Here is a 128,925-nt window from a genome sequence, read left to right as displayed (position 1 = left end):
CAATGATTAAACCAATCCTGCCTATGCTGAAAAGCACAGACCCCCATGGAGACGCTACGGGGCTGGGCTCTTCTCAGGGTACAAAGGTACCTAAAAGCAACGAGAGGCTGCTGAGTGTCAAGCACCCTGAGTCTGTATCTGCAGCTGGGAAGCCAGGGCTGGCTGAGGACTGAAATCAGTGAAGTTGTGAAGAATGTGGGAACTGCTCTAAAACCTCAGCATAAACGCTGACCTAGAGCAGCAAAGATGCTCCCTTGCTTCAGCCTGGCAGGACGTGGAGCTAGGAAGCGTTCCTTTCCCAGAGTGCAGAAACCGGAGACCCCAAGATGGAGAACCTTCTGGGATCACCATCCTTGCCTGGTTTCCCCCAAGAAGCACCCTGGCTGCGAAGGTCACAGGCGTGGGGGGAAACCCAGGAGCAGGTTGGGGGCTGAGGACAGGCACGTCAAGTGCCACTGACCAGTTGACCAGTGATGACCCGAGGCTGGGAGTCAGTAGAATCATCTGCCTATCAGCTTGTACCCTGTGATGTTCCATGGTTTAGGTAAAAAGTGGTTCAATGTGGGCAACATGGTGGGACAAGTGTTGGGCTTCCCAAGTCATTCAGTGGGTAAAGAATCCACCTGCAGTGCAGGAGACACAGGTTCGATCCTTGGGTCAGGAAGAAAAGGACATGGCAACCCACTCCAGTGTTCTTGCCTGGGAAATCCCATGGACAGAGGAGCCTGGCTGGCTGCAGTCCATAGTGTCACAAAATGTTGAACACAACTGAAGCAACCGATCATACACACACAGCCTAGTGTAAGGCATGCACAGAGATTGGTTCCCATCAATCTTTGGAGTAATTTCTGGTAAACAAGAAAAAAGGCTGATCTACAGCCACATTTAGGGGAAGACTCCAGTGATGGAGAGACATTCCATGTAGGGTGAATACCTACTGATAACTTTGGACTTATAAAGTTCAAATAGACTTGTTCTCCTATTTAAAAATTAGAGCAGCTGATGTTGGTGATGAATTAAACTATGTGTAGCATTATCACAGGGGAAACTGGGAAAGTGTACAAACTCTGTACCAATTTTTGCAACTTCTTATGAGTCTGAAATTTTTAAATAGAAAGTATTTTAAGTGAATAAAATAGGAGATATTTTAATCAGACCCCAAAACATGGGTGAGCTGAGCAAATTTCAAATAAGGAGTGGGATCACTGAGTTTTTAAATAAATTTAGTACTTACAGGAAAGACACCTTGGAATCTACGAAAGCAAATAAGTCTTTTTTTTAACAAATTTTTTAGTGATAACTACATATGGTTAGCAGCAAAATTGTGCATACTGTAATGTATTTGAATTTTGGGTCACAAACTCGGGTGTGAAAGAAATGTCATTTTACAGGCTTTGTTAATTATCTACAGCCACATTCACCAGATCCCAACACTTAGCAGCTTCAAACAGGAAACATTTGTTCTCTATCAGTTGGCCAGGAATGCAGTGCAGCTTGGTGGGGTTTTCTGGTTTGAGGTGTCTAACAAGACTGACATCAAGGGGTTTGTTTGGGCTGGGGTCTTGTCTGCAGGCTCAACTGGGAGAGTTTCACTCGGGTTCTTGTATGTGATTGTCAGGATGCAGTTCCTCTCAGGATCTTGGGCAGAAAACCCCATCTCATTGCTGGCCGCTGACGGGAGACCTCCGCTGTCCTTGGTGTGTGGGTCTTGCACAGGGCAGCTCACACGTGGCAGCTGCTACCCCAGAGTGAGCAAGTAAGGGCAAGAGAGAGTGAGCGAGTGAGCTGGAAGCCGGCCTTTTTGAACTAACCATGGAAGTGATTGACGTCCCATCACTTTTGAACTGTGAACAAATGACATCAGGATCATGGAAACCGAATTGCAGTCCATTTGTCCACCTGCTGGCTCCAGTGATTCCATCCTGACACCTGTAAGACACAGTCACTCCTTGAAAAGTCTCATCAAAAGCCGCCCAACTCAAAGTCCAGACTCTCACCACCTGAGTCAAGTCCAGGTCCAGAAGTGGCCCCTGAGCTGTAGTTCTCTAAGAAAGTTCCTGGGACACAACTTCTCTTGATCCATGAGCCCGCGAATGAAAGTGACAAGCTGTCTGCTCTGTCACACCCTCCATATTATGGTGGGACAGCAGCTACGCACACCCTTGCTTCAGATGGGGACATGCGAGAGGCACGCAGGCATCACTGACCCTGTGCGGGTCTGAAATCCCTCCAGACTGACGCTGCAAGTGGCTTCAGTTTCAAGGCCTGAGTACAAGATCCTGTGGCTGTAGGCTCTGCCTTCTGACACATCCTTCCTTTTTCATGGAAGGTCCTGGCAGGTGAGTGGTTTCATCAGCCTGTTTTCTGGGAGCCTGCCATCTGCCTTCATTTTCATTCCTTGTCCCTGTGAGTCTAAGCTCACAGTGTTTCTGCTAAAAGTAGTTTTTCTCAGACCCCATATGGGCCTTCTGTGGCTTTGGGTGGGTTCACCCCATCAGACAAGAGTTGTACCCACAGATCACTCTTCCTGCTCCCTGATCCAGAGCGTCGACTGAGGACAGAAGCCTGCCGGCTGGACAGGGAGGGTCTCTGGGATCTCCCATGTGAGTAAATGTTCTGAATTTTCCATCCTTCTGAGTTCACACCCTCTGCTTTTCCTTGAGAGACATTCTAACAGTGTACACCTTAATTTGGGCATCTTTGCGACCAGGAGGGGTTGAGGATTTTCAGGATCATCTAGCCCTGGTTGTTTTGTCTGACAGTTCTGTCGATATCAATACTCATCTCTCCTCCTGTGTTCCACAGTGAGCAGGAACCCGGCAGCACCTTCCACACCTCACCGGAAGCCCCTTGTCTGGCCATGTGGATGAGTTAGTACTTATAAGTCCTGCTTCCCCTGTGACTATAGGAGACAGTTAGGAGCTAAGCCTTCTGCCCCTACATACAGGGATGCCCTTCCTCTAGTCCACAATAACCCACTCCTCACCTCCATCAAGCCCTCAACAGCAGGGTCCAGTCCGTGTTTCTGAAGTGAAGTGAAGTGAAGTCTCTCAGTCGTGTCTGACTCTTTGTGACCCCATGGACTATACAGTCCATGGAATTCTCCAGGCCAGAATACTGGAGTGGGTAGCCTTTTTCTTCTCCAGGGGATCTTTCCAACCCAGGGACTGAACCCAGGTCTCCCACATTGCAGGCAGTTTCTTTAGCAGCTTAGCCACAAGGAAAGCCCAAGAATGCTGGAGTGGGTAGCCTATCCCTTCTCCAGTGGATCTTCCCAACCCAGGAATCAAACCGGGTCTCCTTCATTGCAGGTGGATTCTTTACCAACTGAGCTATGAGGTAAGCCCCCTATTAGCCCATGTTTCTAATAGTCATTGTTCAGTGTAGTTTAGTCTTTCTCTCTTAAGCTCCGCCCAATTCTCTCAGCCTTCCCATGCCCTCCTTCCAAAGCCATCATGACATCTATGATCCAATTCCAGACACCAAAGTCTGTCTTACTTATCTATTGTTGCATAACAAGCTAGCACAAACTTGAGTCAAGATGACACCACGTCTGTGGTTACAGAATCTAGATGCACGGCAGCTGGGTTCTCTGACCCAAAACACAAATGTAACGATAAGATCTCTGTAGTCTCTCACCTCTGTCTGAAAAGAGGCTTTCTGAACCAAAAGCTAATATAGAAATCACAGAATACAGATGTAAAAATTTGACTAATAGAAAAACTCATTTCCAAGTATAAATTGAAAGTAATCTTTAAAAATTGTGTAAAAAATTTTTAAAAACTAAGAAAGAAATAAAGTTTCCTAGATTTAAAAAAAACCATTTTTAGGATAGCTACTTTCTATTTCAGTCCAGCTTTCCTCTGAGATATTCCAGACTGCAAATCACTTTTCTTTTTTTCTTAAAAAATACTTATGCACTTATTACTTGTTTGGCTGCACTGGGTCTCAGTTGTGCCGTGTGGGTCCTTTCCCTGCAGGGCACAGGCTTCTCTAATTGTGGCACGCGGGCTCTAGAGAGCCTGGGCTTGTTAGTTGCAGGTCACTGGCTTAGTTGATCCAAGGCATGTGGGATCTTGGTTCCCCAACCAGGGATTGAACCTGTGTCCTTTGGACTGGAAGACAGATTCTTCACCACTGGACCACCAGGCAAGTCCCTTTAGTCCCATTTCTTATGTGTAGCCTGATACAGTGGGCAACAACATCACCACTGGGATGATCTCAAGAATCCTACCCAAAGGCAGCTGTTAATAGCATTTGAAAGTGGGACTTGGCATCATCCAGTTACATACTTCCTCTGTTGCCTTAAGCAAATCTTCTTTAAGAATGTGAATCTCATGGGGCCTCGTTGAACCACAGACACTTTGTTCAGTAGGTCTGGGGTGGGGTCCAGAGAATCCATGGTAATGATCCACGAAAACACAACCCATTCTCCACTAACTCATGGGTTGAAGAAACTAAATATGTAACAACAGTCTCCTGTTGTAACTGAGCTAAGGGCTCGCTGTCCAACACACACAGAAGCCAGAATTGCAGCATCAGGTTTTAGGAGAGAAAAGAGCTTTACTTCAACGTCAGCTGGCAAGAGGATGAAGCTCAAATGTGTCTCCTTGATCTGGGGTTCTATCAGACTTCCAGGAGTTAGGGGAGAAGGGCTTGTGTGCAGAGATGCTGGGGTGGGGTAAAGGTTTCAGTGGGAAGGCTGTGGGGGTGGCCATTCACGGTAAGGTAAGTGAAGATCCGGCTTCAGCACTGGACCTCCTGGACAGCTGAGTCCTTGCTTCCAAAAGGGCTCTGGTGGCCGTGTTCTTTGATCCGTGGGGGGAGAGACTGGTTTCGGGAGTTATTTAAGGTCAAAGTTTTCTCTCTTGCTTGCCCTGGCTGCGTGACTTGTGGATTTGTTCTGTTGTCTCTGAGAAACAATTCAGTATCTTATTAGAATCAGGAAAGTGCCAGTCTGGGGCTGGTGCTGTGGTTACTTTGTGAAGGTTGTCGCCTCCCGTTTTTTCTCAGCTCATATAGTTCTCTGCTGTCCTTATAAAATTTTTCTTAACACTTAACAATCCTGTCCTTTACAACAGGTCAACATCAGGGCTTGGTTGAGTAAAGTTTGATGTATCCACTCGGTGGAGTACAATGCAACCCTGAAGAGTCTGTAGGCATGGAGAGGTCCACTTATGGTGGACTGTTAAGTTTCAGTGCTAATTGCTTCTGCAGCATAATTCTAACTACATAGAAATTTATTATACTGTGTGCCTCATGGAGAGAGTGTCCTAAACATTCTGGGTTGTGGAACTGTGTTTTGTTTCCCTTCTCATTCTGTACTTTTCCAGTTTTCCTCAGTGAGCATATAATAATTAAACATGTTATATTCATTAAACATTTCCAAAAATTAAGATTGCTCTAGTGGGAAGAAGTGAGAGAATCTATGACAGGAATTCCAGTTGGAAATTTCTCACTGGGACTCATGAAGAAAACTTTTATTCTAGTCTCAAGATGATATTTTCAAAGATAAATGTTTTGAATTGGAGTTGTTTCTTTTAAAAGGATATTAAGTACTGTGTATCCAAATACTAATCAGAAAGTTTCAGTTAATACTTTAAGAAAAAAATACAGAAAACAGGGGGAAAAGGAAGGAAAAATGGAAGGGAAAAAAAAGAAAAACTGTTTTAATATGTATTGAGCATGCTTCTGATTATCCTTATGAAAAATAAAACAGAAAACAATAAGGAGAGACAAGAAAAGTAAATATTCTTAAATCTCAGTAGCCAGAACTTTGTATTCTTGAGTTTTATGCTTGAAAGAGCCAATCTCAGTTGTTTAGTTTTTTGACCCTGAACCTTTACATACCTTTACAGTTTCCTTAGACAACGTGTTGGGCTTTCTTCTCATGCAGAATTCAGCTTTGTCCATTTAATATGTTTTCTTCTGTTTCAGGTTGACAACTAAACTTGGAGGAGCTCATCTATTTTGAGCAGATAACACTTTATCAAATCTCATTAGGGAATTTGTTTCTTTGCTTTTAAAAAATGTCATATTTTCTCCAGGACAGGATAAGTGTGTACTATGTTTTATGTAAATTAGCAAATTTAAAACAATAAAGGAAATACTATACTGGATTTCCCGTTTCTTAAGGTAAATATCTATGAATTGATTCCTGAACTTGGGTAGAATCTTGGGAGAGTCTGAAGCTGTCAGTGTTTGCTCTCACTTTGTTAAGGCTCCTCTTCTTAATCTGTCTGTTGTGTTGGCTTCGAGAAAGACAAGCCTTGCCAACTACTTAATCACATTGCTCAACAGACCAAGAGTTACCGAATTGGAAGGTATTGCAGCCTTTTGCACTGGGCTCATTCCCACTGCCCTTTTGTCCGGTAGTGATGAAAGGCAGGTCTGTCTGTCCTGCTCACTAACCTATTTTTTGCTGAATGAAAATACCTTCGAGCCCAGAGAGACTCACTTGATCAAAGAGAATTTGTGATCGGTTCAGCAGTGAGCGTTGGTAATGTTTGGCACAGAAAACATGCACAATAGATCGTGGAGTGGAGTTGAAAGAGTCAAAAAGAGCCTTTGAAATTAACTATACAATGGGATTAAGTCTTTCCAAAATAGTAAAATGGCTTAGGAAAAACATTTGTTTTCATTTCTGTGTACAATTGTAGACTGGATATTGTGTGCATTTCCCATTCTAATTTAGGGCAGTTGAGAGGAATAAATAATGAACTACTGACACATTTATTTTGCATCTACTAAGCTTATCCATTAAAATAGATTTATCTGCATCATTTCCCTCAAATTGCAATCATGCCTTAGTTTTGTGGCAATTTTCTATATTTTGTGAAATTATGTCTCCAGAAGCTTATCATATATTCCAGATTGCAGTGTCCCACAGAGTCAGAAGCATATGTATGGCCATGCCATTTCTTCCAAATGTGAGGGCCCGACATTGTCTACACCCCAAACTCTGAAGAAATAGAATTTATCCACTTCTGCGGTCACTGATGTAGTCATGCATGTATGTATGTTGCTTGCTCAAAGATTCCTTTGTAAAATGAGTTTCTGAACAATTCAGTTCCTTAAAATGCAGATGAAATCTGTATTTGTCTCACAGCTACTTTTAAAAGCAATTTTGATAGTCTTGCTCAATTTGGAGTTGGATGAATGACTATTTGCTACAGATTCTGATTCTGAGAGGTTTACTTCTAATGCAATCTAATGTATGTGCAAAACTTCCACCCTGGTTTTTAAAGATTTATTTTCTGTTCGGCCATCATCTTTTCAGCGTCATTTTCCATATGAAATAGAATAATGTTTTCTGAAAGGAATTTATAATAGGGGCTTTCAATTCTCACCCCTTGCCACTTCCTTACTAACAAACTTAATGGCTCCTCTAATCTAAAAAAATAAAGCCATGTTCAATACCTTAAAAATACTATTTGAGTTTTTAAAAATTACAAAAAGAATACATTGTTGTTGTCAGATATGGAAACCACCTGCCTCCTCCAATTCCCATTCCAGAGAGGTAAGCAGTCTTAATTGTCATTGACTGTCCTTCAGGACCTTTTTTGCATCCTTTTACTTACCCAGAAACACGTGAATTATCACGCAACTGGCTCCTTGCAGAAGAGCTTGGTGCTCTCACCTCATCAGTGTATATACAGATCTAATTGATTCTTAAAAACCACTGCTAAAACCCCATGGAATGGACTTAACCATTCTCCACTGATGGATTTGGGGTTATTTTTTCATATATTAGAATGTTTCCATGAGCTCATTTTCATAGTATGGAGGCCTGGAAGTGGAGTCATTTGGGGGCAGATGTGATCAAATTGCCTTCCAGAAAGGCTACACTTATGTATATTCTCCCCTAGAAAAGTGTGCAATGACCTCTTCTCCAAGTCTTTATCAGCTCTTGACAATATGGATCTTTTCCAATTTTGCTGGTGCTTTTATCATTTCTAATCATCAATTTTTGATGCTTTTGGCTCCATGTATAAACCTGGAGAAGGCAATGGCACCCCACTCCAGTACTCTTGCCTGGAAAATCCCATGGATGGAGGAGCCTGGAAGGCTGCAGTCCATGGGGTCGCTGAGGGTCGGACCCGACTGAGCGACTTCACTTTCACTTTTCACTTTCATGCATTGGAGAAGGAAATGACAACCCACTCCAGTATTCTTGCCTGGAGAATCCCAGGGATGGGGGAGCCTGGTAGGCTGCCGTCTATGGGGTCGCACAGAGTCGGACACGACTGATGTGACTTGGCAGCAGCATAAAGGTGCATGAATGGTGTTAAGAGGTAGGAAGAGTTTTATCAACAAACAATATTTTTCCTCACGGAGTTTATTGCTTTTGAGCCTGACTCCCCTCTGGTTGGGATTAAGGGCCTGCTTGGTGTCTGCACACTCCTTTTGCATCTCTCTCCAAACCTTTATTGTCAGAGTTCTTTTATAAAAATATCATTGAACTTTGCCTTTTTACCTAACCTATGAGGCTTTGTTTATTAGTCAAGGAATTCTTCACATGTATTGTGAACCTGAAGTGTTTAATCTTTTTTTCTGACATCTTATTTTAAATTTTCTATCCTTTCTCTCCCCTCCTTATTCCTTTTAAAAGTCTTTTTCCTCTTTGTTTGGATTGATCAGGTTTTCCTTGCTTTATTTTTTTCTCTGAGACTTGGAGGTTTTAAATCTCACTTCTGACCTATGTCCTTTATCTATATTACTAACATTTTTACTTACATTTTAGACAGATATATTTAAAGTACATAAATATATATGTACAACCATACATGCATGTATTTATTACTTTTGTTTCTACCTTAATTTAAATGGATTATGCATATATTTAAAATGAATATTAGTCATATATTACATAGTCAGATGTTTAATCAATGCTGATTGAGTAACAATTTGTCATTTATTCTAAAGGAGTGACAATGTGAAACATACCATCAATATTCAAAGGGTAATCCACCCCAACTATTAAAGAGAACATGAGAACATGATACAATAATTTAAAATGCAATATTAAATACACAATACTTTGTGAGTTCCAAACTTCAATATCAACCATTTTAGAGACACCATTTTAAATTTATTTATTTATTTATTTATTTTTGGCTTCTCTAGTTGTGATGAGCAGGAGCTGCTCTGTAGGTGTGGTGCATGAGCATCTCTTGTTGCAGAACACTGGCTCGGTAGTTGCAATGCACAGGCTTAGCTGCCCAGAAGCATGTGGAATCTACCTGCACCAGAGACTGAACCCGTGTCCTCTGCATTGTTGCTGCTGCTGCTGCTGCTGCTAAGTCGCTTCAGTCGTGTCCGACTCTGTGCGACCCCATAGACGGCAGCCCACCAGGGTCCACCATCCCTGAGATTCTCCAGGCAAGAACACTGGAGTGGGTTGCCATTTCCTTCTCCAATGCATGAAAGTGAAAAGTGAAAGTGAAGTCGCTCAGTCGTGTCCGACTCTTAGCGGCCCCATGGACTGCAGCCTACCAGGCTCCTCTGTCCATGGGATTTTCCAGGCAAGAGTACTGGAGTGGGTTGCCATTGCCTTCTCTGCTCTGCATTGTTAGGTGAATTCTTAACTCCTGGACCAGCAGGGAAGTCCTAAAGACACTTTTAAATTAAACTTTATGTCAACGAAGGTGCTGTTATTTTTAAGTATTTCTATTTTTATATAGTGTCTTTGTTTCTTTTATATTAAGTATTTCTAAATTTCTTACAGATAAAAACTCCCCTCTGACAATAATCTCTATCCTATAATTTACACCACTTGATTTTGGATGACAGAGGGAGCCTGGGCTGCAGCAAATGCCTGCCAATGAAGCCTGGGAGAGTTTAAAGATCATTGTCAAATTTGCAGCAACCCTGAGGTAACACGATGAGAAGCTGTGTGCATAGAAGCCAACATTGTATGAAGTTCACCAGTTCCCAAAGCCAGATTCTTCACGATAGCTTTAACGGTACAGAAATTGTTTCCTACATCAAAAGGCTGACTACATATATAGAACACAGAGTTTTAAAACAATTGCTTACACTGATTACCAGTGTGGGGCTGATGACACAGCATCTGGACCTACCCTGTCCAGTATGGCAGCCGCTGGTCACGTGGGACTGTGGAATTTTTGAATGTGGCTACTTAGATCAAGATGTGATGTGAATGTAAAATATTCATCAGATTTCAATGGGGCCAGTGGCTGAGCTTCTGATTCGATTTTTTTTTTTTTTTTTTTGCACTATGTTGATTTTTTTTTTTTTTTTTTGAAGTACAGTGGATTTATTAGGTTGGTACAAAAGTAATTGTGGTTTCAGACCATGAATTTTAAATCATTATAACTAGGCTTAAACACATCCTTATTAATCAAAATAGGAACCATTATAATCAACACATTTTTGCCAGTGAGAAATAAGTTTATTTCTGTAGCATAAAAATCCATGCTTCAGGATTCAGTGAACTCTTGGAAAGCATTTCCTGCCACCTGCTGGAAGTGTTTTCCCTGCAAAAAAAAGTTGTTGTGATGCTTGAAGAAGTGGTAGTTGGTTGGCGAGAGGTCAGATGAATAATGACAGATGAGGCAAAACTTTGTAGCCCAATTCGTTCAGTTTTTTAAGCATTGGTTGTATGACCTACAGTCAGGTGTTTCTGTGGGAAAGAATTGGCCCATTCTGTTGACCAATGCCAGCTGCAGGCATTGCAGTTTTCAGTGCATCTCAGTGATTTGCTGAGCATAACTCTTAGATGTAATAGTTTCAACAGGATTCAGAGAGCTGCTGTGGATCAGACGGGCAGCAGACCACCAAACAGTGGCCGTGACTATTTTTTAGTGCAAATTTGGCTTTGAGAAGTGGTTTGGAGGTTTTTTTTGTACAACCACTGGTCGTCACTGGTTGTCACATAACATCCACTTTTTGTCCCACATCACTATCAGATCGAGAAATAGTTCATTGTTGTTACGCAGAACAAGTGAAGATGATACTTCAAAAGGACGATTTTTTTGATCTGCAGTCAGCTCATGACACACCCATTTATCAAGCTTTATCACCTTTCCAATTTGCTTCAAATGACAAATGACCATAGGATGCTTGACACTGAGTTCTTCAGCAACTTCTCATGTAGTTGTAAGAGGATCAGCTTTCACGACGGCTCTCAGTTGCTCATTGTCAACTTCCGATGGCAGGCTGCTATGTTCCTAATCTTCAAGGCTCTCACCTCCTTTGCAAAACTTCTTGAACCATCGCTGCACTGTACGTTCATTAGCTGTTCCTGGGCCAAATATGTTGCTGATGTTGCGAGTTGTCTCCACTACTTATGACCCATTTTGAACTCAAATGAAAAAATGGCTCAAATTTGCTTTTTATCTAATATCATTTCTACAGTCTAATATAAAATAACAGCAAGTAATAAGTCAGTAGGAAAAAATGAAGTGAGAAATGCACGTTAAAATGAATATAACATAACCATATTTAAGAATGTATTCCAAAATCAAGTAGCCAAGTTCAACAATGTAAAACCTCAATTACTTTAACATCAACCAAATACTATGTTGTGTTAGCTTCAGATGTGCCACATAGTGACTGTTTATATATACATAGTTTCTTGAAACACCAACAATTCAACACATATAAATATATATATAACCAAATATATATATAAAACATATATTATTTTCTAGAGTTTTTCCCCTTTTAGATTATTACAAAATATTAAGTATTGTTCTCTCTGCTATACAGCAGGTCCTTGTCATTTATCTATTTTACTGATAGTAGTGTGTTAAAGTCAATCCCAGAGTCCAAATTTATCCCTCATCCCACTTCCCCTTTGGTGCTAAGTCACTTCAGTCGTGTCCGACTCTGTGCGACCCCATAGATGGCAGCCCACCAGACTTCCCCATCCCTGGGATTCTCCAGGTAAGCTTTTCTAAGTCTGTGAGTCTGTTTCTCTTTGTAAATAAGTTAATTTGTGTCATCATCTTAGATTCCACATATAAGTGGTATTATATTTTTCTGACTTCTTTAGGCACATCCATGTTGCTGCAAATGGCATTATTTCCTTCTTTTATGGCTAAGTAATATTCCAATTCCATTGTGTATATATACCATATCTTTCTTATCCATCCATCAGTGGACACTTGGATTGTTTCCATGTCCTCACTATTGTGAAGAGTGCTGCGGTGAACATTGGTATGCGTGAATGTCTTCAAATTAAGTTTTTGGTTTTTTCTGCATATATGCTCAGAAGTGGGATTGCTGGATATGTTAGCTCTCTTTTTAATTTTTTAAAGGAACCTCCATACTGTTCTCCACAGTGGCTGCACCAAATTACATGCTCAGCAGCAGTGTAGTTAGGGCTCCTTTTTCTCCACTCTCTCCAGCATTGTTTACTGGTAGACTTTTTAAAAAATTTTTAATTGTAGGCTAATTATTTTACAATATTATGGTGGTTTTGCCATACACTGACATGAATCAGCCATGGGTGTACATGTGTTCCCCATCCTGAACCCCCCTCCCACCTCCCTCCCCATCCCATCTCTCAGGATCATCTGACTGCACCAGCCCTGAGCACCCTGTCTCATGCATCGAACCTGGACTGGCCATCTAATTCCATATGATAATATACATGTTTCAGTGCTATTCTCTAAAATCATCCCCCCCTTACCTTCTCCTACAGAATCCAAAAGTCTATTCTTTACAATTCTGTCTGTTTTCCTGTTTCATATATAGGGTCATCATTACCATCTTTCTAAATTCAGTATATATATGCATTAATATACTGTATTGGTGTTTTTCTTTCTGACTTATTTCACTCTGTATAAGAGGCTCCAGTTTCATCCACCTCATTTGAACTGATTCAAATGTATTCTTTTTAATGGCTGAATAATACTCCATTGTGTATATGTACCACAGCTTTCTTATCCATTCATCTGCTGATGGACATCTAGGTTGCTTCCATGTCCTGGCTATTATAAACAGTGCTGCGATGAACATTGGGGTACACGTGTGTCTTTCAGTTCTGGTCTCCTCGGTGTGTATGCCCAGCAGTGGGATTGCTGGGTCATATGGCAGTTCTATTTCCATTTTTTAAGGAATCTCCACGCTGTTCTCCATAATGGCTGTACTAGTTTACATTCCCACCAACAGTGTAAGAGGGTTCACTTTTCTCCACACCCTTTCCAGCATTTATTGTTTGTAGACTTTAGGATAGCAGCCATTCTGACTGGCGTGAGATGGTACCTCATTGTGGTTTTGATTTGTATTTCTCTGATAATGAGTGATGTTGAGCATCTTTTCATGTGTTTTTTAGCCATCTGGATGTCTTCTTTGGAGAAATGTCTGTTTAGTTCTTTGGCCCATTTTTTGATTGGGTCATTTATTTTTCTGGAATTGAGCTGCAGGAGTTGCTTGTATAATTTTGAGATTAATTCTTTGTCAGTTGCTTTATTTGCTATTATTTTCTCCCATTCTGACAGCTGTCTTTTCACCTTGCTTATAGTTTCCTTCTTTGTGCAAAAGCTTTTAAGTATAATTAGGTCCCATTTGTTTATTCTTGCTTTTATTTCCATTACTCTGGGAGGTGGGTCACAGAGGACCTAGCTATGATTTACATCAGAGACTGTTTTGCCTATGTTTTCCTCTAGGAGTTTTATAGTTTCTGGTCTTACGTTTAGCTCTTTAATCCATTTTGAGCTTATTTTTGTGTATGGTGTTAGAAAGTGTTCTAGTTTCATTCTTTTACAAGTGGCTGACCAGTTTTCCCAGCACCACTTGTTAAGGAGATTGTCTTTTCTCCACTGTATATTCTTGCCTTCTTTGTCAAACATAAGGTGTCCTTGCTGCTGCTGCTGCTAAGTCGCTTCAGTCGTGTCCGACTCTGTGTGACCCCATAGACGGCAGCCCACCAGGCTCCCCTGTCCCTGGGATTCTCCAGGCAAGAATACTGGAGTGGGTTGCCATTTCCTTCTCCAGTGCATGAAAGTGAAAAGTGAAAGTGAAGTCGCTCAGTCGTGTCCGACTCTTAGCGACCCCATGGACTGCAGCCTACCAGGCTCCTCCGTCCTTGGAATTTTCCAGGCAAGAGTACTGGAATGGAGTGCCATTGCCTTCTCTGGTGCATGGAATTATCTCTTGGCTTTCTATTTTGTTCCATTGATCTATATTTCTGTCTTTGTGCCAGTACCATACTGTCTTGATGACTACAGCTTTGTAGCATAGCCTGAAGTCAGGCAGGTTGATTCCTCCAGTTCTATTCTTCTTTCTCAAGATTGCTTTGGCTATTTGAGGTTTTTTGTATTTCCATACAAATTGTGAAATTATTTGTTCTAGTTCTCTGAAAAGTACTGTTGGTAGCTTGATAGGGATTGCATTGAATTTATAGATTGCTTTCGGTAATATACTCATTTTCACTATATTGAGTCTTCTGATCCATGAATATGGTATATTTCTCCATCTATTTGTGTCAGGGGTGGCGGCGGGGAGGAGCTACCCCATGCCCCCACGCCCGAGGCCAGGGATGGCAGCCGGGAGGAGCAACACACGCCCGAGGCCAGAGGCAGCGATGAGAGAAGTTACCCGGAGCCGTGGCTGCACGGGCACAGGAGGGCCTAGAGGAGCTATCCCACATTGAAGGTCAGGAAGGGCGGTGGTGAGGAGATACCCCTCGTCCAAGGTAAGGAGCAATGGCTGCACTTTGCTGGAGCAGCTGTGAAGAGATACCCCACGCCCAAAGTAAGAGAAACCCAAGTAAGATAGTAGGTGTTGCAAGAGGGCATCAGAGGGCAAACACACTGAAACCATACTCACAGAAAACTGGTCAATCTAATCACACTAGGACCACAGCCTTGTCTAACTCAATGAAACTAAGCCATGCCCATGGGGCAACCCAAGATGGGTGGGTCATGGTGGAGAGATTTGACAGAATGTGGTCCACTGGAGAAGGGAATGGCAAACCACTTCAGTATTCTTGCCTTGAAAACCCCATGAACAGTATGAAAAGGCAAAATGATAGGATACTGAAAGAGGAACTCCCCAGGTCAGTAGGTGCCCAGTGTGCTGCTGGAGATCAGTGGAGAAATAACTCCAGAAAGAATGAAGGGATGGAGCCAAAGCAAAAACAATATCCAGCTGTGGATGTGACTGGTGATAGAAGCAAGGTCCGATGCTGTAAAGAGCAATATTGCATAGGAACCTGGAATGTCAGGTCCATGAATCAAGGCAAATTGGAAGTGGTCAAACAAGAGATGGCAAGAGTGAATGTCGACGTTCTAGGAATCAGTGAACTAAAATAGACTGGAATGGGTGAATTTGACTCAGATGACCATTATATCTACTACTCCGGGCAAGAATCCCTCAGAAGAAATGGAGTGGCCATCATGGTCAACAAAAGAGTCTGAAATGCAGTACTTGGATGCAATCTCAAAAACGACAGAATGATCTCTGTTTGTTTCCAAGGCAAACCATTCAATATCACAGTAATCCAAGTCTATGCCCCAACCAGTAACGCTGAAGAAGCTGAAGTTGAATGGTTCTATGAAGACCTACAAGACCTTTTAGAACTAACACCCAAAAAAGATGTCCTTTTCATTATAGGGGACTGGAATGCAAAAGTAGGAAGTCAAGAAACACCTGGAGTAACAGGCAAATTTGGCCTTGGAATACAGAATGAAGCAGGGCAAAAACTAATAGAGTTTTGCCAAGAAAATGCACTGGTCACAGCAAACACCCTCTTCCAATAACACAAGAGAAGAATCTATACATGGACATCACCAGATGGTCAACACCGAAATCAGATTGATTATATTCTTTGCAGCCAAAGATGGAGAAGCTCTATACAGTCAGCAAAAACAAGACCAGGAGCTGACTGTGGCTCAGACCATGAACTCCTTATTGCCAAATTCAGACTGAAATTGAAGAAAGTAGAGAAAACCACTAGACCATTCAGGTATGACCTAAATCAAATCCCTTATGATTATACAGTGGAAGTGAGAAATAGATTTAAGGGCCTACATCTGATAGATAGAGTGCCTGATGAACTATGGAATGAGGTTCGTGACATTGTACAGGAGACAGGGATCAAGACCATTCCCATAGAAAAGAAATGCAAAAAAGCAAAATGGCTATCTGGAGAGGCCTTACAAATAGCTGTGAAAAGAAGAGAAGCGAAAAGCACAGGAGAAAAGGAAAGATATAAACATCTGAATGCAGAGTTCCAAAGAATAGCAAGAAGAGATAAGAAAGCCTTCTTCAGCGATCAATGCAAAGAAATAGAGGAAAACAACAGAATGGGAAAGACTAGGGATCTCTTCAAGAAAATCAGAGATACCAAAGGAACATTTCATGCAAAGATGAGCTCGATAAAGGACAGAAATGGTATGGACCTAACATAAGCAGAAGATATTAAGAAGAGATGGCAAGAATACACAGAAGAACTGTACAAAAAAGATCTTCACGACCCAGATAATCACGATGTTGTGATCACTGACCTAGAGCCAGACATCCCGGAATGTGAAGTCAAATGGGCCTTAGAAAGCATCACTACGAACAAAGCTAGTGGAGGTGATGGGATTCCAGTTGAGCTATTCCAAATCCTGAAAGATGATGCTGTGAAAGTGCTGCACTCAATATGCCAGCAAATTTGGAAAACTCAGCAGTAGCCACAGGACTGGAAAAGGTCAGTTTCATTCCAATCCCTAAGAAAGGCAATGGCAAAGAATGCTCAAACTACCGCACAATTGCACTCATCTCACACGCTAGTAAAGTAATGCTCAAAATTCTCCAAGCCAGGCTTCAGCAATATGTGAACCGTGAACTTCCTGATGTTCAAGCTGGTTTTAGAATAGGCAGAGGAACCAGAGATCAAATTGCAAACATCTGCTGGATCATAGAAAAAGCAAGAGAGTTCCAGAAAAACATCTATTTCTGCTTTATTGACTATGCCAAAGCCTTTGACTGTGTGGATCACAAGAAACTGTGGAAAATTCTGAAAGAGATGGGAATACCAGACCACCTGATCTGCCTCTTGAGAAATTTGTATGCAGGTCAAGAAGCAACAGTTAGAACTGGACATGGAACAACAGACTGGTTCCAAATAGGAGAAGGAGTTCGTCAAGGCTGTATATTGTCACCCTGTTTATTTAACTTACATGCAGAGTAAATCATGAGAAACGCTGGACTGGAAGAAACACAAGCTGGAATCAAGATTGCCAGGAGAAATATCAATAATCTCAGATATGCAGATGACACCACCCTTATGGCAGAAAGTGAAGAGGAACTCAAAAGCCTCTTGAGGAACATGAAAGTGGAGGGTGAAAAAGTTGGCTTAAAGCTCAACATTCAGAAAACGAAGATCATGGCATCCGGTCCCATCACTTCATGGGAAATAGATGGGGAAACAGTGGAAACAGTGTCAGACTTTATTTTTCTGGGCTCCAAAATCACTACAGATGGTGACTGCAGCCATGAAATTAAAAGACGCTTACTCCTTGGAAGGAAAGTTATGACCAACCTAGATAGCATATTCAAAAGCAGAGACATTACTTTGCCAACAAATGTTCATCTAGTCAAGGCTATGGTTTTTCCTGTGGTCATGTATGGATGTGAGAGTTGGACTGTGAAGAAGGCTGAGCACCGAAGAATTGATGCTTTTGAACTGTGGTGTTGGAGAAGACTCTTGAGAGTTCCTTGGACTGCAAGGAGATCCAACAGGTCCATTCTGAAGGAGATCAGCCCTGGGATTTCTTTGGAAAGAATGATGCTAAAGCTGAAACTCCAGTACTTTGGCCACCTCATGGGAAGAGTTGACTCATTGGAAAAGACTCTGATGCTGGGAGGGATTGGGGGCAGGAGGAGAAGGGGACGACAGAGGATGAGATGGCTGGCTGGCATCACTGACTCGATGGACGTGAGTCTGAGTGAACTCCGGGAGTTGGTGATGGACAGCGGGGCCTGGCGTGCTGTGATTCATGGGGTCGCAAAGAGTCGGACACGACTGAGTGACTGATATGATCTGATCTGATTTCTTTCATCAGTGTTTTATAGTTTTCTATATATAGGTCTTTTGTTTCTTTAAGTAGATTTATTCCTAAATATTTTATTCTTTTCGTTGCAATGGTGAATGGAATTTTTTTCTTAATTTCTTTTTCTGTTTTCTCATTGTTAGTGTACAGGAATGCAAGGGATTTCTCAGCGTTAATTTTATATCCTCCAACTGTACTATATTCATTGATTAGCTCTAGTCATTTTCTGGTGGAGTCTTTAGGGTTTTCTATGTAGAGGATCATGTCATCTGCAAAGAGTGAGAGTTTTACTTCTTCTTGTCCATCTGGATTCCTTTTATTTCTTTTTCTTCTCTGATTGCTAGGCTAAAACTTCCAAAACTATGTTGAATAGTAGTGGTGAGAGTGGGCATCCTCGTCTTGTTACTGACTTTAAGGGAAGTGCTTTCAATTTTTCACCATTGAGGATAATGTTTGCTGTGGGTTTATCATAGATGGCTTTTATTATGTTGAGGTATGTTTCTTCTATACCTTCTTTCCGGAGGGTTTTTATCATAAATGGATGTTGAATTTGGTCAAAGGCTTTCTCTGCATGTATTGAGATAATCATATGATATTTATCATTCAAATTGTTAATGCAGTGTATCACATTGATTGATTTGCAAATATTGAAGAATCCTTGCATCCCTGGGATAAAGCCCACTTGGCCATGATATATGATCTTTTTAATATGTTGTTGGATTCTGTTTGCTAGAATTTTGTTGAGGACTTTTGCATCTATATTCATCAGTGATATTGGCTTGTAGTTTTCTTTATTTGTGGCATCTTTGTCTTTTTGGTATCAGGGTGATGGTGACCTCATAGAATGAATTAAGAAGTTTACCTTCCTCTGCAATTTTCTGGAAGAGTTTGAGTAGGATAGGTGTTAGCTCTTGTCTAAATTTTTGGTAGAATTCACCTGTGAAGCCATCTAGTCCTGGTCTTTTTTTTGTTGTTGGAAGATTTCTGATTATAGTTTCGATTTCTGTGCTTGTGATGGATCTGTTAAGATTTCTATTTCTTCCTGGTTCAGGTTTGGAAAGTTATAGTTTTCTAAGAATTTGTCCATTTCTTCCAAGTTGTCCATTTTATTGGTATATAGTTGCTGATAGTAGTATCTTATGATCCTTTGTATTTCTGTGTTTTCTGTTGTGATTTCTCCATTTTCATATCTAATTTTGTTAATTTGATTCTTCTTCCTTTTGTTTCTTGATGAGTCTGGCTAATGGTTTGTCTATTTTATTTATCTTCTCAAAGAACCAGCTTTTAGCTTTGTTGATTTTTGCTATGGTCTCCTTTGTTTCTTTTGTATTTATTTCTGCCCTGATTTTTATGATTTTTTTCCTTCTACTAACCCTGGGGTTGTTCTTTTTCTAGTTGCTTTTCATGTAGAGTTAGGTTATTTATTTGATTTTTCTCCTGTGTCTTGAGGTAGGCTTGTATTGCTATGAACCTTCCCCTTAGCACTGCTTTTACTGAATCCCATATGTTTTGGGTTGTTGTGTTTTCATTTTTATTTGTTTCCATGCATATTTTGATTTCTTTTTTGATTTCTTCTGTGATATGTTGGTTATTCAGAAGTTTGTTGTTCAGCCTCCATGTGTTTGTATTTTTAAAAGTTTTTTTCTTGTCAGTTCAGTTCAGTTCAGTCACTCAGTCGTGTCCAACTCTTTACAACCCCATGAATCGCAGCACGCCAGGCCTCCATGTCCATCACCAACTCCCGGAGTTCACTCAGACTCACGTCCATCGAGTCAGTGATGCCAGCCAGCCATCTCATCCTCTGTCGTCCCCTTCTCCTCCTGCCCCCAATCCCTCCCAGCATCAGAGTCTTTTCCAATGAGTCAACTCTTCCCATGAGGTGGCCAAAGTACTGGAGTTTCAGCTTTAGCATCATTCTTTCCAAAGAAATCCCAGGGCTGATCTCCTTCAGAATGGACTGGTTGGATCTCCTTGCAGTCCAAGGGACTCTCAAGAGTCTTCTCCAACACCACAGTTCAAAAGCATCAATTCTTCGGTGCTCAGCCTTCTTCACAGTCCAACTCTCACATCCATACCTGACCACAGGAAAAACCATAGCCTTGACTAGATGGACCTTTGTTGGCAAAGTAATGTCTCTGCTTTTGAATATGCTATCTAGGTTGGTCATAACTTTCCTTCCAAGTTTCCAAGTTCCTTCCAAGTTTCAAAGTTCCTTCCAAGTCCAAAACTACAACTTTTCTTGTAGTTGACATCTAATCTTACTGCATTGTGATCAGAAAAGATGCTTGAGATGATTTCAACGTTTTTGAATTTACCAAGGCTAGATTTATGGCCCAGGATGTGATTTATCCAGGAGAAGTTTCCGTGTGCACTTGAGAAAAAGGTGAAATTCATTGTTTTGGGGTGAAATGTTCTATCGACAGCAATTATATATAACTAGTCCATTGTGCAATGGCACCCCACTCCAGTACTGTTGCCTGGAAAATCCCATGGATGGAGGAGCCTGGTAGGCTGCAGTCCATGGGGTCACTAAGAGTCAGACACGACTGAGTGACTTCCCTTTCACTTTCCACTTTCATGCATTGGAGAAGGAAATGGCAACCCACTCCAGTGTTCTTGCCTGGAGAATCCCATGGACGAAGAAGCCTGGTGGGCTGCAGTCCATGGAGTCGCACAGAGTTGGACACGACTGTAGCGACTTGGCAGGCAGGCAGTCCATTGTATCATTTAAAGTTTGTGTTTCCTTGCTAATTTTCTGTTTAGTTGATCTATACATAGGTGTGAGTGGGGTATTAGGTCTCCCACTATTTTGTGTTACTGTTAATTTTCCCTTTCATACTTGTTAGCATTTGCCTTACATATTGCAGTGCTCCTATGTTGGGTGCATATATATTTATAATTGTTATATGTTCTTCTTGGATTGGTCTTTTGATCATTATGTAGTGTTCTTTGTTGTCTCTTTTCACCGCCTTTATTTCAAAGTCTATTTTATCTGATATGAATATTGCTACTCCTGCTTTCTTTTGGTCTCCATTTGTGTGAAATATCTTTTTCCAGCCCTTCACTTTCCATCTGTATGTGTCCCCTGTTTTGAGGTGGTTCTCTTGTAGACAGCATATATAGGGGTCTTGTTTTTGTATCTATTCAGCCAGTCTTTGTCTTTTGGTTAGGGCATTCAACCCATTTACATTTAAGGTAATTATTGATACGTATGATCCCATTGCCATTTACTTTGTTGTTTTGAGTTCGAGTTTATACAGTTTTCTGTGTTTCCTGTCTAGAGAAGATCCTTTAGCATTTGTTAAAGAGCTGGTTTGGTGGTGCTGAATTCTCTCAGCTTTTGCTTGTCTGTAAAGCTTTGGATTTCTCCTTCATATTTTAATGACATCCTTTCTGGGTACAGTAATCTGGATTGTAGGTTTTTCTCTTTCATCACTTTAAGTAGGTCCTGCCATTCCCTTCTGGCCTGAAGAGTTTCTATCGAAAGTTCAGCTGTTATCCTTATAGGCATCCCTTTGTGTGTTATTTGTTGTTTTTCCCTTGCTGCTTTTAATATTTGTTGTGTTTGATCTTCATTAATTAGATTAATATGTGTCTTGGGGTGTTTCACCTTGGATTTATCCTGTTTGGGACTCTTTGGGTTTCTTGGACTTGGGTGGCTATTTCCTTCCTTATTTTAGGGAAGTTTTCAACTATTGTCTCCTCAAGTATTTTCTCAAAGCCTTTCTTTTTGTCTTCTTCTTCTGGGACTCCTATGATTTGACTGTTGGGGCATTTAACATTGTCCCAGAGGTCCCTGAATTTGTCCTTATTTATTTTAATTCTTTTTTCTTTTTCCCTCTCTGCTTCATTTAATTCTACCATTCTATCTTCCACCTCACTTATCCTATCTTCTGCCTCAGTTATTCTACTCTTGGTTCCCCCAGAGTGCTTTTGATCTCAGTTATTGCATTATTCATTATTGATTGACTCTTTTTTATTTCTTCTAGGTCCTTGTTAAACTTTTCTTGCATCTTCTCAATCCTTGTCTCCAGACTATTTACCTGTAACTCCATTTTGTTTTCAAGATTTTGGATCATCTTTACTATCATTTTCTGAATTCTTTTTCAGGTAGACTCCCTATTTCCTCCTCTTTTGTTTGTTCGCTTTTATCACGTTCTGTTACCTGCTGAATATTTCTCTTCCTTTTCATCTTATTTAGATTGCTGTGTTTGGGGTGGCCTTTCTGTATGCTGGAAGTTTGTGGCTCTTTATTGTGGAGGTTCCTCCCTGTGGGTGTAGTTGGACGAGTGGCTTGTCAAGGTTTCCTGGTTAGGGAAGCTTGCATCGGTGTTCTGGAGGGTGAAGCTGGATCTCTTCTTTCTGGAGTGCAATGAAGTGTCCAGTAGTGAGTTTTGAAGTGTCTATGGGTTTGGTGTGATTTTGGGCAGCCTGCATTTTAATGCTCAGGGTTGTGTTCCTGCACTGCTGGAGAATTAGTGTGGTATGTCTTGCTCTGAAACTTGGCCCTACGGTGGAGCTTGGTTCAGTGTAGGTATGGAGGCTTTTGCATGATCTCTTGTTGATTAATGTTCCCTGGAGTCAGGAGTTTTCTGGTGTTCTCAAGTTTTGGATTTAAACCTCCTGCCTCTGGCATTCAGTCTTATTCTTACAGTAGCCTCAGGACTTCTCCATCCACACAGCACCAACGTAAAACATCTAGGCCCATGGTGAAAAGATTCTGCATAGTGAGGGACACCCAGAGAGGTTCACAGAATTACATAGAGAAGAGAAGAGGGAGGAGGGAGATAGAGGTGACCAGGAGGAGAAGAGGGGGAATCAAAAGGGGAGAGAGCAGTTTAGCCAGTAATCAATTCCCTATTTGCTCTCCACAGTCTGGAACACCCAGAGAGGTTCATGAAGTTACATAGAGAAGAGTAGAGGGAGGAAGGAGATAGAGGTGACCAGGAGGAGAGGAGGTGGAGTCAAAACAAGAGAGACCAATCTAGCCTGTGATCAGTTCCCTAGGTGTTCTCCACAGCCTGGAACACCCAAAGAGATCACACAGTTAAGTAGAGAAGAGAAGGGGGAGGGAGGAGATAGAGGTGACCTGGGGGAGAAAAAGGAGAGTCAAAAGGGGAGAAAGCAATCAAGCCAGTAACCACACTCCTAAGTAAAAATGGGTTCTGAAGACTGGATTCTTAAAGGTATAAAATTGATAACAATTACCAAAAAGCAAAGATTAAAAATCTAGAGTTGAGGTTAGACTCTCAAAAATACATTATTAAAAAAAAATCACAAAAATTATGAAAAATATATATTAAATTTGCTTTGATAATAGGGTCTTTTTTATGGCATGTAATAGTAGGTTTTAAAAATGAAAATTAAAGGAGTAAAAGAACTTAAAAATAAAAAAAACTTTAATAAAAAATGATAATAGTAAAAGTGTCAGACTTTATTTTTTGGGGCTCCAAAATCACTGCAGATGGTGATTGCAGCCATAAAATTAAAAGACACTTACTCCTTGGAAGGAAAGTTATGATCAACTTAGATAGCATACTCAAAAGCAGAGACATTACTTTGCCAACAAAGGTCCGTCTAGTCAAGGCTATGGTTTTTCCAGTGGTCATGTATGGATGTGAGAGTTGGACTATAAATAAAGCTTAATGGCACCCCACTCCAGTACTCTTGCCTGGAAAACCCCATGGACGGAGGAGCCTGGTCGGTTGCAGTCCATGGGGTCACTAAGAGTCGGACACGACTAAGGCGACCTAGCAGCAGCAGTCGGACACGACTAAAGCGACATAGCTGCTGCTGCTAAGTCACCTCAGTCGTGTCCGACTCTGTGCGACCCCACAGATGGCAGCCCACCAGGCTCCCCCATCCCTGAGATTCTCCAGGCAAGAACACTGGAGTGGGTTGCCATTTCCTTCTCCAATGCATGAAAGTGAAAAGTGAAAATGAAGTCGCTCAGTCCTGTCCGACTCTTAGTGACCCCATGGACTGCAGCCCACCAGGCTCCTCCATCCATGGGATTTTCAGGCAAGAGTACTGGAGTGGGGTGCCATTGCCTTCTCCGAAAGAAAGCTGAGTGCCCAACAATTGATGCTTTTGAACTGTGGTTTTGGAGAAGACTCTTGAGAGTCCCTGGGACTGCAAGGAGATCCAACTAGTCCATCCTAAAGGAGATCAGTCCTGGGTGTTCTTTGGAAGGACTGATGCTAAAGCTGAAACTCCAATACTTTGGCCACCTCATGCGAAGAGTTGACTCATTGGAAAAGACCCTGATGCTGGCAGGGAATGGGGGCAGGAGGAGAAGGGGATGACAGAGGATGAGATGGCTGGATGGCATCACCGACTTGAAGGACATGAGTTTGAGTGAACTCCTGGAGTTGGTGATGGACAGGGAGGCCTGGCATGCTGTGATTCATGGGGTCACAGAGTTGGACACGACTGAGCAACTGAACTGAACTGAATAGTAAAATATATCTAGGAATTCCTCTGGAGCTGTTGAGGGCAGTGTGGGGTCTGTTCAGTTTCAGACAGTTCCTTTTTCCAGCTTATACCTCTTCTCAAGGTCCGTAGGCCTCTTCCAATGTAGTCAATGCTAACTACAGGGTTTTATTTGTTGCACCTGTCACTTCCAAAATGGTTCCCTTTTCTTTGCTTATTTTGGCTTCCTCTGTTTGCAAGTATTTTCAGTGTCTAATTTCTGCCCTGACACAAGGGCAGTCACTTATTTAGGCTCACTTGTTCAATTGTGCTGCAGGGAGGGAGGAACATTGCAAACAAATATCACTGGCATGTGTGGGGAGTGCTCACAGTGTCTGGGCCACACTGGGTTTGCCCCTGCTCACGGCAAACTCTAGGTTGCTCTGCAGGGGAACTGTCTAAAGCGGGCCCTGGGTTGTGTGCACTTCCCAGGTCTAAGCCACTCAGGTTCAGGTTCTCGGGTATCCCACAAATACACAGACTCGGTTGGGCTTGTGTTTTGTGCCGTTCCCAGGTCTGAGAAGCTCAGGTCACCAGGTGCTTAGCAAGCACACACTCCCCAGGTGGGCAGTGCATCTTATCAACGCCCCCCTCCCCCGCCTTTTTCCCAGCTCTGTTTCCTGGGAGCACGGTCTCAAGTGTGCCGTGTATCTTCTCTGGGGAGCTGATCTCTGGCTGCAACCCTCCTGGCGGATATCAACCACCAGGACTTGGTTAGCAACTGGGAGCCTGCTCACCATTTGGTAGAGGATGCCATCTCTGGGGCCGAGTTTGCCCCCTTGCCTTCCAGCTCTGGCTATCGCTCACCTGCCTCTCTGCCTCCAGTGGGGGAAGGACTGGTCTGTAGCTGGCTAGCTCTCCTCTGGTACTCACTCAATCCTTTATTCTGTGAGCGACCCAGCAGTGCCTTAGATTAGAGCTTTTCATGGGAAAGTTCTTTTTTACTCTCTCTCTCTGGCTATCCCACGGTTTGGGTTGTTAGCTCCCTCAGATTGTCCTTAGGGCATTCAGGCCTGGTCCTTACCCTAAGCAATGAAGCCCACGCCTCCCTGTTCAGCCCCTGCTTGATGTCGGTGCATGCGAGTGTCTGTCTGGGATACTTCTCCTCTGGGAGTTGCGGTTAGGTACACACTTTTATTTTTTCCTCCCAGTTATGTTGCCGTCTGAGATTCCAAAACTCCCCACAGAACCACCGGTGAGAGGATTTCCTGGTGTTTGGAAACTTCTCTTTTACGATTCCCTCCCTGGGACGGGTCTCCATCCCTCTTTTGTCTCTCTTTTTATCTTTTATATTTTGTCCTACCTCCTTTCGAAGACAATGGGCTGCCTTTCTGGGTACCTGGTGTTCTCCAACAGCGTTCAAAAGTTGTTTTGTGGTATTTGCTTAGCATTCAAATGATCTTTTGATGAATTTGTCAGGGAGAAAGTGATCTCCCCGTCCTATTCCTCTGCCATCTGAGGACCACCCTCTATTGGTAGACTTTTTGATCATGGCCATTCTGATCAGTGTGAGGTGATGCCTTATTTTAGTTTTCATTTGCATTTCTCTAATTATTGATGGTGAGCATTTTTTCATGTGCCTGTCAGCCATCCGTATGTCTTTCAGTTCAGTTCAGTCACTCAGTCATGTCCGATTCTTTGCGACCCCATGAATTGCAGCACACCAGGCCTCCCTGTCCATCACCAACTCCCAGAGTTCACTCAAAACTCACGTCCATTGAGTCAGTGATGCCATCCAGCCATCTCATCCTCTGTCATCCCCTTCTCCTCCTGCCCTCAATCCCTCCCAGCATCAGTTTTTTCCAATGAGTCAACTCTTCGCATGAGTTGGCCAAAGTACTGGAGTTTCAGCTTTAGCATCATTCCTTCCGAAGAACACCCAGGACTGATCTCCTTTAGAATGGACTTGTTGGATCTCCTTGCAGTCCAAGGGACTCTCAAGAGTCTTCTCTATGTCTTTAGAGAAATGCCTATTTAGATCTTCCAAGTAGGTTTTTTTTTAATTGAGCTGTATAAGCTGCTTATATATTTTGAAGTTTAATTCCTTGTTGATTGATTCATTTGCAAATATTTTCTCCCATTTTATAGGTTGTCTTTTTCTTTGCTTGGGTCCTATTTATTTTTATTTGGGAGACTGAACTAAGAAAACACTGACAAGATTTGTCAGAGAATGTTTTGCCTATGTTCTCTTCTAGTTTTATGGTGTCATGTCTTACATTTGTCTTAAAGCCATTTTATTTCTGTGTATGATGTGACAGTGTGCTCTCACTTTGTTGATTTATATGTCACTGTCCAACCTTTCCAGCACCACTTGCTGAAGAGGCTTTTCTTTTGTCCATTGTATATTCTTGTCTCCTTTGACACAGATTAATTGACCATAGGTGTGTGGGTTTATTTCTGGGCTCTCTATTCTGTTCCATTGATCCATATATCTGTTTTTGTGCAATACCACACTGGATTAAGGTAGAATTAAGAATAAGCTAGAATGAACAACCACAAGAAACAGTTGAAAAGAAAATGATCCTTCAAAGCAATGAAGGCAGAATCAAGCCAGAAAGAGGAGGATGCACAATTATTGAGCAATCAGGCTTTGTAAAGCCTGTATTGTACCACAGGATTCTCATTCTCCAACAAGATAGGTACAGATTACTCTCATTTCACAACTAAGACTGAAGAGTCATGGGGGCTATAGTCCCAATCAGTCAATGACAGACTCAGAGTCTAACAACATGTCCCTCTGGTTCAAGTCCATGCCCTTTACAAGTACTCCACCTTATCAACTGGTTGACATGGAGGTAGACTGGATAAGTATTTTGGAAGTGAGAAAATGAATTAGAATTTCAAAAGGATGGCAAAGACAGTAAGTTGGAATAGAATTTCCCAAAGAATACACACTAAAGAACCATAATCAGATGAATAAGAAAAACATTTAAAAATCCCTGATACTAAAAACGCAGATACTCTGCCTACCAATATTTTTAAGCATTGATATACAAATGAGTTACATCTGTTGGTAAAATGTGTGTATTTCTACAGAGGAAATGTATCTTTCAATGATATTAAATACAGGTAATGTTTACTTCTCAAAAATAATGGATAAGGATAGTGACACACAAAACACTTGGAAGCAAAGAATTCAACCAAACAATACCATATTCAATCAAGAGAATACTCATAATGTAGAGATACAAAGAAATTTCAAGTCTAAGTTTCAGGAAACTTCCTACCCAAATGCCTCAAGAAACATACTGCAAATCACAAAAAGCTGAAAGAATGCTTCTAGTATAACGTAGAAACAACTGCCAAGTAACTCCCTAGCTCAAATTTTCTACAAAAATCCAATGTTATAGTGCTGTTATGTTGAATGGAAAGGGACATAGATAGTAAGAAATATGGTGAAATGCTTAAAGATTTTAAAAGATACAACAAAAAATTAGGACAAAAGATTTAATACCCAAATTATAATAAAAGATATATCTCAAAGGTAAAAATTAAAAGTTGGAGAAATAAAGCTTTTAAAAGAGCACAAAAATAGCAGGCAGACCAAGAATAAAAATTAAAACAATATATAAATTGCCTAAATTCACCTACTAAAAATTTCAAATTTCATTTCTTAAGTTGTATTGTTCTCAAAACATTAGAACATGAAAGTAATCTCCATGAAAACTGTGTTGTTCACTGGTCTATTTTCACCACCTAGAACACTGCCTGGCATCTGATAGTTTTTTGAATGAACGGATGCAAAAGAATGCTAACAAAACCTGCGTCTGTCCAGCTGGTACAGATAAACAGGCACTTTGATTCAGTGCACGTGGGAATTTTACACAGGGTGTCACTGTTTCAGAGGGCAATTTATAATAGAGCACATGCTAGAAGCCTGAAAAATCCTTAATCCAAGAATTGTACTCAAGAAATGTATATAATTTTTAAAAGATCACTAAGGCATTTAATATATCTTTGTTTACAATAAACAAAAGGTGAACCTAATGACCTGATTTAAATGTCCTCCAACAGAGGGCTGACTAAATTACAGGCCACCCATACCACAGGATCCCAGGCACTTACATAAGGAAGATGTCATAGATGTCAATGTGGAAGATGATGAGGACTCATATAAAGAAAAAAGTGAACTACAAACGAGAACACAGAGCACAACCCTACTCCTATATAAAACATCTGGAAGAAGCAACACAAATGTTAATAGTGTGTTCTTCAAAATGGTAAGGTAAGTGATTTTTATTTTCTTTTGTTCACCTCTATTTTGTAATGTTTCTACACAGAACATGTATTATTTATAATATGAAACAGTCTATTTGAAAAACCTAAAAACATTTTTCAATTAGACTGACCCTACAGGCTATAAAGTAGTGTCAAATAAAATATTAATTGTAAACATCACCTACCCCCTGGAAAAACACATTCTTCCCCTTTCTGTTTTGTGGATGCCTCTGATATTAGATTACACCCATTTCTGAACATGCTTAGTCTTGGTAAAGGAAGGAAACCATAAGAGGTTACATGGCAGAACAAAGTAAAAACTGGTACTTTTACTCTAGCTTTGGTTGAGATCATTAAACAACAGTAAACAACAGTTTCTAATGTAAACCACTATACTAGCCAACACTATGGAGAAGGCAATGGCACCCCACTCCAGTACTCTTGCCTGGAAAATCCCATGGATGGAGGAGCCTGGTAGGCTGCAGACCATGGGGTCTCGAAGAGTCGGACACGACTGAGCGACTTCACTTTCACTTTTCCCTTTCATGCATTGAAGAAGGAAATGGCAACCCACTCCAGTGTTCTTGCCTGGAGAATCCCAGGGACAGGGGAGCCTGGTGGGCCACCATCTATGGGGTTGCACAGAGTCGGACACAACTGAAGTGACTTAGCAGCAGCAGCCAACACTAAGCATGATGTGATCCTCACAAGAAACCTTCTTCAATAAAACATGCATGTAAGTCAGATACATTCTCATACAGAAATCACATTTTTTTTAAGTTTCTGTTTGAGCTTACTATTCATCACAGTATATATCCTGAAAAGACCTCTTAGCAACAAAACAAAAAAGTGCATTCCTATCTTGTATGTATAGGCTTAAATATCAGGAAACAACTGGAATGAAAATTGAGCTTATATTAATATAGTCTAAGTCAATCAATTGTAAAAGTTAACATATTGTTATTCTATTTTATTTTAAGGTACAGATTCAGAATATACATTTCACAAACAATTCATTAATTTCCTTGCTATAATAAAAAGTGGAAAGACAAGACTACAAAGATGCCATCCTAAGTGTCCCATTTATTTTCCACAACCAAAAGTCCTGTTCCAGTTTTCATAAAGCTCTAAATCTTCAGGAGATACACTAGGTCGCACAGTTCTGAAAGCACTTTCAAAGTCACTGTAAGCTATTGGGCGAACTTGATCAGGCGTTATGGTGGCAATGTCAGCAGCCTGCAAACTGCGAATAGGACCCAGAGACGCCTCCCGGCACAGCTGAGTCATGTCTGCCCCAGAGAACCCGTCAGAATGCTGCACCACCAGCGCGAGCTCCTCCTCACTGAGGCAGCACTGCTCCTTGGACATCAGATTAACTACTATCTGTTTCCTGGCTGAAGCTTCTGGGAGGGGAATATACAGCCTTTTCACCAGCCTTCTCCGGGCAGCCTCGTCAATTTCTTGTGGCCGGTTGGTTGCTCCCACCACTAGAATACGGTCTTCAGAAGATGTGGCTGCCCCATCTAACTGAACTAGAAATTCGGTTTTTATCCTTCTAGAAGATTCGTGCTCACCATCTCCGCGTTGAGATAACAAGGAATCAATTTCATCAATAAATATCACAGCTGGTTGCTGACATCTTGCTACAGCAAACAATGCACGGACCATTTTCTCCCCCTCACCCACCCACTTGGAAGTCAAGGAGGAAGCAGAGATACTGAAGAACGTTGCCCCAGCCTGACTAGCAATGCACTTGCCAATCAGAGTCTTACCAGTGCCAGGAGGACCGAAGAGCAGAATGCCTTTAGGGGGTCCTCGTAGGCCAGTGAATATGTCTGGCCGCAACATGGGCCACACAACTATCTCCTTTATTGTGGCCTTGGCAAATTCCACGCCTGCGATATCTTCCCAATTTACTGGAGGTCCCTGATCCATAATCTCATTCATAATAAGCTCAATCATTCTGGGCTCCAAGTTCTTCAGACGCTCGTCCATGGGATGTGCTGGGTCTGCAGTACCTGTACCCTGAGGCTTATACTGCATCCCCCCACCCGGATCTCCCCCATCTTGCTTAGGTACAGGAGGAACAAACTTTCCAAATATCCCTCGGGATCTACCAGCCCCCAGAGACTTTTTCACTCCACCATATGAAGACCCTGATGCACGTTGGGGCTGGTGGTGCTTTTTCTGCTGATCTACCCATAACTGTTCCTTTGCAGTTTTAAAAGCAGGCAGGCTGCTCTCCCCTCTTTGGCCATTATCTTCTGTTTTACTAAAAGCCTTATTCAGTATTGGGGTGGAAAGTGCATCAATGGTGCCAGCACCATAAAAAGCTTTTTTGTCCCGTGCATTTTCACAGAAAGAAGGAAAACAAGACTGATTAGATGAGAACACATTGAGACCTATATTGCCTTTTACAAAGCTGTTATTTTCCTTTTTGACATTCCCAAATAATGGTTTGGCATGGAACTTTGCAAGGCCTGACTCACCAAAAGGTGCTGAGGCTACAGGACATGTCTTAGTGGTGTTAATGACCAGAGGTGGCTGGGCACTCTGAGGGCACGTCAAAGAAGGACCACCCTCTGGAAACTCTTGAGTCCTGTCGGCACCATGGGCTGAGTTAGTCAACAGGTTGCTCTCCCCAGAACCACCACAAACGCTAAATGTAGGAAGGTCAAAGACAGTGGCCTCTTTGTGGATGACTAGTGATGCGTCAGCAGGCGCCAACAGAGAGTCTTTGGATTTCTTGCCAGCACGCATCATCTCCTGCACACTGCTCAGTTTGAACACATTATTTACTGACAATCCAGACTTCCATTTGTCACTGTCAGTTTGCTGAGATCTTGCAAGAGTCAAAATGCTTTCTGCATAGTTATTCAAGCCAGTTTCAACATTGTCAGAATCAATAACTGCAGAATATTTCTCTGCGTATTTTCTGAACAGTGTAGTAGCACAGACCTGGGAGATATCCGAGTTTGCCCATGCATACTGAATGCGGAGTATCTGCGCTCGGTAAGCATCTGCCTTCTGTCCAGGTGTACACGTACCCGATGTAAGTGCAAAGTAATTCTTCTGCCAGTCACTCAGGTGTACAGACCTGGAGCTGGAGGCCTGCATTTTAGAGGCTCTACAATAAATAACAAAGATGAAAAAAATTCAGTTTAGAAGGAAACAAAGACATAACACTTTAAACATACTTTTAAAATCTTTGCCCATCTTAAGGAAAACACACTGGACTTTGTATTTATAAAGTAAATTTATAAGGAAAGGCTGTTTATAGTGGAAACATCTATTTAACCATCGCTTTCAAACAGTCAAGATATAAAAGATTAAAGAGTTAATAATGCTCTGTTATGGGTTAAACTGTTTTAGTTATATAACAATTTTCCCTGTGAATAGGAAAAACATTCACAAGGTTTAGAGGGTGGTGTTAGTGACCAGAGGTGGCTGGGCATTCTGAGGGCGCTTCAAAGGACCGCCCTCTGGAAAGTCTTGGGTCCTGTCAGGGCCATGGGCCTAGTTAGTTAATAGGTCACTCTCCCCAGAACCACCACAAACACTAAATACAGAAGATCAAAGACAGTGGCAGCAACATGGAAAACAATGGAACCAGAGACAAGCAAAGCAAAACAAACCAAGTCAAGCAGAGGGGAGTAAGTCTAAGTCTGGTCTCTAAGGACAATCAGAGGAACAATGTCAGAGGAACAATAGCTTCTTCCTATTGCTGGGCCTTCAGTTTTATCTGTAAAATGAGAGAAATCATTGTGAGACTCAAGTCAAATAATGAATACAAAAATACCTGAAAATTACTATTAGCCTCTTTACTGCACAAATGCAGACACTGAGGCTGAGAGTTCAGAAACTTGAGTTGAGGTCCCACAGCCAGTGAGCAATGGTGCTAGAATTCACACATGAGCAGTTTCACTGAAGTTCATGTGCACTTTACCCTGGACAAAATGCCCCTTCACAGTGCCACCAAAGGTCACAGATAATAAACATGAACAATTATCACATACTAAATGTTTCCAAGGATTTGAACAGGTAGATGAGTACTTAAAACAGGATGCCCCAGAATCTCTCACAATTTCCCAGTTTCACAGGATGCTTTATAAAGTGAAGCTGTTATGATGAAATACGAGAATGAGTGAGTAGTAAGGTGCTTTATTTTAGATCTTTTTCCCCTCATGTTAGTCTTACAAGCCTACTTACATTAGGTTAAAATTATTTTTACAGAACTGTAGATGAATGTTGGTGGATGTGTAGAATTTACCTGACAATCCACAAGAAAAATGTGTAAGAAAATGTTGAAGCTTTACTGCAGTAAAATAAAAACCAAGAACTTTATGTATTTTAAATTTTACCTTCGAAATTACCTGTAAATATAGCTTAATAATCAGCAGGTTCTTTTGGTGCAAGAGCCATGCTTAATACAGCTTTCTCCCACGAAGCCTACAAAGAACCAGTCATATTTTAAGTAGGCGTTCATAAACCTCTGTAATATTTTTGAAAAAAATAAACAACACTCAGAGAGATCCTAATTTGCTTACAGCTATAAAGTCAAAACTAGAACCGACATCTCATGACAATTTATCCCTCTTTCCACTATCCCATTTTACCTTATTTTAATCCCACAGTACCAGAATTGAGAAATTGCAAGAGAGGTGACTTGGAAGTCACTTACAACCAACTTTCTTGTTACCATGAACATCCTATTCCTCTCCCACAGCTTCATCCCATCTTATCATCTGTGACCCTAGGATTCTTCCAGTCTCAGCGTTCTAATCACTGTCCCCCCAATACCCTGCTCTTTCCTTTCCACCCTTTCCGATTTCTTCAACATTCACCTCTCAAGTCTTCCTTTTTACTTTCAACGCAATCATTCACCCAAGGACTGCAAACACACAAACCAAAGACGGCTTGGCCAGCGCCCCTCAGCAGCACAGCCTGGCCCCAGGCACCACTTCCTAGATCTCTACAACGGTTACTCGGCAGTGATGTGTGAGCTGCAGTCCCATTTTCTGGGGTTTTCCCTGCCTGTTGTAGGATGCGGTGTTGATCCAGACGGTAGGTGCTCCCCACCACACCGACCCTCCCCCTGCACCCGGAGGAGCGTCCCCGTGGACAGTGGTCACCCCGCTGACCCGGCTGCGGATGGCGGACCCCGCGGTGCTCACAGGGAGGGACCGCCCACTGCCCGCTGGCCCTGACCTCGGGTGCAGGCCCTCCCTTCTGGCCCCAGGCCTGGCCCCGCCTACCCCCGCGGAGCCTCCGGAGATCGCCGCCCGCCCGGCCCCAGGGACACTGCCTCCCTAGAGGCCGGCTCCGGCCCCGCCGCTGCCGGAACCTTACCAGCCGCGAGACCACACTCCCTGCCCGCACATGGAGCCACTAGCCCTTCAGCCTTCCCGGCCCCGTGCCCCACCCCAGCCTTAGCCTCCCAAGGTTCTCCCCGCCGACCTGCAGCTTCCGAAAAGCGCGCCGACCGTGTACGCCTGCGCACTGCTGCCGGTTCAGCCCCGCTGTGCGTGCCTGCGTGCATCCCGGCGTGCGTGAGTCTGTGAGACACTGAGAGAGCGGGCGGGGAAGCGCTGTAGGCTTCCGGGGGCGGGGTCTGAGCTGCCGGCCCCGCCCCCGTGTCTCAGTTACCAAGCTCTGCCCTAGGTGAGTTGGTTTGGTTGTTTCCCTTGGGAACGGGACCTCGCTCTCACACATTTTTAGACTCAATCTGGGAGTTAGAATCCGCATCTCAGATACCCCTGTCACTCAGCCAGCGCGTCCTTTTCTTCCGTGGGCCCTGGAGGACTTGCTCCTGGAAGACTGGGAAGCATGCTCTTCTTCCCAGGGACTGTCCTGGCGAAGGACAAGGAACGGAATACCCCTCACAGCCACCTCTGGGTATTCAGTTCAGTTCAGTTCAGTCACTCAGTCGTGTCTGACTCTTTGCGACCCCATTAACCGCAGAACGCCAGGCCTCCCTGTCCATCACCAACTCCCAGAGTTCACTCAGACTCAGGTCCATCGAGTCAGTGATGCCATCCAGCCATCTCATCCGCTGTAGTCCCCTTCTCCTCCTGCCCCCAATCCCTCCCAGCATCAGAGTCTTTTCCAATGAGTCAACCCTTCACATGAGGTGGCCAAAGTACTGGAGTTTCAGCTTTAGCATCATTCCTTCCAAAGAACACCCAGGGCTGACCTCCTTCAGAATGGACTGGTTGGATCTCCTTGCAGTCCAAGGGACTCTCAAGAGTCTTCTCCAACACCACAGTTCAAAAGCATCAATTCTTTGGCGCTCAGCCTTCTTCACAGTCCAACTCTCACATCCATACGTGACCACTGGAAAAACCATAGCCTTGACTAGACGGACCTTTGTTGGCAAAGTAATGTCTCTGCTTTTGAATATGCTGTCTAGGTTGGTCATAACTTTCCTTCCAAGGCGTAAGTGTCTTTTAATTTCATGGCTGCAGTCACCATCTGTAGTGATTTTGGAGCCCAAAAAAATAAAGTCTGACACTGTTTCCACTCTTTCCCCATCTATCTGCCATGAAGTGATGGGACCAGATGCCATGATCTTAGTTTTCTGAATGTTGAGCTTTAAGCCAACTTTTTCACTCTCCACTTTCACTTTCATCAAGAGGCTTTTGAGTTCCTCTTCACTTTCTGCCATAAGGGTGGTGTCATCTGCATATCTGAGGTGATTGATATTTCTCCCGGCAATCTTGATTCCAGCTTGTGCTTCTTCCAGTCCAGCGTTTCTCATGATGTACTCTGCATATAAGTTAAATAAGCAGGGTGACAATATACAGCCTTAACGTACTCCTTTTCCTATTTGGAACCAGTCTGTTGTTGCATGTCCAGTTCTAACTGTTGCTTCCTGACCTGCATACAAATTTCTCAAGAGGCAGATCAGGTGGTCTGGTATTCCCATCTCTTTCAGAATTTTCCACTGTTTGTTATGATCCACACAGTCAAAGGCTTTGGCATAGTCAATAAAGCAGAAATAGATGTTTTTCTGGAACTCTCTTGCTTTTTCCATGATCTAGCGGATGTTGGCAATTTGATCTCTGGTTCCTCTACCTTTTCTAAAACCAGCTTGAACATCAGGAAGTTCACGGTTCACATATTGCTGAAGCCTGGCTTGGAGAATTTTGAGCATTACTTTACTAGCGTGTGAGATGAGTGCAATTGTGCGGTAGTTTGAGCATTCTTTGGCATTGCCTTTCTTTGGGATTTGAATGAAAACTGACCTTTTCCAGTCCTGGAAGAAACACCTCGAGTAACAGGCAAATTTGGTCTTGGAATACAGAATGAAAAAGGTCAAAGAGTTTTGCCAAGAGAATGCACTGGTGATAGCAAACAGCCTCTTCCAACAACACAAGAGAAGACTCTACACATGGACATTAACAGATGGTCAACACCAAAATCAGATTGATTATATTCTTTGCAGCCAAAGATGGAGAAGCTTTATACAGTCAGCAAAAACAAGACCGGGAGCTGACTGTGGCTCAGATCATGAGCTCCTCTGGGTATTAGGTTGGTGCAAAAGTAATTATGGTTTCAGATCTTGAATTTTAAATCATTATAACTAGGTTCAAACATATTGTGACTAATTAAAATGGGAACCATTACAATCAACACGTTCTTGACAACCAGAAATGTTTGTTTATTCCCATCACATAAAAATCTGTTCTTCGGGATTCAACAGACTCTTGGAAAGCATTTTCTGAGTCTTGCTGCTTGTGGAAGCATTTTCCCTGCAAAAAGTTGCTGAGATCCTGGAAGAAATGGTATTTGGTCAGAGAGAGGTCAGCTGAATATGGTGGATGAGGCAAAACTTCATAGCCCAACTTGTTTAACTTTTGAAGTGTTGGTTGTGGTAGGGCATTGTTGTGGAGAAGAATTGGGGCCTTTCTGTTGACCAATGCTGGCTGCAGCTTTGTAGTTTTAGATGCATCTCATTGATTCTCTGAGCATACTTCTCAGAGATGTTTTTGCTGGGATTCAGGAAGCTGTAGTGGATCAGATGGCAGCAGACCACCAAACAGTGACCATGACCCCTTTTTTGGTGCAAGTTTGGCTTTTGGAAGTGCTATGGAGCTTTTTTGAGATCTGACCACTGAACTGGTTGTCATATAAAATCCAGTTTTCTTCACACATCACAATCTGATTGAGAAATAGTCCATTGTTATTGAATAGAGTAAGAGAAGATGACATTTTAAAATGACGATTTTTTTTTTTTTTTTGGATTTGTAGTTAGCTCACGAGGTACCCACTTACCACACACTTTTACCTTTCCAACTTCAAATGCCAAATGACCGTAGAATGGTTGACGTTGAGTTCTTGGGCACCTCCTCATATAGTTGTAAGAGGATCAGCTTCGACGATGCCCTAGCTTGTCATTGTCAGCCTCTGATCAGCTTTCATGATGGCTCTCAATCGGTCATTGTCAACTTCTGAGGGCAGGCCACTACGTTCCTCATCTTCAGGGCTCTCGTCTCCTTTGCAAAACTTCCTGAACCACCACTGCATTGTACATCTGTTAGCAGTTCCTGGGCCAAGTGTGTTGTCGATGTTGCAAGTTGTCTCTGCTGCTTTATGACCCATTTTGAACTCAAATAAGAAAATCACTCAAATTTGCTTTTTGTCTAGCATTATTTCCATAGTCTAAAATACATATAAAGTAAACAGCAAGTAATAATTCATTAGCAAAAAACATGGAGCAAGAAATTAGCATGAAAATGATGTATAACATAACCACATTTAAGAATGTATTCCAGTATCAAATGGCAGAGTTCAACAAAGCAAAAACCACACTTTTGCACCAACTTAATAGTTCATGCCATGAGTCACCTGGGAAGTGTGGAGTCGATGGAATGAGCTGAGGGGGTCACAAAGGACCGTCTTCCCACCTTCTCATCCTGCCATCATCCTACCTGGGCTCATCACCTCAGTGTCCCAAGGGCACACCTACAATCCCAGGAACCTGCTGACATATTCTGGTTTAGAGCAAGAAGGGGCCACGCTGGGGAAGAGTGTCCCCTCCTGAGCACCTCTCTCAGAGAGGAAAGAGGAGACGCTCCTTGGGGAGCCACAGGGCCTCCTCCTCTCCTGCCTGTGGGCACTGCTTCCCCAGAAAGTGAGCACCTGGCACCGGGCTGGAGAAAACGACTGTGCAGTTCCTGGAGCAACTAACAGCACACGACACTGAAATGCAAGGCCTAAAGGAGTGTGAGATGGAACACTTCTTTTAGGACCTTTCTTTAAAAATTTTTCAAAGTGGGCATAAAATAAAAGGGAATGATTGGACAATACCTTTTAAAAATAAACAAGGGAAAAGGGTAGCTCACAATTCATCCCTTGGATTAGATAGTAACAAAAGACTTTTTATTGTAATTCTTCATAATATACTAAATAATTTATTAATTATTATAATTACCCAGAATAAAATGAAAATTAAAAACATTATCTTAAGACCAGCTTAATAGCTTTGTTTACTAGCTGTTTTTCTACTTGTATATTTAGAAATTATATCAATACTACATATTTGGGTAATAGCAATTTTCAGTGATTTTCATCACCAAAGTTTTAGTGATTGCATTTTGGAGAATTTGTATTATATAAACTACCACCTTAGCCTTCTAAGAGTACTGTTCATGTGTGTGAGTGTGTGCTAAGTCACTTGAGTCGTATCTGATCTTTGCGACCCTATGGATTGTAGCCTGCCAGGCTCCTCTGTCCATGGGATTTCCCAGGCAAGAATACTGGAGTGGATTGCTATGCCCTCCTCCAGGGGATCTTCCAGGCCCAGGATTGAACTTGCGTCTCTTGCGTCTCCTGCGTTGGCAGGCGAGTTCTTTACCACTAGTGCCACCTGGGAAGCCCATTGTTCACATATTAAAATTTCTCCAAGGGACACTAGCATTGCCACTTTACTTTTGCACATTTGACAGAAAAGCATTTCCCAATCCAGTAGTTTTTTCTTCCTGCATAGTTGGCAAAAATCTAACTCAATTCCATGCCCTGTCTGAATTTCAACCTCCTCCTCATGTATAAAACAAGAATAAGCATCTCTAACCCAAGATGTTATTGTAAGAGTTATGGTTAATATGAGCTCTAATACTTAAACTGTCAAAGCAGAAGCTTGCACATTGCAGACATTCAGCAGAAGCTGTGATGCTGTATTATATTTATTGGTACCACTTGGCAATCCACTCCAGTGTTCTTGCCTGGAGAATCCCAGGGATGGCGGAGCCTGGTGGGCTGCCGTCTATGGGGTCACACAGAGTTGGACACGACTGATGTGACTTAGCAGCAGCAGTGTTATTAGTGATATTTGGGGGATTCAAGCCCTAATCTATAGCAAGACCTTTTCTGTTACAAATGGGATATTTTGGAATACTGTCCTAATACTTTAGCATAATTTGTAAGAGTGTAGTGCTTGAGCTAGGCAGGTCTTCCTCTTTCCTTCTGAGACCATACACTGTTTTTTGTTATTGTTGCTGTTGTTTTCCTGCTTAGTAAAAATTTTAAACCTGCAAGGGAAGAAGTTTTCACTTACAGTGAACAGAGTGCAAGCTCTTGGTGTGAGGGATTCTGGGAGCTGGCCTCTCATTTCCATATTCATGAATATTATAAACATGATCTCCAACAAATGCCAATGCACACTTCAGTAATCTCATTTGTTTTTAAGCAGAGGGATAATATGGCCTCAAATAATGTACATCTTCGTCTGCCAGGAGAGTCACTTTAATTTTAAAAGTGGTGTGTTTGTAGGTCCAGGGAAATGCATGTGGTGGAGGGGATGTGGAAGCAGATGGAACAAGAGTCAATTCCTTCTGCGTGGGATTCCTGATTGTGGCTGGACTCTGACCAAGTTCCCACCTTTCACCTCCTTAACTCAGCATTAAGGAAGAAGGCAGAGTGAAAATTGAGGGTGGAGGGCATGGGTCCCTGCCTCCATCAGAGAAGTAAAGGGTGGGTGGACCTGGAGTGAATGAGACGTGCAATTTCAGTAACAGGTTTTCCCTAGCTCACTGGATGAACCCTGAGGCTCTGACAGGCTCCTTGGCATCAGCAACATGAACGGAGCTGGTGAGTGGGGAGATGGGCCTCCCCTGAAATGAGTGGACAGAGCAGGAAAGGAATGACCCACATCTATTGTTTTCCTCCTGAATCTACTGCTAACATGAGTCCATACCTCTGGCGCTTCCAGTTTAATACCGTATGTTGTGAGTTGAATTGTATCCCCCCCTCCAAAAAAACCATACATACATCCAGTATCTGTGAATGTCACCTTATTTGGAAATAAGGTCTTTGCAGATGTAACTGAGTTAACCTGAGGTCATACAGGATTGAGATGGACCCTAATCCAGTGAACCGATGCTTCAATGGAGAAGAAGAGACAGAGAGAGAAGACAACCACCTGAAGAAGAGGCAGAAGTAGGAGGTATGCAGCCACACGCCGGCGAACACCTGGGCTGCCAGAGGCTGGAACAGACGAGGAAGGAGCCTCCGTGGGGCTTTGGAGGGAGTGTGGCCTGGCTGGCCTCTCCACTTCTGGATCCTGGCCTCCAGAACTCTGAGAGCAAATTTCTTTTCTTTTCAGCAGCCCTAGGAAGCTAACACAAGGTATTCTTTTTTTTTTTTTTTTTTTTTTTTCAGTTTTCTGACACTTATTCCCTGGAATTTGAGAATTTTTATTTATCTATTTATTTTTTAATATAAATTTATTTTAATTGGAGGCTAATTACTTTACAATATTGTATTGGTTTTGCCATACATTGACATGAATCCACCACAGGCGTACATGTGTCCCCCATCCTGAACCCCCCTCCCACCTCTCTCCCAATCCTATCCCTCTGGATCATCCCAGTGCACCAGCCCCGAGCATCCTGTCTCATGCATCGAACCTGGACTGGTGATTCATTTCACATATGATAATATACATTCAATGCCATTCTCCCAAATCATCCCACCCTTGCCCTCTCCCACAGAGTCCAAAAGACTGTTCTATACGTCTGTGTCTCTTTTGTTGTCTCGCATACAGGGTTATCGTTACCATCTTTCTAAATTCCATATATATGCATTAGTATACTGTATTGGTGTTTTTCTTTCTGTCTTACTTCACTCCGTACAATAGGCTCCAGTTTCATCCACCTCATTAGAACTGATTCAAATGTATTCTTTTTAATGGCTGAGTAATATACTCCATTGTGTATATGTACCACAGCTTTCTTACCCACTCATCTGCTGATGGACATCTAGGTTGCTTCCATGTCCTGGCTATTATAAACAGTGCTGCAATGAACATTGGGGTACACGTGTATCATTAAATTCTGGTTTCCTCAGTGTGTATGCCCAGCAGCGGAATTGCTGGGTCATAGTTCTATTTCCAGTTTTTTAAGGAATCTCCACACTGTTCTCCATAGTGGCTGTACAAGTTTGCATTCCCACCAACAGTGCAAGAGGGTTCCCTTTTCTCCACACCCTCTCCAGCATTTATTGCTTGTAGACTTTTGGATCACAGCCATTCTGACTGGTGTGAAATGGTACCTCATTGTGGTTTTGATTTGCATTTCTCTGATAATGAGTGATGTTGAGCATCTTTTCGTGTGTTTGTTAGCCATCTGGATGTCTTCTTTGGGAAAATGTCTGTTTAGTTCTTTGGCCCATTTTTTGATTGGGTCGTTTATTTTTCTGGAATTGAGCTGCAGGAGTTTCCTACATATTTTTGAGATTAATTCTTTGTCAGTTGCTTCATTTGTTATTATTTTCTCCCATTCTGAAGGCTGTCTTTTCACCTTTCTTATAGTTTCCTTTGTTGTGCAGAAGCTTAAAGATCTAAACATAAGACCAGAAACTATAAAACTCCTAGAGGAGAACATAGGCAAAACACTCTCCGGCATAAATCACAGCAGGATCCTCTATGACCCACCTCCCAGAATATTGGAAATAAAAACAAAAATAAACAAATGGGACCTAATTAAAAGCTTCTGCACAACAAAGGAAACACATGGTGTTCTTATGCCAGAGGGGCTGGTGCTAGGTGGTGGGGGCAGAGTTCAGATCCTGACCCCACTACTCATGATCTACCTCCAAGGACTGTGGGGGGATAAATGGAGCTGACTTCTGAAAGGCATTGAGGCCAGAGCCTGACCCCAGGAAACAGCTCCCAAGTGATAGGCGTGGTTATGGGCAAGTCCTTTGCCAGACATGGGTTGCACAGATTAGAGCTTCTCACAGAAAAATAACCCGTGCTGTTGGTGGTATTTCTACTGTGTAATTTAGCCAGATTCTCTTATTTTCATAGACTGTTGGAATCTCAGATACAGAAGAGAGATTAAAGGTCACGTACTGTAGTTTTCAGTCTCTTGGAGGTGTTTCCCCCACCATTTCTCAACTGTTGATTCTCCTGTCTCCAGCCAGCACCCACCGAGGTGGAGCATTTACTGACCTGTGAGAAATCTCATTCTATTTGCTGATAAGTTGACTTTTCACATTGAAAATAACTCTCCCTCTGTGTCACTTGCTCTTTGAGGCACAAAGACTCTTCAGATCAGAATGAGGGTAACATTTGAAGACAGTTACCAAGTAAGGCCTCTCTGTGTCTTTCCCAATAAAGTATTCTTCCATTTTAACATTCCTCATGTGACTTGGCTCCTCTCTAATGCCTGGAGATGTCGCTGAAACTTGTACTCTGTTCACCTGTGCTGAATAGAAATGAGGAGACAGAGTTTTGCGTGAAGCAGAAAAGAACAGGTTTATTGTTTTGCCAAGCAAAGGGGGCCATGGGAGGCTAATGCCCTCAAAATTATGTGTCCCGCCCTGGACGGGATAGTGAGGAGTCGTATAGTGTTCAAGGACAGGGCATGATCAACTTGTGGACATTCTTCCGGTGGGCTGGTGGTGAGGTAATTAATTAGGGGTCAGTGTCATCAACCTTCTGGTTCCCTCTGGTCCAGGTTCCATGAGTTTGTGAGCAGCACACAGTTAATTTCTCTCACCTGGTGGGGGATCACAGCCTCTGCAAAACAGCTCAAAGGACATGGCTCAGAGTATTAGCTACAGTCCTTGAGGAGGAACTAAAGTCCTTGACTTTGTTTATTGGCTAACCTATTATCATTTTGTCTTGCTTGACTGTTTTCCTTTCTGTATTTTCTCACTTCTCTGAATAAATTTATTCTTAGACTAAAGTTTTCTATAGACAAAAGGCAGGTGGAAGACATGTGTGGGGGTCTGTTCTGGGAAGGCCTCGTAGGGTCCTGCTCGGTTACAGAGATATCACCGTCTCTTACCAATGGCAGGGTCTGGATTTGACTTCAACATTCTGGACATTTTTGGAGTCTTCTGTATATGAGGTGTATATCTATAGTCTTCTGTATATGTCATGGGGTCTTCTCTGTATGAATCCATTGTTCTTTTATTCCTCCTTTCTTCTTTCCTCAACCATCCATTTTGCATCTCTACCTGTGGAATCACACTCAACTTTCTCCAAAATGATAGTTCCAGATTTATCCAATTCATACAAGCAACTTACTCTCACAGTACTTTCTTATTTTTTCTACTATTTATGACAAGTGTAGGTGATGGCAGGTGACACAGGAATACTGAAGAAATAAGTATTGATATCAAATTCAGTTTTAAAAAAAGGAAGAAATGTTCTTATATATTTGGAGATTTCATGATTGAGAAAAGCAACGAAACAATCCTTCGATCAAAAAGCCATTAGGCAAGCTCCATTCCTTTCCTCGAATACAGGCCTTCTGAATAAAAGACCAGAAATATTTGTTGCTAACCTGGACTCTCAGGTTAAGGGGCACAGGTGTGAAGTCAATGGATGGTTGGAACCTGCTTCCTCTGGGGTCTTCCTCCTCATCCCTTGGGATAATCAGCCCACCTCTCCTTTGTTTTCAATTTATTAGTTTTTAATTTAATTTTTATTTTCTACTGAAGCAACTCACTCCAGTATTCATGCTTAGAAAATTCCATGGACAGAGAAGCCTGACAGGCTACTGTCCAAAGGGTCGCAAAGAGTCAGACACAACAGCAGGAGCACACAGATAGTTGATTTACAATGTTGTGTTAGTTTCAGATATACAACAAAGTGATTCTGATGTACAGATTCTTTTCCAGGTTCTTTCCCCATATAGATTATTACGGTTCCCTGTGCTATAAAATGGGCTTTCCAGATGTCTCAGTGGTAAAGAATCCGCCTGCAATACGAGAGACCTGGGTTTGATCCCTGGGTTGGGAAGATCCCCTGGAGAAATGAATGGCGTCCCACTCTAGTATTCTTGCCTGGAGAATTCCATGGACAGAGCAGCCTGGTGGGCTACAGTCTATGGGATCGCAAAGAGTTGGACACAAATGAGCTGCTGAGCACGCACACACATGCTGTGTAATAGGGCCTTATGTTTCTCTATTTTATATGTAGTAATGTGTATATTTTAATCCCAAACTCCCAGTTTATCCCTCTCCCTTCCTTTCCTGTTTGTTAACCATAAGTTTGTTTTCTGTGTCTGTTTTGTAAATAAGTTCCCCTGTATCATCTTTCTGAATTCCACATGTAAGTGATCTCATATGATACTTGTCATTCTCTTTCTGACTTACTTCACTTAGTATGATCACTTTTAGGTCCATTTATACTGTTGCAAATGTCATTATGTCATTCTTTTATAGAGCTGAGTAATATTCCTGCCTCTTTTTTTTTAAATCTTGGCTTTTCTACAAATTCCTCCTGTGTCAGGTATGGAGTCAGCAGGAATGAGATTCTCTGTTGTCAGGAAATTTGGCTGCTTTCTGCATTTTAGGGAGGAGGTATATCATTCCAGGAGGTATCTTAGGTCTGATATAATAAGAGTTATATATTAGGTCTATGTCCCTGGCTCCTGACACAGAGCTTCTAAATCCTCTGGATTCTGTGGGTAACAGGAATCTCTTTTGTTCTAGGGAGGCTACTCTTGGCAAGTCCACAGACAGAGTAAAGATGGAGGTGGTCACCATAGTGAGAAGGTGGGAACATTCAGCACCATCCCATCCCCACCTCCAATGGGGGAGGGGGACCAGAGACTTGGGTTAATCACAATGGCCAGTGATGTAATCAACCAGTGATGTACTGGAATCTCCATGAAAACTCCTAATCAATAGGGTTTGGGGCACCTTCATATTGGTGATGGCATCACTGACTCGATGGGCATGAGTTTCAGCAAGCTCTGGGAGTTGGAGATGGACAGGGAAGCCTGGCATGCTGCAGTCCATGGGGTCACAAGGAGTTGGACACGACTGAGCAGCTGAACTGACTGACTGACTGAGTACATCAGGCTGCTTGGAGAGCCGTGCCCTCGAGGGAGTGCGGGTGGGGAATGGAAGCCCCCACTGCCTCCCTCCTGCCCCACCCTATGTCTCTCTGCTATCTGGTTGTCCCTGAGTCGTATCCTTCATGTGAAACTTGAGGATGCAAATAAAGTAACTTCCTGAGTTCTGTAAACTGTTCTGGCCAACAGTGGATCTTGACATGGGAGTGGTGGGGACCCCCAATATATAGCAGGTCAGGCAGGAGGCCAGGAGGCCCGGGCTGGTAGTGAGGTGAGGGTATTTGAGGGACTGAGCCCTTAACAGGTGGGGTTGGATGCTGACTCCAGGCAGTGCTGTCAGACGGGTGGGAAACTGCTGTTGGAGAACAGTCCATGTGTTTGGTGCCAGGAGGGAAAACCCTTTTATTTGTGGTCAGAAAGTGTCATAAGAAAACACAGATTTCTTGGCATCAAGATGTTAGGTGTGTCCAGATGGATCTGGGATTTTCCCAGCGCTGATTGGAGGTGCCTGTTATCGGGAGATGCTAGCTGGTTCCAGGGCCAGCGGTGGCCTGTGCGCTGCACCCTGACACTGGATTGCTTATGAAGATGCTGCACAGATGGGTTAGGCTGCACAGTGCAGACCTTCAGAAACTTCCCCACATTGGGCTGTTTGGGGATTGTCTGGTTAAGGTCAGGGTCCAAGACTCTACCCTGGGAGGCGAAGATGGGCTTTTCCCGGAGGGGAGTGAAAACTCCTCACTGCCAGTTATCCTGAGAAATGGCTTATCTGGGCAAGAGACAGCACACTTGGAATTGAATGGCTAAGACAGTGTGAATTCCAGACTGCCATGTTCCAGACCTCATGCAGAAAAGTCACTAGACCTCTTTCTCACCTGTAAAATGGGAATAATAGTTGATAACTTTAAAATAAGTATTAAATAAATTAATATTAAAATATTTACAACATAGGGACCATGCCATGAGGATATGCGTTAAATAAACTGGGAGGAAGTATGTCCTTCTGTTCTGCTGGGTAATTTGGGGTTTGATCACTGTGCTATGGAAATGCCTAGAGAGGTCAGGGGTGGGGGGAACTGCCACGAGTTAGCCAGAAATGAGCCAGAAGTGGGCAAGCTGCAGTCTCTCCTGTGTCTACATTCCAGCTGAGGTCTGAGATTTCCCTGACACAAAGATCCAACCTGGTCAGTGGGAGCTCTTCATTCACCCACCAGCTTCCTGCTCCCTGTCTGCCCATGTCCCCCGGCAGCATCTCTGCAGTCACCTGCTGCCCTGTTTCCTGCCTCAAACACAAATCTGGGTCATCTTTCCAAAGTGCATTTGTGGATCGGCTGGGTGGAGCCACTCCCAAAGGCTGCGGGCTGCGGCTGCGTTGCTGACTCAGGCCCCACGTAGGGGGCCCTGCAGCAATCTTAACTCCAGAGCACACTCGGGGCAGACCACCTCACTGTACGAGGCAGGCACCTCGGCCTCCACACTGTGATCTGAGCTCAGATCACCACCCTCTGCGGCCCCTGACGTGGTGGCACCAGTGGGTCCCCGTGGCCCATCCCACGTCTCCACACTGTGCTGGAGGCCAGGTCTGTCCACTGATGGGCAGAGAACAAATGACCTGACCAAATGAGAGGGGGACCACATGGCATCTGATGTGTTAACAGATTTAAAAAACACAGATAATTCAACTACATGCACGTAGACCACAGAGATCTATAAAATTCAAATAGCCCTAATAATAATTCAAGGTCCCATTCTGAGAGTGTTTTTGACAATTCTATAGTCTCCAAAGAATAAAAACTTGTCTTGGGATTAAAATATATGTGTTTCTAAGAATAAAAATAGTTTCAAATAAAGATCAGTTATTTGGACAAAAACTGCATCTTCCTGATTATTTATGTGTAAAGAGAATCTTCAGGTGTTTATTAGTCATGATACCACAGGGCAGGTAGACTAATCAGATGAGGAGACCAAGGCCCCAGAAGTCTTTCTCACCACACCAGCAGAATTTGGTCTCTGGCTGTATCTTGATTCTAAATTTATTGATATTTCTTTAGAAGTTGAAGTCATTTCCAAATAAAACTCATGTTGCTATTACATCTAGAACAGTCACTGACATATACTGCATGCATATGTGCGAAGTCGCTTTAGTCATGTCCGACTCTTTCAGACCCTATGGACCATAGCCTGCCACGCTCCTCTGTCCAGGGGATTCTCCAGGAAAGAATACTTGAATGGGTTGCCATGCCCTCCTCCAGGGAATCTTTCTGACCCAGGGGATCGAACCTGCGTCTCCTGCATCTCCCGCATTGGCGGGCAGGTTCTTTACCACCAGCACCACAGGGAAGCCCACCAGACATATACTAGGCACTCCCTAAATGCTTGTTGACTAAATGAATGTCATTTAAAAACATCCAGGAATGTCATATCTTTAGCTGTTTTGAAAGGATAAGTCCATGTTATAACAATCAATTTTCTACGGTATAGAACAAGATGCTCATCAGACACAGTGTGCATAACACTTCACACTGTTTATTAAGCACTAAGCCACATGACAGGACAATTTAAATACCACAGGTATAAATCCCATAATCATAGATCACCCTGGATGATATTTCAATAAGGCTTTATTTACCCCACTGACAACTTCAAAGGCATAGAAACATGTGATTTTTTAATCAACAGAAGTCACAGCCAAATAATGGAGAAAAGCTATATTCACTGAGGTTAACTTGTAGCAAATAATATTTCTTCATTGATGAGTGGCTGAAAAGGTGCAATCATGGGATTCTTTCTGGATAACTCTGGGGAAAGACTGAAGGCGGGAGGAAAAGGGGATGACAGAGGATGAGATGGTTGGATGGCATCACTGGCTTGATGAACATGAGTTTGAGTAAACTCTGGGAGTTGGTGATGGACAGTAAAGCCTGGCGTGCTGCAGTCCATGGGATCACAAAGAGTCAGATACGACTGAGCCACTGAACTGAACTGGAAAAGCATGTGCCACATACAGGCTGGGTTCCAAGGAGCTGGGCTGATACAGTTTCCTCTCATCCCAGTCTTCAGATAATTTCAATTTTTGATCTCTACAGGGGAAAAAAAGAACAGGAACATATGGCTATGTTTTAAAAATGTGAAAGAATTTTGTATACTCCTCCCTGGAACACAGAGAAGGAATATACTTTCTCCATCTGTGAAACAGAAAAGAGTTTGAACTGGAAGAAATGAGCTTTTATTGCCAATCTGGCTTCTCTATGATTGTTGTTGCTTTGTTGCAAAGTTATGTCTGACTCTTTTGCAACCCCATGGACCGTAGCCCACCAGGTTCCTCTGTCCATTGGATTTCCCAGGCAAGAATACTGGAGTGGGTTGCCATTTCCTTCTTCAAAGGATCTTCCTGACCCAGGGATTGAACCCATGTCTCCTGTGTCTCCTGCACTGACAAGTGGATTTTTTACCACTGAATCACCTGGGAAGCCCCTTCTCTGTGATACATTTTACTAATGCCAACTAGAGTCTTGGCCCCATTTCCTACCTTATGTGGAATAGGGTAGTTCCTTCTTTCCTTCAGAACTGTGACCATTGCATTTGATATAAACTTACATAAGCGCAAGGGGCTTCCACCGTGACTCAGTGGTAAAGAATCTGCCTGCCAACGCAGGAGACAGGGGATTGATCCTTGGGTTGGGAAGACCCCCTGGAGGAGGGCATGGCAACCCACTCCAGTATTCTTGCCTGGAGAATCCCATGGACAGAGAGGCATGATGCACTGAAGCCCATGGGGATCACAAAAAGTCAGACATGGCTGAGCACGTGTAAACATAAGCACAAGTAAAACCAGGGTATTAAGATTTTCATCACTCTAAGTAATCTGACTAAAACATATATGCATTGTGATTTACTATTGTATCCTGCATTTTTTAAAATTTTCCTTTCTGTTACCTTTGGAATTGATGGCAAGTATAGTGAAGGACAGGGAAGCTGCAGTCCAGGGGGTCACAGAGCCGGACATAATTTAGTGACTAAACAACAAATAACGACTTCACGTGGGCTTCCCAGGTGGCGCTAGTGGTAAAGATTCCGCCTGCCTATGCAAGAGACAGGAGACCTGGGTTCGATCCCCGGAGGGAAGATCCCCTGGAGGAGGGCGTGGCAACCCACTCCAGTATTCTTGCCTGAAGAATCCCCATGGACAGAGGAGCCTGGCGGGCTACAGTCCATGGGGTCGCAAAGAGTTGGACACGACTGAAGCAACATAGCTCTTGCATACATGCATAGTAACTCCAGGGTAACTGTTTCGTCTATCAGAGACCTGTCTCTGCTTAGATGAGTTTTCTGAGCTACAGTCTCCTGTGTTGTTCCAGACATAGGGGAATAAGACATGATAAGATACACAAACACAGAGTCACAGAAATGTTCCTCTAGAGTGTTTGCCCGTGTGGTTTTGCTTTGAATTTATCTTATTCCCTCTACAGGCACACACACCCCCACCACACACAGAGATGCTTATTGTGGAGCAGTGGAATAATCTGGAACTATAGGCCTCTTCCTAGCACCTTCCCGAGATGCTCAAGCTCTAACTGGGGTGTTGCTCCCTGAAGGGTGATCCCTCAGCTTATGAGCAGCAGCCCTTTAGATAAGGGGTTTGCTGAGCCAGGAAAAGGACCTGATATTTCAGGACACACCCTGACAGGGGGGGTCTCTGACTTCTTGGGCCAGAAGCCTGGGATGGAGCTCTCACATAAATTAAATGCAACATTTAACTTCTGATTTTTTTGAGCACTACACAGCAGCCCCAAACCTTTTCAGCACTGGGAACTGGTTTTGTCGAGGACAATTTTTCCACCAACCATTTGTCGGGGGATGGTTTCAGGATGATTCAAATGTGTTTCATTTATTGTGTACCTTATTTGTATAATTATTATGTTAGCTCCACCTCAGATCATCAGGCATTAGATCCTAGAGATTGAGGACCACTGCACTATAGTATTAATATCTTAGGTACTCATAGTCAAAATTAAGAACCCAGAAGATCAAGTTGTATGTGCTCAGCAAACTAATTCCATCACACATTTAGGTTTTTCATCCCCTGTGGATGATGACAGATGGGCATAAAGCAGAAAACGAAAGAAAGAAAAGTTGGAATGAGGATGCAATGGCTGGAGCATGAACAACCATTTTGGGCCATAAGACAGATGTTCTATGTTGATGCTAAAAATAGCAGGAAAGCAAGAAGGAAGGATCCTGAGATCCTAATGATTCTTGAAACCCCACTCTTGCCCTTTGATTGCCTTTCTTTAAACTCTGTTTCAGTTCAGTTCAGTCACTCAGTCGTGTCCAACTGTTTGCGACCCCATGAATTGCTCTTTTTAGAGAGATATAAATCTCTTACTTGTTTAATATAAAAAAGAAAGAAAAGCAGAAGCTCCTACCACCTACCTCCCCCAAGTTGGGCAAATGGAAAAAGAAAGAAATCAAGGTGGTGGAAAAACTCCAATGGAATGACATTCATAAAATAACCTAATGCCAAGGCTCTAAAGATCCTTGAAGTTCAACAGACATCATTCCAACTTGTTGTCAATGCTGTGTTTGTGCAGATGCTTTTCTTACAAGTCACCTGCCCACTGTCTTCAGGTGGGCTGATGCACAATAGTTTAACATTTTCTTTCTCTAAATCAACATGAACTTGGTCCTTTCTGACAGCAAACCAGCAGTCATGTCAAATTCCTTTTTGAGTGTTTTCACCCATTTTCACTTATCTACCACTTGCCAGTTTATAAGTTGCTATGATTGTAAGTTGGAGGAACACTAAAAAAAGCTGAGGGGATATTACAGAGATGTTTGACTGATAGTCTCAAATAAAAGAGTACAAAGGAGAAATCGAAGTTTCTAAAGACCCCCTATGTGATATGTTCCTCCACTTCTCCAGACCAGACAGGGCTGGTTCTCTCTCCCTCTCTTTAGGGTGGAGGGAATTCGGCCCCACAGGGTGGCTTACCTTCCTTTTCCTCCCCCTGTGCTTTTAACACCATGGCCGCCATCTCCTGGATGTGCTCCCAGGCCAGCTGCACGTGGGCCAGCTCCACTGTGCGTGAGCAGATGGCGAAGCGCAGCACAAACCGGTCTCTCAGGGAACAAGGGACCAAGTGGATTTTTTTGGCACTGTTTATGCTTTCCAGAAGAGCTTCGTTCAGTTTGTTGGAACCCTGCAGATTGAAAGGCAGTACTCAAATCTTTGGAGGCTCAAACATACAACACGAAGCCAGGTGGGTGTTGGGTGATGCAGTCCCGGGTCAGCGGGAGAACCACCTCACCACAGGCCTTTCATTAGCAGTCATAAAAAATTCAACTAAGTAACCGTGGCGCGGGCCCGAGAGAGGGCTGCCTCCGCTGCACAACTCCTCCTGTTCCAGCGCTGCCAAAAGGCGAGCCTTCTGTGACCCAGGTTTACAGAGAAAAAAGGAAGCTTCCTAGACATGTCACCTGTAAGTTGATGAGCTTATCAATAACCTCAGATATGCAGATGGCACCACCCTTATGGCAGAAAGTTGATGAAAGTGAAAGAGGAGAGTGAAAAATTTGGCTTGAAGCTCAACATTCAGAAACGAAGATCATGGCATCTGGTCCCATCAGTTCATGGCAAATAAATGGGGAAACAGTGGAAACAGTGGCTGATTTTATTTTTCTGGGCTCTAAAATCACTGCAGATGGTGATTGCAGCCATGAAATTAAAAGATGCTTACTCCTTGGAAGGAAAGTTATGACCAACCTAGACAGTATATTAAAAAGCAGAGACATTACTTTGTCAACAAAGGTCCGTCTAGTCAAGGCTATGGTTTTTCCAGTAGTCATGTATGGATGTGAGAGTTGGACTGTGAAGAAAGCTGAGCACCAAAGAATTGATGCTTTTGAACTGTGGTGTTGGAGAAGACTCTTGAAAGTCCCTTGGACTGCAAGGAGATCCAACCAGTCCATCCTAAAGGAGATCAGTCCTGGGTGCTCATTGGAAGGACTGATGTTGAAGCTGAAACTCCACTACTTTGGCCACCTTATGCAAAGAGCTGACTCATTTGAAAAGACCCTGATGCTGGGAGAGATTGGGGGCAGGAGGAGAAGGGGACGGCAGAGGATGAGATGGTTGGATGGCATCACCGACTCAATGGACCTGAGTCTGAGTAAACTCCAGGAGATGGACAGGGAGGCCTGGTGTGCTGTGGTTCACGGGGTCGCAAAGAGTCGGACATGACTGAACGACTGAACTGATGAGCTTAAACAGCAGAACTGCATAATGGCACCAGGGAATGGAAACATACAGAAGAAATCTCACAATACAGTAAGTCTCCTGCATACGAACCTTGAAGTTGTGAAATTTCTAAGATGAGAGTGTGCGTTCACATGTCCACTCACGTTAGCGTGTGTGGTGCACCGTGTCGCGTGCCCGCATGCTCTGCAGGCTGTGCTCTTGGGTCCTTTGCTGCACAGTCGTGGGTACAGTGCAGTAGGTGAGTGAAGTGAAGGTCACTCACTCGTGTCCAACTCTTTGCGACCCCATGGACTATATAGCCTATGGAATTCTCCAGGCCAGAACACTGGAGTGGGTAGCCTTTCCCTTCTCCAGGGGATCAGAGTGCAGCAGGGAGGTATCTTTATTACATGCCCAGGAAGTCTGGAAGCAAGCACAGAAGCAGTGGTGCTACGCCTGGTCCTACGGTGCTGTTCAAGCTCCTGTACTATGAGATTAGAAAGGTTTTCTCTATTTTTTATTTTTTAATGTAATATTTGTGTGAAAAGTTACAAACCTATTACAGTACAGTACTCTATAGCCGATTGTCTTAGTTAGGTGCCCACGCTAATTTCACTAAACTTACATACACACTAAACTAAGTGAATGCGTCCTCGCAATGGAACTCCTTCCTATGTAGGCAATTGCTGTGTAGAAAATGAAGCGTGATAGTCAGCTTCTGGCTAGAGTCTTGGAAAACTGTCCTCGAACTATGGACCAAAGGACCATCAGTGGCCCCCCTCTGGAGGGGAGCAGCCCACCAGCCTTGGACGGGGGGCCGGGGGCCCACGCCCCACACCGAGAGGACCAGAAAGGGGGCATGTGTTACAGACTGGGGGCTGTGCCCCTCCTGTCTGGTCGGTCGGGTTCCTCTTCGCATCCCCGCCCACCTCTCAGCCTTCGTTCTGTCCCCAGGCAGTGACTCCAGCCCCACACGCCTCATGGTTGATGTAGAGGGCCTGCACGTGGGGCCAGCGTTGTAGACTGTCCCGTTCTTGCTCCATCTTGAGAGCAGGGAGCACAGTAGGAAGAGAAAAGTCCTGGTCGGCCGGAGGCGGGACCCAGGCCTCATGTCTCTGCAGAGTCTGCAGGTCGCCGACTGGCGTGAGGCTCTGACCAGTGGCCTGTGGACAGCGTGTGGGCCCAAGGCCACCTAGGAACTGCTGCTGCGCACCAGATCCAGTTAGCCCTGTTCTGCTCCAGGATGAGGGTGAGAGGGTGGGAATGATGGTTTGAAAGGATGGAACTTCACCAGAAAGACGTAATTGAAGAGCAAATGCTTGAAACTGCCAAACACAGGAAATAAAAGCAAGCAACTCAGGAAAAAACTTTGCTCACCATTTTCAAATGGATCAGACAAGATTTGTTTTCTACTAAACAGAGGCAAAGACAGAAAGCAGTCTGAGGTGTAACAACAGTAGCAACAGTGGAGACTTGACATCCAGAGCAGATGGCAACAGGGCAAAGAACAGCAGCAAGATGGTAGATGCTGAGGCAGAAAACGAGCGATAATGCCTGCACAGCATGCTTCCTCAAGGAGAAACTGGATTCATGCAATGGAAGTAACAAGTTTCACAGAAGAAACGTTTCACTTTCTGAGGAGCCCCTAGGCTTGCAGGGCGGGAAGGGACATGCAGGTAGGTTTGCCCAAGTAAATGGGGAGGAGAAAATAAAAGTCTTGACTTTGACAACACAGTGCTCGTTGAAAGAAGCCAGTCACAGAAGCCAGCACAGTGATGATCCCGTTAACACGAATGTCTTGAGCAGACAGATCCAGAGAGAGAAAGTAGATCCATGGCCCTAGGGATGGGGCTGGGGCTTCTCTGGGGGAGAATGAAGATGTTCTCAAGCTAGACTGTGGGGATGGCCGTGCAACCCCGGGGACAGGCTAGACATCAAAGAAATGTATACTTTATATGGACAGAGAGTATGGTATGGGGATGATATCTCAATAAAACTGCTAAAAACTAAAAAAATTAAAATCCTTCAAGAACACTGGCGGTAAAAACAAAAACAACTGCATGATGGCAAACACATCACAGAACATTTGCTGCCAACACCAGCGCAGACGGGATCGCAACTCTGGTCACCCTCTGGGGCCCTGCTCTTAGCACCAGAGGAGACCTCTGCCCCCCTGTGCTCAGCTGTGTGTGTGATGCTCTGCCCTCCTGTGCTCAGGTGTGTCTGTGATGCCCTGCCCTCCTGTGCTCAGGTGTCTCAGTGATGATCTGCCCTCCTGTGCTCAGGTGTGTCTGTGATGCTCTGCCCTCCTGTGCTCAGGTGTGTCTGTGATGCCCTGCCCTCCTGTGCTCAGGTGTGTCTGTGATGCCCTGCCCTTCTGTGCTCAGGTGTCTCTGTGATGCCCTGCCCTCCTGTGCTCAGGTGTCTCAGTGATGATCTGCCCTCCTGTGCTCAGGTGTCTCTGTGATGCCCAGCCCTCCTGTGCTCAGGTGTCTCAGTGATGATCTGCCCTCCTGTGCTCAGGTGTCTCAGTGATGATCTGCCCTCCTGCGCTCAGGTGTGTCTGTGATGCCCGGCCCTCCTGTGCTCAGGTGTGTCTGTGATGCCCGGCCCTCCTGTGCTCAGGTGTGTCTGTGATGCCCTACCCTCCTGTGCTCAGGTGTCTCAGTGATGATCTGCCCTCCTGTGCTCAGGTGTCTCTGTGATGCCTGCCCTCTTGTGCTCAGGTGTGTCTGTGATGCTCTGCCCTCCTGTGCTCAGGTGTGTCTGTGATGCCCTGCCCTCCTGCACTCAGGTGTGTCTGTGATGCTCTGCCCTCCTCTGCTCAGGTGTCTGTGTGATGCCTGCCCTCTTGTGCTCAGGTGTCTCTGTGATGCTTTGCCCTACTGTGCTCAGGTGTCTCTGTGATGCCCTTCCCTCCTGTTCTCAGGTGTTACTGTGTGAGGCTCACAGCCCTCAGACAGCTTTTGTGTCAGGACTCTACCCTCTTGCTTCCAGGTTTTTGCATGAGTGGTTCTCAGCAGGCCTCAAAGCCTGAAGAATCGGTGTGGAGAGGGAAAGGCGAAGACCAGGGCCACGTGTGGATGTGCAGCACCTTAGCAAGGCAACTGAGTCCATGGTGCTTTCTCCTGCCTCCCTTTATGTGCTTGGACACAGAGGCCTGTGGACAGGTTCAAGTCTGCAAATGGCAAGATAGCCAGAGAGTGGTCAGGGCGTTAGAGCTAAGGTAATGGCTTTCTCCACATGAGGCTGGTTGATAAGGGCCTGTGTGAGCAGTGCCCCTTGGCACCTGTGGAAAACATGGTTGTGATTCTCAGCACACGTGGCTGACACCCTCAGACGGCAGAACCACAGAGTCCCAGGGAACAGCGCCCCTCAAACCCCTGTTGCACCAGCAGCTGGGGGGCATATAGGGTGCAAGTCAGCGGGTCCCAAGTGAGCCAAGACTGGCTCCACACAGGCTCCCAGGTGATGCAGTGCTGGTCCGGGGACCATGCTTGGGCCGGTGAGCCCATGCATGGGTCAGTCCTTCAAGGATTCCAGTGGTACAGCTGGACTGACGGGGAAAATATCCAGCATTCTCCCCCCAGGTACACACGGGCAGGGAGTCCGAGTACCAGGGAGAAGGGTGGGGGTTTCGGGAAGTCAGGCTCGGGAGCTGGGACCAGCAGACTGGAGAACTGGTGGGGAGCAACGCAAGGTCTCTGGGGAGCTCAGTCAATGTGTGGATGGATGTAATGAATGACTGCTTCCTCTTGTCCCAGTCAAGAAAACACAGTGAAGTCGACTTAGACATACCTTTAGCCGGAAACAGACCAGTCCCAGAATGACTTCTGCACAGATTTCAAAGCGGGTGTCCTGGCGCACCAATGCCTCAAATGCATGGGACAGCTGGACGTGCTGGAAAGGGAAGGGACATTTGTCTGAGTCTCTTGTCATGACTTGATTCAGAACTTCACCACCTAGAGAACAGTATCAGACCATGCATCTGTAACTCATTACTAAGCTTTAACCATTTTCTTCCAGCATCAATGTCACCCATGTCCCGGCTGTCCCCACAGAGGGTGAGAAACTTGTTACCAGGAGAAAGGGGCCACCGTCTTCCGAAAAACACCTCTTGTCTTCTGCTCAGAGGACCATGTTCATCACACCCCATCTTTTAGAATTTTAGGCTAAATGTTGTCAGGAGGGATTTAAACTTTTCAGAAGAGAGGTGGCGCTAGTGCTAAAGAATGCGCCTGCCAATGCAGGAGACAGAAGAGACGTGGGTTCGATCCCTGGGATGGGAAGATCCCCTGGAGGAGGGCATGGCAGCCCACTCCAGTATTTATGCCTGGAGAATCCTATGGACAGAGGAGCCTGGCGGGCTACAGTTCATGGGGCTGCAAAGAGTCGGTCACAGCTGAGCACAAGCACACACACTTTTGAAGAGAGAGAGCGGACAACATCAGCTGGGGAGCCAGGCACTTCACCATCCTCTCCTGGTGCTGGCCCATGGTGTAGGGGCGTGTTCAGTCACTTCAGTCGAGTCCAGCTCTTTGTGACCCCATGGACCATAGCCTGCCAGGCTCCTCTGTCCATAGGATTCTCCAGGCAAGGATACTGGAGTACTGGAGTGCGTTGCCATTTCTTCCTCCAAGGGTGCTTCCTGACTCATGGATCTAACCCGCATCTCTTGCATCTCCTGCATTGACAGGTGGATTCTTTATCATTAGCACCACCTGGGAAGCCCAATGCCACCACAATCATGCCCATTCTGCAGACCAGTAGACTGAGGCTGGTTCTAACGCAGTTGACCAGCACCAGAGCTCCCGCTCTGCAGCTGTTTGTTGTTCCACAGCATCTGCTGCCATAGTGAGACCCTCGTCAGCCCCAGGCTGCTGCCTCTCCCCGAACCAGCCCGGACTAAACATGGAGGTGTTTACAGAGACCAAGAGCTGGTTCACACAGTATGTGATCTGAGAACCAGCTCACCCAGGTCTCAGCGCCCATGGAGCTCATCCTGAACCCCGGCATCTAGTGTGGGGCTCACTAACAGCTATCCAGGGAGCATCTGAGCAGGGGTCGCATTGCTCAAAGTGTTAGGACAGAAACATCATTTATTTATTTATTTATTTTTGAATATAGTTGCTTCACAATGCTGTGTTAGTGTCTGCTGTAAAACAACGTGAATCAGCCATATGTGCACCTATCTCCTCTCCCTCTGGAGCCTCCCTCCCTTGCAGCCCACCCCTCCAGGCCATCGCAGGGCACTGAGCTGAGCTCCCTGCACTGAACAGCAGCTTCCCACTAGCGTCTATTTCACACGTGGTAGTGTGTGTATGTCAGTCCTAATCTCCCGATTCGTCCCCCCTCCCCTCTCCCCACTGTGTCCTCTGTCTGCATCTCTATTCCTGCCCTGCAAATAGGTTCCTCTGTACCATTTTTCTAGATTCCATATGTATGAGAAACACCACCGTTTACATGAGGGGTCCCCAGGTGGTGATGGATCTGATGCCACTAGAGGGCTCCAGAGACTGCTGGTAGGGGATCCCCTCAAGCTGGGTCCTGGAGAGCTGGTCACCTGCTGGGGTGTATCTGGCTCCTAGGAGGGCAGGGTCGGTCCCCCTCAGAGAATCCCGAAGGCTTGCTTTCCGCAGCTTCCAGCGGGAATCACCCTCGTGAGATGAACTACTTGCGCTTTGCCTTCTTTCCCCAGAGCAGCTGAATCCTCATTCAGCTTCTGAGCACAGGCTCCCCCGCGGGAGAACTCATGGGCCCGCTTCCATGTCCTTTCCCGGTTCTCTTCCCACAGAGACGCCCCAGACCCTTTACAGCCCCCAGCAGCCTCGTGAGCCGGAAGGGCGCGGGTGTGCGTGGCGCCGTGGGGCCTGAGCCACCACCGGCTCCGCGCGCTCTGCCACAGGGAGGGGCCTGGGGCCGCTCGCCCTGCCCGCAGCCGCCGGGCACCGCCGCCAAAGCGAGCCTCTGCAGGGCTGCCCTGCTCCCGTGCAGCCTGAGGGCCTCCGTCTGTCAGGTTGGGGCCACAGCTGAAGACGCCAGCACCGGAGGACCGGCTGGAAACTGGCAGGCCGTCCACAGCCAGCTAAGTGAGCGGGTCTCCGCTTGGCTGCTTCCTCAGTTGCTTCAAAAAGGATAAGAGCAGGGTATACATACTGCTATTGGAGAAGGGAATGTCAACCCACTCCAGTACTCTTGCCTGGAGAATCCCATGGATGGAGGAGCCTGGCGGGCTGCGGTCCTTGGGGTCGCGCAGCGTCGGACGCGACTGAGCGACTTCACTTACACACTGCGCTGCGCTGTGCTTAGCCGCTCAGTTTCCTGTGCCCTGCTTGACAACATCTTACTTCATCTCTCAGGTCTAAGACCTCCCTAATATCAGCAGGATAAATAATGACAGCACACTCACCTTGCGGATATAGGCCTGCAGTCCCTTGACTCCGTACATCCTAAAAACAAACCACATCTTCAAAGAGCGGAACCTCCGGCCCAGCGGCAGCTGCCAGTGCTGAAATCAGACACAAGAGGGCAGCTCGGTGAGGACCGTGCCAAGGGCCGGCTTCCTTTTCGACTCATGGACTGGCTTGTTTCTCCTGAAGGCAGTTAGTTCCCTGGAGACCAACCCTCTGGCTGCCACAAGGGCAAAGCTGACAGCAGAGGAGTGAACGCTGCAGCCAGAAGCTCTCTTTACAAAGCTCCGAGATGCCTGCGGAGTGCGCGCAGGGACCAGACCAGTGTTGGGCTCAGATGCCACTGTGAGGGCACAGGGAGTGTGGCCCTGACCCTCGGGCCTACAACCCAGGATGGGTGGGAGGGGAAACTTCACTGATTTTTCTGCCTACAGGAAACAAGAAGGGCGCAGCAGATCCCCACGCCCTCTGCTGCACATGCCCCGCGACGCCCATTCTCTAGAGCGGCATGCATCTTCTTCCTGCCCCGCAGGCCGCCATGGAACACGCGGGATGTCACGCGAGCCTTCCTGAGTTTTCCTGCATTTGTCAGCTGCCTGGGTGTGACACTCTCCAATGGCTGTCAAGGTACCAAAGCAAGCAGGAGTGGACACAGAGGGGACAGGGTGCAGGGACATTTGGAAAGATAAAACCATCCTGATTTTACATGGCCACTTCCTATTGGAGCTTCTAAAGGAGATGGAGGGCACAGGGGGTTTCTCTCCATCTTCATTCTCCACTGGCTGCCTGCAGAGCCCAGAGACGAACTTCCTGCTGGGCAGGGGGCAATGCCACTCAGGGGGTTGGGGTGCAGGGTGGCTGCACGAGGGGCACAGCAGGCTTGGGGGCCACTGCTGCTCTAGGGAGTGCACCCCTGGCCATGGCACCCCACTTCTGAACTGCAATGAAAGCACCAGGGGTTCTGCAGAAGTTTCTCGAGTTGCAAAGAGAAACACGGGTCCAAGATTGAGGTGCAGAAGCATCCAGCACAGTGTCACTGCTGTTTACAGCGGGCACTGTGGATGCACAGGCCATCTCACTTTATCTTCCTAACCGCGCTGGGAACAGGGGTTAGTAGCTCTGTTTTATCTGTGAGAAAGCTGGCATCTAGGGGCTAATGATGCGCCAGGCCAGAGAGCCCCAGTCGTGCTCACTGACGCCCGCTCTCCTCTATGTAGCTGTGCGTTTGCAAGCTGTTGGGGAGTCTTAGTAAAAATTAACCTTATGTGCCTTTTTAGAAAACCCACTGTCACCCCACTGAATAACTAACTAACTAGAGCCCAGTGGCCCCTTGCTTACAGGTCGCTGCACTCCCCAGCAGCCTCCGAGAAACTAAAATGTGAATGAAATCGAACACTGGAAAGGATAGCGAGGGGAAATTAATCTCTATGGCATGAAGGTAAACACGCATGCAGTGTAACTGTGTTCATTCCGCGTCACCCTAAAATGCTGTCCCTGCCTCTCTGGGGCCTGAGGCGGGACTGGGCCCGCATCCCCAGGAGCAGGGCCTGTGCACCCAGGCTTTCCCCCAGCCCTGACCAGACGTAAGTCTGGGGAGGAGAGGGCTGCTCTTGTTAGCCACTTTACTCCCAGCTTCGCTCCGAGCTCAGAGCAGCCCCACAGCAGCACAGAGCTCCTGCCTGGGGAAGGAGGCTCCACACGAGGCTGCCGTCTGTGGACTTCTGATGTCCCCTTACCCTAGTTCTCCTGCTGCCCTGGGAACAGTGGCTCAGGCACACAGCCTGAGCGAGGAACAGAGGGCCCACGTGATCTGAGGATATTTCTCTGCCTCACAGAGGAATATGGGCAGGGGCAGCAGCATTCTATCCAAACCTCAGATCCGCTGTCTGTGGGCTCAGTGCAGCTGCTCCCTGCCTGGCCAGATGGCTAGTGAGGACCCAGTTGGAGGGTGTCCTCTTGTGGGACCCTAGTTCCCAGAGGGCCGGGAAACAGCAGGAGTGACAGCCCGGGACGGCCCCCACACGGCACTCACAGTTTAGATGACCTTGGACCTGGACTTGGGAAGATAACTCTCCCACTTACCCTGTAGTCAGTGATAAGCCCTGCAAAGGAGAAAGAAAGAAAAAAGGAACCATTAGACACATGCGTCGATTACCTGCCTCATTCTTTTGCATCATCTCTTGAACCAGGCCAAAGACCACAGAGGGCAGGGGCTGGGTGTTCTTTGAGGTGATTCCCCAAGTTATCAGATTCAAGGCAGGTTCCAGAGAGCAAAGCACAAGAGGAAATGCTGAATTAGCAGTGGATTCCCACTCATTTCACTTTCTGCAGTTACACAACCAGGGAAATCTGAGATTTCTTCTGTGCCCTGGGGTAAATCGGCATTCAGACTCTGTGAAATCTTCATCATCCATTCATTCATGTGTGGGAAGGTGAATTTGTGATACAGAAATGATTTGAATGTAAAAAAAAATCAAACTTTTGATGGGAGTTTATCTCCGTGTTCTCCTTTCTTAGTCCGGATTCTGGAGCTGTGTAAATACCCAGTGAGTATCTTCCGAGTCGGCTTCATTATCTGGGATTCAAATGGCTTCACAGGGGTTATGAACAAGGCCTCGTTTGCATTTAGGTCTCCTTTTGTACCAAAAGCAGTAAAGTCAAAGCTGTGTATAGGGAAGAACAGTGGATGAAGAATCTCGCAGTCGGGAGTCTCCACATGGGAATCTTGGGCACAGCGTCAGGTGGGAATTAGAAAGCTGTGTGTTGGACTCTGATCCTCCAGTGTCATCCTGGCTGTCCACCTGCCACAATCCTCTACCCACCCTGGTAAAATGTGCTTGGTCCACTGGGCGCACGGGTCTGCCTTACATCTACAGGAAAATCTAAAATTGCAGCTTGTTAGGACTCCCTGACTGAGAGCTGGAGAGACCAGATGGATTAGGATCATACCAATTAAGATCATAGTACAGTTATAGTAACAGAGGAATATGCAGGGCCATTTTGCAGGGCTCAACCTCCTCATTTCATCTGGTACCCCCAGTGGAAGCCACAAGTCACGCAGCCTAAGTCAACTCCCAAATAATGCTTTTTTTCTCTTCATGCCCCTTGGAACAGGCTCATTAACAAACACCAACAGCAGTCATCAGAGGTAACAGCACCCAAGAGTGTCCTTGGCAGGTAATAAACACCCAGTAAGAAGGTGATGTTGTAAAGGAGGATGAATGAAACACTGCCGAGTTCAGGTCCCCGCCCCATCCTGATAGTCACTAGTCAATTTACACTGAATTACAATTCAGAAAATTAAGACGACTGTTCAGTCACAGCAGCCACATTGCCAGTGCTCAAAAGCCACCTATAGCTAGTGACTGCCATACGGGACAGCACAGAACCACAGAACACATCTGTTATTGCAGAAAATTCCACTGGACTGTGCGATAGAAGCCTTAAAGAAGAGGAGTCAGATCAGAATCTTCTACAGCTAAACGCTGTAGTTAGAGGTGGAGCCTGTGTCCCAAAGAACCTGCTTCCCCAAGGACTGGCTGAAGACCTGGTCCAGCTAGGTGCTGCCCGGTACAAGTGTTTCCTGTTAACATAAAGAATGCTAAAGCCCTCTCCAGCAGCAAGTCCCGATGATGGTGTTACTTACACTGTGGACTACTTACTACATCCCACACGCCTCAGTTCAGTTCAGTCGCTTAGTCGTGTCAGACTCTTTGAGACCCCATGGACTGCAGCATGCCAGGCTTCCCTGTTCATCCCTGACTCCAGGAGCTTACTCAAACTCATGTCCATCTAGTTGGTGATGCCATCCAACCATCTCATCCTCTGTCGTCCCCTTCTCCTCACACCTTCAATCTTTCCCAGCATCAGGGTCTTTTCTAATGAGTTAGTTCTTCGCACCAGGTGGCCAAAGTATTGGAGTTTCAGCTTCAGCAGCAGTCCTTCCAATGAATATCCAGGACTGATCTCCTTTAGGATGGACTGGTTGGATCTCATTGCAGACCAAGGGACTCTCAAGAGTCTTCTCCAACACCACAGTTCAAAAGCATCAATTCTTCAACGCTCAGCTTTCTTTATAGTCCAAATCTCACATCCATACATGACTACTGGAAAAACCATAGCCCTGACTAGATGGATCTTTGTTGACAAAGTAATGTCTCTGCTTTTTAATATGTTGTCTAGGTTGGTCATAGCTTTTCTTCCAAGGATCAAGTGTCTTTTAATTTTGTGGCTGCAGTCACCATCTGCAGTGATTTTGAAGCCCAAAAAAATAAAGTCTGTCACACGTTTCCCCTGTCTATTTGCCATGAAGTGATGAGACTGGATGACATGATCTTAGTTTTCTGAATGTTGACTTTTAAGCCAACTTTTTCACTCTCCTCTTTCACTTTCATCAAGAGTCTCTTTAGTTCTTCTTCACTTTCTGCCACAAGGGTCGTGTCATCTGCATATCTGAGGTTATTGATATTTTTCCCAGCAATCTTGATTCCAGCTTGTGCTTCTTCCAGCCCAGCGTTTCTCATGATGTACTCTGCATATAAGTTAAATAAGCACGGTGACAATATACAGCCTTGACATACTCCTTTCCCGATTAGGAACCAGTCTGTTGTTCTATGTCCAGTTCTGATTGTTGCTTCTTGATCTGCTTAAAGATTCTCAAGAGGCAGGTCAGGTGGTCTGGTATTCCCATCTCTTTCAGAATTTTCCACAGTTTGTTGTGATCCACACAGTCAAAGGCTTTGGCATAGTCAATAAAGCAGATGTAGATGTTTTTCTGGAACTCTCTTGCTTTTTCGATGATCCAACGGATGTTGGCAATTTGATCTGTGGCTCCTCTGCCTTTTCTAAAACCAGCTTGAACATCTAGAAGTTCACAGTTCACGTACTGTTTAAGCCTGGCTTGGAGAATTTTGAGCATCACTTTGCTAGCATGTGATGAGTGCAATTGTGCGGTAGTTTGAACATTCTTTGGCAGTGCCTTTCCTAGTATGTCTTTAAACTACTTAAGATGTAAGTGGGGTGAGCAGCTTCTAAATTTGCATATAGTAAAAACAATAAAACCAAACAATGCATATAAGAAGACTGGTGAGAAACACAGCCACATATTAACAGGATCAACATCTGGGTGGAGGGTTAAATTCAGGGTTATGCTTCTGGCCCACCTCTTTTCTATTGTCCAGATGTACAGTTTTTATAATGAAAGAATTGATTTGAAAAGTCTATATACCAGGTATGACTACTATTTTCCTATTATCTGTTTTGTGACAGAAATTTCTGTCCTCAAAATAAAAAATCCCATGTTTTTTGGTCGCTCTCTGGCACAAGTCCAATGAAACAATGTCTATAAAAGTGAAAAGCAAATGTGGGAACACGTGGGAGCCACCATCACTCCTAATGCTGTTGCCAGGGCACTGACCAGTCGAGGAGCAGCAGGGCGAGTCCCCCCACTCCAGGGATCGTCGGTTCTAGTGACAGACAAGTGACCACTGAAGGAGCCGTGGGGAGATGCGAGGGGGAGATGACTGAGCGGAGGGGCCTGGCTCACGGGGAGAGGTCTGGGAGGACATTTGTCCCAGACCCAAGTGTTGGGGGAGGGGTCCCCCAGACCTGCAGGAGGGTCGTGGCCACAGCCTCGGGGACTGCAGTGTGAGGGGTGAAGAGCAGGGCCACGTGCGCAGACCTGAGTGGTCTTGGTTTTGACAGTTAAGCAATGAAGAGATTTCTTTTTTGAGTAGAAAGGCTCTTAAAGAAACACTCTAAACATATTTCACTTAAAATTACAGGAAGATTAGCAGGACAGTGATATGCTATATCAGATAAAATACAGCTTTACATCCACTGGCCATAGAAGTTTAAAGCTGATTTTGGGCGGTTTACTTGCTAAACACAAAATAGGTCATTGCTTTCATTGATTCATAGTTTTTTAGGGGAAAAAACACAAATAACTCAGGTTGTTCATCTCTAACAGCCAAAGCTGTTTTGTCAGTCAGAAACTGCCTTTCCTTAAACATGGAGTAAAATTACTTTAAAGAAATTCCTGGAGTAATAAACTTTACTCAGTTGCCTTTGGCTCAATCTCTTTCTGTGGCTTGCAGGCTGTTAGTTTCCTGACCAGGGATGGAACCCAGGGCTCTGGCAGTGAAAGCAATGGGTCCTAACCACTGGACCGCCAGGGGATTTCTGAGAATTCCTTCATTGTTGAAGAGCAGCATTTTGCAAGGTGTCATGATCACTGAGGTTTTCATCATTCAAACATGAAATGCACTTTTAAATAGAAGAGTTTTTGACAGTTGGGTCATAATTCCTCATGGCTTCATGCCAATGCCATTACAAAAAACTAGAGTTTATTTTTTAGAGTAGTTTTAAGTTCTGAGCAAACCTGATCAGAGGGTGAGTGTTTGCATCTGATGTGCTCCATGAGATGGTGGGGAATGTTAGGAAGGTGAACACAGGTCTGATCTTCCCGTGGAGACAGCACAGGGTGGGGTCTGGGCAGGAGGGAACAGGCTGTGCCCTGACTTCCATCCCTGCTGCTCAGTGCTCCTGCCACCGTCACCGAAACTGCCTCAGTTTCCAACCCATCCATTCCTGCTCTCTAGGGGGAGGGTGGGGTCGAGTGATCCCTGATGTCCCTCCCGTCACCCACATCCTCTGTCATCTGAGGAAACTTGAGGAGAAGCTGGCACGAGTTCCCAGACTCGGCCTATCCTTCCTTCCTGGGGCTCACAGTGGTCAGCATGGCACCAGCCGGGGACTCCGCGGGCTGGGGAGTGAGAGAGCCCCCTCCCACCTGGAGGCTGAGTCTTGTGGGGACAGACAAGCAAATGTTAATAAATAAGCTCCCCAGACTGTGTACGACCATGAACGGGCACAGCGGACAGGGTGTCTGTGCAGGTCGCCTCATGCATCTTATCTTGTCTGGATCTCAAGTAATCATGATTTTTTTTTTTTTTAAACAAAGAGACTTAATTTTTAGAGATCACATTCACGTGTCGATCCCGCCCCAGCCTCGCCCACATCCTCTTCCCCAGCCCTTGGCCTGCCGTCTTCCTTTCCTTTTCTGCCCTGGTGGTGTCAGCTGCTATTGCTCAGTTGCTACGTTGTTCCTGACTCTGCGACTTCATGGACTGCAGCACGCCAGGCTTCCCAGCCCTTCACCATCTCCCAGAGTTTGCTCAAACTCATGTCCAGTCTGCCTGGCTCTGCCCCGGCCCCCCAGGACTGTGGCTGTGATGCTTGACCTTGGCTCCCGGACACTGCGGACATGGCCGTGATGGGAACAGACTGGAGGAAGCTGGGCCCAGCTCACCTGAGTCCTGGTGGCTGTGCCTCAGGTAGACCGGATCCAGCCTGAAGGCTCCGGTCAGGTCTGTCCTCTTTTTCACCCTGGTTCGAGACAATAAGCAACAGGACTTAATGAGGGGGCATCTCAGGGTCCTCTCCTCCTGCGCCTTCTCCTGCCCAGCTCAGTTGGGGCCTACTGCTCCCTGACACCCTTCCTAACACCCCCCACCCAGAATGTGCATGCCCGTTCCCTAGCCTGCAACACACATTAACCTCCAGAGCCCTGGGCCCCTGCAGTGGGGGAGGCATGGTATAATAAAAAACATAAGTAGTTGGCCTTTGTCCCTGGTTCTGGCACCCAGCTCCTGAAACCCTCGGGACAGCAGCTGGATGGGATGAAGCCTGGGCAATTGGGTGGCTTCAGGGTCCAGGCTGGCTGCCAGGAAACTAAGTCTTGATTGGAAGGGCAGAAGTTTGAATCCTGCCCCCTGATCTCCTAGAAAGGACTTGAGACAGATCATCACCAACGGCTAGTGATTTAATCAGTCATACCTGTATGGGGAAGACTCCTTAAACCCCTGCACGATGGGGTGCAAAGAGCTTTGGGGCAGCTGAACCACATGGGAAGGCTGGGAGGGACCCACGCCAGGCAGGTATTGGGGCTCTGTGCCCCCCAATCCCACCCCGCCTTGTCCTAGGCATCTCTTCCATGAGCCGTTCATTCAAGTCCTTATAATACCATTAAATATAAATGAGTTGTTCTAGCCAACTGTCAAACCTGCAGGAGCAGGGGAAGGAGTTGTAGGAACCCCCAACTTTACAGCCAAGGTGAATGCAAGCGTGGGTCGTTGGGACCCGGGACGTGGGACTGTCTTGCCAGGTCTGTGCTTACTCGGGTGTCAGAGCTGCACCAGGTTCAGGGACATCCCGCTGGTGTCTGGAGAGCAGGGGAACCGGGGTCTGGAAGAGGAACCCAGCAGGTTGGAGTCTGTCCCTTTCTGTCCTTCCAGGCCTGGCACAGCCCCCGCCCTTGACGGGCATCACAGGCGGGTATGGGATGAACAGGCACTGTCAGGCAGGAGGCGCTGCCTGAGCCATCCCAGACCTGCCCTTCATGCCTCTGGGCACCTCAAAGCGATTGTGTGCAAATGCAATCCTGGAGGCAAACTAGAGGAAGAGCCAAGTCTGGTGGCACTGAGGCTGGAAGCAAATGAGAGTCCCTGGAAGGTGAAAGCCATGGGCACGAAGTAGGAAGCCAGGATGCAGCTCACAGAGGGGGATCAGGGAGCAAGGGCTCGAGCTGATTTGAAGTGGCTGCTTCAAAGGCTTGGAAGACGGTGAGTTCCAATAGTGCGCCACGTTGCATCCTGCAACGTCCTGAGACCCAAGACTTTGTCCCCTTCCCAGAAGCAGCAGAGGAGGCTGAGAAGGGCAGGAAAGGAAACTGGAGACATGAAATTGACAGCCAGGGTATGGGATCTGAGATTACAGAGATGAGAATTTCTTCCACCCAGATGGAATCATGTTTATTTTTTCAGCTGTACCTTTTGTCACCATTCACTATCCTCCTCCCTCAATTTTCATGAAGTTGAAAATGGTTGCAATTTATTTTTTTCCAAGAGACCATGTTTTTAAAAAGTGTCTTTTGCAGAGTGAAAAAAAGAAACCCAAAACAAAAAAACTGCAGAGAGGAGTCACAAGCTGTTTGGGGCTGACCTGGGGGAGAACCTGAAGCAGGGGCTACGTGTGAGTACTGTGTACACAGGCCAGGCTGCCTCCCTGGCCTTGGGGGACCATTTCCTCTGGCCTCTCCATGCTGGGGAAGGTCAGGTCAAGCCACAGAGAGACAGGAGAGAAAGGGGGTAGAAAGAGTATTGCTCTCAACAGACCTCTGCCCTTTGTGTGTAAAGTCACACTGCCCTCTCCACTGACACTGGCAATGACTTTGTAGCTGCTTTTTTTTTAATTAAAAATACTATACACCGTGTTAAAGCGATGCAGAAATGTATAAATAATAATATATCCACCTCATCACGTGTGAAACAACAGTTGCCCACAGGTTAGATCTCCCCTACACGTCCCTCCTTTCACTGCCCGCCCCTCAAGAGGCCATGAGGCAGCATGCGGGTTTATCATGCCATTGGGTTCTACAGAATTTTCTGTGCAAATCACTAAGTAATCTAAGGTATTGTTTCACACATTTCTAAGTAAAACACAATGCAAACATAAGTTGTTTAAAGGTAAATGGCACCTTTCTCTGTGTAATTTTTAGAATTTGCTTTTTCTCTTAAAACTATACCTGTGGGCTCCTGACCTGGTCATCCACAAGGTCCTTGCTCACTTATCCACTTTTGCCAGCTCCCCGCAGGGCACTGCAGTAGTGGATCCCAATCTGTCCCTTCCCTTACTGTGCTCCTCGTGCCCTTGGACGGACGACAACGTGGATGCTCCTGGTGTGTCAGGGACAAGCTGGGGACAGCGGCCTAGTCGTGGGCCAGCAGGAAAGGTGTGGTCCTGCAGCCTCGCGGGGCAATGACAAGTGCTCCTAAGGGCCCGCAGCCCACGAGCCCGATGAGGGAGACCATTTTCCACCATTGGCAGTGCGTCCTATGCCTCAACGTGCATTTCTAATCACTAACAAAGTTGAGTAACTTTGCCTCTATGAAGAGGCCACTCCCATTTCCTGTTTGGTGAGGACACAATTGTTCATTTACTTATTAGGCTGTGTGCCTCGGTGTGGTAGACAGGTTAGTAAAAATGTGGTAAATATTAGGAATGCTGATCCAAAGGCTTGTTTGTGGGCCTCTGCTGGCCTCTGCCTGGCTGTGTCCCCCCAGCGAGCATGGCTCGGTCATTATGGGGAGGGGCGTGGTCCTCACCACTCCTGTGTTCACGCTTCTCTTGGTGTCCTGGGCCCCTGCAGATATTAGGCTCCACTTTCTCGAGCCCCATAGCAACGGCCAGAATACTTACTAGAATTGCACTGAGACCTGACATTGAGTCTGCATCTCCGTTTAGTTAGATCTCCTGGAATGACTTCCCAAAAACTGTGCCCTTTTCTTCATAAAAATCTACACAGATTGCAACCTATTTATTCACGGTAACTTTTCTTGCTATTATAAAAATATTTTCTAAAAATTTTGACAGCAAACAGTAAAATTCTGTAAAGCAATTATCCTTAAATAAAAAAAAATTTTAAAAAAGACATAGAAAAAAAATTTACACATGCTGTTTATCATACATGTAAATAAATGCAACCTTAAAAGTGTTGCGTATCTAGAAACCTTGCTGTGTTCTCTGATTAGTACCTTCTTAAAAGATTCTGTTTTCACTGGCAGATACTCACCCTATCCGGGAACTGCGAGTTCTGTGGCTTGCACTCTAATCCTTACGCTGTCGCTTCTCCGTTGGGTCCAACTGTGCAGGTTGGGAAAGCACAGTGCAGCCGAGGGTGGGCATTACAGGGATTGTGATTTTCTTTCTTTAAAGGCACTGCTTCTAATATTTTACCACCAAGAATATGTTTGCTGTAGCTTTTTTGGTGGATTTTCTTTTTTTATCGGATCAAGAAAGTTCACTTCAGTTCCTCTTTTACTAAGAGCTTTTGTTCTGTATGTTTTAGAATTTTTATCTATTGCTTTTTCCATATTTAATGTGAAGATAAACTTTTTTCTCCTTTACTGTTAAACATGATCAACGACATTTAAAAATCTGATATTTTTAAACCACCCTGGGGTATCTGGAATGAACACATTTTGGTCATGATATATCAGCTTTTGTTTTCCTTTCAGTTCAGTTCAGTTCAGTCGCTCAGTCGTGTCCTACTCTTCGCAACCCCATGAATTGCAGCACACCAGGCCTCCCTGTCCATCACCAACTCCCAGAGTTCACCCAGACCCACGTCCATTGAGTCAGTGATGCCATCCAGCCATTTCATCCTCTGCTGTCCCCTTGTCCTCCTGCCCCCAATCCCTCCCAGCATCAGAGTCTTTTCCAATGAGTCAACTCTTCACATGAGGTGGCCAAAGTACTGGAGTTTCAGCTTCAGCATCATTCCTTCCAAAGAAATCCCAGGGCTGATCTCCTTCAGAATGGACTGGTTGGATCTCCTTGCAGTCCAAGGGACTCTCAAGAGTCTTCTCCAACACCACATTTCAAAAGCATCAATTCTTCGGTGCTCAGCTTTCTTCACAGTCCAACTCTCACATCCATACATGACCACAGGAAAAACCATAGCCTTGACTAGATGGACCTTTGTTGGCAAAGTAATGTCTCTGCTTTTGAATATGCTATGTAGGTTGGTCATAACTTTCCTTCCAAGGAGTAAGCGTCTTTTAATTTCATGGCTGCAGTCACCATCTGCAGTGATTTTGGACCCCAAAAAAATAAAGTCTGACACTGTTTCCACTCTTTCCCCATCTATTTCCCATGAAGTGATGGGACCGGATGCCATGATCTTCGTTTTCTGAATGTTGAGCTTTAAGCCAACAGTTTCACTCTCCACTTTCACTTTCATCAAGAGGCTTTTGAGTTCCTCTTCACTTTCTGCCATAAGGGTGGTGTCATCTGCATATCTGAGGTTATTGATAATTCTCCTGGCAATCTTGATTCCAGCTTGTGTTTCTTCCAGTCCAGCGTTTCTCATGATGTACTCTGCATATAAGTTAAATAAGCAGGGTGATAATATACAGCCTTGACGTACTCCTTTTCCTACTTGGAACCAGTCTGTGTCCAGTTCTAACTGTTGCTTCTTGACCTGCATACAGGTTTCTCAAGAGGGAGGTCAGGTGGTCTGGTATTCCCATCTCTTTCAGAATTTTCCACAGTTTATTGTGATCCACACAGTCAAGGGCTTTGGCATAGTCAATAAAGAAATAGATGTTTTTCTGGAACTCTCCTGCTTTTTCCATGATCCAGCAGATGTTTGCAATTTGACCTCTGGTTCCTCTGCCTTTTCTAAAACCAGCTTGAACATCAGGAAGTTCACGGTTCACATATTGCTGAAGCCTGGCTTGGAGAGTTTTGAGCATTACTTTACTAGTGTGTGAGATGAGTGCAATTGTGCGGTAGTTTGAGCATTCTTTGGCATTGCCTTTCTTTGGGATTGGAATGAAAACTGACCTTTTCCAGTCCTGTGGCTACTGCCGAGTTTTTCAAATTTGCTGGGGTATTGGGTGCAACACTTTCACAGCATCATCTTTCAGGATTTGAAATAGCTCAACTGGAATTCCATCACCTCCACTAGCTTTGTTCATAGTGATGCTTTCTAAGGCCCACTTGACTTCACATTCCAGGATGTCTAGCTCTAGGTCAGTGATCACATCATCATGATTATCTGGGTCATGAAGATCTAGTTTGTAAGTTCTTCTGTGTATTCTTGCCACCTCTTCTTAATATCTTCTGCTTCTGTTAGGTCCATACCATATCTGTCCTTTATCGAGCCCATCTTTGCATGAAATGTCCCCTTGGTATCTCTAATTTTCTTGAAGAGGTCTCTAGTCTTTCCCATTCTGTTGTTTTCCTCTATTTCTTTGCATTGATCACTGAGGAAGTTTGCCTTTAAACATCATTGAATTTTGTTTGCTAAAATTTGACTTAGAATTTCCACATGTAATTTTATGAGCTTGTCCTGCAGCTTTTCTTTCTCAGCTTCTCATGTTTTTTTGAGATTTTTTGATGTGGACCGTTTTAAAGTCTTTATTGAATTTGTTAAAATATTGCCTCTGTTTTATGTTTTGGTTTTTTGGTAGGCAGATCCTAGCTTTCCAACCAGGAATGAAATCTGCACCCCCCACATTGGAAGGCGAAGTCCTCCACTACAATTGATAAAGGCTTGAGAAAGAACATCAAGAAAAGAAGAAGAGATGGAGAAATTGGAAAACATGAACTAAATGAAATGGGATCACTAATGTGAAACAGAAAAAGTGAAACAAACTAGATAAAAGATCATCAAATAGTCTGGTTGTTTTAAAACATGGCTGCTCATTAGAAACATCTGGAGTTTTGGAGAAAATTTTAAAATCCAGATGCAGAGCAGAATTATCTTGGAATTTTTTGAAAAATATAAATGCCCAGGTATTGCTTTTTTTTCTTGGAAGGCTGTCTTAGCCACTGAACCACCAGGGAAATCCTTTTATCTGGTTTTGGAATCAAAGTGACACTAACTTCATGATAAGTCTATGAATTACATTTGTAATTAGACCTGTAGATGCCTTGACAGTTTGGTAGGACGTGCTGTTAGAAGAATCTGAATGTTTCTGTTGTGTAAACTGTCCCTGTTGACACGTTTTCCTTAGGGCTATGAGATGTTTCGGATTTCCCATTATTCTGATAACATGTGTTGTAGTTATTGCATGTGCACCTGGTAGGCAGTTCTGGCGTGCTGCTGTGCACGTGCTCCCTGTTGTCTAAGACCCTGCGTGTCTGTGGTGTGTCCTTCTTGTGTTTCCAGGGTGCTGACTGCACCCTCTCCTCTATCCTGGCCCCTCTGTCTGGAGATCATCTATTTTACGAGGCAGGGCCAGGGCCAGCACGTGGTTCTGTTGACCTTGGCTCCTGTTGCCTCACTTCCTGTTTCATGAGCATTTCTTCATCTTCAGTACCTCCCTCCTTCCAGTTTGGGAGTGTCTATTCTGCTGCTGTTTTCTGCTTCCTTTGGGCTCTCAGTTCGTTACTTCTTGGCTCTGGTCTTTTCTGTGTAAGTCTGTTCTCCAAGCCCTGCTTTACTGTGGGCCATGACTTCTGTCCCACCTGCATATTCATTCAGGTCTTGGGATTTCCAAACAACCTGTTTCCCTTTGTCCAATGGGCCGTGGTCTGTGGTGGTCTGCTCTTCAAAATGTAGGTATCAGCTTTGCTTTTCCTTATGAAGTTTCATGATACTACAATGAGGAACATTTTATTTAAACCAACAAATGGGTCTGTGCATGCATGTGTGCAGACACACACACTCACACACACACATGAAAAGAAACACCCTTTATAGGTACTAAACTCGCCCCACTTTGGACGGGCCTGATGGTGAGGAAAACCTGTCCCTGTCACCAGACACATTCCTGAGGGAGGATCCTGAGGAGGAGGGGCAGGGGCGCCTGTTTTGTGCAGAAAGTATGGCTTACATTTTTTAAAAAAATCTACATCACCTTATGTGTAGGGCTCCCCGAATGAAGGCGCATGTTAACTCTTCATGCCAATAATACCATCAAGGATCCAAGATGCCAAAAGCACCAAGACCACAATGCAAAGACACCAAGGAGATTCATAGAAAACTGTGCCACCCTGCACAGCATCTAGAATCACATCTTACCATAACCAGAGTGATTAAAAATCTTCCCAAGTAACTGAACTTTTAAAAAAGTCCACTGTGATAGGAGTATACAAAAGCTATAAAACTAAAAAAAATGATTTTATTTGGAAAAAAAACCAAGTATTTTTAAAGGCAGAGTAAAACATGCCCTTGGTGGAATTTGAGACTTTCTTTTGAGAAAATCTGCTTTTAAGAGACAATAAGGTCTGATCACTGACCTAGAGCCAGACATCTGGAATGTGAAGTCAAGTGGGCCTTAGAAAGCATCACTACGAACAAAGCTAGTGAAGGTGATGGAATTCCAGTTGAGCTATTTCAAATCCTGAAAGATGATGCTGTGAAAGTGCTGCACTCAATATGCCAGCACATTTGGAAAACTCAGCAGTGGCCACAGGACTGGAAAAGGTCAGTTTTCATTCCAATCCCAAAGAAAGGCAATGCCAAAGAATGCTCAAACTACCGCACAATTGCACTCATCTCACACACTAGTAAAGTAATGCTCAAAATTCTCCAGGCCAGGCTTCAGCAATACGTGAACCGTGAACTTCCTGATGTTCAAGCTGGTTTTAGAAAAGGCAGAGGAACCAGAGATCAAATTGCCAACATCCGCTAGATCATGGAAAAAGCAGGAGAGTTCCAGAAAAACATCTATTTCTGCTTTATTGACTATGCCAAAGCCTTTGACTGAGTGGATCACAATAAACTGTGGAAAATTCTGAAAGAGATGGGAATACCAGACCACCTGATCTGCCTCTTGAGAAATTTGTATGCATGTCAAGAAGCAACAGTTAGAACTGGACATGGAACAACAGACTGGTTCCAAATAGGAAAAGGAGTTCGTCAAGGCTGTATATTGTCACCCTGCTTATTTAACTTCTATGCAGAGTACATCATGAGAAACACTGGACTGGAAGAAACACAAGCTGGAATCAAGATTGCCAGGAGAAATATCAATAATCTCAGATATGCATATGACACCACCCTTATGGCAGAAAGTGAAGAGGAACTAAAAAGTCTCTGGATGAAAGTGAAAGAGGAGAGTGAAAAAGTTGGCTTAAAGCTCAACATTCAGAAAATGAAGATCATGGCATCTGGTCCCATCACTTCATGGGAAATAGATGGGGAAACAGTGGAAACAGTGTCAGACTTTATTTTTTTGGGGTCCAAAATCACTGCAGATGGTGACTGCAGCCATGAAATTAAAAGATGCTTACTCATTGGAAGGAAAGTTATGACCAACCTAGATAGCATATTCAAAAGCAGAGACATTACTTTGCCAACAAAGGTTCATCTAGTCAAGGCTATGGCTTTTCCTGTGGTCATGTATGGATGTGAAAGTTGGACTGTGAAGAAAGCTGAGTGCCAAAGAATTGATGCTTTTGAACTGTGGTGTTGGAGAAGACTCCTGAGCGTCCCTTGGACTGCAAGGATATCCAACCAGTCCATTCTAAAGGAGATCAGCCCTGGGTGTTCTTTGGAAGGAATGATGCTAAAGCTGAAACTCCAGTACTGTGGCTACCTCATGTGAAGAGTTGACTCATTGGAAAAGACTCTGATGCTGGGAGGGATTGGGGGCAGGAGGAAAAGGGGATGACAGAGGATGAGATGGCTGGATGGCATCACTGACTCGATGGACGTGAGTCTGAGTGAACTCCGGCAGTTGGTGATGGACAGGGAGGCCTGGCGTGCTGTGATTCATGGGGTCGCAAAGAGTTGGACTCAATTGAGCGACTGAACTGAACTGAACTGAAGGTCAGAGCACACTGGTTCATATTTACATAGAAAACATTCAAAATACCCAAATGAACAATAAAAAGCTTATGAACAGAATAATGAAATCATTATAAAACATATTTCCTATGCTTGTAATGAGGGCAAGTTTAGAAACTTCAATTATCTTGTCCATTTCAATGTTTAGAGATTATAGTCAACAAGTTTGTTTTAAATTACAGATTAACCATTGGTAAAATTTCACTAAACCAAAAAAAGATGCTTCTGATTTTGAAGAATACAAAAAAGCCAGAGCAATAAAAAAAATCCATTTTTATCTTATGTGTTGTGTTAGCAAAATCTTTAAACATATCTATAAAAGGAAAATTCAAGGGCTTCCCTGGTGGCTCAGCAGTGAAGAATCCTTCTGCCAATGCAGGAGACTTGGGTTTGATCCGTGGTTCAGGAAGATACCCTGGAGGAGGATATGGCAACCTACTCCAGTATTCTTGCCTGGAGAATCCCATGGACAGAGGAGGCTGGCGGGCTACAGTCCATGGGGTCACAAAGAATCAGACATGACTCAGCAGCTAAACAACAACGTAAAAAAATGTACAACATAAGGCTGTGTGTTTGCTTGTTTTCATCTCTGAGGTGTTGAAGGTTACCTGGCCTTTCCGGAAATCCAGTTCTCACATGCATCCTTATTGTCTCTGTCCTATTGTGTTAGGATAGCTCATTTTTACTGCAATACCTCTTAGAATAGCAAAATAGCTTAACATGATTCCCTGGATATACAGCACAGGGCAAAAAAGCCTCTGAATAGACTCTTAGCCCCGCTCCCTGTCACCAGGCTGCAAGACGCGCTCACATCCTCTGAAAACACTCAGGGGTCCCTAATTAGGGACCTGCTCAGTGGATTTGCCACTCAGGTAGGTGAAGGGGCAGCTGCCCTGAAACAGGAGAGAGATGCTGTGGTCCATCCACTCTCCTCTACCTCTAGGCTGTACATGCCGGGGCTAAAGTCCAGGACTGTTTTCAGTATATGGAGAGAAAGCGGAATCAGAGTCAACTTGAACAAAAGTGGGCATAAAATCTAGGCTCTATTTTGCCTCATTCACCCCAAAAAAGCTCTTTTCTATACCCAATTAGAACAAGTCCAGTGTATTCGCTGCATACCCTTTTGTGTGTGTTTGTAAAATGTATATTGTTTTGCATGCCTGTAATCAGTTGCATCCTGGGAGATACATAATTCTGTCTCTGACTCTTTTTACTCAGTTACAGCTTCTAACACTTTACTCCTATTGTATCAAACATGTGGCTCTAGCATGGATGGTTGTCTGCCGCTAGTGATCCCATGCATGTCTCAGAACCCCAGTACCCTCAGCTAAGAAACCAGGATAATTCCTGTACCAACAAGGCTGCAATAGGATTAGATGAGGTGACGTATGAAGAAGAAAAGGGCACCTAATAGCAGATAATATCTTGAGTGTAAAATTTGTACTCAAGCATCTTTATTGCCATAAAGATGCTTTATGGGCACCCCTGGATGTGGGTTTAGGTATGTCCCGCTCTGCTGCCAGTGAGGGCAGGGGAATTCTCTCCAGACAGCCCAAGAACTTAGGTTTATATGTCACTTCTTGATAGAATCCAGTCCTGTAATTTAAGTTGGCACATCATTTCTTCAAGCTGGAAGTTTCTGGAAAGCATCACTCACGTATGCATGCTTCAGAAACCTGGTGCCCACAGGAGCACAGGGCCAGGCTGTGTGTGGGGCCACTGGATTGTGCCAGGTGGGAAGGACACCCCAGCAACCAAGACCCATGGAAATGACTCTTTAAAGGCTCTCAGTAATTGATGAAACTTTGTAAAGTTGCAAGCATATGGAAAAACACCAACTTTAAAATGTAAACAGCTTATTTTAAACAAATTCAAAATCCATGTGGACCACAGAAAACCATCTGCACTACCTGTGACCTATTCTGAGTTCTCTGCTGTGTACATACGTGTCTCAGGGCCTTTGCACTGGCTACCTCTCCCCCTGGCCCTCAGGATGCTTGTTGCCTGGACCCTCCTCATAAGCCTTCTTTCAGATACCACGTCACCAAACACAGACAGGCAGGAGAACAGACCATATGAAAACCCAGGGAGAAGACAGCCATCTATACACCAAGGAGAGAGGTCTCAGGGGGAACCAGCCCTTCTCACACCTTGACCTTGGACTTCCAGCCTCCAGAATTAGATTTCTATTGTTTAAACTGCCCAATATATGGTTCTTTGTTATGGCAGCCCTAGAAAAGTAATGTAAGCACAGGGCCAAAAATAGTACAGGTTAGTAATTACTGTGTTAAAACAAAAAACCTTCCAGATCAAATTCCATCAATCAATGTTCATATTATCATTATGACATCATGAGATGAACCCCTGGGTTTAGGAGAGATCTGATTCTCCTGGATGGATGAAATCACCTCAAAACCCTTGACAATCATTCTGTTCAGGACCACACTGACTCAGGAGAAAGGAGGCATATCCTCTATTATAATTTAAATCTTTACTCATTTGTTTATTTAGCCTTTCAAACTAGCTGGTAGGAAGCTCCTGAATCTTCACCCAGCATCTATGGCAGCCTCAGCCGTCACACCAGGCTCTGAGAAAAGCCCCTGATGAAGCAAGTCTTCTCTTATCCTTTACTCGCTCCCCAGCTTTCTGGGCACTGGGGTGCAATGCTGCTTTCATCGTATTCACTCTTATCACGTCTCAACATCCGGGTCATACATGAGTGGTCCCTGACAGCTGCAGTCTCCGCATCTGGAAGCCAGGGCAGCGAAGTCAATGTCCCCTTTGCAGGGCCACTGGCAGGGCCACTGACTTTGGCTAATTAGTGTGTTGATGGAGCTGCATCTACCGGGACCCATTGAACATCCATTTCTGATATTATTTTACTCAGGAAATGAGTAAAACACCACAGCTTACCACGAGACCATCTGGAGTCATCTTGTTCCTTCCCCCACCAGCCATCAGCTGGTCTGCCCAGGCTGATTTTGTGGCTTTTCTCAGTCAAATGGATCACTGGCCACTGAGGACCCCTTAGCTGCTAGTTAATCTGCTCTGAGGCCAGCCCTTCTCCCAGAACTGAGGCCTCTGGGATACACATGGGGACTCACATTGACTCCATGCCAGATGGGTACTCTGGAGCCACATTCCATCCACCAGCTCCTTCAGATAGCACCTGTGTCTGTGTGTTAGTCGCTCAATAGCATCTGACCCCGTGGACTGTAACCCACCAGGCTCCTCTGTCCATGGAATTCTCCAGGCAAGACTACTGGAGTTGGCCATTTTTACTTAGGGGTGTGATTACTGGTTTGATTGCTCTCTCCCCTTTTGACACTCCCTTTTCTCCTCCAGGTCACCTCCATCTCCTCCCTCCCTCTTCTCTTCTCTACTTAACTCTGTGAAACTCTCTGGGTGTTACAGGCTGTGAAGAACACTTAGGGAATTGATTACTGGCTAGATTACTCTCTCCCCTTTTGATTCCCCCTCTTCTCCTCCTGGTCACCTCTATCTCCCTCCTCCCTCTTCTCTTCTCCATGTAACTTTGTGAACCTCTCTGGGTGTCCCTCACTGTGGAGAATCTTTTCACCATTAACCTAGAAGTTTATCATCAGTGTTGTATGGATGGAGAAGTCAAGAAGCTACTGTAAGAATAAGACTGAGAGCCAGAGGCAGGAGGCTTAAATCCAGAACTTCAGAACACCAGAAAACTCCTGACTCCAGGGAACATTAATTGACAAGAGCTCATCAAAACCCTCCATACCTACACTGAAAGCAAGCTCCACCCAAGAGCCAGCAAGTTCCAGAGCAAGATATACCAAGCTAATTCTCCAACAATGCAGGAACATAACACTGAGCATTAAAATACAGGCAGCCAAAAGTCACACCAAACCCACAGACACCTCAAAACTCACTAAGGACACTTCATTGCACTCCAGAGAGAAGAGATCCAGCTCCACTCACCAGAACACAGACACAAGCTTCCCTAACCAGGAAACCTTGACAAGCCACTAGTCCAACCCCACCCACAGGGAGGAACCTCCACAATAAAGAGGAACCACAAACTTCCAGCGTACAGAAAGGCCACCCCAAACACAGCAATCTAAACAAGATGAAAAGGAAGAGAAATTTTCAGCAGGTAAACGAACATGATAAATGCCCACCAAATAAAACAAAAGAGGAAGAGATAGGGAGTCGACCTGACAAAGAATTAAGAATAATGATTGTAAAGATGATCCAAAATCTTGAAAAAAAATGGAGTTACAGATAAATAGACTAGAGACAAGGATTGAGAAGATGCAATAAATGTTTAACAAGGACTAGAAGAAATAAAAAAGAGTCAATCAATAGTGAATAATGCAATAACTGAGATCAAAAGCATGCTGGAGGGAACCAACAGCAGAATAACTGAGGCAGAAGATAGGATAAGTGAGGTGGAAGATATAATGGTGGAAATAAATGAAGCAGAGAGGAAAAAAGAGTTAAAAGAAATGAGGACAACCTCAGAGACTTCTAGGACAATGTTAAATACCCCAACATTCAAATCATGGGGGTCCCAGAAGAAGAAGACAAAAAGAAAGGTCATGAGAAAATACTTGGGGAGATAAGAGTTGAAAACTTCCCTTAAATGGGGAAGGAAATACACACTCAAGTCCAAGAAACCCAGAAGGTCCCAAACAGGAATAACCCAAGGCAAAACACCCCAAGACACATATTAATCAAATTAATGAAGATCAAACAAAAAGAGCAAATATTAAAAGTAGCAAGGGAAAAGCAACAAATAACACACAAGGGGATTTCCATAAGGATAACATCTAATCTTTCAATAGAAACTCCTCAGGCCAGAAGGGAATGGCAGGAGACACTTAAAGTGATGAAAGAGAAAAACCTATAATCCAGATTACTGTACCCAGCAAGGATCTCATTTAAATATGAAGGAGAAATCAAAAGCTTTACAGACAAGCAAAAGATGAGAGAATTCAGCACCACCAAATCAGCTCTTTGACAAATGCTAAAGGATCTTCTCTAGATAGGAAACACAGAAAAGTTTATAAACTTGAACCCAAAACAACAAAGTAAATGGCAATGGGATCATACTTATCAATAATTACCTTAAATGTAAATGGGTTGAATGCCCTAACCAAAAGACAAAGACTGGCTGAATGGATACAAAAACAAGACCACTATATATGCTGCCTACAAGAGATCCACCTCAAATCTAGGGACACATACAGATGGAAAGTGAAGGGCTGGCAAAAGATATTTCATGCAAATGGAGACCAAAAGAAAGCAGGAGTTGCAATACTCTTATCAGATAAAATAGACTGAAATAAAGGCCGTGAAAAGAGACAAAGAAGGACACTACATAATGATCAAAGGATCAATCCAAGAAGAAGATATAACAATTATAAATATATATGCACCCAACATAGGAGCACCGGAATACGTCAGGCAAATGCTAACAAGTATGAAAGGGGAAGTTAACAGTAACACAATAGTAATGGGAGACTTTAATACCCCACTCACACCTATGGATAGACCAATTAAACAGAAAATTAGCAAGGAAACACAAACTTTAAATGATACAATGGGCCAGTTAGACCTAATTGATATCTATAGGACATTTCACCCCAAAACAATGAATTTCACCTTTTTCTCAAGGGCACACAGAACTTTCTCCAGGATAGGTCACATCCTGGGCCATAAATCTAGCCTTGGTAAATTCAAAAACATTGAAATCATCTCAAGCATCTTTTCTGATCACAAGGAAGTAAGATTAGATGTCAACTACAAGAAAAAAAAACTATTAAAAATACAGACATATGGAGGCTAAATAACACACTTCTGAATAACCAACAAATCACAGAAGAAATAAAAAAAGAAATAAAAATATGCATAGAAATGAATGAAGATGAAAACACAGCAACCCCAAACCTATGGGATTCAGTAAAAGCAGTGCTAAGGGGAAGGTTCATAGCAATACAAGCCTAACTCAAGAAACAGGAGAAAAATCAAATAAATAACCTAACTTTACACCTAAAGCAACTAGAAAAAGAAGAACCCCAGGGTTAGTAGAAGGAAAGAAATCATAAAAATTAGGGCAGAAATAAATGAAAGAGAAACAAAGGAGACTATAGCAAAAACAGCAAAACTAAAAGCTGGTTCTTTGAGAAGATAAATAAAATAGACAAACCATTAGCCAGACTCATCAAGAAAAAAGGAGAAGAATCAAATCAACATAATTAGAAATGAAAATGGAGAAATCACAACAGACAACACAGAAATACAAAGGATCATAAGAGACTACTATTAGCAACTATATGCCAATGAAATGGACAACTTGGAAGAAATGGATGAATTCTTAGAAAAGTATAATCTTCCAAAACTGAACCAGGAAGAAACAGAAAATCTTAACAGACCCATCACAAGCACAGAAATCAAAACCGTAATAAAAAATCTTCCAACAAACAAATACCCAGGACCAGATGGCTTCACAGATGAATTCTACCAAAAATTTAGAGAAGAACTAACACGTATCCTACTCAAACTCTTCCAGAAAACTGCAGAGGAAGGTAAACTGCCAAACTCATTCTATGAAGCCAACATCACCCTAATACCAAAAGCAGACAAAGATGCCACAACTAAAGAAAACTACAGGCCAATATCACTGATGAATATAGATGCAAAAGTCCTCAACAAAATTCTAGCAAACAGAATCCAACAACATATTAAAAAGATCATACATCCTGGCCAAGTGGGTTTTATCCCAGGGATGCAAGGATTCTTCAATATTTGCAAATCAATCAATGTGATACACTGCATTAACAATTTGAATGATAAATATCATATGATTATCTCAATACATGCAGAGAAAGCCTTTGACAAAATTCAACATCCATTTATGATTAAAAAAAAAAAAACCTTCAGACAGCAGGTATAGAAGGAACATACCTCAACATAATAAAAGCCATCTATGATAAACCCACAGCAAACATTATCTTCAATGGTGAAAAATTGAAAGCATTTCCCCTAAAGTCCGGAACAAGACAAGCTTGCCCACTCTCACCACTACTATTCAACATAGTTTTGGAAGTTTTAGCCACAGCAATTAGAGAGGAAAAAGAAATAAAAGGAATCCAGATTGGAAAAGAAGAAGTAAAACTCTCACTGTTTGCAGATGACATGATCTACACAGAAAACCCTAAAGACACCACCAGAAAATTACTAGAGCTAATCAATGAATATAGTAAAGTTGGAGGATATAAAATTAATGCTCAGAAATCTCTTGCATTCCTATACACTAACAATGAGAAAACAGAAAGAGAAATTAAGGAAACAGTTCCATTTACCATTGCAATGAAAATAATAAAATACTTAGGAATAAATCTACCCTAAGAACAAAAGACCTATATATAGAAAACTATAAAACACTGATGAAAGAAATCAAAGATGACACAAATAGAGAAATACACCATGTTCATGGATCAGAAGAATCAGTATAGTGAAAATGAGTATACTACCCAAAGAAATCTATAGATTCAGTACAATCCCTATCAAATTACCAACGGTATTTTTTAGAGAATTAGAACAAATAATTTCACAATTTGTATGGAAATACAAAAAACCTTGAATAGCCAAAGCAATCTTGAGAAAGAAGAATGGAACTAGAGGAATCAACCTGCCTGACTTCAGGCTATGCTACAAAGCTATAGTCATCAAGACAGTATGGTACTGGCACAAAGACAGAAATATAGATCAATGGAACAAAATAGAAAGCCCATAGATAAATCCATGCACCTATGGACACCCTATCTTTGACAAAGGAGGCAAGACTACACAATGGAGAAAAGACAATCTCTTTAACAAGCGGTGCTGGGAAAACTGGTCAACCAAGTGTAAAAGAATGAAACTTTCTAACACCATACACAACTTCTAACACCATACACAAAAATAAACTCAAAATGGATTAAAGATCTAAACGTAAGACCAGAAACTATAAAACTCCTAGAGGAAAACATAGGCAAAACACTCTCTGACATAAATCACAGCAGGATCCTCTATGACCCACCTCCCAGAATATGGAAATAAAAGCAAAAATAAACAAATGGGACCTAATTAAACTTAAAAGCTTTTGCACAACAAGGAAACTATAATCAAGGTAAAAAGACAGCCTTTAGAATGGGAGAAAATAATAGCAAACGAAACAACTGACAAAGAATTAATCTCAAAAATATACAGGCAGCTCCTGCAGCTCAATCCCAGAAAAATAAATGACCCAATCAAAAAATGGGCCAAACAGCTGAACAGACATTTCTCCAAAGAAGACATACAGATGGCTAACAAACACATGAAAAGATGCTCAACATCACTCATTATCAGAGAAATGCAAATCAAAACCACAGTGAGGTACTATCTCATGCCAGTCAGGATGGCTGCTATCCAAAAGTCTACAAGCAATAAATGCCGGAGAGGGTGTGAAGAAAAGGAAACCCTCTTACACTGTTAGTGGGAATGCAAACTAGTACAGCCACTATGGAGAACAGAGTGGAGATTCCTTAAAAAACTGGAAATAGAACTGCCTTATGACCCAGCAATCCCACTGCTGGGCATACACACCGATGAAACCAGAATTGAAAGAGACACGTGTACCCCAATGTTCATTGCAGCACTGTTTACAATAGCTAGGACATGGAAGCCACCTAGATGCTTATCGGCATATGAATGGATAAGAAAGCTGTGGTACATATATACATGGAATATTACTCAGCTATTAAAAAGAATGCATTTGCATCAGTTCTAATGAGGTGGATGAAACTGGAGCCTATTTTACAGAGTGAAGTAAGTCAGAAAGAAAAACACCAATACAATATATTAATGTATATATAAGGAATTTAGAAAGATGATAACGATGACCCTATATGTGAGACAGCAAAAAAGACAGAGATGTAAAGAACAGACTTTTGGACTCTGTGGGAGAAGGCAAGGGTGGGATGATTTGAGAGAATAGCATTGAAACATGTATATTACCAAATATGAAATAGATCACCAGTCCAGATTCGATGCATAAGACAGGGTGCTCAGGGCCGGTGCACTGGGATGATCTTGAGGGATGGGATGCAGAGGGAGGTGGGAGGAGGTTCAGGATGGGGAACATATGTACACCCATGGCTGATTCATGTCAATGTATGGCAAAACACTACAATACTGTAAAGTAATTAGCCTCCAATTAAAAAAATAATTATTTAAAAAAAATACTGGAGTTGGTAGCAACTCCAGGGGATTTTCCTGATTCAGGGATGGAACCCAGGTCTGCTGCATTTCAGGCAGATTCTTTACTGTCTGAGCCACCAGGGAAGGCCTTGGACAGTGTCTGCACCTGATCAAATACCCCAGCAGAAAAGAATTCCATCTCAACCCAATTTAAAGTTAGAGCAAAGGGAGTTTTGACACACTATACAAACTCTCCTCAAAGTGTTCTCCTTTAGGTAAAATAGGCAAACACAATCACAAGAATACTAACATTCATAAAAGCTGTAGCTTTTCTAAGTTCTTATTCGCATTTCTGACAAACTTTCACTCAAATACAAATGGGTTTTTAAATCATGTATCAGAGTTTGGGGCTAAGACTGACCAAAAAGGACCTAAAACAGTGGTAAAGAACTTGCCTGCTGATGCAGGAGACGCAGGTTCAATTCCCAGACTGGGAAGATCCTGTGGAGAAGGAAAAGGCAAGGCACTCCAATATTCTTGCCTTAGAAATCCCATGAACAGAGGAGCCTGGTGGGCTACAGTCCATGGGCTCGCAAACGGTTAGACATGATTTAGTGACTAAACAACAACAACAAAGCACTGAGTGCAGCTTATCATTAGATAGATAAGTTAAGGTGAACTTGGAGAACTGACTGCAGTTGCTTTCTTAGCTTTTTAAGGCGGAACTCCATTCCCTTAATTATGCAATAAACAATTTTGCACAAAATTCATGCGAAACTCCTAGATCTAAGGATCCATTGACCAACTCCTTACTCTAATAAACTAAGAAGCAACATTTTCTAGTGATCCCATTCTACTCTGGTCTTCATTATTTCTTTAAACATCATCAGTGCAGTGAAACGTCAAAACCTTTAATTTCTGAATTCTTTTTTCTTGCTCTAAATAGAACCAATGTGCTGATGGTATGGCTATTAAGCATTTCCAGGGAACTTCTTAGAAAACAGAATTACTTTTCTTTTTGCTTAGCAAATTAGATTTAGACTTAGATTTATTAAACATTTAAGAATAAAAACATAGAAGCAAATGAATTACAAATATGTACTAAGGTTAATTTGTGTTGTTTCTTTGTTGTTGTTAATACTAGGTAAATTAGATCAGATATTTTCTCTGTTAAACTTCTCTTGTGCCAATATGTTCTAGATGACAGCATACGACAGGGTAAGATTTAGTAAGAACTCTATGCATTGTGCAGAAATGCAGGCAGGTAGTATTTTTTGTGTTTCCCCAGCAATGTCACTTCACCTGCCAGGTTTCTTTCATATAAACTTGTCTAAGAAGCAGGGTAGTTGCAGGGTAATTGACATCTAGTGAACAGGGAAACTTACCACATGGCAGAGCAGTCAAAATTCACCAAGAGCCATTTGTGGGGATTAAAGTTAAATGAATCTGCAAACTGCCAAGGAATAAGAACAACAAAAAGAAAATACTTCAATTATTAATGCTTAGCTAAAAACAAGACCTCATGCATAGTAATTAACAGTTTGTATTCTCAAATAAAAATTGTCTGATCAGTCAGACAGAATGGGAATCAGGTGAAACTGGGGGGTCTGGGGCTCATGGGCACTTGGGCAGCTATCCCAAGCTACCTGAGCCTCATTTCATCCATTTCAAATCCTATCTCATGAAACATGAAGCTAATATATCTGATTCTGGGCTGAGGCACAAAGGGAGGAAAAGAGCTTTGGAGCCAGAGAATCTGGGTTGGCATCTGGGCACAACTGCTTCTCTGTGCGCCTGGATGGGAGTCCTGCTTTGTAGAAAGGTCATGAGATAACAGCCGTGAATGCCTCAGCATGGGTCCTAAGGGTGATGCAGAAACAGTCTGGTGCAAACCCTGTAACTGCTCTGTGGTTATAGGGCCATACAGATTGGGGAGCCATGTGATGGAAAAGTGGCTGTGATCTCAAGCAGCTCTGGTTACGTCCAGAGAACTGGTGAGAGCAGTCATTGGGCGGGGCTTATAAAATGACATCCCAGGCAGCCCTAAACCAGGCTCTGCTCATAGAGGGCGAGGGGAGGGACTTGCTGAGCTGGTAGGGCTGTGCCTTGGGCACCCTGCAGGGCATACCCACAGAACCAGAGCTAGACTGTGGTCCACCGGGCATAAAAGGTACCAGGTTGTAAGCTGGGAAAAAAGCACAAGCTAAAAGCTGAGAGTTATGCTTTATTTGACAGACTTTCCCAGGACTCCAAGCCCAGAAGACAGCATCTCAGGTCACTCTGAGGGACGGCCCTGAAGAGGGAAGGGGGAGGCCAAGCTATATAGGGGTTTTTGCAACAAAGATCAGGTAGTTGGAACATCAAAACATTACTGTCAATTAAAGGAAACCAAGGGCTTCCCTGGTGGTTCAGTGGTAAAGAATCTGCCTGTAATGCAGGAGATGCAGGGGACAAGGGTTTGATCCCTGGGTCAGGAAGGTCCCCTGGAGGAGGGCATGGCAGCCTACTCCAGTATTCTTGCCTGGAGAATCCCATGGACAGAGGAGCCTGGCAGGCTACAGTCTATAGGGTCGCAAAGAGTCAGACACGACTGAAGTGACTTATCACACAGGCCAAGGAAACCAAATATGTCAGGTTAAGGAATTTAGGGCTTTTCTTTGTGTGGGAAGATGCATGAGTCTGGGCTCAATGAAATCATTACCTTGATGGGCATGTCAGCTACCTGGGGCCAGTGTGCTGGGCATTCCTATCCTGAGTCCCCACAAGGCTCACTTTCGGGGGTGGCTGTGAGGTGATGTCTGGATGGCTGCAACACCCTTTATTTACTGATGTGGCAGCGGCATTTTTTTATGGGAATTTATGTGAGGGATTGGAATTAGATAATATCTAAGGCCTTCCTAAAAATATATGCAAAAATAAATGTGTTAATCCTAATTTGGTGTGGGGCTATCACATTTGGATCAAGGGTTGCATTTCAAAGACCTTGGATAATATAAAACATGCAGAATTTCAAACCATATGAAAGGTCATGGGACCTTTCTATCATCCATGAGGATGCCCACCCCCAAGAAGCAACACAAACACACTCTATAGTTCAGTGGGTTCTCCTGCTTTGACACTGGTGAATCCCAATTTGTTTTTGAGGAAAGTCATAGTTCTACTTTTCCACATAAAATGAGATGTTATTCATATTTTATGCTGTGTACTTTCAATTTTGCATAGTCTGAAGTCACATAAAATTTATCCACACTTCAAACTACTAGACTATTTGACAATCGGAATTTTAATTCACAGGTGCTATGGCAGAAAATTGGACTGATTCAGCTTAGAAAATACTTTATGCATGTTTCCCAAACTTTATGAACTAGCAAAGTTCTCAGAGTATACGTACCATGATCAAGAATAGGAAATGAAAATATTGTAACTAATATACAACAATCAGGATCAGCCCATTTTTCATTGAATTGACTTCCCTGGTGGCTCAGACGGTAAAGCATCTTCTACAATGCGGGAGACCTGGGTTCGAGCCCTGGGTTGGGAAGATCCCCTGGAGAAGGAAATGGCAATCCCCTCCAGTACTATTGCCTGGAAAATCCCATGGACAGAGGAGCCTGGTAGGCTACAGTCTATGGGGTCGCAAAGAGTCGGACATGACTGAGCGACTTCAATTTTCACTTTACCAATATGGATGTAATAGAGCAACAACTGTTCTTGTTTTTCTAAATATTTTCTTCATTCCAAAGACACCACATTCATTATACTCAAAACAGTGAGAGGATCTCTGGACACCAGTGGTAACAACTGCCAACAACTGGCTCTAGGGTCACTCGTCAAGTTCAAGAGTCAACCTATTTTCAAGTAGGACAAATAAGAGATTTCAACCAGCAAGACTGACTAGGGCAGTCTGTGTTTTCACTGACTTGTCAGAGCACGTGCCCCTGGCTTGTCCTCTGGCTGAGTGACAGGACCTGACTCCACCTGAGGCCATGTGCCTGTATCTGTAATTGAAGCAGAAGACGACAGTGGCCACGCCGAGACCCCAGTTGGGAGGAATCTCCTAGGGGGAAGCTTCAAAGTCTCCCCAAGGCTTTGGGACACCTCTCCTCCATCCTGACGAGGGAGGAGCAGGAGGGGCCAGGAGGGGCCAGGAGGGGCCAGGAGGGGCCGGAGGGCAGACACTGGAGCTCCTGATGGCCACCTCACCCCTCCACCCACTCTAGGGGCTCAGATTCATTTCCCTCCAGGTTCCAATAAAAAGCAAAGTTGAGAAAGAGGCAGGAAATGACAAGGAGTTTCATTTGTTGATAATGAGAAACAAAAGGTGAAAGAAGGGCTTTGTTTGCTAGGAATTTCATTAGTTTCCTCCTGGGGGCTGATCTCTTTAAACCTCTTTCATTACCCGCAGGGATGTTTCTTCCTGCTGATGGAGAGGAAGGTGCTTATCAGCAGGGCTGGGCCGGGTAGACAGGATATTACAGTCCCTTATCTGCCAGATGAGCAGCCAGCCCTCCCAGCCCAGCAACCATAGGAGGTTGGATGGCGTTACTCATTGTTGGGTATGAAACTCTATCTGATACTGATAGGAACTCACTGCAGAGAGGTGCCGCCCCACCTCTGCGGTGGTCTGACAATTAGACACCACCTCATGAAAGTGAAACTTTGAGTTGTTGGTTCATAAGGAAGAGAAGAGTGTAGTGGGAACAGATCATGAAATTCTACACTAGACACTCAGAAAAGACCAGGCCTTGGGAGGGCACATACATCCTGATGGATGCTTTGCCCCTGGTCTCTTGAGGTCCCAGGGAAGGGAGACATTGCCAGTGATACGTATCATCACACATAGGACCACAACAAAATGCATTTACATGGTGGAGAGATTTCTTCTTCATTTCCCAGCACCAAACACCCACCTAACTATCAGCCATGAACTACAGGAGTCAGTGTGAGCACCCTGTTACCAGAACTTCTCATGTACTTTCACCCCTTCCCAAGATTTCCAGAGGCCTCCATGTACCCTCGAGGATTGATCTAAGCCCTTGCACACATTCAGAGATCAATAAGTAATTACTGAATGAATGAGTGAATGAATGGATGGATGTGATGGAGGCATAAACCAGAATGCATTTTCATTCATTAGTGACAAAAGGCTTACTCATTTCAAAGATGAGAATTTTGTATTATATACCACTGATCCCTACTTTTCTAGTATTATGGCGTTATGAGAATTCAAATCAGTCATTAGAAAATTGATTGGCAGCAGACAACAGATCAGAGAGAGGCTTGGAGGGACAGTCTCTCCAGGCTGTAGTGAGAAATGAGAATAACATGTACTGTGTGCACAGCTTGCTGTGTGTGGGTGCTGCTTCTCAGCCCTTTAAATATGATTAACGCTTCTGATTTTTATAATAACCCCTCAAAGGAGGGTTGATTATGAAATCCATTTTGTGAGGTATGGAGAGGTTACTAGCCTGCCCAAGGGGATAAGGGTGGTCTTGGCACAAAGCCAGGATGCAAATCCCAAGACAACACCCTTGATTCCTGCACCACATGAGGCCATGGTCTCAAGAAACCCCTGTCTCTGAGCATGAAATCATTACTGACAAAGCCTGCTGCTCTGGGCCCTTCGCTGCATGTACATCTGAGTCCCTGGCAAGAAGAAACCTCCTGCCCTGTGAGCTGCTGACAGTGAAAACCTGCTTGAGTCTGGAACAATTTATTAGGATCTGTCCCTAAGGTCATCTCTGTGCGTTAAGTCTGCACCCTGGAGAAGCAGACCATCGGTCAACCATTTTGATTGCTGTTTCTCAAAAGGATCAGATGTTTTAGGAGGCATTTCAGGCCATATATACCAAATTCTGAGCATGCACGGGACATTTAAATGCATTGATGGCTGCTCGTTCCATCTCTATGAACATGAACATCATACTCAGTTGCATGATCAGAACACGACTGTAACATTGACTTAGACTGAATAGAATGGTGGGCTGGTGTTTAAAAACCACCCATTGATCTGAAATGCATTAAGATTTTATTTTCTTCCTAAATATTTCCCCATCATCTTATGAACTAAAAATCTATCTTATCATGACAGCTGTGCCCAGGATCTGCAGACGAGAAACAGTATAAACATCAGGTGTGTCTTCTTTGAGAAGACAGGTTTTGGAACCAGGAAGGTTCTCACCCCCTGTCACAGGGAGGTGTAACTTCTAATCATCACAGAAATGGGTATGGAAATGACTTGCTGAAATGAACCACAATAGCGAAAAATAAAAGTATCACATTCTTATAAAGACAAATCACTGATCACAGTATATATACCTTTTAAAAATGGTGTTGTTGATTTCCTGCCCATTGAGCTCGTCGCAGAACCCTGAGTATGTATAACTGATTCACTTTGCTATACAGCAGAAACTAACACAACAGGATAAAGCAACTACCCTCAAATAAAAATTTTAATAAGTAAATAAATAAAAGTGATCTTGTTAAAGAGCACACTCACCTCCACGCCATTCAGAAGATGCCGGAACTCAGGGCAGATGAAGGCACTGCCCGCGTAGGCGGCATCCACGTGCAGCCACAAGCCCTCCTCGTGACCTGAAGCCCAGAAATGACCTGTGAGTTCTTGGAGGGATGTCCCCGTGCCAGAGTCAAGTACCTGTCCCATCCTGGCACCTTTTGAACATCGTCTGTCAATAGTGTTTGTCGGTCTGATGTCTGCATCCCTGACAGGCGGTGATGCTGAGGCAGCACCCCTTCAATGTTGCTGGCCTGACAGTGCCAGGCACGGGGACCAGTAAGCAGCACGCGCATGGAGGCAAGGGGAGCACCTGGACTTTCGGAGTTGACCCTCAGGCCCAGCAGAGCTCCATGAGACCAGCATACCCCACTCGCATCCCGCTGTCCACATCCACTCCAGGTATACACTCTGCTCTGCTCTCCCTGCCTCACTCACTGTGAACTTTCTTTCCAATTCACTGGGCTCTGAAGCCCTTCCCACAAGCATCTCTTGAGGTTGGGACCACCCATAGTCCCCACTGGTCTCTCTACCCTGCTCCATCTCCACAGGAAGTTCAGGCACCTATTTTATGCTTCCTGAATCTTCTCAGCTCCTTTCATGAGTGTGAATTTTGTGTTCCAGCCATGCTAGAAGGGTCTCACAGTACAGGAACCTTCTAGCATTGAGCTGGGAGAGAGTCCTGTCTGAACGTGCTCCTCAATTCACGTGCATCTGGGTTCAAATCCCTCCCCCAGGTACCCAGCTGCCATGTGGCCTTCCTGCCATGCTGCACGCTTGCTCTGCTCTCAGCAAATGGAGATAAAGCAGCACTCAGACCCTGAGGGATAAACCAGATGACACCCATACTGTACCCATCACGACACTAGGGCAGACTCAGTGAGGAACGAGATGATCACTGTGACTATCCCCAGCCTCAGCACTGGGTGCTTCCCATGGCTGTGAAATACGCAAGCAGGAGAGCTGGTGGGTCTGGATCAAGGGGTGGGCTCCTTCCTTTATGGGGGCAGATGCTGCCTCAGGAGACCTGGATCAGGGCACCCTTGCAGGGGCCGGTCAGGACCTGCCAATGCATCTGTGCAGGTGAATAGATTCACAGTTCACTTTTGCCTGCATGATGCTGGTTCATCACACACAATGCTATGAGGAGTGAGGAGCAGTTCTGAATTCTGCTGATAAAAGATGGAAGAGACATTTCAAAGCCGTGATTCAGTTTGAACTTCAGGATGGAAGGAACAAAAGCCCTCAAAATCCAACGAATGTTGGATTAAGGTCAAATGTGTCCTGGGACAATGATAATTAACACAGAGGGTCACAGTGGGTGAGGCCTAAAGTGCCTGCCCCCAGGTGCCCTCAGAGCCCCCACAGATGTGGCTGTGCCAGAAAGGGCACGAAGCCTTAGGAGAAATGGAATCAGGAAAGGACGCAATGGCCAGTACCGCTGCAGCAATGCTGTCCTCTGTTGCTGCTATAGCTCAGCTCTACTGAGGGAGGGAGGAGCTTCAGACACGCGTACAGGATGGACACAACCTCTCAGGGTGAGTTTGGGTTCTCTGTGGGGCCGCAGAGGCTGCTGTCAGAGAACTGCATTTTCTGCTAGAGGCACTTGGGTAGAGTCTGACAGATGCCAGGGTCTGTGCCCAGCTCAGGCAGACAAGGCAGGAAGGAATACAGCCATGAGGGCAGGAGGAGGGGGATGGAGTTCTGGGGACCCCTCAGCCCTCACCCCGTGAGAAAGATGCTTGTCACACAGTAAAACCACAACCCCTTTCCTTAGCTGGGCCTCGCCTGGGAAGACAAGGAGAGGAGATCTGACCTCAGACCCCAAGGAGGGGGCTGGAATGATGCCAGCCCCCAAGGCTGTGTCACTGCAGAGGGTACAGGAGATCTCGGGGTGGGCAGTGAGTGGGGAAAGGCAGAGGGGCCTCGGGTGGGAAGGGGGTCCCCAGAAAGAAGGCTGCGGAGAGAACTAGCCTCACCCCAAGGAGCTCTGGCCTTTGCCCTTGGCTCTGGGGAGGGGAAGGCCGTGTCTGCTAGGACTCATCCCCCAGACAGTGCAACAGCAGGGTTTACAATGGGGGCTTTGGGTCACTTCATATCAGTTTTGAGTCCTGGAGGACTAGGAACTGGAAGTATTCACTGGATCTCCTGGAGGGGCCAGGAAATGTAGGCAGCCTCCCGGCCAGCGTGTGACAGCCCAGGGATATACCCTGACTGACACCACAGGCTGAGCGAGCATCCCTGGCACGGAGGGTCCCACCCTGTGCCTACTGTCCTGCTGTGGGACTGGGGGGTCTCACAGGTGAGGATGACCAGAAGCCCCCAGGCTGAACCATGCCCCACTCTGCCCTGGGCACCTCCTCTCTGCTCCCAGGTGTGGAGTGTCAAACCCGCAAACCCGAGGGAGGTTTTTGGAAGCCCTGACCTGGGAACTGGTGTCAGGACCAAGGGCAGCTCTGGGGGACTGGCTTCCCCCCAACCGCGAACTTGGCCTAAAACTCCTGCAGACAAGTGAAAAATCATAAACAACAAGGGATTCTTGTGGCAACAGAACCACTCAGTACCTTGACTGTGGAGGCAGATACATAAACCTACACCAGTGATGATGAAATTGTCCCAGGCTTAATAACACCCCCCACACCCAAATGAGGACAAATGTAATTGGGGAAATCTGAATAAGATGACCTCCCAGATTGCACTGTCAATTTTCTGGTTGTGACATGTATTTCAGTTTTGCAAAATGTTACATCAGAACAAACTGTGAAAAGTACACAGAGGGTGTCTATTATTTCTGATAACTGCACGTGGCTCTGTTGTTCATTTGCTAAGTCATGTCTGATTCTTTGTGACCCCATGGACTGCAGCACGCCAGGCTTCCCTGTCCGTCACCAACTCCTGGCATTTGCTCAAACTCATGTCCACCGAGTCGGTGATGCCATCCAACCATCTCATCCTCTGTCGTCCCCTTCTCCTCCCACCTTCAATCTTTCCCAGCATCATGGTCTTTTCCAACAAGTTGACTCTTCGCATCAGGTGGCCAAAGTATTGGAGCTTCAACTTCAGCAACAGTCCTTCCAGTGAATATTCAGGATTGATTTCCTTTAGGATTGACTGGTTGGATCTCCTTGCAGTCCAAGGAACTCTCAAGAGTCTTCTCCAGCACCACAGTTCAAAAGCATCAATTCTTCAGCACTCAGCCTTTTTTATGGTCCAGCTCTCACATCCATAGATGACTACTGGTAAAACCACAGCTTTGGCTAGATGGACCTTTGTTGGCAAAGTGATGTTGCTGCTTTTTAATATGTTTGTCTAGGTTTGTCATAGCTTTGCCTCCAAGGAGCAAGCATCTTTTAATTTCATGGCTGCAGTCACCATCTACAGTGATTCTGGAGCCCAAGAAAATAAAATCTGTCACTGTTCCCACTTTATCCCTTTCTATATTTGATGAAGTGATTGGACCAGATGCATGTGGCTGTATCATTATCTCAATAAATATTTCAATTGAAAAAGGAAAAGACTTAACATAAACTCCCGCAGAAGGAACTTCCGGATACCCTTGCTGAGTGGATTCCCCATGGGGTTCTCCTCGCTCCATGAGGAAAGGGAGAGCCAAGGGCCACATCCTGAGTCTCGTATGTGATTATCCAACAGCACAACCTGCCTTCCAGCCTCTTCAAGTACTAAGGGTAAATGTAGGAGTCCGGGGTCCCGGAGACCCCATGGCTGGAACACAGGAGTTGCACGCCCCAGGACCAGGGCCACCCAGCACCCAGTGAGGCTGCCTGCACAGGGAGCTTTCTGCCCCACCCACAAGGGAGGAGGCAGCCTCTGTCCTCTCGAGCCCCCGCTGCCTGCATGTTTCCTTGCAAGGTTTCCATGGCCCCACAGACAGAAGCAGCAGACCTCTGGAACTGTCTGCTGCGTCCTCACCAGCCATTCCATCCTGCCTGCCCTGTATCCTGTCCCACACCCCTGGGACCTCCGCCTCAGCTTCCCACTTTCATATCTTTTGCCTGTCTGCCTTCAACTCTCTGCTTTCTGTTTCTTATCCTTTTCTCAGTAAAATCTGCCAGGAATTTCCACTGATCACTCCAATGTGACCAACTGAAACAGTCTCACTGGCAAATTGTTTCAGAAGAAACTAAACAGAAAGTGTCTTTCCTGGGACTTCCCTAGTGATCCAGTGCCTAAGACTCTGCGTTCCCAATGCAGGGGACTATCCCTGGTCAGGGAACTAGATCCCACATGATGTAAATGGAGTTCACACGGGACTTCCCTGACCATCCAGTGGTTAAGAATCCACCTGCCAATGCAGCGAACATGGGTTCAACCCCTGGTCCAGGAAGATCCCACACACTGTAGAACAAGTAAGCCTGTGGGTCACAGCTCCTGAGGCCCAAGGCCCCGAGAACCTGTGCTCTGCAACAAGAGAAGCCCCCACCAGGAGAAGCAGGTACACAGCAATTGGAGAGTAGGTCCTGCCGGCAGCAACTGGAGAAAGTCCGTGCACAGCAGTGAAGAACCAGGGCAGCCATAGAGAAATAATCAATTTTAAAAAAGAGTCTGTATGCTGAAACCAAAGATCCCACATGCCTCAACAAGGACTGAAGATCCCATGTATATAACTAAGACTTGGAGCAGCCAAACACATACATAAATAATAAACATTGCTTTTCAAAAAGCCATCTTTCCTAAAGCAGTAGTTGGGAGAAGACCAGTTTCTGATGAGCCTCTTGGTCAAATACTGGCCAAGATAACTAATCTGAATTATTTTAATGGTTTTCTCTGATCGCACTATAGAACCAGGTTGACCTGGTCTTATCCAAAGTTGAAGAATGCTAAATATTTGGTGACAAGCAAGAAAATGATACTCACAGGAGGGCAAGCAGGTAAAAGGTGCTCATTCACTGTGAAGACACCACCCATGGTTCATAAGAGCCTTGCCAATAATAAATAGAATTGTCTAAATTGCCCTCGTGGATAAGCCTGGGCAGTGAGTGGAGGGTAGTGGTGCTCATTGGATCCCTCAGCACCCCGGGAACAGCCTCTATGTTTGGCACCAAAAGCCCCTCAATGATCCAGCTCTTCCCACAGCCCCCAGCCACGGGAGCCATGGGAGCCCCAGGACAGGACAGCAGCCAGTGCTGAGGGGCAGGGTCCTGTGGGCTGTGCCCCGTGGGGCTCTCAGCCCTCTAATCTGATAGCCGTGGACTGCTGTCAGCTGGCCAGGGCCCGGATGTCCAGTTCCCAGCCTGACATCTGAATCCAATGGCCCAGAGCCTTGACCCAGGATCAGAGTTTGCAGCCCGTGAAGCCACGCCTATGGCCACAGCCAGCTTGTCCCTCCTCCCTGGCCTCAACCCCAGCCTTGCACCTCTGACTCCAGCCAGCGGGTAGGACAGCCATCTGCCGTGGTCACGGCTAGGGAGCTAGAGCCCATGGTCACAGGCCAGGAACGCCCGGGGCCACCTGGTGGGCCAGCCAACAGCCTCACATCTCCTGAATCCCAAGGGCTCCCCCCACCCTCCTGCCTCACGCCCTCTCTGTGTGTTAACTCAGTCATTCAGAATCCCATCAGTTCACAATGACAGGTTCTTCTGACTGCACTTTGCAGGTGGGGACAGAGCTCAGAACTGAAGCCACAAGGGCGGCTGGGCTGCAGCACAGCTGCTGTGACTGCGGCCGGCTCGATGCACGCCGCCCAGCCATCATTCACGGTGGGGGGAGATGGTCCATCCTGCATACCCTGAGTGTGGTCCACAGGTGGACCCAGGTGAGGAGAGCTGAGAAACCCCTGGAGTTCCACAAATGGGCAGTGAGCCAGGCCCAGCAGCCAGCTGGATGCCTGGCACAAGCCACAGCGTGGCCAGGAAACATCTAGACCCTCCAGGGGGCTCCTGCTACCTGCCTCCTCCCACCCTGGGCAGCGGCTCTGCCTGCAGCTAAGGAGCTGGTTCTCCTGCCCCGAGGACAGAGAGGATGCTCATAAGCCAGGCCTTTGCCTGAGAAGAGGCCTTCCAGCAACAGAAAGCCCTGCTGTGTTCTGGGAGCCTCAGGTCCAAGCCACTTATTCCCAGCTGACCTTTGAATTCTCTGAATTCTAAGAAAACCTCAATGCTCCACTGAGGGAGGAGGGAAGTTAAGTGAACTGTTAGCCGCTCAGTTGCGTCCGATTCTTTGTGACCCCATGGACTGTAGCCCGCCAGGCTTCTCTGTCCACAGGATTCTCCAGGCAAGAATACTCGAGTGGGTTGCCATGCCCTCCTCCAGGGAGGCTCCCAATAAACACACAAAGCTCACTTTCTTCTTGCGAGGAATTTAGTTTTTTTTTTTTTTTTTTATTAATTGATTTGCTTAATTGCTTTATTTGCTCACCTATATTCAGGAATTCCAAGAAGGCAAAAAAAAAAAAAAGATGCTGGAAGACTTACTCCAAGGACAAGAAATTCTCTGGCCGTCCTACACACAACCCTCTGAGAATCTGCAAAGTTGGTTCTCTTCAATGGGACAACACAGCCTTCGCGATCTGATATCACTGTGGTATTTTACTTATTAGCACTATGTTGGTACCGCTAAGGTTAACTGTTGTCCGGTTAGCCCAAATTCTGAGTTTTGGGAGTTCAAGCTTAAGATTGTGTCACTGTAAACATGAGAAGAGTTTGGCAGATTATTCCACAATAAGTTTCATGATGTTAATATTATAATATGGTGTATTACTATATAATTATATTACATTTACATAATATATTATCAGTCAGTCAGTTCAGTTGCTCAGTCATGTCCAACTCTCTGCAACTCCATCACCAACTCCCGGAACTTGCTCACTCATGTCCATCAAGTCGGTGATGCCATCCAACCATCTCATCCTCTGTCGTCCCCTTCTCCTCCTGCCTTCAATCTTTCCCAGCATCAGGGTCTTTTCCAATGAGTCAGTTATATATTATTATAATATTATAATATATTATTATATAATGGTATAATATAATATTAAGCTAATATTATGAAGGAGAGCCCAAAGAGGCAGCTCACTAAAGTCTTTGGATATCAGGAAATTTTTTCCAAATAAAATTTAATCAGATACTTACAAATGGGCCCCACTTCTAAGAGGTTGTCAAAGGAGCAGCAGGCCGTGGTCCCCAGTGTAGCCACCACCTGGAGGGCAAGAAGCAAATGTCCTTTGCTCAGTCCTACATCACAGTCCCTGCTGTCACCTCCACACACACGGCCACACCCCCAGCCCCAGCCCTGGCAACCCACGAAGCTCTTGAGACCAGGGTCTGCATCTTATTTGTTCGTGTTGCTAGCAACTCACACTTTGCTGGCACAGATTGGGTGCTGAAACATTCACTGCATGCAAACACCCTCCAGATCAAAAAGCATCTGATGTTTTCAAAACCAAAGAGCCTAATTGATCTATGGTGGCGGGTGCTGTCTAAATAATGAAATTTCTCTTTCAATGTGACAAGACTGAAATTTCATTCAATCTGTGTAGCCTTTATGGAGCCTCCAGCAATTATCTGTGCCCTGAGAATAGAGATGGAAGGATCAGAAAAACAAAGCTAGTAAACTTGAGAACAGGGCTGGAGGCCTCCCTGGTTGCATTTCACCTATGACCACCTGTGTTTGATCTGAAAACTGAATGTGTCTCAGCGTCAAAGTGGTCTGACCAGGGAGGTGTGGGGCTCTGCCCTGGGATGGCTCAGCTGACATAGTCACCTGAGCTGGAGAGAGCGATGCTTTGTTATTCAGGTCAGGGAAGGCCAACAGTGTGGGAGCCTATGGCCACTGAAGAGATAGCTTGTGATATCCACAGGGAGAGGGGATGCCGTGCCATGCAGGGCCACACAGGGAAGCACCAGTGTTGATCAGGAGGTAGAGGAAGGAATGGAGAGAGGGGAAAGGGTGGGTATGAACTCCAGGTTCCAGCAGAAAGGAACAGGTGAGGCAGGCTTAATACTGACAAGCGTAGTATTGTGAGTTATTAATAACAAGTGAGTTATTTCAGATTACTGCAATGGGCTCTGGGCACAAGAGCTGCTCTGGTTGTCTCTTTCCTGGCTCTGGGGGATCAGGCCAGGAGAATTGCGGCCTGGAGTGTGAGAGCGCTGTAGGGGATGTGGCAAGGTGTGTGGGCTCTGAGAGTGCTGGTTTGCTGAGGAAAGGGTCACTTTCCTTTCAGGTCCCCAGGAGCTGGCTAGACCTCCAGGGTCAGCAAGCTTCTTGAGACATCTAGTTATCAGTAACACAGAAAATGAAAAGGCAAGATGGCTACACAGACGTTAAAGCCAAGCACGTGGGACAAAGAGGCCAGATTGGAGGCCCAGCTCTGCATCATGTGGACACCTGCTGGGTGTTAGTTTTCTCATTTACAGCACAAACGCACTGGACCAGGACATGCCCAGAGCCTCAGGTCTGTGAGTGTCGACCCTTTCCTAAGCAAACCAGCACTCTCAGAACCCACACACCTTGCCACATCCCCTACGGGGCTCTCACACTCCAGGCCACTAGTCTCCTGGCCTGATCCCCCAGAGCCAGGAACCAGATAACCAGAGCAGCTCTTGTGCCCACAGCCCATTGCAGTAATCTGAAATAACTCATGCTTGTCAGTATTAAGCCTGCCTCGCCTGTTCCTTTCTGCTGGAACCTGGAGTTCATGCCCACCCTTTCCCCTCTCTCCATCCCTTGCTCTACCTCCTGATCAATACTGGTGCTTCCCTGTGTGGCCCTGCATGGCACGGCATCCCCTCTCCCTGTGGATATCACAAGCTATCTCTTCAGTGGCCATAGGCTCCCACACTGTTGGCCTTCCCTGACCTGAATAGCAAAGCATTGCTCTCTCCAGCTTTGACCTTTCCCATGGCTTCCTAGTCCCTCTCCTCCCACCTCTGTGCCCGCCCCTCACACCCTCCCCACCCCAGTCCAGGCACCAGCCACCCTCCAAGCCTGCTCACTCCTGACCAGATGAGTCACTGAGTGGGAATCTGAGTCAGTAAGCCATTTTCCTCTGGTGTTTGCAATTCCTTCCAAAAATATAACTGAATATTAAAATGCTTTGTCTAAGGGTCCTGGTTTGGTAGGTAGAATGAGACCCATAACATGCTTTGTCTCTGTCATAAAGCTTGTGTAGCTTTAAAAAAAAAAACCACAGGATAATTCAACCATCTTAATATCACTTGCAAATTATTTTCTCAACTTTAAGAGTCTCTTAGGAATGACACTTCTGACATCCAGGAATTCCTTTCATTTCATCTCATTTTCCTCAGTTAAATCCTAATGGAAATAAATGCCATACCATCTGTTTTTAAAATGCAACCTGAATATCCTCTTGTCAAAATTATTTTCTATTAATGTGTATATGGCAGTGAGTCTAGAATAATTTCACCAAATATTAGTACTGTTTGTCTCTTATGATGAGATTTGGTTAATATTACATCTTTTATTCTGAGATTTTATGTTAGTATTGATATTTTCATTCTGCCGTGGAGCATTTTATAAAATCAAGAAAACACTGCCCAGTCCTGGGAGTGGCCTCAGCTGAGAACATGTCTCAGCTTTGCAGACATTATATTCACTCATCAGGACCCTCCTGATTTGGGTGTCTTTGGGACCCCCTACTTTACTGTTAGCTTAAGTGAGACACTCAGCGTGGGGTCTGAGGACAAACAGGCAGGACCAGACAAGAAGAGAGCTCAGGTATGCTTAACTCTGGTTCTGCCAGTTAAAGAACCCCGCACACTGGCCATGCCTGAGGCCCTTCCAACCAAGCCCACCCCTGGGCAGCTCCCTGCACAGCATGTGGGCAGCATGGGACCCAGGGTCCCAGGAAGATGTGCCAGGCTGGTGACGGCAGGGCCCATGTGTCCATGTTTTAAGGGCTGTGAGTCAGCTTGTCCTCATTCTCAGAAGCCGCTTTAACCCCAGCACCTGCTCTGCTCTGGGCTCTGATTACTCGGCTCGGCTCAGAGATGTTAACCTGATTTCAGCTGCTCTGCAGAGACCTAATCACATTTGCAAAGCGGGAGGCGGGCTGGGCGCCCCACCTCTGAGAGCCTGGGGCTGTCCTGCTACCCCACGCTGCCGCCCGCCCTCATCTGCCAGTCTCACCACTGCCCGCTAGGCTCTGCCCTCTGCCTTGGGCCTGATCTTATCAGGTCAGGAAAGCAAACCACCAAGAGGAAGAAACCGGCGAGTTCCTAGAGGGCTTCCAGTTCAGATCTGCCCCATGTGCCCCCTACTTTCCACAGCAGGTCACACTTCGAAGGGGCTGTAGCCCCTTTGTGAACCATGATGCAGGTGGGCAGGGCTCGTGGGCTCCAGCGGGCTAGCTTGCTTAGGAAAGGCTCACATGCCTTTCAGGTCTCCAGCACTGGCTAGACTTCCAGGGTCAGCAAGCTCCCTGAGACATCCAGGCATCAGGGTCTGCATCTCAGGATCGGCCACAGAGTCACACATGTGAAGGATGATAACCACCAGGCATTCGTTTCAATGGGAACCAGCAAACGTGTCAAAGCTCAAGCAACACTCCTGCCTGGTCCAGGCAGCCTCTGCTTCCAGCTTCACGGGCCCTTGGCTGCCCCTTTAAGACAACAGAGAAGGAAACGGCAACCCACTCCAGTACTCTTGCCTGGAAAATTCCATGGACTGAGGAGCCTGGTAGGCTACAGTCCATGGGGTTGCAAAGAGTCGGACACGACTGAGCGACTTCACTTTCGCTTTAAGACAACGGCCAGCTGCATCTCCTCATGCCTCCAGTGATCCTCCCCATCTCTGTGCCTTTGCAGGATTGTTTTCTTCCACAAGACAGGCTCGTGATGCATGTCCTCCAGGACGGGGGGCTTATATGTTAACTCTCAGCAAAGACTTCACTGACCCCCCACTGAGCTCATCATACCCTCTGCCGCTTGTCCATGTGCGTGTGTGTGCGTCAGTTGCTTCAGCTGTGTCCAGCTCTTTGCGACCCCGTGGACTGTAACCCTTCAGGCTCCTCTGTCCATGCAGTTCTCCAGGCAAGAATACTGGAGTGGGTCGCCATTCCTTTCTCCATGGGATCTTCCTGAACCAGGGATCAAATCAGGGGTCTCCTGCCTTGCAGACAGATTCCTTGCCATCTGAGCCACCAGGGAAGCACTGTCCACATGCATAGTCCTCACCAAATGGCACAAAGATCAGTGGACATGTCTATCTGCCACCAGGAGCATTGCAAGAGGAAAGCGACCATGCCTACGCACGGATCCCCGGGGCTGGCATAGCGAGGGCTCTAAGGAAGCAGGCGTTTCATACAGGTCGAACTATGAGCTCTGATGAAACCCTCTGCTCCAAATCCCTGGACCTCTAATGCTGATTACACCGCACCCTGGTGCAGACTGTTACCTTAATATCTCCACTCCAGCCAGTAGGATGCTTGAGGGCCCTCCTTGATCTCCATCCCACAGGCCCAGTATGTCATGGGCGTTCATTTGTCAAACAAGTGAGTGACTTAATGAATTAGCATGGAATTGTTTCTTATTCCATCATGATAGGCTTTGAAGTGCAATGAGTGTGAATATCTGGCCCTTGCTCCGAAGACTGTGAACTTGTCACCTTTTGCTTGAGAGCCCACCATAAGGATAGTGAAATGTAATTGATGGAGGTGTAGATACCTCTTAAATGGTGCATATAAAATGCCCCAACAGAGGTCTTGGCCACCCTGAAGAGCACATACATGCTCTTATTTCAAAGTCTTCATCAATACAAAGACGTAGAGTAGCAGCCAAAATGAAACACTGTGCTGCCTCTGAATTTCCACCACCAGATTATGAAGGTATAAACAAGAATGCTGCCTGCCACATCAGTAAGCAAACAAGGCTGTGGCCACCAAGCCATCGGCCACTGCAGCTGCCCCAGACTGTGCGCCCTGAGTGGATTCAGGATGGAGAAAAGCCAGATGCTGACCCTGGATGGTTAAGGTGTGTATCAAAGGAGTGATTTCCATGAACCCAGACTCTTGCTTCTTCCCATATACAGAACAGTGCTAAATTCAAAATGAGATGTTTAAAGTAGAATTAGCATCAATTCTACACAATCTCTTCCAGAAAATAGAAGAGGAAGGAACTGCTTCTCAAGTCTTTTTATGAAGTCAGTATTACCCTAACATCAAAACAAGACTATAAAAAGGGAAAACTACAAACCAATATTACTCATGCATATAGAAGCAAAAGTCCTTAAATGTTAGTAATTTGAATCTAGCAATAGGAATTACTTTATGAACAAATGAGATTTACTCCAGGAATGCAAGGCTGGTTTAATATTTGAAATCCACTGTAATCCACCTTGTTAACAGACTTAATAAAACCACTCAACCACATCAATCAGCGTAGAAAAATAATTTGACAAAATTCAACACTAATTCATGATAAAAATTCTCAGAACTTTAGGAATGGAGAAAACTTTCTCAATTTGATAATGAACATCTACAAAGCCTAAAGATAACATCACGCTTAATGGTGAAAAACTACATTCATTTCACTTTAACGTTGGAAACCAAATAAGAATGCCTACCTTCATCACTGCCAAACAAATAGTACTTGAAATTCTATCCAGTGCAAAAAGGCATGAAAAATAAATAAAAGGCAAACAGGTCAGAAGGGAAGAAATACAGTTGTACCTGTTTGCATATGACATGGTTTCTAGACAGAAAAATCCATAAAATTCATTTTTTAAAAAACCCTCCTAGAACTAACAAGTGAGTTCAGCAGCATTACAGGATACAAGGTCAACATAAAAAGTTAATTGTGTTTCTGTAAGCTACAATAAACACATGGGCACCTAGATTAAACATACAATGCCGTTTATAACTGTTCAAAAAAGAATTATGTAGGTATAAATCTGGCAAAGCAAGTATAGGCTTATATGATGAAAGAAATTAAAGAAGATTTAAATAAACACAGAGACATATCATGTTTATGGCTTGACAACATAGTAAAGATTTTAATTAACATATAGGGCAAAGGGAAAGTCTCAAGGGAAATTTTCAAAATATTTTTAATTCAATGAAAATACAACTTACCAAAATGTGCGGAATGCGGTGAAAATAATGTTTAGGGGGAGCTCTATAGCATTAAATGAATATGTACACTAGAAAAGAAAGAAAATTTTCAACCCAGAATGTAAGCTTCCACCTTAGGAAACTAGAAAACAAAGAGCAAATTTAAATCCAAAGGGCCTAAAAGAAAAGAAATAATAAAAATTAGAGTAGACATCAATGAAATTAGAAACAGGAAATCAATAGTGAGAGTCAACAAACCCAAATGCTGGTACTTTGAAAAGATCGATAAAATTGATAAACATCTAACTAGGTTAACTAAGAAAAAAGAGAGGACACAAGTTTCTAGTATTAGAAATAAAAGGACCATCACTACTGATTTCCTGGGTGGTAAAAGGATAATATTTAAATAATATTATGAATAACTCTTTGCCCACAAATTTGAAAACCTGAATGAAATGGATCAATTCTTTGAAAGACATAATTTTTACAAAAATCGATGCTCTCAACAGGTCTGTGCAAAACCACTGAAATCCAAGTGGTTGGTATTAAGAGGCGGGGCCTTTGGGGGATCATGAGGATGAGGGCCTTGAGAATGGGATTAGTGCTTCTATAAAAGGGCCCCCACAGAGCTCCTGAGCCCCTTTCTCTATATGAGGACACCCAAGAAGTCAGCTGTCTGCACCCAGGAGAGGACCCTGAGTAGCACCCACACTGGGTGCTACTTCCTGCCTCCAGACTTCCTGCCTCCAGAACTGGGGGAAATAAAGTTTTGTTGTTCATAAGGCAATTGGTCTGTGGTAGTTTATTGTAGCAACCTGAACAGACTAAGATGACCTGTATCTATCAAATAATAAAATCAATAAATTAATAGCCCCCCAAAACAGGCAGCAACCAGCCCAGGTGGGTTCACTCATAAAATCTACCCAATGTTTAAGAAAGGAATTAAACTAGATACAGAAAACAAATTTGTGATTACCAGCGGGGAGAGGGAAGTAGGCGGAGGAATGGTAAGGGCAGGGGATTAAGAGGTGCAAACTACTATGGATAAACCAGACAAGCAAGTGTTGGGACAGGATAAGGATGCATTGTACAGCACAAGGAAATATAGCATTATACGATAATAAGTGTCAATGGTGCATAACCTGTAAAAATGCTGAACCTCTATGCTGTATACCTGAAACCAACAAAATATTGTAAACCAGCTATATTTCAGTTTTAAAAAGAGACAAATAAAACTAATTCTCTATAATCTCTTCCAGAAAATGGAGGAAAACAGAATGTTTCCTAACTCATTCTGTGAGGCCAGTCTCACCCAAGTTCCAAAATCAGACAAAGACATTAAAAGAAAGAACCACAGACAAATATCTCTTATGGATAGATGTGAAAATTCTCAAAAAAAAAAAAAAAAAAACAAAAAAACACAAGCAAATTGGATTCAATAATATATACAAAATAACAACCAAGTGGGACTTACTATAGGTATGCAAGACTGATTCAGCACTGAAAATCAATTAATATAATCTATCATGTCAAAAGACTAAAGAAGAAAAAAATCACATGATCATATCAAAAGATAAACAAAAACTATTTGACAAAATCCAGCAAAATTTTAAAAATCTTAGCCAATAGGATAGAGCAGATGTTTTGATAGATGTTCTACCTCAACTTGATAAAGAACATGTATTAAAAACCTGACATCAGAGTTAATAGTGAGAAACTAGAGGTTTTCCTGATAAGAACAGAAACGAGGCAAGGATATTTGCTTTCACCATGCCTATTCAATATGATGTTGGAAATTCTAGCTATTACAAAAAGACAAAAAAGGGACTAAAGATACACAGATTGAGAGGGGAAGATGACACAATTATCTATATAGAAATACACCTCCCAAATCAAAATCAAACCCAAAATCTCCTGAAACTAGTAAGCAATTACAACAATACAGATAATAAAGGATAATATACAAAAGTCAGTTTTTTTCTCATACTCCAGCAATGAAAAATTTGAGTTTGAAATTAAGAACACAATACTATGTACACTAACACCAAACTAGAGAGGCAAAGCGAGAGAGGGAGGGAGAAATACTTAGATAAAAATCTAACAAAATACGTGTAAGATCTATATGGTGGTGGTTTACTTGCAAAGTCATGCCTAACTCTTGCAAACCCATGGACTATAGCCTGCCAGGCTCCTCTGTCCGTGGGATTCTCCAGGCAAGAATACTGGAGTGGGTTGCCATTTCCTTCTCCAGGAGATCTTCCTGATCCAAGAATTGAACCTGGGTCTCCTGCATTGATTCTTTACCAACTGAGCTGCAAGGGAAGCCTCAAGATATATATGAGGAAAACTATAAAACTCTGATGAAAGAGTTTATCAAAATAAATGGAAAAATATTCTATGTACATGGGTAGGAAGACTCAATGTTGTCAAGATGTCAGTACTTCCTAATTTGATCTATAAATTCAATGCAATCTCATTCAAATTCTAGCCAATTATGTTATGGCTATTGACAAACTACGTCCAAAGATTATAGAGAGAAGCAAAAGAAGGCAGAAAACACAACACAATACTGAAGGAGAAAAAAAAAGTCAGAGGACTGAGACTACCCAACTTCAAGCCTTAGCAAAAGCTACAGTAATCAGGACAGTGTTGTATTGGGGAAGGATACACAGACAGATCAATGGATCAAGACAGAGAACCCGAAAATAGACATACACAAATATGGTCACCTGATCTGTGACGAAGGAGCAAAGGCAGTTTAATGGGAAAAGAAGAGTCTTTTCAACAAATGGTGCTGGAACAGACATTCACATGCAAGAAATGGATTTGGATACAGACTCACACCATCTACAAAAAACAGTTCAAAATGAACCATAGATATAAAGGTAAAACACAAAACTATAAAACTCCTAGAAGCTAACACAGGAGAAAATCTGAAACATATTGGGTTTGCAGATGAGTTTTTAGGTGTTACTGACATAGTCCATGAAAAAAATTGATGAGATGAACTTAAAAACTTCTTTGTGGTAGATACTTTCTAAGAATGAAACAACATGTCCCCAACTTGGAGAAAACATTGGCAAAGCACACCTCTTGATAAAGGACTGATTTCCAACAATAGTCCAAAATATAGAAAGAAATCTTCAGACTCAACAGCCTGACACTTCTTGATGTTTCTACAATTATTTGTTTATGCTCCTTATTCCCTTGGAAAATCCTTGAATCAAGATCAAATTATGTATAAAATCATGCCTTCCGTCCCTCCCCCAGACTACATGTTAGTTATTCAACAAATGGTGGTAAATTTGAATTGATCAAAACAATTTTTGGATAAAAAAGCTCATCTCAAAGAGTAACTCTTAAAAAGTAAGGGAAGTTATAAACATGTGGCACCTAGAGTCTATTGAACCTAGCTTGCTCTACAACTCGGAAGTACCCAGATTTGGATGGGTGCCTAGGAGCATGGAATCCTGGGCGCACAGCAGAATCTGGAAGCTGCTGGGAAGCAACTCCAATATCTACCATGATCCCCAGAGAGCCTGGAGCAGGGCCTGGGCATCGGCATTCTTCTTAGCTCCCCAGGTGACTCCAAAGTGTAGCCAGATGACCGCACGGGGCCAGTGCCACAATCCCACCCGACATCCCAGTGCAGCCGTGAGGCGACGCCGTGGCACGCCAGGCAGGACAGCTCCCAGGCTCCGGTTGTAACAGCAACTGCTTCCTCCCCACTAGAAAAGGCCCAGCCATGTACAGCAAAACTAGCCGATGTTTGGTTAGTTAGATGTTATAATGATATCCTATTTAATTGTATTTTAATCACTGCTGGCTTGCAACACCTCTCTCACAAGCGATGCATCTTAGTATCTTCTGAGGACACCCCTCTAGGTGGAGAGTGCACTTTATTTTTAACTCAGCTAACTCCGATGTCTGTCACTCATCTACCATGTCAAGGGTGTGCCCTATGGTATCATTTTTAACAGGTAGCATAAGCAAGACTTTTTGGTTTAGCCGTATCCCCTGGGCTGGGTATTCTGTGTTTCTGAGATTCACGCAAGCGGAAGGGAAAATCATTGGCGTTTTGCTCCAGCCGCCCTGAAGGAGAGGAGCGCTGACCTGAGTATGCCTGGCCCGTCACCACCGCGGCAGCCAGGAAATGATTATGTCACCACAGGCCCGACCCACTGCCCCAGCAGGGCCCAGACACTCCTGTGGGGCCCGGGGAACTTACGAAGAAAGGAATCAGGCCGGCTGCCTTGTCTCTCTCCAGGGCCTCCTGCAGCGCCGAAGCTCGCATGGCAAACTTGCCATCAGAAGGGATGGCTTTTAATCTCACTCCGCCAATTAAGCCGGCTTTTTCCACGGAGGAATGTGCCTGCAAGAGAGCGCCAGGTTAGACTCTGCAGCAGCTTCTGCATGCCTCCTGAGCACCAGGAGGCAGAGCCTCGATCCCGCCCCCAACTCCCTGCAGCTCCAGGCCAGGAGCTGTTTCAGGTCCTGAGGACTCTACTTCCGAGTTTCATGATTCCAACTCAGATGGCAGAGTGCTGGGCTGTGCCCGCAGGTGAGTGTGGGGTCGTGCTCAGTCGTGTTCGACTCTTTGTGACCCCATGGACTGTAGCCCGCCAGCCTCCTCTGTCCATGGGATTTCCCAGGCGAGAGTACTGGAGTGGGTTGCCATTTCCTCTTCCAGGGGATCTTGCCAACCCAGGAATTGAACCCCCATCTCTTGTGTCTCCTGCATTGCAAGCCATCAGGGCAGTCTTATACGGAGCTGTATTGAGGGCTTTTTCGTCCACTGGTTTGAATTCGACACAAGCAGTGGATGCTCATTTGGAAGCACAGCTGGGAAAATGACACCTAGTAACATCACCTGATGATGATATTACTTTGTAAGTGTTCTTAGTAAGCTCCTAGTCCCACTCTTATCATCTGAGGCTCTAAAATTGCATGCAAAATATATGACGATGCTCAAAAGTAGCTCTCCTTGTGGTTTGTGCGTCCTCTTTGCCCTCAGATGAGGAGCAAGGTGATAGAGTTATGTGTTTACAACCAGCACCTTGACCCCATGCTCCTGGGGGCTAATGCTCACCTGAAATGTAGATTCCACTCAGGAGGAGCTGATGGGAGGTGACTCTCCCAGAGGGCACATCCTTGCTCATTCCTTCCCTGTGTATGTGGCTTCCCTAACTCCTACAATCTTCCCCAAAGAGCATCCCTCAATAAATGGCAAACCCCTAAAGCCCCACATCAGACCCTGCTCCTTGGAAACCTGAACCCAAAGCCACAGAATTGAGCCCTAGAGCCCACGGCTGTCCACTCGATGTAATGAACCCACCTGACTCCTGTCATCTAGGATAGTACTAGCCACACAGCATCCTTTCAAGAATCTAGAGAACACCACGGATCACTTCTCTTGGGTGAAATTCCCTCATGAAAACCCTGCTGGGAAAGGCTACCACCTAACATTCATAGCAACTTATCTCAACATAGATACATAGAGACCTACACATGCATTTTTAAAAGTTTGCTCATGTCTGTCTTGGAAACAAGGGAGAAATAAATAGGAGTGAATAGTTTTCTTCCTCTGTGGGCCTGTGGGCAGCTCTAGCGCCAGGAGTTAGAGTGCACACAGAGACAATCCTCCCAACAAAGCATCCAAGTATGCATATTATATTTGATTTCAGGCTACATATGTTTATTCCCTAGAACAAAGCTGTCACAGTTGAAGTGCCTGGCTTAACAAATTCATTAAAAATATTACATCAGTGATACAGAGAACAAACTTTCAGACATCAAGGGGGGAAGGGGGTAGGATAAAGTGGAAGATTGGGACTGAAGTATACACATGACTACGTATGAAATAGATGACTGATGAGAACATACTGCACAGCGCAGAGGAAGAGAAGGTACAATCTATTTATAGGGTGTGCACTAAGTCACCCTTAAAACACGCTCCAAAGTACAGTCTGAGCAGGCAAAAACTGTTTGATCCCACTTGCATGAGGTACCTAGAAATCAATTTCATAGAGTCAGCAAGTATGTAGATGCCAGGGGCTCCCCCTCCTCCAGGGGTGTGGAGGGAAGGGGTAATGGGGACTTAGTGTTTAGTGGGTCAGAGTTGCAGTTTAGGAAGGTGAAAAATCTGGGAGATGGACGACAGTGAGAGTTGCACGACAGTGTGAATGTCCTTAGTGCCACTGAACTGTATAGCATGTGTGTTAGTCACTCGTTGGGTCCAACTCTTTGTGACCTTATGGGCTGTAGCCCACCAGGCTCCACTGTCCATGGAATTCTCCAGGCAAGAGCACTGGAATGGGTAGCCATTCCCTTCTCCAGGGATCTTCCTGACCCAGGAATAGAACCTGGATGTCCCACATCGCATGCAGATTCTTTACCATCTGAGCTACCAGGGAAGCCTGAACTGTACAGTTAAATATGGTTAAAATAGCATGTTTTATGTTATGTGACTTTTGCCACAATAAAAAGATTTTTAAAATACTATGTGGGCAAAGCTAAATCAGCTATTCCTTGTGGAACCATTTTTTGGGTGCCCTCTTGACTCCCGGTTCACTTTGCTTTGGCTTTTAACCTTTTTCAAGAAGGCTGATCATGGGAACTGATCATGGCCTAGATGTCCCCACTTGCAGAGATCTCTAAACCTTACAAAGCACTGCGTCATCCCTCATCTTGGGTCAACAGCTAGCTGGCAGAGCAGCAGCACCAGGTGGCAGGCCCTTTTGACCCTGTCTGGTGGTTTAAAAAAGGCTTTGAGAACTGACGTGATTGGCCTGAGATCACAGAATTTAAAATAGCAGGGCTGGGACGTGAGCCCAGGTCTTTGAGCCCTTAGCCCCACATGGGGCTCCACTACGCCGTGCTGAAGGCAGCCAGATGGCCTCAACATGAGCTGGGACAGGTGGGGTCGGGGTGATTTCACGGCACGTTTATTCTCTTTCCAACCTAATCTGTTAAGTTCCCACTGGCAGCCTATATCTTTTCTTTAGCAGAGGTCCCTAGCTTAGTGACACCTGGGGGACTGTTCTTGGATTGGAAAGGATACTGCAAGCCCTATAGTTTTTTCTTTTTTAATTTCTGGACACACCCTGAGGCATATGGAACCTTAGTTCCCCGACCAGGGACAGAACCCACAGCCCCTGCAATGGGAGACAGAGTCTTAACCACTGGACCACCAGGAAGTCATCAGTGTGGTTTTGACTTGACACCACACAAACCATTCCACCCCAGGAGGCTCAAGGAGGCTTTGGGCACTGCACTCACCTGGTCAGACGCGTAGGCCACCAACTTCTCCATGATGGCAGCCTGCGTCAGCTCCGGGGAGGCAGCCTGCAGGCGTCGGGTCACTTTGGTCCGAGCGGCCAGCAGGGCCACCAGGGTAGCTTCACTGGCAGTTCCCTAAGTCAAAGAAAAGGTCAACAGGACCTTCCAACTGCAGCCAGGGAATCATCTCTAAATGTGAGAGATGTGATGTGGGATCTTCCTATTTTCTTAGAAGACACATCTGAAATTGTCAAGTCCATTCTCCCACGCATGGGGAAAAGGCTGTACACCCGTGACTGACACGGCAGCTCTTATTATCAACTCAGCATTGCTTTGCCTGCTTCATAAAATACCCACCAGCACTTACTGGCACTTACTAGGCCTCACTGCTACCAGACTTGGCAGACACATTCCCATGGACACTGTCTAGTCTGGACAGGAGGTGCTGGTCCATTTCCCCCAGAGGAGGAAATGGGACCCAGGGCACAGCTCCCGGCACAGCTGCACACACACCGCAACTTGGACAGACACATTTGTCTGTTTTCACAAAGGGGCTGCCTCTTCTTTAAGACCCAGAAATTGCCCTGGAGGGTGTTCCCCAGTCACTAATGTTACAGACTGAATCCCTCTCCCCCAGATTTCATATGTTGGAGCCCTAACTCCCAGTTTCTCAGGATGTGACCACATATGGAGACAAAATCTTTGAAGGGATCACAAAGTCAAAATGAGCCTTTTAGAGGGGCCCATGGCCCAGCCTGGCTGGTGTCCTCATAGGACGAGGAGCCGAGCACATGTGCCTGCGTGCACGCATGTGCACGTGTGTGTGTGCGCGCGCACACACACACATACGCAGAGGGGAGGCCACATGAGCATTCAGGGAGGAGACGGTTGCGTGCAAGCTACGGGCAGAGGCCTCGGGGATGTCAGCCGCCGCCACCGTGACCTCAGGCATCTCGGCTCCGGACAATGAGACAACCCTGTCTGCTGCCTGGGTCATCTGGTCTCTGCCTCTTCCTTGAGGCAGCCTTATCAAGCTAATGCAATGACTGTCAACAACTTATTTTGGCAAAGGAATCAAGGATGCAAAATTCACTCCTCTGAGGGTGGGCGGCGGTCAAAGAGAATATAAATTCAGCACCCACTCCGTCAGCCCATCTATGTTGCAAACTAAGCTCATTTTTAATTGTATCATCTTCAGTTGGGAAACCTATGTTCAGAGAGTTTAGGTAACTTGCCCCAAATCAACAGTAAATGAGCAGTATGGTTAGAAGCAAACCCACATCTGTCTGCAGGGACCACTCCACTTGTGATCATGGAATCTTGTGTAAATCCTGAAAGAGACCATGAGCTGAATAGTATTACCGTTAGAAAGAAAAAGTGTAAAAGGTAAAAGTTTTGTTGACTGTGAGAAAGAAATTTATAAGATAAAAACATTTATAGTTCTGTAGAACTGTGTAGCTCTAATGCATAAATTCTTACATACACATCTGTAATCTTAATTCCAAGAAAACACACTGGTCATAGCAAACACCCTCTTCCCACAACACAAGAGATTACCCTACACATGGACATCACCAGATGGTCAGTACCAAAATCTGATTATATTCTTTCCAGCCAAAGAAGGAGAAGCTCTATACAGTCAGCAAAAACAAGATCGAGAGCTGACTGCGGCTCAGATCATGAACTCCTTATTGCCAAATTCAGACTTAAATTGAAGAAAGTAGGGAAATCCACTGCCTCCTTCATACACACTGACATGGGAAGCTCATTGAAAGGCACGGGCCCAGGGGTGTGTGTCCTTGTCTTCCCCTGACACTCCTGTGAGAGTGCAGCTCGCCCTCAACATCACCCTCTGTCGGAGGCCTTGGAACTCCCACTACCCTCCAGCATCCATGCTTCTCTGAACCATATTCTAAGGAAAGGCTTGAATCACCACAGCAGTTCACAGTGGGTTTTCCTTTAGGTGCTGTCCATGCCTTGAAAGAAACTCCCCTTCTTCAGGCAACAAAAAGCGATTTTTCATAAATATGTCCGATGAAAAAACTGTCAGCCAAGCATCCATAAGTGCAATGGCTAGAGGAGGCATGGCTTCATTGTAGGAAATCTGTTTCTTTTACTTTAACCTTTGCTTCCCATTGCTTTTTTCACTAAAAGGATACTGTTTATACACAATGACCTGCCCCAGGGAACCCTGCCCTCCTGCTTGAATATTAAACCAAAGTACCTTTGTTCAGGACCCTGTCCACCTGTGGATGGGAGTGCTCAGTCGCTCACTTGTGTCCAACTGTTTGTGACCCCATGGACTGTAGCCCACTAGGCTCCTCTGTCCATGGAATTTTTCAGGCAAGAATACTAGAGTGGGTTGCCATTTCCTTCTCCAGGGGAATCTTCCCGACCCAGGGATCAAAGCACTGACTCCTGCATCTCCTGTATTGGCAGGCAGATTCTTTTACCACTGAACCACCTGGGAAGGAAGAAAGTAACACATCCTCTGCCCGAGGCATCATCCTCTGCCCGAGGCATGCCATTCTAGGAGGTAATTGCAAGAGTGTTTTGTTTTGTTTTACTTTGCTTCCTCAACTCCTCTCCCTTCCTGTTCTATAAAAGAACTTGGCATCCAGACCCCCAACAAGAAGGCTGAGACATTACTCTTCCATCTTTTTGGCCAGCCAGCTTTCCCAATATCCTTGCCTCAACAGCACATCTCTCAGTTAAGTGGCCTGTAGTGCAGCGAGCAGAGTAGGCTTGGACTGGGTAACAGCTTGGTGACAGGGCCAGCGGGACAAGTGGGTCCCTGGCTTCCGCTGGAAGCAGGTTTGGGCTAAGGAAGGGACGGGGCGCCTGCTCTTGCACAGAGAGCAGTAAGGATACCTCTGTTTTCTTGCTGCAGACAAAGGTTGCCATGGTGAGGCTGCAGCAAGGCAGAAAGAACCGCGGTGAACATTGCCACTGGCTGGAGCAGGAACATCCTTTCATTTTCTTGGTTTTCAAGTGTCACCCCACACACAGCACGAAACTGGCTTTTCTTCCACGAGAGCTTTCAGAGCCAATTAAGAGACTATTTCCATGGCCCTGTTTGTCCAGCTCAAAGGACAGTTTGCCATTTGACGCAGACACCCATCACAGGGCCGACGCCTGGCAGCTGTGATTATGGCCCTGAGGGGCCAGCACCCCCCACATCTGAGGGCCCCCGGCTGTTACCAGGCTCAGGCACTCCGAGCCCTTGCAAATTAGAGACAATCAGCCTTGTCAGAGGGAAGGGTGGGCTTCCTGCCTCACACACAGACACGATCAACTGCTTTCTGCAAACTGGGTGGACAGGGCTCCAAGAGGGGTTGTATTGAGTCCTGGGCTGAGGGATGTCAGAATTAGTCCCAAACAAATGCCTGGCTTCTGCTGTTTCTAGAAAATGGAAGTGTCTTTAAAGGAAAAGGTAATTTAAAGATGAAGCCCATGGCAGCATGCCCATCTCTGGACACTCACACAGCAGACAAGGGCCCGGGACAGGCTGGTGGGACACCCTGGTCTCCAGCTCACCTGTGTACCAGCTTCGCCTCCAACTAGCTCAAGCCCTGGGGACCCAGGCACTATGCTTCTGAGCCTTGGGTTGTTGATAACCCAATCCTCATAAATATTTGGAGGTTGAGAAATGAACACCAAAAACAGAAGAAATAAAGCTAAAACCCAGCCTAACTCAGAGTGGGTGTTCAACACAAAGTTGGTATTATTGTGATACACACGCCTTGGATGATGAGGTATCTGTAAGATTTTTGAGTAGTATCAAATGAGAGAAATCAGCTCGGGCTGCTGAAAAGAATCAAACACGAAACTGTTTTTGTCATGATCTCCAGTGACCCAGAAAAACTCTTTTTAAAAATTTTTGTTTGTTTTTGATTTTTGGTAGAGCTGGAGCATTCGTGCTGAATATGGACTCAACCAGGCAAGCCTCAGTAGAAAGCTGAGGATCCTCTTAGGAGATTGTTGACCTTCATCCTAAAGAGTATCCTTTGAAATATGACTCACGAGTGAAAGATGTGATACTATACATATTTATATATATATTCTATTTATATAAATTGTGACACCATAGAAAGTCATGCAAATGGAAGGAGATCATACATGTTAAACATACCATACTTAATTTAAAAAAAAAAAAGAGAAAATCATGCAATAATAATATTCTCAAAGACTAAACAATAGGAGGACTTCCCTGGTGGTCCAGGGGTTAAGAATTCACCTGCCAGTGCAGGGGACACGGGTTCAGCCCTGGTCTGGAAAGACTCCACATGCAGGACAGTTGAGCCTGTTTGCTACTAAGCCTGCTCCCTAGAGCTCAGGCTCTGCAACAAGAGAAGCCAGCGCAGTGAGAAGCCTTCACACAGCAACTAGAGAGGAGCCCCTGCTCACCGCAGCCCATGGGCAACAGAGCAGATCAGGCACGGCCAAAACTGTTTACAGATAAAATAGATAAACAGTGAAAAAAGCCCACAACAAAACACTAAGCAAAACACCACACAGGAAATGTACATGATGTATTATCCCAATTTTGTTTCTATTACGTACATATGTATCTATACACATACACACAGCTATTGAAATAACACTGGGAGGAAGCTGCCCCAGGGTGTTTCTGCATCTCTTCCATTTATCTAACGGATGTCCAGTTTTTGTTAGTGGAAAGGAGATGATGCTTTTAAGTTGAATAGCAGAGCCAAAATTGACACTGAAGGTAGTCAATTGACAGTGTGAATAATGGAGATAGTGATATAAAGAAAACCACGAGAAATTCCCCTAAAATACAGAGGCTGCTGCTGCTGCTAAGTCACTTCAGTTGTGTCTGACTCTGTGAGACCCCATAGACGGCAGCCCACCAGGCTCCCCCATCCTGGGGATTCTCCAGGCAAGAACACTGGAGTGGGTTGCCATTTCCTTCTCCAATGCATGAAAGTGAAAAGCAAAAGTGAAGTCACTCAGTAGTGTCTGACTCTTAGCGACCCCAAGGACTGCAGCCTACTAGGCTTCTCAGTCCATGGGATTTTCCAGGCGAGAGTACTGGAGGGGGGTGCCATCGCCTTCTCCGAAAATATAGAGGAGAAAATGACAAAAAAAGAAAAGGGAAAAATGCCAAATAAAAGTGGAAAATTATGGAGGAGGTACCCAAACCATGGAAGGCTAAAGTTCCTCAAAAACAGAGTATAAGGGACCCAGAGACAATGACTAAATTATAGTGGGAGGAAAACGTCCCCGGGTGAGGGAAGAACTGAGTCTCAGGTTAACTGGGCTTCCCAGATGCTGGGACGTGGGGTCAAAATAAATAGCACAAAAGGGAAAAGTGTATCTCGACAAAAATTGTGGAATCAGAAAGAAAAAGTAGGTCTATCATGAGGGTCCATCTTGTCATGAAATGTCAGATCACCCTCAGGGCTGGAATTCAGTCGGACAGATTTCACCAGCAAGGTCCCCATGGCAGCCTGCCTCTCTCAGAAAGCCACTCGACCCCCCAGCAAGGGGAGATGCAGCTGAAGGGGCCTGGGCTGGGGCTGTGGGTAACAGCCCCTTCCCCAGGCTGGAAGCGGCTTGGAGTTCAGACCTTTGTGTGTGGTTTTTCCCAGGTTGCCCCAGGCTGCATCACCTTGACCAACAGAAAGCTGTCCAAGGTGGCCGAAATGCTTGCCATTGTGAGAAAAGTCACTGTTGCCGCTGTGTCTAAGTCCCATTCACAGCACCTTATTGAAGCTTTGCATACTCAGAGTGAAGGATTCATTTCCATCAGCCACCACTCAGAAATGCTGTTGCAGGAGGGAACGTGCTATAAGCAGAGAGGTGAGGCAGGAGGGGACGAGGGAGTGCGGTTGAGCCTGGCCAGGCTGGGCAGGAGACAGACAGTTTCATATAGAGTGACCCAGCAATTCTCTTATCAGTCCTGCTAATAAATGGTTCGGTGACGCTCTCAACCATAATCCTTTCACAAGAGCATCTGTGACTGATTTTCCCATGCTGACCCCGAGCCAGGACGTGATTTATCTCCGCACTGGCAGAAACCGCAGGGCCCCAGTTGAGCTGACAGAGGGAGAATTCTCCTCTGGCTTTAGCGGGGGCCATGTAGCAGGTCTGTTTGTTCTATTTTTCCCTAGCAGAATCTGCCAATATCGTCACCGCAAACATTTTCACGACCGTCCTAATCTTGGGAGCATTCCATAACCCCAAGCTGCCAGAATGATGCACAGTCAACTTCATTATCAAAACTCTCATCCTGGCCATCTCCTTTTTATGAATCTGAGCATCACAGCCAGGACTCCAATACAATCCAGATCCAGATCAGTCGCACAATCCAGAAAGTGTCCGACTCTTTGCAACCCCATGAATCGCAGCACGCCAGGCCTCCCTGTCCATCACCAACTCCCAGAGTTCACTCAGACTCACATCCATCGAGTCAGTGATGCCATCCAGCCATCTCATCCTCTGACGTCAGCCTATATCATATCTCTGTCTGCCACTAACATCGGTCCTGTGAATATGCCATGCCTCACTGTCCATCATCACATCAGCCATCCCATTGCAACCATCAGAAAGAGATCTGGCAAAAGAGTTACTCTGAGAGAGGAAGCAGGCTGTAGGTCACAGAAAAGTCAGCCCTGGGTCATGCCACAAGGCTTGTTTATCGAAGAGTATTTCAACATCTCCGAATGAGATGACATGAAAGCAGCATCAGGACGACCTGACATGCAGGTTAGAATGCTTATTCCTGGGCCCACCAAAGACTTGTTGACCCAGATCTGTGAGGGTAGAAGTCAGACTCCCTCTGTGGGTCCCTCCCTCCATGACGCTGACCTGCACTGGTTTTGTTTGGGAGAATAAAAGATGCTACGCTTTCATCCTGGAAGCTGAGAATCCCCACTGTATTTGGAGGAGGGACCCTGCTAGTGTGATTAAGTTAAGAACCTTGACAGGAAGGGGAGGGGGTTATCTTGGATTATCTGGATGGACTCTATCTAATCTCGTGGGTCCTGAAAAGTGAAGACGCTTTCCCATTTGTGGTCAGAGGAGAGGTGACCTGAAAGAAGGGTCAGAGAGATGGGACACAGCCACTTTGCAGACAGACGAGGTGCCATGGCACAGGAATGTGGGAAACTTCTAGAAACTAGAAGAGGCAAGGACAGAGTCTTGCTTGGGACTTACAAGGGATCAACCCTGATTTTAGCTGTGAGATCCATCAGGCTTCCACCAGAATGAACTGTAAAATAATAGGGTTAGTCAGCAGATTAACACACTAGCCTTTAAGAACCCCGGTGAGTCGAGCAGTCTTGAGCCTGGAGACGGGCTTGTCCCCCATCTCATCCGGCCACACCAGTAGGTGACCTCACACGGAGGCATCCGGGCCTCAGCTCCCGTCAGCCAAGTGGACACAAACACAGCTGCTGCAACTGACTCTCAGAACCTTTGAGAAGACGATATCTGAAAAAGGAAATTCTTTTTTTTCCAAAGTAGCGGGGGCGTTCCCTGCGAGGGTGGTGGGTTAATTGGTGTCCCTCTTTGCTGTTAAGAAAGGAAATGGCTGAGCAGTCCTAGTTCCCTGAGTGGCACTCATGCCATAGACGTCCCGCCGTGCCTGTCATCGTGTGTCCCGTCCCCTGATGCACTGTCTGGCTCGTAGACACTCTCAAGGGCACGTGCTAGGTGAAGAACGCATTTGATCATCACACCGCAGAGGCAGCATCTTTAGGTGAGTGGTGGGTCCCCGTGGGTGCAGCTCTTTCCAGAAGGCTCCGCAGTACTGGGTCACAGCTGCCGCTGGGGACGGCCCTGCGTGGTGGTCAGCTTGCGGCTCTGTGGTCAGATGGGTGTGGACTCAGACCCTAGCTGTAGAACTTCCCTGCTGGGCATCGACGGGCAAGTTACCTGACTGCTCTGAGCCCTAGTTTCCTCGCCTGTAAAACGGGGGTTGAGAAATGGTCCCTCATCAGAGCGCTGTTGTGAAAATGAAGTTTGGGCCTGGGAAGCACTCTGGTAGATGGGCAAGCAATGGGGAACCACACACGTCTCCACAGCTGTGTGTATACTTCTGTGCACCAGCCAAGCGACAGCCACCATGCTGCCCACCATCAACAGCGGCCTGGGAGTGAGAGATGGCTGGGGAGCCAAACCAGATGCAGAGCTTTCCTAGGGCTCTGCTCTGCTCATTCTCCAGAAGAAATGAGGACCCAAGATGCTTGCGGGCCTCTTGCCCACCTGCACCCCCAGAATCCGGACCCTTTCCTCTCCACCTTACCTGGATCACCCCGCCGCCTTCTCCAGCTTCTCCAGCCAGAAACGCCTCTGGCAGCTGCACCATCTTCCCCAGCCAGTCCATCATCACTGTCTCGAGCTCTGTGCACGCCGGGCTGGCAGCCTGTGGGCAGGAGGAAAGGATGAACCGCAGGCAGCTGCCCTCAGTTTCCCGCCAGCTTGGGATCCAGGGGTATGACAAGCAGGGGAAACTTCCTTACTGCCCTTGATCAATTGAGCAAAAGGTTTTGAACATTTTCAAAAGGCCCATCCCTGGATGGGACTCACTTTGAAGGTGGGCTTGCACAAGGTGGAGCTTCTGGAGCAGCAGCGGCTGGACCGTTCCCCCCAGCAGCCCCAGGTCGCAGGGGCTGGCAGGACTTCGTGCTGAGAGCTGGCACCCATAACCTTCTGCTCCGTCTGGCCCTGGAGAGCCAGGAAGGAGCCATGCTCCCTGAGGCCCAGGTTGGCTGCTGGAGTCCATGTTCTCTGCACGGGGTTTGCAAATCTCTACCTGCCTCACCCACAGGCTTGGGTCCTCTGCCCTCCAGGGCTTCTCCATCATAAACCTTTAGGGGCTGGTGCCAGAACAAGGGCCTAGATCTGGCTGAATTTCAGAAGCAACAGCAGGCTTTATTCATTCACTGACCTCTAGATTAAAATCGCCTGATCCCAGGTGCTATTCAAACATCTCCCAAAGTTTCAAACATGGTCTCCAGCCACGACTTGGGAGGATAGCGGGGCAGGAAGGCATCGACCTCTGCGATGACCTGCCCCACAGCCGCACGTTCCCAGGCCAGCTTCCTCATTCAGCCGTCTGTTTGTTTATAGAATGATCTAGTAAGCCTCTCTGGTGGACCCCGGTCCACAGCCACAGTGAGAGGAATGAGATGGGCTGAGTGGAGGAGGTGAAGCCCCAGGAACCTCCCAGTCTCTGATCTTGCCTTCCAAGCTCTGGGATGGTTCTCCTTGGGCTCGGAGGGGGTGAGCTGGCCATAGGCCCCACCTGCAGATGAACCAGCCTTTCCAACCATGTGGGTCTCACTGTGGTGCTCTGGGTGCCCTTGGCCCTCACACGTGCCCCAGTTCCCTACATACTGTGGGGCAGCACCATCCAGAGGGCCCCCCCCTCCATCCCATCCTGGCCAAGGCCCACTCCAGGTATGGGAACCTGCCTCACTGCTCAGAGGCCAGGGCTCGGCCAGTGCCTCTTAGAGACAGTGAGGCAGCCCTCCAAGGCCCCAGGGCACCAGACCGTCCTCAGAAGAACAGACCTGGAAGGACAGGCGCCATCACCCTGAGGGATAGGAGGCTCTGGGTTGGAGTCTGAATGGAGTCCACTGTCCTGTCTGATGTAAGGAATGTGCTTTAGGGGACATGTGCTCTGAGGGTCCCCGAGGCCACATGGGCAGCACCCAGGCTGCTCTTCCAAAGAGAAATCGCTACAACCAAGGCAAGAGTTGAGGGCTGACCCTCCAAGTCTGCCTCTGGGAAGCTGAGGCCCCCTTCCCCAGCAACTCTGGACCCCAGGCTAAAGAGGAGCAATGAGGGAGAGGGCCGGAGCTGGGGGTCAGGGAGTGGCGGGGGCGCCAAAGCTTGGGCGTTTAGGAACTCACAACTTCTTAGTGCCTGAGGCCGTTATTCAGCACAAGTCAGGAGTTAGGAGTCTGCTCAGCTACTTAGCACAAGCAAGCAGGCACCCTGGGCCCAGAAGGCTGAGTGCAGACCCTGGCCTGGAGAGAGGCCCTCAAACATGGGCAGCGCTGGGGTCCCTTACACAGTCAGCAGGCGGCCCTTCTCTGGAGCGCTCTGCATGGGGGAAGCCAGGAATCTTTCCTGTGGTGTTGGGCTGGGATCTTTCTAGGACTTTTTACAAAAAAGTTTTTATTGGAGCATAGTTGATTTAGAATGTGGTGTTAGTTTCTGCTGTACAGCAAGAGAATCAGTTATATGTATACCTATATCCCTTCTTCTTTAGATTTTATTCCCATATGGGTCATTATGGAATATTAAAGAGTTCCTTGTGTTATATAGCAGGTTTTTATTAGTTATCCACTTTATATGTAGTAGTGTATATATGTTAATCCCCAGCTCCTAATTTATTCCTTCCCCACCTTACCCCCTGCTAAACACATTTGTTTTCTATGTTTGTGATTCTAGTTCTGTTTTGTAAATAAGATCATTTGTACCATTTTTAAGGTTCCACCTATAAGCGGTATCATATAATGCCTGTCTTTGTCTGTCTGCCTTACTTCACTTAGTATGATAATCTCTAGGTCCATCCACATTGCTGTGAATGGCATTACTGCATTTTTTTTTAACAGATGAGTAATATTCCATTGTATATAAAGATGCCCCGGGGTTGGTGTGGAGGCAGGGCCGATCCCCTGCTCTCGGCAGCGGCACTTCTGTTGGGTTGGGGGTCCCTCCTTGGATAGCATCCATAGCCAAGAACAGAGCGCGTGGGACCAGGGCAGTCATGTTTCTCAAACTGCAGATGGTCTAGAAACCCCTCGTTCTGCTTGGAAGACATGCAGGTCCCCAGGCTTGGGCTGCAGAAACTCCAGGGCCTCTACTGTGGTTTGAATTCAAACCAAGCACCTCTAAACACACTGCTGTGCAGAACTGGCTTTTGGATATAGACAGACTTCCCCTCTGCTTCCCTGAACTCCAAATTCCCACGCAAGGCCCCTCTGCTCAGACCTAAGTCCCTCTCTTCCCACAGGGGTGGCGCCACCTGCTCACTGCCTGAGTCCTGGCTGCATGTCCCATGTGGGAAACCTAGGACCCCCGCACCCCCACCAACACTCACCCAGGAGAAGCCGATGCAGCCGATGGCCCCACACAGCATGTCTGCGAGCATGGCTGGGTACGAGCTGGCCGTGGGGAAGTAGGCGAAGAAGTAGGGACTGTGCCAGTGGGTCACCTGTGTGGGACACGGGCAGTCACTTGGGGCCGGGGGGCAGCCCTGCAGGCGGGGGCCAGGGTGCTTGGGTTTGCCACAGAGAGTCAAGTCTCTATTAATAGAAAAACCTTGTTTTAACTGCTGGCCAGAAGTGTCAGCAAGGGGGCTGCTCCTGAGATCCCATCTCTTTGTGTTATGAGACTGCTTTTCCTAAAACTGCTCCAAAAAATAGTCTGTATCAGAAAAGGAAAAAAAGAGAGAGAGATTTGATTTTTGAGGTTTCCTCAGCCGCCTACTCAGAGAAGGCAATGGCAGCCCACTCCAGTACTCTTGCCTGGAAAATCCCATGGACGGAGGAGCCTGGAAGGCTGCAGTCCATGGGGTCACTGAGGGTCGGACAGGATTGAGCGACTTCACTTTCACTTTTCACTTTCATGCATTGGAGAAGGAAATGGCAATCCACTCCAGTGTTCTTGCCTGGAGAATCTCCGGAATGGGGGAGCCTGGTGGGCTGCCGTCTATGGGGTCGCACAGAGTTGGACACGACTGAAGTGACTTAGCAGCAGCAGCTGCCTACTGCAGCATCCTCACTCTCCTGCCCAATCCATTCCCAGCTAATGGAGCAGAAACTTCTGGGTTTGGCAGTCTCATGGAAACCCCGTGAGATGGTACCTACAGGTGGGACCTTCGGGAGGTAAGGGGTTGGAGGCAATGGAAAGGGCGGACCCTCTGTGTGGAAGAAAGGCTGGGATGAGAACCTCCCAGGATCCAAATCTGCGGGAACCTTGACCTTGAATACCCAGCCTTCACCCCATGAGAAGAGGATGCACCTGTCCAAGCTGCCAGCGGTGGGATCTGCTGCTGCAGAGTGGCTGGGCCATCCCCGGGTCTGACATTTAACTGCACTCCCGGGAGGGGTTTCGTGCTGAGTGGCTTGTCACATTGGCATAAACTCTGGGCTGGTGAGAACCAGAATCCTGCTCTCTGCTCAAAGCGCAAATGTCACAGGAACTCCTGGGAGGAGGAGGGCGGGGAGGTGCCCTGGACTTAAGGAACCCATCAGGAACCCCATGGGTGGGGGTGCCTCATCCTGAGTGTCAGGGTCTGAAATTCCAGGCCCTGCGCTCCTGACTAGAGCTGAGGGGGTGAGGCTGAGGGTCTGACACCCCTCACCACAGCAGTGAGCGTGCCTTTAGGTGAGTCCAAGGAAAACCTCACCATGCAGCATGGAGCTGCAGTGGAGTTTCCTTTGAACTTGAGCTGTCTGCTTCCCTCCAAGTGACTCTTGGGAGACAGCTGTCCTGGGTGCTCCCCAGGTCTGTCTGCAGCCCCGAGTGTACCCCACGCCCAGGCTCATGGACCACAGAAAAAGAGGCCCACTTTGGTGATCCACGCTGGGCAGTCTCAGCACCACGCAGCCCACTCTCAGATAAAATAAACGAAATATTTTTTCCACACACTGATTGCCCCTCTGCTGATTTAACTTATTTGAAACTAACCATCTCTCTCACGTCCCAGGGTCTCAGGGCAGGGGACTGACCTTGTAACCGAGCAGGACCCTATGGGGCTGGGAACAGACCCCTCCCCCATAGCCTTTGCGGTGGCTCCTCTCTGCAGTACCCAGATAATAGTATCTGACGTGCACTTCCTGAGTTGTTTTACAGATGATAAAATCCCTACCACATGGAAGAAATTAACTACCTGATGACCATGAGCACATAGCTCCTAGCCTTTCAGCACCTGAGGATTGATCACGTGAACCCATGTGATCCTACCCTGTGACCTCACCATCAACCAACAAGAGGAGGAGCTGATCACTACCCTGAGACTTTAACAATGCTTTCAAGAAACCCACCGGGAGTTTGGGTGTTTTGAACGTTAGCTGTCCTGGACTCCTTGCTGAAGGCCTGCAAGAAATACCGCACTATCCTTCACCACAACCTGTGTCAGATGACTTGCTTTACTGCACAGGGGCCAGTGGACCCAGGTTGGCTCAGTAACAACCTAGGCGGCTGGAGGGAAATCATAGTCGCCACCTTTGGAGCCCACACGATCTGGATTGCAGTCCTGCTTCCATCACTTACTAGCTGTGTGACCTTAGGCAGATCACTCAACCTCTCTGGGCTTCAGTTGTTTCAGCTATAAAAGAGAAAATAACAAAGTTTCTCCCCAAGAAAATGACTGTGAGGATTAGGGGCAATGAATCAAGTGCGTTGCCTGACACCCAGCAGGTGCTAAGCTGACAGCTGCCCTCCCCTTCTTCAACCATGGATGTAGGCTTACCCCCGGCATGATGATCTTCTCGACGTCCTCGATGATGGCCTCAAATGTCTCTGGCTCCTGCGGGGCAGTGGTGGGGATCAGGGGGCGCAGGTAGCCTGGATCCACGTCAGGGAACACCTGGCGCCCCTCGATGCCCTCCAGGTAGTCAGCCACGTAATCCACCATTTCCTTCCCCCGCCTGCGGAACTCGCTTGCATTCATGGTGACTGGCCTCCCTCAGATGCAAAAGCTGCACAGAGAGAAGAGAAATCAGTTGCAGACGTGACGATGCCTCACCTGTAATGGAGCAGATCCAAGCCAACCACAGGGGCTGCCGGGGCAGAGAACCAAACACCCCTGAGTCCACCCAGACTCCGAGTCGGTTACAATTTCCATGTCCACTTGAGTTTGGAGACTGTAGCAAAGTACTTATTCTACTATTCACCAGCTACTCAGCTAGACACAATGCCACGTCTCTGTCTCATTTCTTTTCCTGTCTGTATCATGAAATGGACCAGGCACACATTTATTTCCATGGCCCATCACAACTTTAATAACAAGCCTTGGTTTCCAAATCGTGCCTTATTCTTCATGGGCTGTGGGACAGAGACTCTCTGAGTCTCTCTTTATCTGAGAAAAGCAGATGACCATGCTGATCTTTCCGGAAGGTAGAAAGGCAGCCACGTGGCCCGTGTCTAGCATGAGCAGAGCCTGGATAGGAGAAGCCCCATCAGCAAGTCTTCTATCTCTATCTTGACTTTCTATATCATCACCAGATGGAACCACACCTCTCCATACAACCCGCTTCTTTCCTCATCACACAACATCCAGGTGATCCTGGTCCTCTGTGGTGGTAACATTCCATAAAAGAATCCATGAACTCTGAATTAGCAAACACTGGACCTTTCCCAGGGGAAATGCAAGGTTACATTTCTGTGCATTTCTAGTCACATTTTTGTCAATCAATCAATACATAATCTTTTTTCTGTTCCCTTTTGTGCGTTAGTCGCTCAGTTGTGTCTGACTCTTTGAGATCCCATGGACTGTAACCCACCAGGATAGACTGTCCATGGAATTCTATTGGCAAGAGTGGGCAGCCATTCCCTTCTCCAGAGGATCCTCCCAACCCAGGGACTGAACCGAGGTCTTCCACATTGCAGGCAGATTCTTTACCATCTGAGCCCCCTGGGAAGGCCCAAGAAAGCTGGAATTAGCTTTGATTTGTAACCAGGCCTATTGAATCCTACTACTGTTGTCCAGAGACATTAACATTTGCCATTTGAAATCAGGCATGTATGCATGCTAAGTCACTTCAGCTGTTTTGGACTCTTTGCTACCCTATGGACTGTAGCCCACCAGGCTCCTGTGTCCATGGGATTCTCCTGGCAAGAATACTGGAGTGGGTTGCCATTTTCTTCTCCAGGGGATCTTCCCCACCCAGGAGTCAAGCCCATGTCTTTATGTCTCCTGCACTGGCAGGCAGGTTCTTTACCACTAGCACCACCTGGGAAGCCCTATTTCCTTTTAAATGTACTTTATTTAATACACCTTGGCCCCATTGACTTTGAACTTCTGGCCAACAACTCTCTAACTCATGAATGTCACTTATCTAATACATGTGTTTTCTCCCTAAGGCACATCACAGCCTTCTTGCATGTAGGACCCCTGGAATGCATGTCAGCACTATATTTGGGGGCCATTTTTAATAGTCAGGTAACCAAGAATAACATAAAGATGCGGCAGTAATTAGACCACTTGCTGAAGCAACTAGGCAGAGCCTTATTAGATTCTGCTGGCAACAAGCCTCTTGGGCAACTTAAATTTTTAATCCTTTTATGTCTGTGTGCCCAAGAATGATCATAAAGGCACCATTGTGGTGACTAATAAGACAAATGAATTGTTGAAAACAGTGGTACTTGCATATAGAAAATCTATGAATAGTAAGCATGGACTATATTTTCCAAACTGGAAATGTGGACCACACAAAGAAAGAAAAATATTCATCAGAATCCCACCACTCAAAAATTCTGGCATACACCCTTCCCCGTTGTTTCTTATAAGAGACAATTGTATGCTAAGTCATGGATGCATTTTTTAATTCTAATAGTTCAAAGATGCATAAATCAAGATTAGTTTTCCTGTGGGAGAAAGTGATGGGAGATGGTTCTACAAGCCACTGTATCTAGCTGATGATCTTGAGATCATGTTATCAACACTTCTTCCATTGTTTCCATCATCTGTGATTTTTTTTTTCTTTTTTTGACAATTTTAATGTTAAACATATCAAGACAGATTTTACTCAAGACTATTGCAATAGGAGAGGGAGACTGTCTCCCAAATACAACAGGGGTCAGTGAGGATTTCCAAAGATAGGTAGAGTTAAGAAGCAGATGGTACTTTACTAAGAATAGTTTGGCTGGGTGTCCAGGTGGAGGAAGAAGAGCTGAATTGTATCCCAAGGGCAGAAGCTTTCTAGATAAACCAACAGTGTGATTTTTCTGCTACAGCTGGGCTCAGCTCCCTGAGATGCAAACCTGCACTCAGAAGCGGGCTCAGAGACGCCTGACTGAGTCTGGCTGAGGAGAGTGTCTCTGAAATGGGGAATCAGCCTGATGGTGCCTCTCCTCTCTTGGCCTTCTCTCCAAAGTTCTCTGTTCAGATATCCTCTGTGAATAGTATAGAAGGCACCCATGGAAGGTTCCAGGCTCCATCAAGGTTACTGACTGGGTCAAACCTCCACATCCAAATGATTGTTCGGGGATACAATTTTCACATAGTGAACACATGAGTGACGGTGACTGGATATGATATAGGATTTGATTCTAAATTTCAGCAACAGCAAAGGCTAAAATAATAGCATGAGAAACACCAAACTGAGTCTTTGAGTTTCCATTGCACCTTCGTGTTTCATAAGCTGAAGGTCAAGGGAGCTTATCCAAAAGATCGTGGCCAGAATTTCCAAAGTCTCTTAGTGAAAAGCCATGAAGCCTTCCTTATATGTACACTTTCAAGTTCATAATTCCTTGGGCCTGAAGGCTTCTAAATTTATTTTTCACTTGGAGCAACTCTGATTATGTCAAATGTCACACATAGAGTAAAACTAGGTTTTACTTCAAATTGACATATTTTAAATTGACTTGATTCAAATTCAACCAAAATTGCATCAAACAGCTGATCTTTCTGCTAGCTTGTTTTCTTTCACGAAGTAATTATGAGTACATTTCCCAGGGTGATAAATACTTTTCTATTGCGTGATTTCTCCCAATTGCATAGTGTTCCACAGGGTGAATGTGCTGTGTTCACAACATGCATCACTATTGTTGAATATCTACATCATCCCTGGTTATCACCTACGTTAGTGGGGACAGTTGGTGTAGCCTAATGGCCAACCCTGCACGATCAAGAACTAAAAGACTCTGCACAGCATGACATAGATGCCCTGTGGTTTCCTTTTCCTCAACTGAACACAAACACCATAACAAAGCTCTATCTCAGATAATTTTTATGATAGTTAGATAAGTACATGGGAACAGCTGAGGAAAAGAGGCACAAAATAAGCATTCAATACATGTTGTTAGACTTTCTATAAAGCACTGAAGTAGACAACCTCAATCTTTTGTTTCTTCACTGTTTTGTGTCAAAATTTTCTTAAGAAAAGTATTTATTCTATAATTTCTTTAGAGCAAATTATTATAGAGATACATATTTTGTGAGTATGCTCAGTCATTCCATCATGTCCAACTCTCTGCCACCCCATGGACTGTAGCCCGCCAGGCTCCTCTGTCCATAGGATTTCCCAGGCAAGAATACTGGACTGAGTTGCCATTTCCTCCTCCAGGGGATCTTCCCAACCCAGGGATTGAACCCAAGTTCCCTATGTCTCCTGTGTCCATTGGCAAGTGGATTCTTTACCGCTGGGCCACCTGGTTAAAATTATATGGCCAGACTTGTCCCCAGAAAATATTTTTGCCAAATTACTCACTCACAGGGACTGTATAAAAACTCTAGATTTGCCACACAATAGCAAATACTGGGCTTGAGATACATTTTCAGCTTTGCCAGTCAGGCAAAGTTTCATGATTTCCTTTTACGTTGATTTATGAAGACAAATAGTTTTCTCACACGACTTTGGATAGTGGTGTGAGATTTCTTTTCCTGGATTTCCTTTTTAATGAACTGCTTGTTCATTACATTTTTAGATGTTTTCTTATTTAATTACAAGAACACTAATATAATAAATACTTGCACCCTATAATAAATACTTGTACCCTATGTGTGATATATTTTGCGGACATTTTCCTCATTTTTATTTGATCTAGTTTTGCTTTTAATTTTATTCTGACCTATAAGAATCTAATGTAGTCAGATCTCAGGATCTGTTTCTTTGTGATTTGTTCCTTGTGCAAGACTATTAAGAAAGGCTTCTTAGAGTAAATATTCTCACAACCTCTATTTGCCC

At 45.3% G+C, this 128,925-nt stretch overlaps 2 protein-coding genes and 1 long non-coding RNA gene across 16 annotated transcripts; 1 reads left to right on the top strand and 2 right to left on the bottom strand.

The window, feature by feature from the left end:
- Nucleotides 1-29,657: 29,657 nt before the first annotated feature.
- FIGNL1 (fidgetin like 1) lies at nucleotides 29,658-34,279 on the bottom strand. Of its 12 annotated transcripts, none has more exons than XM_055589658.1 (6): nucleotides 34,158-34,279; nucleotides 33,074-33,149; nucleotides 32,910-32,970; nucleotides 32,717-32,819; nucleotides 32,336-32,442; nucleotides 29,658-31,827 (listed from the first exon to the last, which is right to left on the bottom strand). In XM_055589658.1, exon 6 carries the CDS (start codon nucleotides 31,815-31,817, stop codon nucleotides 29,784-29,786), a length of 2,034 nt encoding a protein of 677 aa, XP_055445633.1. In that variant the 5' UTR covers nucleotides 31,818-31,827; nucleotides 32,336-32,442; nucleotides 32,717-32,819; nucleotides 32,910-32,970; nucleotides 33,074-33,149; nucleotides 34,158-34,279; the 3' UTR covers nucleotides 29,658-29,783. The 12 variants fall into 12 exon arrangements, with proteins under 12 accessions (XP_055445633.1, XP_055445629.1, XP_055445632.1 ...); XM_055589654.1 differs by having other exon boundaries at nucleotides 33,074-33,192; nucleotides 34,158-34,278; XM_055589657.1 differs by lacking the exon at nucleotides 32,717-32,819 and having other exon boundaries at nucleotides 33,074-33,192; nucleotides 34,158-34,278.
- Nucleotides 34,280-47,523: 13,244 nt separating this feature from the next.
- On the bottom strand, nucleotides 47,524-124,688 carry DDC (dopa decarboxylase). 2 transcript variants are annotated; one of them, XM_055589649.1, is made up of 14 exons: nucleotides 124,488-124,688; nucleotides 122,112-122,225; nucleotides 119,304-119,423; nucleotides 111,035-111,169; nucleotides 107,985-108,128; nucleotides 97,818-97,884; nucleotides 90,718-90,812; nucleotides 85,604-85,671; nucleotides 65,967-66,043; nucleotides 60,740-60,759; nucleotides 58,657-58,755; nucleotides 56,046-56,147; nucleotides 51,003-51,210; nucleotides 47,524-48,090 (listed from the first exon to the last, which is right to left on the bottom strand). In XM_055589649.1, the coding sequence occupies exons 1-14, from the start codon at nucleotides 124,686-124,688 to the stop codon at nucleotides 48,077-48,079; spliced, it is 1,464 nt and encodes a 487-aa protein (XP_055445624.1). In that variant the 3' UTR covers nucleotides 47,524-48,076. The 2 variants fall into 2 exon arrangements, with proteins under 2 accessions (XP_055445624.1, XP_055445625.1); XM_055589650.1 differs by lacking the exon at nucleotides 124,488-124,688 and adding an exon at nucleotides 123,745-123,835.
- Nucleotides 108,124-123,777, top strand: LOC129658839 (uncharacterized). Of its 2 annotated transcripts, none has more exons than XR_008717528.1 (3): nucleotides 108,124-108,317; nucleotides 113,474-113,570; nucleotides 114,939-123,777. It is a non-coding gene; the product is annotated as an uncharacterized LOC129658839 (long non-coding RNA). The 2 variants fall into 2 exon arrangements; XR_008717527.1 differs by having other exon boundaries at nucleotides 108,124-108,645.
- Nucleotides 124,689-128,925: the final 4,237 nt, after the last annotated feature.

Source organism: Bubalus kerabau, chromosome 8 (genome assembly GCF_029407905.1).
Source record: "Bubalus kerabau isolate K-KA32 ecotype Philippines breed swamp buffalo chromosome 8, PCC_UOA_SB_1v2, whole genome shotgun sequence".
Lineage (NCBI taxonomy): Eukaryota > Metazoa > Chordata > Mammalia > Artiodactyla > Bovidae > Bubalus > Bubalus kerabau.
This window is presented reverse-complemented; position numbering and strand designations above follow the sequence as displayed.

Excerpts from the sequence above, each read along its gene's own strand:
- FIGNL1 (XM_055589660.1), bottom strand. The coding sequence starts at position 31,817 with ATGCAGGCCTCCAGCTCCAGGTCTGTACACCTGAGTGACTGGCAGAAG.
- DDC (XM_055589649.1), bottom strand. The coding sequence starts at position 124,688 with ATGAATGCAAGCGAGTTCCGCAGGCGGGGGAAGGAAATGGTGGATTAC. Across the intron at positions 111,170-119,303 it reads AAGGCGGCGGGGTGATCCAG|GGAACTGCCAGTGAAGCTAC; the intron begins GTAAGGTGGAGA and ends TCTTTGACTTAG. Across the intron at positions 58,756-60,739 it reads GGCTTATCACTGACTACAGG|CACTGGCAGCTGCCGCTGGG; the intron begins GTAAGTGGGAGA and ends GTCTGATTTCAG.